The 144,179-nt window shown below is 36.3% G+C and overlaps 2 long non-coding RNA genes and 1 pseudogene across 2 annotated transcripts; all 3 read left to right on the forward strand.

The window, feature by feature from the left end:
* The first annotated feature begins 23,525 nt into the window (after positions 1 to 23,525).
* LOC141554603 (uncharacterized) lies at positions 23,526 to 51,826 on the forward strand. The gene is made up of 3 exons (XR_012485900.1): positions 23,526 to 23,597; positions 29,505 to 29,589; positions 51,074 to 51,826. It is a non-coding gene; the product is annotated as an uncharacterized LOC141554603 (long non-coding RNA).
* Positions 51,827 to 53,814: 1,988 nt separating this feature from the next.
* Positions 53,815 to 56,804, forward strand: LOC141554606 (autophagy-related protein 13 pseudogene; annotated as a pseudogene).
* A 61,448-nt stretch (positions 56,805 to 118,252) lies between these two features.
* Positions 118,253 to 124,645, forward strand: LOC141554609 (uncharacterized). The gene is made up of 3 exons (XR_012485902.1): positions 118,253 to 118,457; positions 121,252 to 121,339; positions 124,447 to 124,645. It is a non-coding gene; the product is annotated as an uncharacterized LOC141554609 (long non-coding RNA).
* Positions 124,646 to 144,179: the final 19,534 nt, after the last annotated feature.

Consider the following 144,179-nt stretch of genomic DNA (forward strand, 5'->3'; position numbering starts at 1 on the left):
TTTCCATTGGTCACTATCTTTCTCTTCTCAGTATGATGACACGGATACACCACAATTTGGTACACTACATAAGAAACTAGAATTCTCTGGACATAGAGTAAGCCAGGACCTGCAATCTCTCCAAAAGAGAATATTTGGAATCAGGAAGATCTATGTTCAAATCCTGACTTATATGCTAACTATCTGTGTAACTCTGGGCAAGTCACTTAACTCTGCCTCAATTTCCTCATCTATAAAATGGGAATGATAACTGCATGTGGCTTCCATGGGGAAAGAAAGATCCAATAAGAAAACATTTGTAAACTGCTCTATAAACCTTAAAATACTATATAAATGCTAGCCAAAGAATATAGGAAACTTTTCATCATAGGGGGCAACCTGTGCTGATTAAAGAGCTGAGGGAGAGACCATTGTCACCTGATTTCTCACAAGTAATGTCATGTCACTATCTAGAACACTGACTTTTAGAGGAGTCATATTTTTTTTTCTTTTCTTTCTCTCTTTTTTTCTTCCTTCCTTCCTTCCTTCCTTCCTTCCTTCCTTCCTTCCTTCCTTCCTTCCTTCCTTCCTTCCTTCCTTCCTTCCTTCCTTCCTTCCTTCCTTCCTTCCTTCCTTCCTTCCTTCCTTCCTTCCTTCCTTCCTTCCTTCCTTCCTTCCTCAATGATGAGCATAGTAGACAGCAGCTATTGTATTGTATCTTCATAGATAAAGGGTGTGGTTGGTCTTAAACACATTGAACTTGGAGTTAGATGGCATAGGCTTTAAGTTCCAGCTCTGACAATGGCTGTGTGGCAGTAGACAATTTACATAAGCTTACTGAGCCTCAGTTTCCTTGATGAAATAGAATATTTATATTATCTCCCTCAGGGGTGTTTGGAGAAAGGTACTTTGTAAACCATAATATGCTAAAGCTGTAGTTATTATTGTACATATTTTCCTGTCCCTGAGATCTCTCCTTTTCTATCAGCAATTTTTTCCCCCTATTAATATTTCTCCAGGATTCTGCAGACTGTTTTCTTGGAGCTTCCCTGACACTATTAGCTAGCATTTATATGCTATTTATAGCATTTATATTTTATATATAGCATTTATGCCATTTTATAGATAAGGGAATTGAGGCAGACAGAGTTAAGTGAGTTACACAGCTAGTTAGCATATAAGTCAGGATTTGAACATAGATCTTCCTGATTCCAAGTCCAGCACTCTGTTCATTGTTCCACTTTCCTGCCTCTACACATTTAGGGTTTCCAGAATTTTCTATCCTGTCATCTGGATTCAAGTTTTATCTTGCTTGAAATAATAGGAATATTCCTAAAAAGTCATTTGCAAATAAAATAAACTTTCAAGTACTTAGACATTTCACTTTTTAAAAAGCTCAAGATTAATTTTTTTTATAAAGTTGATAGTCTTTTTAAAAATTATGCAATTCTTTTAAATATATTTCTATATTTGTCATGTTGGGAAAGAAAAATCAAATCAAAAGGAAAAAAAGTAAGGAAACAACAAAAGGTGAAAATACTATGTTTTGATCCATACTCAGTATCCAAAGTTCTCTCTCTGGATGCAGATTCTTTGTAATTGTCTTGAATCACCACATTGTTAAAAAGAGCCAAGTCAATACTGGTTAAACATCACAAAGTCTTATATATAATGTTCTCTTGGTTCTGCTCACTTCACTCAGCATCACTTCATGTAAGTCTTTCCAGGCTTTTCTGAAGTCAGCCTGATCATTTCTTATAGAACAATAACATTTCATTTCATCCATATACTATAATTTATTCAGCCATTCCCCAACTGAGGGATGTCCACTCAATTTCTATTTCCTTTGCACTATAAAAGGGGCTGCTACAAACATTTTTGTACATGTGGGTCCTTTTCCCTCTTTCATGATCTTTTTGGGATACAGACTCAGTAGAGACAAAAACTACTTGATTAAGGGGTATGTATGACCCTTTGGGTATAGCTCCAAATTGCTCTCCAGCATGTAATCATTTCATAACTCTATAAGCCATGCATTGGTGTCCTAGTTTTTCCACACGCCTTCCAACATTTATCATTATCTGTTCTTGTCATCTTAGCCAATCTAAGAGGTAGGAAGTGGTGCTTCAGAGTTGTTTTAATTTGCATTACTTTAATCAATAGTGATTTAGAGCATTTTTATATGACTAGAAATGGCTTAATTTCTTTCTTTGAAAATTGTCTTTCATGCCTTTTGACCATTTATTAATTGGGGAATGGCTTATATTCTTATAAATTTGAGGCTATTCTCTATATATTCTATAAATGAGGCCTTTATCAGAAACCCTAGCTATAAAAGAATTTCCCCCACCTTCCTGCTTTCCTTCTAATGTTGATTGCATTGGTTTTGTTTGTGCAAAACATTTTTAATTTAATGTAATCAAAATTACCTATTTTGTACTTCATAATGTTCTTTAGTTCTTTTTGGCCATAAATTCCTCCCTTCTCCACAAATCTGAGTAGACTAAGTTGATAGTCTTTAGAGGAGCTATAAAGAAAGGGGCACATTATCTATCTGTCTGTCTATCTGCCTATAGACCTAGCTGGTGCAGTTAGGAATACTCTCTTCCCAATTTTAAATCCAGCTTCAGTCATTTACTAGCTTTGTGACTCTGGGCAATTCCTTTAACTCTGCTCAGTTTCCTCACCTGTAAAATGAGCTGGAGAATGAAATGGCAAACCATTCCAGTATCATTGCCAAGAAAAACCCAAATGGGGTTACAAAGAGTCAGACATAATTAAATGAATGAACAACAACAACAAAAATAGAGAAAGAATCTTGGACTGGAAGGTTTTAGTCTTAGCTCTTACTTTTAGTGGGTGTACAACTGTCATTTCTAACAGGCCAACAAGAAAACCACTTTCCCCAAATTTAATCCCTTGACAATTCAGATGTTCATTCATTTGGTTTATTTATAGCATACTCAAGCATAACACCACATTGACAAGAAGTTCAAGGATCATCTATACAGCTGAAAGGGACCTTGGAGACTGCAGAATTCAACCCTTTCATTTTTCAGGGTTTTTTCAGGTGGTTAAGTGACTTGCTCAAAGTCACAAAGTTAGCTGAAGAGCTTTTCCAGGATGAACATTCCAACACATGACAGATTCCAGATAGAAAATCTGCTAACTTGTTCATGACTTTGAAAGGTAAACAAGGAAGATAATGTAGTACTCCCTGTCTGACTAGCCATTCCCTAAAATACTTGAAAAGAGCTATGATTTCCTTAATCTGAATATTCCCTCTACTGACGCAATTAGAACCCCTCCACATCTTTGTAGATGGTCCTCATGATATGTCTTAGAAGCGTCATTCTCCTGGGACCAGCCTGTGGTGATCAGCCTCTCTCTGTGTGGGTCACTGTCTTTGCATTGTACACAGGTAGTCCATCACTAGGTCCATATTCAAACCATCCCAGCTTTTATAGAGCTTGTGATGTCTTAGAATAGCCCAATAGAACCCCCAGATCACCTCTATACCAAATTGAGTCATCAGTCAGATATGTTCTACTTATGCTTTGATTTCTCAGCTGTTTTATCTGTTATCTCTTCCCACTGTTTTCATCTGTTATCCGCATCCACCCAGTCTGGGGTGAGAAGAGTTACAGAAACCAAATGTTCATTCAAATTTGGCCCCTAGGGACAGCCTTCCAGTGTTCTTATTGTCTTTCTCTCTTTGAAGTTGCTGACATGCCCCAACAGGAGTCATCTCCTTTATCAGTACATGTCAGGGCAGCGAGGACACCTCTGGCTAAAAGTCTGAGTTACCCTGAACCTCAAAAGTGTCACAGCTCCCAAACTGCATCTATGGCACCCCATCAGCTCACAGCTGGCAGTTATTTAAGAATCAAAAAACCGGTATTGGATTGCAGATCCTTAAGAATTCTTTATCATTTATAGTATTTAAACCTTTCCTTTGTGTGGTGAGATGTTCCTTTCAAAATGGTAGCTTTGGGCAGTTTGGGCATAATCTCTAGCCTGATGAGGAAACCTGCTCCTATAGTATCTGGTAGCCATCTCCTTGCTTGCTGGTATTAGGAATTGTCTGTTTGTTTGTATCTGTCTTTCTGTCTGTCTGTTTCAGTCTCTGATTCTGTCTCTCTGTCTCTGTCTCTGTCTTTCTGTCTCCCTCCCCCTCTCCTTCCCCCATTCTGTGTGTGTGTGTGTGTGTGTGTGTGTGTGTGTGTGTGTGTGTGTCCGTGTCCTCTGGCTCTGACTCTGACTTAGTCTCTCTATGTCTCTGTCTCTGTGTCTCTGTCTCTGTCCCTCTCTCTCTGTCTCTCTCTCTGTCTCTCTTCTCTCTCTCTGTCTCTCTGTCTCTCTCTCTCTGCCTCTCTCTCTTCTCTCTCTCTCTCTCTCTCTCTCTCTCTCTCTCTCTCTCTCTCTCTCTCTCTCTCTCTCTCTCTCCTCCCAAAACAATTGGGGTTAAGTGACTTGCCTGGAGGTTATATAGCTAGGAAGTGTTTAGTGTGAGGTCAGATTTTAACTCATGTCCTCCTGACCCCATGTCTGGTGCTTTTTCCAATGTGCCCTCGAGCTGCCCTTATATGTTCTTTTTGGACCATAGTTTCTGACACTAGCCCAGGTACTCAATTCAAATCCTATCTTCAGGAGAATAATCTTTTTCACCTCCATCCCCATCCCCATACTCTTCATCTTCTACTGCTAGTCCCTTCCCTCCAACATTATCTTCCATCTAAACTGTATATGTCTTGTGTGTACAGAGTTGTTTGAATGCTATCACCCCTATTAAAATACAAAACACAAAGAAAGGCAAAATTACAGTGCTTACCTTGAGGACAGCGACTGTAATTTTGCCTTTCTTTGTGTTCCCAGCACTTAGCATCGTCCCTGGAGAAGAGTTAAGAACTTAACAAATGCTTGTTCAATGACTGATATGTCTTGTTCCCCTTATGTGCCTGGGGAAACAAAAGTTCCTTGAGGACTCCCACTGTTCTGTGTGTATACTTTTTTTTTTCTTAATTAAATGTACTTATTTATTTAAAGCTTAAATGCAAAACAGAAAAGGAAGAAAATACCATGTGCAGCACAGAACATAAGCGAGAATTGAAAATATAAAACAGTAAATTTCCATTTCAAGGAAGCCTATATTGTGTCCAGAGTTATCCAGCTTTTCTTTGCTTCCTTGTAGGTTTTTCTTTTGTTCTTTGCCATGTGCTTTTTATTTTATTCTTTTTTCTGTGTCTCTCTGTATTTATGTCTCTGTCTGTCTCTGACTCTGTCTCTCTGTCTGTCTCCTCTCTCTCACACACACACACATACACACACACAAATATGAAGAACGGTTATATCAGAGGTTCTCCAGCATGCCTCTAGAGCTACAGTATCAGGCAATTTTCTTATCAGAAGTTGTGCTAAGATTGCCAAGACTTCACTTGTACTAGAAAATTGACCCCTTGCTCCTGGGGAAGGTACCAAATGTTGCCACCAGACAAGAGAATATGAGATAAAGGAAAACACATACACATACTGCTCTCCTGGCTGCCTCCCTTGAAGTCAAAGATCTGGCAGGGAGAAACGAAGGTTCATTTATGTTTGAGATATTTTCCATAGACCTAGACCATGCAATTCTACCTCTTTCAGGTTCTGATCTTGCTCAATAAAAAACCCTAAATTATTGGCAAGCCTTCCCAAACATGAATACCTATAGAGAGCCACAACAGTTTTATTCCTCCTTAAACATCTCACTGGTACCTCTTTACACCACCAGGATGGTACTGCAATTGCTTGCAATGCCTTTTATTTGGTTCTCATACTGATTTGGAGTTTCTCCAGTACTTCTAATAAGTGAAGCAGACTCCAGGTACTATATATGTGAAGTTTGGGGAATATGGGTTGTTCAAAGAGCATTAGCCCTTCTGGTGTGAGGGCTTGGCAAGCAGCTTCCCAAGGCTGCCCATTCACTTTTGGTGTCTATATGGCACTCAACTCTCACCATGGCTCCAAGAAGCTGTCCCACATACAGAGGTCACACCCCAGTAAACTATACCAGCTTGATGTCCTCCAAGTATTGAGGACACAGTTCCCAGTCCAGGGCTAGAACTTAGCTCTGGAAGAGAACTTCAAAATCCCCTAGCACTTAGTAATATCAAGATACTAGTAGAAAATCCCTTGTTTTCCAGAGATAAAGCTCAGCCTGTAAGCTGCACACTGAGTGTGGTACAGCAACAATTCTTTGTGTTCACCTTCTGGAACTAACGATCTCTTAGGTCAGGCAAGCACCAATAGGCCCAGATGTGGAACCCTGCTATGAATGGATTTTTTGTCTCTGGACAACCTTGTCTCACTGTTTTTCTTATGCCTCACTACTGTAGCTACACTACACTGTCTGACTCTTTGGCTACAAATATAGAAATCAAGGTTCAGCTCCCTTGACTCAAGTTCACTAAGCTCAGGGCCTGGCACATGTTCAATCTGCCTCTTTACTTGCAAACCATTTCCCTCATTTGGACAAAAAAACTTCTGTTTGATTCCTGCCTCTCCTGCTTGATTCTGGCCACCCACAAGGGAGAGGCTAGTTGATAGCACAGTGCCTGGGTACTAACTAACTGACCTAACTAACCCAATTCCCTAATTTTACAGAATAGAAAATGGAACTCAGGCTGAGAGAATTAAATCTGAGGTCACCTAACTAGAAACTGAGGTCATCAGACAAGAATTTTGGTCTCCCAACTTCCAATTCAGCAGTCCTTCTGCCATACCCCCTCACTTCCTCCATTTACCCATCCTATATAGCTTCCTACTTTGTACAAGCGTTCTCTGCAGATTGAAAAGATTGGTTCCTTTTCTGTAAAACATGAGGCTTTACCCAGATGGTTTTTATGTCCCTTATATTACTAATAATTTAGTGTTAACAGAGAGGCTGTGTAGTACTGTGGATAAAGCACAGTATTCAAGGTCAAGAAGACCTACCTTCAGGTTTTCTTTGTGACTTTTGGAAAATCACTTAGCTTTCCAACTCCCCAAGCAACTCTTTAAAAATTTAACTTTTGGATAAAATTTTTGTTATCAGAACAAACTCATACCAGAGCAGAAAGTTTGGGAAGCAAGGAAGGTTTATTAAATGTACCAGCAAGGAGCCCCATCTGTCTGACCAGAGACTCCCCTAAAGAACAAAGGCTTATTTATATAGGTCTTAATTAAGTGGTAGGTAGATTGGAGTTGGGACACCCCTTGATTGGACAGGGCTTATTGCTGGGGATCCAGGAATCATGGCAGGAAAATCTCTCTCTGAGCTAGCTATTTTTCATATCTCTGTCCTAATGGGTGGGATTGCTCCCATTTACTTGCTGTTTCAGCAGAAAGAGAAAAGAATTGTGTATAGGGCAGGAGCTGCAATAAAACAAGGCTGGCAATACACAAAATAGAGTTGCTTTAATCTCCCTACATAGAGAAGATGTGAACCTTCATTAATTGAGGGAATTCACTCATCTGGAAGTTCCCTATATATCACAGGTGAGCCCCTCTATTCCTCTCCATATGTCCCTAAATTCTTTTCAGCTCTGAAATTCTGTGATCCAAGATCCAGTTCTAGCACAAATCTGACCATGCTACTCTTCTGCTTAAGAAATTTCAACGATTCCCTATTGCTGCTGGAATAACATATAAACTACTCTGTATTTAAAGCTTTCTAAAATCTGGTTCCTAACTGCTTTCTGGGTTTCTTGGATATTACTTCCCTTCGTGTGCTTCACATTTCAGCCAAGCTGGCCTGCTTTCCATTCTTAGAACTTGGCATTGCATCTCCTATCTCAGTAATTTTGCACAGACTGTCCTCCATGCCTGGAATGCACTTTCTCTTCATCCCCAGCTTTTAGAATACCTAGCTCCTCTCAAAGTTTAGCTCATGTGCCAACTCCTAAGGGAAGCCTTTCCTACTCCCCAAAGTAGATAGTGCTTCTTTCTTCCTCCAATTGTCAAGTATTTTCTTGTCTTTTTTCTTATTGTATATTCCTCCTTTCCCTAGAGAATATAAACTACTTTCTAGCTGGAATTGTTTTTCATTTTGTCTACATTTCCCCAGGGTATAGCATAGCATCCTTCAAATAGTTGGTTGTTTTGGATTAAAATAGAAGAAGGATTTAGGCTTTGGCAATAATAATAATAATAATAGTCACTAACATTTATGTAATACTTTAAGGTTTACAAAGTATTTTGCAAATATTATCTTACTTTTTCTTGAGAGTTATATTATCCCCATTTCATAGATCAGGGCTTCTTAAAGTTTTTCCACTCAGGACTTCTTTTCACCCAAGAAAATTTTACATTGTATATAGGCATATAGGGGCAGCTAATTGGTGCAGTGGATAGAGCACCAGCCCTGAAGTCAGGGGGACCTGAGTTCAAATCTGGCCTCAGACACTGGGCAAGTCACTTAACCTCAATTAGCTCAGCAAAAAAAAAAAAAAAAAAGAAAAAAGAAAAAAAAGAAAAAGAAAAAGTAATGAGTATATAGGTATATAAAATAGATATGCAAATCAAGCATTTATCAATAACAAATAATAAATTTATTTTGAAATAATTCTTTGGTACACATATACTTTTACTATTAAAGATAAAAGCAAATTTATATACTAGTGAGATGGATATGCGTGTTTATTTTTTTATGTGAAGAATTAAATCTTGGCAAAATAATTGATACTGCAAAAACCTTTTACTGTTGATAAATTTTTGTGACCTTCACATTCAATTATGGCACTCCACGTGAGGTTGTGACCCACAGTTTAAGAACCTTTATCATAGGTGAAGAAATTGAGACATGTAGCAGTTAAGTTATTTGCCTAGCTAGCAAGAATCTGAAGCTGGATTTGAACTCAGGACTTCTTGACTCTTGGAACAACACTCCATCTATTGTCTTGATAGTTGTCCTGATACTACAATCTATAGCTGTCTTGATAATTCAGGAATAGTCAAAAAAAGCCTTTAATTAGGCTTTAGGACAGACTAAACTACTGTGTCACATAGCTGCCTGGAATGTTAAGGAATAGTCAGGGAATAGGAACTTGCATGGACAGGAAAAATAGTATCATGGAAAGTGCACCATATTTGTAAAGATATTTGCTTTCCAGCTCTATCACTTATCACCTATGTGACCTTAGGCAAATGGCTTCTCTTCTCTGGGTCTCCATCCTCCACTTGTAAATGAAGGGATGGAAGGAGATGATGTCTAAAACTTGTTGCCAGGTCTAGATTAGAAGATCACAGATTTAGGATTGGAATAAAACTTGGAGGACATTAAGTTCTGTTCTTTCATTTTACAGGGGAGGAAATTGTCCAGTGATTCTATGGAATTCTTGCATCAAATGTAAAGCCTTTCATATGCACATTTAATATTATTGACTCACCATCAGACCAAAGACAAACTCCTTGAGGATACTATCTTATTTTGGTCTATCTCAGTCTCTAGTAGAGTGCTTGGCACTTAGTAAGCACATAACAAATGGTCTTTGATTGATTGTTCCTTTGGTCACTTCTAGGGGGAGGGATGCCAAGTTGAAAAAGTAGAACCTTGAAGAATGGTAACCAGCACCTTGCAAATGTACCATGTAGGACAGATGTAAAAAAGCATGCAAATGCTTAGGAAATTATGATGATTGGATTCTCTTTGCTCTCTTACCCAGACCTTTTAATCACAGACAATGCATCTGGGAGATAGCAAGGTACTTTTCTTAGGGTACAATTTCTGGGTATGAGACAGAACAAAGCCAATTTAATTAGTTTCCACAGGGATCAGACTGTTAAACTTTGATCTTATTAGGCTATTGCTCAATCCAGTCGAGTTTCTAGCAGTTTAAGTCTAGTGAAATTCTGCCTTAATCAAAAAGTGAAGTTTAAAAGAGACAGTTGATTCCCCTGCAGACAGGGGGCATCCAGGCATCAAGAGAAACAGTGAGAATGGTTTTCCTATTTCTTGCCTTCTTTTTTGGCAGTATCAGAGTCAGCTTGAGATTCTCTGCCTGGCATTGGGAGGCTCACTCTAGGGCCAATGTCATTGGGAAGAACACTTTTTAACTTTTTGGCCCTGGGAAAACTCTGACCTGTGTAGTGTAGTAGAAAGAGCCCCAGCCTAGGAGGCAGGAGCTCTGGGTTTCCATCCAGGATCTGTTCCTACTGCATTACTTTCATTTGGAAAAGTTGCTTCCTCTTTCTATGTCAAACTTCTACAAAATGAGGAACTGCAAAGTATATTCCAGTTGTAATATTCTATGATGCAGGGGTTTGAGAAACTAAGGAAAAAACCTCCTCAGTGTGGTAAGCTACATTTTTGGCTGGCTACCTTTTACCTCTAAGAGGTTCCTCCAGCTACAGGTCAGTTCCCATCCAGGGTATATGAAGAAAGAGAGATAAGGAATACAAACTTCTGGAGGAAAATAACAAAAACAAAAACTTGGGGAGAAGATCTAGATTTAGAGCCAGAAGGGATTTTAGATGTTATCTAGTATAACCCATTTTTTTTTTTAGAAGAAACAAGCCAAAAGAGACTAAGTAACTTGCCTAGAGGCATATAGGTAACAAAGTGGAAGATTTAGGATTTTTATCCAGGTTTCTGACTCCTAAACCTTCCCACTATATAAGAAGACTCTTACAGGTGGCTGTGAGGTCTCCCTGAACTAGAGTGCCATTGACAACTCTGGTTTCATCTAACAGAAGAAAATTTGGAAGTTTTATTTCAATTCCCTCTTCATATTAGATGCTCATCCAACATTTCTGACAGGAGTAACATTTCTAAAGAATGTTATGGCCCAATTGGGTTTGCTGGGGACTCAGATGACCTTCCTGTGATAGCTCCTCCATCCCCAGCTAACTTCCATTCACTGGCCCCCAGTCCCTCAGTGGGGGCCCCTGGAAGGTAAAAAAGCTATTAGGAGCCACACTTAGTTCTTCCCAGAATAGGAGTGATCCTGTCAATCTGCTTAACAACCCAGGCTCATTGGAAATCAGGCAGCAAGCAGGTTCCTTAAAAGGGAAATTGGTCAATTGTAAAAGAGCCTACTTGGCCCAGTACATACATCTTTATTGGCAAGATTTCCTCCCTTGCTTTCAGCTGAGATGGATAATTTTTCTCAGCTCTCATCCAGCTTTTCTTAGAATTCCCACTTGATCTCAATACACTAGACATCAGAACATTATCTCATTCAATCTGGGCTTGCTTGTGGTATCATTGGGCCCACTAGGCCCAAGTTCCTAGTTATATTGGGGCCCTAATCCAGCAAGAAGAACCTGTCTGGAAAGCTCATCCCTCCCTCCTCCTCTCCTTGAAGGGCTGAGCCTCAGAACAAGGGCTGTAATCACAAAACAGAGAAGGGGTTACTAGAGTTCAATAGGCAGAAGCTTGCAGCCACCAAAGCAGATGTCTCTCCATTCCTCTGTCAGCACACAAGTCAGATCAGATTGTTCTTATCTGCATGGGCACAGAGACTTAACTGGGGGAAACACAGATGGGGAGGAGACTAGGCTGAAGTAAAATAATCTAGAAAGCTTCCAGAGAGAGGCTTTTTAACTCCTCTTCTCATTTTCATCCTCTCCTAATAGAGAAGCAAGATGTAGTACTATGCTGCCCAAGCTTTTAAAATAAAAAGACCCCATCAAGATGGGGTCAACCATTACTGTCTATTGATTGAGAAAATGCATGATGATGAAAAGCTTCCATGAATTTGTATCTTATTAATTACAACATCTGCATGGATTTGAAAAATAGAAATATACATATGCAGAGCTGGACAGAGCTGGATCTAACTTGGGGCCCCTTGGGCTTTGTCGAGATAGCCACTTAGAGTTAGTGCTTTCCTCTCAAGCTTCCTACTCCCAACAATCTCACAGCAAAGTTTTAGGCTTTTTTTCCAGACTTTACCTTCCCACTGCAGTGGAATGGCTCCAACAAGCCATCTGGATCTTCAGTATGTAGGACACCTGGGAGCAGCCCAGGATCATTGGTGAAAAAGTTTGTGGTTCTCCCACTAGTACTGCAGTAGAACAGCTTGATGAGTTGGTAGGCAAGTTCTTCCCGCTGGATCAAGGCCCAGGACAAACTAGAATCCTGTGCCCAGTAATCCAGTACTGCCAAAACTATAAGCAGCCCCCAGATTGAATGGAATGGTTAAAGATCCACTTTCTAATGCCTCAAGATCAAGCTGAACTCTAAGGAGAATTAGGTGGAAACTAAAGAAATTCTCCTCATAAGAAATTCTAAAACTTTATCATTCTTTGACTTCCCTCTCTATTATGCCCTCTGTAACTCTTCTCTATTGATATTGATTATTAGCTTTCTTTTTAAAAATTTTTTTCATTATAGCTTTTTATTTACAAGATATATGCATGGGTAATTTTTCAGCATTGACAACTGCAAAACCTTTTGTTCCATTTTTTCCCCTCCTTCCCCCCATCCCCTCCCCCAGATGGCAGGTAGACCAATACAAGTTAAATATATTAAAGTATATGTTAAATATAATATATGTATACATGTCCATACAGTTATTTTGCTGCACAAAAAGAATCAGACTTTGAAATAATGTACAATTAACCTGTGAAGGAAATAAAAAATGCAGGTGGACAAAAATAGAGGGATTGAGAATTCTATGCAATGGTTCACACTCATTTCCCAGAGTTCTTTCATTGGGTGTAGCTGGTTCTATTCATTACTGTATTTTTGGAACTGATTTGGTTCATCTCATTTTGTTGAAGAGAGCCTCGTCCATCAGAATTGATGGCTGTTATCTTAATTTCTTAATGTCAGAGTTGTCTTAATTTGCATTTCTCTGATTAATAATGATTTGGAGCATTTTTTCATATGGCTAGAAAAAGTTTCTTTCTTTTTTTTTTTTTTTTTTTTTTTTCTGAGGCTGGGGTTAAGTGACTTGCCCAGGGTCACACAGCTAGGAAGTGTTAAGTGTCTGAGACCAGATTTGAACTCGGGTCCTCCTGAATTCAGGGCTGGTGCTCTATCCATTGTGCCACCTAGCTGACCCTTAGAAATAGTTTCAATTTCTTTGTCTGAGAATTGTTTATATCCTTTGACAATTTATCAATTGGAGAACGGCTTGATTTCTTATAAATTAGAGTCAATTATATATTTTGGAAATGAGGCCTTTATCAGAACCTTTGACTGTAAAAATGTTTTCCCAGTTTATTGCTTCCCTTCTAATCTTGTCTGCAATTAATTTTGTTTGTATAAAAACTTTTCAATTTGAAAAAATCAAAAATTTCTATTTTGTGATCAATAATGATCTCTAGTTCTTCTTTGGTCACAGATTCCTTCCTCCTCCACGGGTCTGAGAGGTAAACTATCCTATGATCTTCTAATTTATTTATAATCTCATTGTTTATGCCTACATCATGAACCCATTTTGACCTTATCTTGGTGTATGGTGTTAAGTGTGGGTCAATGCCTAGTTTCTGCCATATTAATTTCCAATTTTCCCAGTAGTTTTTGTCAAACAGTGAATTCTTATCCCCAAAGCTGGGGTCCTTGGGTTTGTCAAAGACTATATTTTAAAAGTTATTAACTATTTTGTCTTTTTAACCTAACCTAGTCTACTTATCAACTAGTCTATTTCTTAGCCAATACTAAATACTTTTGGTAACCGCTGCTTTATAATATAATTTTAGATCTGGTACAGCTAGGCCATCTTTATTTGATTTTTTTTTCATTAGTTCCCTTGAAAGTCTTGACCTTTTGTTCTTCCAGATGAATTTTGTTGTTATTTTTTCTAGGTCATTAAAATAGTTTTTTGGGAGTCTGATTGGTACAGCACTAAATAAATAGATTAGTTTAGGTAGTAATGTCATCTTTATTATATTTGCTTGACCTATCCAAGAGCACTTAATATTCTTTCAATTGGTTAGAGCTGACTTTATTTGTGTGGAAAGTGTTTTGTAGTTTTGCTCATATAGTTCCTGACTTTCTCTTGGCAGATAGATTCCCAAATATTTTATACTATCAGCAGTTACTTTAAATGGAATTTCTCTTTGTAATTCTAACTGTTGGATTTTGTTTGTGATATATAAGAATGCTGATGACTTATGTGGGTTTATTTTGTATCCTGCAACTTTGCTAAAGGTATGGATTATTTCTAATAGCTATTTAATAGAACTTCTGTGGTTCTCTAAGTATACCATCATATCATCAGCAAAAAAGCGATAATTTCATTTCCTCATTACCTACTCTAATTCCTTTAATCTCTTTCTCAATTCTTATTGCTGAAGCTAGCATTTCTAATACAATATAGAATAGTAATGGTGATAGTGGGCAATCTTGTTTCACTCCTGATCTTATTGGGAATGGTTCCAGTTTATCCCTATTACATATGATGGCTACTGATGGTTTTAAATAGATACTATTGATTATTTTAAGGAAAAGTCCATTTATTCCTATACTCTCAAGTGTTTTTAATGGATGTTGGATTTTATAAAATGCTTTTTCTGCATCTATTGAGATGATCATATCGTTTTTGTTAATTTGGTTATTGATATAGTCAATTATACTAATAGTTTTCCTAATATTGAACCAGCCCTGCATTCCTGGTATAAACCCTACTTGGTCATGGTCTATTATCCTGGGGACAATTTTCTGTAGTCTTTTTGCTAATATTTTATTTAAGATTTTAGCATCAATATTCATCAGGGAGATGGGTCTATAATTTTGTTTCTCTGTTTTCAACCTACCTGGTTTAAGTATCAGTACCATGTCTGTGTCATAAAAGGAATTTGGTAGGACTCCTTCATTCCCTGTTTTTTCAAAAAGTTTATATAGCATTGGAGTTAATTGTTCTTTAAATGTTTGGTAGAATTCACATGTAAATCCATCTGGTCCTGGGGATTTTTTCTTAGGGAATTGGTTGATTAATAGTTTGTTATATTTCTTTTTCTGAAATGGGACTATTTAAGCAATTTCCTTCCTCCTCTGTTAATCTGGAAAGCCTATATTTTTGAAGGTAGTTATCCATTTCACTTAGGTTATCAAATTTATTGGCATAAAGTTGGGCAAAGTAATTCCTTATTATTGCTCTAATTTCCTCTTCATTGGTGTAAAGTTCTCCCTTTTCTTTTTTAAGATTAACAATTTGATTTTCCTCTTTCCTTTTTCTAATCAGATTTATCAAAGGTTTATCTATTTTATTGGTTTTTTCATAAAACCAATTCCTAGTTTTATTTATTAATTCAATAGTTTGTTTTTTTTTTTACTTTAAATTTTATCAATTTCCCCTTTAATTTTAGAACTTCAAGTTTAGTATTTGATTAAGGGTTTTTAATTTGGTCTTTTTCTACCTTTTTAAGTTGCAAGCCCAATTCATTGATCTTCTCTTTCTCTATTTTATTCAAGTAAGCCTCTAAAGATATAAAATTTCCCTTTATTACTGCTTTGGCTGCATCCCACCAATTTTGGTATAATGTCTCATCGTTGTCATTTTCTTGGGTGAAATTATTAATTGTGTCTATGATTTGCTGTTTCACCCAATCATTCTTTAGAATGAGATTATTTAGTTTCTAATTACTTTTTGGTCTATTTACTCCTAGCTTTTTGTTGAATGTAGTTTTTATTGTATTGTGATCTGAAAAGAATGCATTTACTATTTCTGCCTTTCTGCATTTAATTTTGAGGTCTTTATGTCCTAATATATGGTCAATTTTTGTATAGGTTCCATGAACTGCTGAGAAGAAAGTATACTCCTTTCTGTCTCCATTCAGTTTTCTCCAAAGCTCTATCATACCTAATTTTTCTCTTTACCTCTTTAATTTCTTTTTTACTTGTGGCTTGATTTATCTAATTCTGAGAGTGCAAGGTTGAGACCTCCCACTATTATAGTTTTGCTGTCTATTTCTTCTTGGAACTCTCTTAACTTCTCCTTTAGGAAGTTAGATGCTATACCACTTGGTGAATATATGTTTAGTATTGATATTTCTTCATTGTCTATGCTACCCTTTAGCAAGATATAATTTTTTTCCTTATATCTTTTAATTAGATCAATTTTTGCTTTTCTTGATCTGAGATCAGGATGGCTACCCTTGCTTTTTTTACTTCACCTGAAGCATAATAGATTCTGCTCCAGGCTTTTACCTTTACTCTGTATGTATCTCCCAGGTTTAAATGTATTACCTATAAACAACATATTGTAAGGTTTTGGCTTTTGATCCAGTCTGCTGTCTGCCTCTGTTTTATGGGAGAGTTCATCCCATTCACATTTACGGTTAAAATGACTAATTCTGCATTTTCTGCCATCTTATTATCCCCGGATTATGCTTTTCTTTTTCTTAACCCCCTTTACCCCCTTCCTCAACATTAAATTGATGGGCCCTACTTGCTTCATGCAGCTCTCTCTCTTTAGAATTCCTTCCACCCCCTTTGAATCCCTTCCCCTTTCTTATACCTTTCCCTTATTACTCTTTTCCTTTTCCCTTTTCCTCTCCCACTTTTTAATGAGGTGAGAGAAGTTTTTCTGTAAACCAAATATGTCTAATATTTTCTTGTTGATATAAATCTTATGAGAGTAAGATTCACACAATGTTCCTCCTCCTCTCTAAATTCCCTCAGATATGATAGGTTTCCTTTGCCTCTTTGTGGGATGTAGTTTCCCTCTTTTTATCTCCCCTTTTCCCTTTTTCTGATACTATCCCCTTTATATTTCTACTTCCCTTTTTTATGTTATGTCAGTAAAATCAAATTATACATGTACTCTTTATATATATCCATAACAGAAATACAGTTCTCAAGAGTTCTTTTTACCTTTTTCTGCTTCTCTTGAGTCTTATAGTTGGAGGTCAAATTTTTTGTTTAGTTGTTTTTTTCATTTCAAATGGAAATTCACCTCTTTTATTAAATGTCCATCTTCTTCCCTAGAAGAAATGATCAGCTTAGCTGGGTAGTTTATTCTTGTCTGCATTCCAAGTTCTTTTGCCTTTTGGAATATCAGATTCCAAGCCCTTCGATCTTTTAATGTGGAAACAGCTAGATCTTGAGTGATCCTTATTGTGGCTCCTTGGTATTTGAATTGTTTTTTTCTGGCTGCTTGCAATATATTTTCCTTAGTCTGATAGTTCTGAAATTTAGCCACAATATTTCTTGGAGTTTTTATTTTAGGGTCTTTTTCAGAAGGTGTTCAATGAATTCTTTCAATACCTATTTACCTTCTGATTCTATTACATCTGGGCAGTTCTCATTGATGTTCTGTAAAATAATATGTAGGCTCTTTTTTTCACCATAATTTTAAGGAAGTCCTATAATCCTCAGATTATCTCTCTTAGATCTATTTACCAGGTCTGTTGTTTTTCGAAGTAGATATTTAACATTTTTTTCTATTTTTTTCAATTTTTTTTGGTTTTGCTTGACTGATTCTTGATGTCTCAATGAATCATTCATCTGTATTTGTTCAGTTCTGATTTTTAATGAGTTATTTTCTTCATTAGCTTTTTTACTTCTTTTTGTATATGTCCATTTGAGGTTTTAAATGAGTTGTTTTGCTGTATGGAATTTTTTCCCATTTCATTAATTTTTTTTTAACTGAGTTATTTTCTTTTTCCAATTCACAAATTCTATTTCCCTGCAGTCCCTGAGAGTTCTTTAGCTTTTCCAATTCACATTTCAGGAAGTTGTTTTCTTTTTCCACTTTATCAAATTTTTCTTTAAGTGAGTTATAAGCTTTTTCTGTACTCTTTTGCATAATTTCTCTTTCCTTTCCCCATTTTTCTTCTAGCTCTCTTTTAAGATTTTTTATAATTTCTTCTAGGAGAGCCTTTGTGATGAGGACCAGGTTACATCTTCATTTGGGGTTTTTCTGGAGACTGTCTGCTATTAGTCTCCTTGGGGTTGAAAACCTTCTCTCTGTATAGAAGCTGTTGATGGATTTGCTTGGCTTTCTTATTCATTTTTTTAAGCTCTTAGGGTTTGCCTTCAGGACAAGGGGGTTACCAGCTTCCTCTGCAGATCAGAGGATCCTCTGCAGATAGCCAGATGCTAAGAGCAGTAGAGTTGCGGAAGTGCCCTGGGAAGAGTGTCTCCGCTCTGGGTATCACAGGTCAGCTGCAGAAGTGCCCTGTGAAGAGCCCTGCTGTGCAGATTAGCGACTACCCTGGGACTAAAGGCTTAGCAGTGAAAGTGTCACTGCCCCAGGCAGAACCTCTCCGTGAGGATTAATAGTTGCCCTGGGAAGAGGCCCATACCTGAAGTATCTCTACCCTGGGGAGCATTTACACAGCAGAAGTTCTATTGCCTTGGGCAGAGCCCTCTTGCTATGCAGATTTGTGGCTGCCCTGGGCAGAGCCCCCCACTGTGAAGATTAGAAGCTGCCCCTGGCTGAGCCCCCCTGCCTTGCAGAAGTGTGACTGCCCTAGGCAAAAGCCCCTCACTGCAGGATGCAACTGCAGAGCTGTGCTGTGGTCTGTGGTAAATCATTCCAGTTTTGGGTGAGTGTAGCCAGATCCTGTTAGATTCTGGCGGTTTTTGGAGTATACTCTACTTTTGACTTTAACTTCTCTGCTTATATACTGCTTTGCAACAAAAGCAGAGCAGCCAACCTGTGGTAGAGTCCACCCTGTAAATTTCCCAGCTATGGAGACCACCCTCACCCTGGTCCGCTCAGTATTCTAGCCTCTTGTTCTATCTCCCTTCCTGTGCTGGTCTGCTCCCACCAATCAGGACAAACCTTTTCTGGTGATCTTCCAGATTATCTTCTGCTGTTGTACTTCCAATATTCATGGATTTTACCAGTCAAGCACTATTTTTGAGGCTGAATTTGGTAATTAGTAGCTTAGAATGTCACGTGTGTTTTCTCTGCTATCTCCACCCCCTCTATTAGCTTTCTCCTAGATCTCTTCCTTTCATTTTATTCTTTTCTTCTCATTCTTACAGAAACCTAGTTTCCCACCGAAAACACCAGTCATATCTCTTGGTTCTTTATTCAAAACTGGATACTTCTTCTTTCACACTGCACTGTCAATACAAGCTTAGGACACAGCATTGATACACTCCTTCCTCCTCAGTGCCACTTTTAGACTCTCTCTTTGACATTTTTCTACCTTTAAAATTCAGTATGTCATGATTTCCAAAGATAATTCTCTATCCATTAAACCCTATTGCTTCTCTTTTTCAACTCTTAAGGCCTGTGAAACCTAAGATTATAGATAACCTGTTCTCAAAATTCCTTTTTTCCAATCCTATATTGGGAAAGGAAGATGGATTTTGTAAGGACTAGCTGGGAGATGGGTAAATTGGGGCCAGAGCTGCTTACCAGCACAGTAGATAGAGTCTGGAGTCAGGAACATTCATCTTCCTGAATTTAAATCTGGCCTTAGATACTGTGTGACTCTGGACAAGTCACTTAACCCTGTTTGCCTCAGTTTCCTCATTCCTCATTTTCTTTGGAGAAAGAAATGGTAAACTACCTCAGCATTTTGCCAAGAAAATTCTAAATGGGATCACAAAGAGTCAGATTTGTTTCTGAATAAATTGGACTTACACCTCATAGAGAAGCTGTGGAATGCTGCTGACTGTGATCCCTGGTCTCATTTTCCCCTTTATTGGACAACTAAGTGGTTCAGAGGGTGAAGTGCCAGGTCTGAAGTTAGGAAGACTTATTTTCTTGAGTTCAGATCTGGCCTCAGATACTTATTACTTGTCTGTCCTTGGCAAATTTTTTAATCCTATTTTTCTCAGTTTCTTTATCTGTAAGATGAACTAGAAAAGGAAATGGAGACCCCAAGTGGAATCATGAAAAGTTAATTGGTTTTTGTCCTTCATCCTTGCAAAAGACCAAAATGACAGAGTTGGAGTCAAGGTAGTGACTGATCAAACCATATTAACTTGGAAGACTTTACTACAGGTTGGTCCACATGAACATTTGAGCATAGAAATCTAAATTTGTGCATCTTGAATTTCTTTTGAACTATTGTAATTCTGCTTCATTTGTTCTATATCAGCCTTCTTGGTGCAGGCACACCATTCTGAGTGGTTCTGTACCAGTGTCTCCCACGTCCCACAATCTATTCCAAAATTCTACAGAAAAATCGTAAGAATATTCTTGTGTCACTTCTTCTGATGACTCTGTGACTCCTGCCCTGTATGAGTTCTCCATAAGATAGACTTTTAACCAAACTTGCAATTGATATTTGAACAAAATGACCAGCTCTTGATGTTGCACTGTCTATACTAGAATTTGAATGCTTCTCAGTTAAGATCTAGAAAAGACCTCAGTGCCTAGAACTTTATCTTGCAAGGGGATTTTTCAAAAATTTCTTAGACAATTCAAATGGAACTGATTCAGTCATTACCCTGACTATATAGCAACAGCAAACAAAAATAATCTGGGAGACATCAATTCAAATAGTATTTTATTTTTTCTAACTAAATGCAAAGATAGTTTTCAACATTTACCTTTGCAAAACATTGTGTTCCAATTTTTTCTCCCTCTTCCACCTGCCTCCTCTAAACAGAAAGCAATCCAATATAAGTTAAACATGTGCAATTCTTCAAAACATATTTCCATATTCATCATGTTGCTCAAAAAAAATCAGATCAAAAAGGGAAAAATACATGAGAAAGAAACAAAAACAAGCAAACAAACAACAACCAAAGAAAGGTGAAAATACTGTGCTTTGATCTATATTCAGAAACATCAATTCTCAAGGGAAATACCAATGTTGTTGTTGGCTACAGCCTTCATAAATCCAGTACTTTTGCTTTTGGGAGTCAGCATTCCATATTACAAGAAAATATACAGGAGGAAAGAACCATTCTCATTTTATAGCACTCTGAGACTTATAAAGCATTTTCCTCACAACAATCCTGAATGTGTTATGATTTTTTACAGATGAAAATAATGGAGATTAAATGCCTTATCTAGAATTACTACAGAGTAGTTTGAGAGCTCAGGCCTGAATCCATATCTTTCAATTCAATGTACTCCATTTAGATTCTTGTTTTTTCCTATATTTTCACACATTTTCTACCAGGTCTATCAGTTGATTCTGTAGGTTTTCCAGTTCTCAAGATAATTAAGTGATTTTTCCAAGGCTGTTAATCTGCATGGGTTATTGCCTTTTCTATTACACAAGGCAACCTGGTGAATAACAATGTCTCCAATCTAAACATATGAGATAGTCTTGTGGACTCTCTCAGTAAAACTCAAATTAAGTTTACCGTGTGTGAAAGTGACCCACATTTTAATATGAATGGCTTAATTTTCCTTCCTCCATATGATGCTATGATAGTGGTCCTCAGCAGTGTGTTTTCTGTGAGAGAAATCTGAAAAATACCTATACACTTTTGCTAGAAGAAGAGGTAACTGTATAGGTTGAATCTATCAGCTGGCCCTTAACATTCCCATTAACCACATCCCTCATTGTGGCTCATCTTGGTTCTCTTGCTCCAGTTGAGCCAATTTGGTTGCTGACCCTTCTATTATCTCAAATTCTTTTTTGATACATTGATATCAACTCAGTGCCATTCCCTGGTACACATTCATCTGTGCATTATTGAGTAACAATTTATGACACACAAAGAGAAAGGAATAGTGATTCCATTCATTTCTCTATTAGAATTTTCCAAGATGGCAAAAGGGAAAATAATTGTCTGGACTAGTGAGTTCTTGACACATTTTGACAAAGCTGCAAAATCTTCCTTATAATGGAGCAGTATGGCTTGGCCAAATGAGTACTGGCTGAGGAATCAGAGAACCAGCCTCCAAGCCAAAATCTGCCACTTTCTTAATATAATTCCAGATGGATATCATAATTCTTATTACTTCATGGGGTTATTTTGGAATAAAGTGAAGCAATATGTTGGAGACAACTTTGTAACTGAAAAGCACTATAGAAACGAAAGGGATTGGTATAATTTGACATTACTATTCCTTTTTTATTTTCAAGTTTTTATTAAAAATTGAAAAACCATCAATAAATTTGAGCAACCAAAAAAAAAATAAGGATTAAAATCTTATATAGGACACTTAGTATTTCATAGAATGGAACCAATCTAGTGGGTAGCAAAGTGCCCAATAGATTGTTTCTTTGCGTAGACAGCAAACAAGGTTTGCTTTTGCTTTTGTGTGCCTTTCAAAATCTGCTTGAGATTCTATTACCTTTTGAATTTGTTTTCCATTTATACAAATGTATGTATACACATATGCATACATTTATATCTATATGTATATGTAGATATAAATGTGTATGCAGATAGATAGATAGATAGATAGATAGATAGATAGATAGATAGATAGATAGTTTTGGTCAATGTATACTAAATTTAAATTATTCTGGGGGTTTTCCACTACATTTTTAAGAGATCTCAGCTGTATCTTGACCTATTCTTCAGATTTGTCGGTTCATTCTGTGCTTTCTGATTTTTGAGATAATTAAGTGATTTTCTATGTGTGTATTCCTTTGGTTGATCAACATTGACTATAATTCTTTTTTCTCCATGTCAGTTGCTATTTTAATCAATTGAGTGTTTCAGGTTTTCAATATTCTTTATACTGACCATTTTCTTAATTGCCTGACAGTGAGTTTTAACATCTTCTAATTCTATCTGGAGTGTTTATAATTTTTTTTTAATCTTTACATTATTTTATTTGGTCTTTTCTTTTCTTCTTCTTCTTCTTCTTCTTCTTCTTCTTCTTCTTCTTCTTCTTCTTCTTCTTCTTCTTCTTCTTCTTCTTCTTCTTCTTCTTCTTCTTCTTCTTCTTCTTCTTCTTCTTCTTCTTCTTCTTCCTCTTCTTCTTCCTCTTCTTTCTCCTCCTCCTCCTCTTCCTCCTCTTCCTCCTCCTCCTCCTCTTCTTCCTCCTCCTCCTTCTCCTCCTCCGCCTCCTCCTTCTTTCTTTTCTTCTTCTTCTTCTTTTTGCAAGACAATTGAGTTTAAGCAGCTTGCCCAGGATCAAATAGCTAGTGTTAAGTGTCTGAAGTCTAATTTGAATTCAGGGCCAGTGCTCTACCCACTGAGTCACCTAGCTGTACCCCACTTAATATCTTTAAATGTGACATCCATCTTTTTGAGTTTGTCTCTTGGATGACATACATTGTGCTTTAGTTTTAGTGTGTTAGTTTATTTTTAAAAATCTGTGTAGCATTTTTTAACTGTGTCAGCACTTAACATTATTTGTTTTTTATTTGTGTGTGTGTTCAGCTGTTTTTACTCACTTTGGTCTATCATTGTTTGAAGAGTACATAAAGACCCTGGTGCAGCCACATTGACGTTAAAGTCATAATAAGCCATTGTTTAGTCTGTTTTAAAAACAGCAGGTATTTTCTAAAATACCTACATGATCAGAGCCCTGTGATCATCCTGGGAATACAAAGTCACAAACAAAACGATCCCTACCCATAAAATAATTTATATTCTACTGGGGGGGAAGGGGAGGGAGGAGAGAGCCAGCTTGTACACAATTAAGAACAATGTAAGGGAAGTTAAGAAATGAATGAAAACTAACAACTGTGGGATCAGAGATGGTTTCACCATCTTGGCACCTGAGCTTATTTTTAAAGGAAACAATGATTCTGAGAGATGAGGATAAGAAAGGAACACATTCCAAACATGAGGAGCTGCCTGTCTGAATGTAGAGATAAGAGATGGAATGGTAAGTTCAGAGAACAGCTAAATGGTCCATTTTGACTGGGATATAGATTTTATAGAAAGCAGTAGTGTGAAATCAGATTAGAAATAGTGGTAGGAACCATCTTGTGGAATGTATAAATGCCAGACTGAAGAATTTTATTTTCTCTTTCTGGCAATAAAGATCCACTAGAGATTTTTGAGTCAGGGAGTGACCTAGATAGACCTATGTCTTATTTTGTTTTAGTAGTTATGTGGAGAATGGATCAAAGAGGGAAATGGGGAGTCTGAATTATAATAGTTCAAGGGAGAAGTAAGAAAAGGTTTAAGTTGAATGGTGGATTTGTGATTAAAGATGAGAAAAATGCAAAAAAAATATTGCAAGTGTAGAATTGTCATGATTTGACAACAAATTGGATATGACCAGAAGGAATCTAATGTTATAGACTTCAGAGGTTGATGTCACCTTTCCCAGAAACAGGAAAAGTTTTTGAAAGCTTCCTTTACATAATTCTTTCAATCTGATCCTTATGTAACTCCAATTGATCCTTACTCAGCCTCACTCCTGGTTATTTTTCTTGTAGTACTATAATTCCAATAAGATTATTGATTTTCTTAATTTTTCCTTTGATCCTTGTGACTATAAGTACTGCACATAATGCAATTGAAAGTTTTTAGCCCTTAGATATAAAAAGGTATCCTCTAATTTTCATTCTTCCCAGATTGGACAGTCATGTTCCTTCATCTGCTCTATGTATTCCTGTGGTTTTCTTAGCTCATAGAAAGTCTGACTTGAGAGGGCGTTCCAGAAGGGAATTCATCCCCAGAAATAAAAAAAAAACAATTAATTGATAAAGACTGTATGCTGTACTGAAAAAAGTTGTGGATCAGGAAATAGAAGCCTTTGTTTACCTACCAGTTACTGAACACAATTTTGGATATGGAATCATGTGGTAGAGTGGAAAAAGTGTGGTGAGAACCTGGGCTCAAATCCAAACTTTCCTCCCTTACTATCCATAGAATCTTTTGGACCTCGGTTTCATCAACTATAAAATTATAGGTTTGGTCTAGATGAAATCTAAGGTGCCTTATAACTCTAAGTCTACAATTCCATGATCATCTTTGAGCCTTACCTTTCACATCTGAGAAATAATGGTAATATTATCTGCCCTGTGTTATCTCACAAGGATCATTTTTTAAGGTTCTAAATCTATAATTCTCCTGGGAGGAGATTTTTGTAAAAGCACTTTTAAAATTACATACACTGTCTTAGTGTTATTATAAATAAAAAGAAAAAACTACCTATGTACATACATACACACACATATATATGTATGTGTGTATATATATACACACACACACACACACACACACACACACACACACACACACACACACACATATATATAAAATTCAGTCATTTTCAGGCAATATCCAACTCTTCATGGTTCCACTTGGGTCATGATATTATATTGGTTTAACATTTTCTTTTCCATCCCATTTTACAGATCAGGAAAGTGAGGCAAATAGTGATTTGCCCAGGATCACATAGCTACTAAGTGTCTGAAACCAGATTTGAACTTAACAAGATGAATCTTCCTGATGCCAGCTCTAGCATTCTATCCACTGCACCACTGCATATGCATATACAGATACATATATACATACATTTATTTATAAGTTCCCTTTCAAAGGAGAAAATGTAACAACCATAACCTTTATTCATTTAAGTTTTGGGGAAAGGAGACCTTAGCACCCAGGGAGAATGTAAAGCTAAGGTAAAATTATCAGTTCTATTATTATTGAGTAACATTCTGTTACATGATTTGTCTATCAGAATTTATATTTTATAATTCTTGTTTATTCAACAATATTTATTAGTCAGCTAGGTGACACAGTGGATAGGGTGCTGAATTTATAGTAAAAAAAAAAGACTTGAATTCAAATTTACTTCAGGTACTGTGGGACTCAGAGAAAATCACTCAATAAACTCTTTCAGCATGTTTCCTTATCTACAAAATGGGGATAATAAAGCCACTTATCTCATACATGGTTCATGAGAGGTTAAAATGAGATAACAATCTATAAGGTACTTTGTAAACCTTAAAGAATTATATAAATATTGGTTATCATCATCATGTAGCTCATAATGTTTGTTGTTGATGATGATAGTAATATGCATTCATGAAAAACTGTGACTTACAAATCCCCAACTTGATTTACAATTACCCAACATCTTTTCTTCATAGTCTAGATAACAACCAAGCTATTTAAAGCCAATGATACCCTTAGTGGTTGTCTTTGAGAAATATATAAATGAACATCTCTTTCCTACCACCACCTTTTCCCCTTCTTTATTCAAAACCAAGCTAAATCTACCTTTGGGAAACCTTTTCTTCATAAACATGCAATATATGTTCATTAACTCTCCTTTTTGATTTTCTGTATTATTATCAGGGTTTTTTTTGGGGGGGTAATTACATTTTTTCACAACATGACTTTTATGAAAATTTTTTTGCATGATTGCAATTATGAACTATATCAAATTGCTTGCCTTCCCAAGGGGGTGAGAAAGAGAATTTGGAATTCAAAATGTTAAAAACGGAAAAATTAAGAAAAAAAAAGAACCTGTTGGGGGCCTAACAATATGCTAGACCCTGAGGCACAATAATGAAAAAGTTCCTGTCCATAAAGATCAGAGAATCATAGATCTAGATTTGGAAAAGACTATATAGCCAATATAATCCAACTCTCTCATTTTACAGATGAGGAAATTGAGTGGGAGAAGGAGGAACAGTTAGGAGACTTCCCCAAAGCTATATAGTTAGTAACATGAAAGATGATGAGACTTGAAGTCAGATCCTGTGGTTTCAAAGCCAGCCCTCTTCTAATGTATTATATCTTCAGAAAGAGTCCCTTTATCTCCTTATCCTCCTCTAATTAAATCTGGTTTTTCTTAGCACTTATATTCAACATGAATAAACTATTTCTTAATTGATTTTATTGCCTTGATGTTTTGACTAATGATCAATATTTTACCAATATTATTGCCTATTCTTTTTCACTGTGAATATATGCTATTTTAGCTACATTGGCACTAAAAGGATTTCTGAGGTTTGACCTAGGAACTATTTATGACCACTGTTGATAACTATCATTTTTATGGGTTATATACAAATTTTTGAAAATATAACCAGAGAACACGTTAGGGACAAGTCTGATTCAAGCCAGAGAGTTTCTGGATTAGAATAAAATGAAACTCTTGTGTAGCAGTAAACAAAAAGAGATTTACTTAAATAAAACATAGAAAGGATGTTCAGCAAGGATCCAGTGGTGATTTAGTTGAATCCAATTCCCTTGTCTCTCTGTTGTTATCATATAGCTTAAGCTTGAATGAGGAGCTTCTGATTTCTCCTGGACTGTATGTTGTTCTTAGGCTTCTGGTTAGTTGATCTGTAGTTCAAGCCTAAACCCATTGAATGAAGTTTCTTGGATAGTTTCAAAACTGTTAGTGTAGCCTCTCCAGCCAATCCAACAAGGATTAAAGTAAATTCCCTGGAAGACAATGTATCCTCTATCAGAAAAAGGGATGAGCTCTTGTGGTGGTGCTAAGTTTGAAGCACTGAGAGTCAGGTGGAGCAAAGAGAGGAGAGAATTTTTAAGCAGAACATCTGTGTTGTGTAGGCTGGTAGGGCAAAGTAGAACTCAATGAAGTGAGCAAATTTTCCGTTAGTTGCACATGCATTTTTCTCTCTTATTTTCTTCCCTTCCCTCCTACAGGCAGATTCCTCGCTTCCCCCCTCCCCCCCCCACTACATGGAAACATTTCAGAGAGAGTTTTATATTTCACAGAATATATGTCAGGACCTTATTACTGACTTTTGTGGTCAAAGAGACCCCTGAGGTGGGAAGAACATTTTTTAAGCTATTTTGTCCTCTATGTAGCAAAATCCCAAGGAAAGAATTAGAACAGAACTCGAAGCATTCTTTCTATCTTCTCCTGAATCTTGAAACTTTCTTCCATTTCTTTTGGCTAGTCACCTGATGTGACTCCCTGGCTGTCTGCCTGGCTTCCCCTGAGGCTAAGTGGTTCTCTTTAAAGTTCTCTCTAAAGAGAAGAAAAGAGGGAGAAAAGCAGACTAAAGGAGAAAGTTCTGTTGTAAAAGCACAGTCTGGGAATTTTTTTTAGCCTGTCTTTCTGGTTGGGAGGGGCCAGAGTGAGGAGCACAGTGACAGCCCTCTGAGACAGTGACATATATAGCCTACCTAAGGAAAAACTAGCTTAGCTCTCATGGGGATAGTCATTACTTCTACTGCACCATATATGATTGATTCTCTCTTATATTCCTTAAAGGGTCTAGTTCCTTGAACACAATAAGCATTCATTTGCAGAATGAATTTGTGCTAGCATTGTCAGTGTTTATTGATGGATTAGACTTGAGTTTGCTCAGCTTCTTCTTCTATGCTGTGGTCAATGAGAATTTTAATAAGTCAGATACTTTAATATGCACATGTAGCTAGAAAGGGAAAAAACACCTGGGAGGCATTTCTCGAAATAAACAAACCCTTCTTACATATGGATCAGAAAAAGATGCCTCATTTACCCTAACAGTTTATTCTAAGATGAAATGGGGTACAATGGATAGGACTATTACCTACATGCCCATCTCCTTAATTCATAGAAATTTGTTTCTATACACATAAAGCAAGTCATTAACTATTTACCCAGATTCTGTTACTCATTCTCAGAATATTAAAGGATTTATTAGAATTCTTGTTTTCTAAAAGGGGAATGAATAATTAACACAAAAGTTCTACTTATTGGAGTTAAGTTTTACTATTTGATAAAAACTGTTGGAAAAACTGGAAAGCAGTCTGGTAAAAACTAGGTGTTAATCAACATTTCATATCATATGCCAATATAAACTCCAGTTGGATATATAAATTAGATATAAAGAGTGATATCATAAACAAATAAGAGGAGAAAAGAAAAAAAAATCACCTATTAAATCAATGAATTGGGGAAGAATTCATGAAAAAAATAACAAGAGATGAATATCAAAGAAAATGAAATGTACATTTTAAAATTAAATAATATTTTTTAAGTTTTGGGGCAAACAAAACCAATGCAGCTAAAATTAGAAGAAAATAAATATACAGGAAAACAATCTTTGCAGCAAGTTTCTCTGATAAAGATTTCATTTCTAAAATTTACAGTTATTGAGTCATATTTGACTCTTTTTGATCTCATTTGGGGTTTTCTTGACCAAGATACTAGGAGGGATTGCCATTTCCTTTTTATAGATGAAGAGCTGAGGCAAATAGGGATAAATGACTCACCCAGGATCTTGCATATAATTATGTCTAAGAACAGATTTGAACTAAGGAAGATAAGTCTTCCTGACTTCAAACCTGGCACTCTATTCACTGTGCCCCCTAGCTGATACTAATTTAATTTATAAAATTTTATAAAAATTAGAACCATTAACCCATTAATAAATGATCAAAGGATGCAAACAGGTAGTTTTCAAGCTATATGGGGGGGAGGAGCCCTAAATCACAAATAATTAGAAAAATATACATTAAAACACCTTTGTGCTTTTATCTCTTACTTATGGGACTGGAAAAGTGGATAAAAAAAGAGAAATGACAAATACTGGAAGGGTTATAGAAAAACAGGTACATTAATTCACTGTTGGAAGTGTGAAGTGGCCCAACCTTTCTGGAAAGCAATTTGAAACTATGTTCCAAAAGTTATTAAGGGGTTGCATTCACTTTGACTCAGCGATGTCATTACTAGGTTTATATTCCAAAGAAATCAAATAAATATATATATATGCATATATATATCTATGTATGCAAAAAATATATAGCAATTCTTTTGTGAGTATGCATGTTTATAACAGAAGCCTTGTTTTTCTTTCATCCTCAGATATGGAAGATGGTGGATAAAGATGGTGAGAGAAAGTGGTGACTTTTCATTAATTTAAAAAAGGCAGAGTAATATAAGCACAAAGGTATGTGATAGAGAACAAAGATAAGGTTGTTTAGGTATGAAATAAGAGAAGGAAAGAGAAAGGTTTTGAGCATCCTTCTTTGTTATAGTGAGGGGCATAATGGAAAGGACATTGGATTAGGAGTCAAGAAACTTTGTTTCTGTTCTGCTTCTTACCCTGGGCAAGTGTCCTTACCTTTCAAACCCTCAGCTTTTTCCTCAATATGATGGGGAGACTTGGACTGGAGGTGCTTTTTTTGACCCTTCCAATTCTAACGTACTGTTAATTATTAGAATAACAAAGTCATGTTAGAAATAAAAACAAGTTTTCAAGAGAAGCACAAAATAGATAATTTTTTCTCTTAAGCTTAGCTGCAGACTTCCATAGAAGCGCAGAGTAGGGGACAGAACCAGATATTTTCTTAGAGATTCTTAGGCCATATCTTCTGCCTATCCTTATATAATTGCACATATTTAGCTAGAAATACCTAACTATTATTAACTTTTATGACTTGAAGAAAGAAGACTTAGAGGTGGGGCATCTTAATTATTTTAAGGGTTTGAAGGGTTGCTGGATATGAAAGGGAACAGCTTTATTTTGCTAAACCCCAGCAGGCAAAGGACTAGAAGTAATAAATAGAAGCTGCAAAAAGGAAATTTTAGGCTTGATGTCAGGAAAAACTTTCTAATAATTAGATTATACAAAAGGGGAATGGACTGTTTTGGGATAGTAATGAATCCCTCTTTGCTATTGGCCTTTAACAAAGGCCCAATGATGCTGTAAGAAATCATGAATATGCTGATTTTTAAAAAAACATGGAAAACTTGCATGAAATAATTGAGTGGAATGAGCAAGAGGATGTTGGATATAGTAACAGCAATAGTTTTGAAGAATAACTGTAAATGACTAAGCTATTCTGAGTATTATAAATATTCAAATAAACTACAAAGGACCTATGAAGGAATCTGCTAACCAGTTCCAGAGAAAGAACTGTGCTAAGCAATGAGAAAATCCAAGGGTTCTTCTAATATCTTAGTTTCTGTGATTCTGGCCCTACAGATTTATAGAAACTCAATCTCAAAAGTCAAGAAGGTGCTAGAGCCATATGTAATATTTATTCCAATGATAATAATACTTCCAGAGAGTCCTTCATCCAATGATCTCAAAGCACTTCAGCTAAGTCACATCTCTGAAAATTATAGAGTTTATCAGGTAATCCCATAAAGGATCCATAAATGGCAGTAAGCACTTTAGCTTTCCTTCAGTGGCAAGGATTATAGTTTTTGTGGTTTGTTTGATGTGAAAGAGCTAGTTTAAAAACACAACAGATTTCAGAAGGCTTTAAAACAAATGTTCTTTTCCAACAAAATAAACACCATCAGCAAAGGAACATTGGTTCCAATGAAAGAATGCTTTTAATTGGATTGGTCAGTCAGTCAGGTATATATTAATACATTTAGAAAGAGATTATTTTTTTTAAAAAGTTTCACTGAGTCTCTACTGCTTTATAATGCAGATGCTGGCATGGTAAGACCCAGTCATTGAAGTTTTTTTTTTTTAAAAGGTTATTTATTAAATATATACTTTATTAATAGCTTGGGCTGGGCATTTAGGAAATAAAGAAGGAACATGGGAAGAAGCATAAAGCAGAAGACTGGACCTCTATCATGCAGGAGCATGACAAAAAAATAATTACAAAGTATAACCCTTGTAAGCCAATGGAAAGCAATAAAGTATAGACCATATGGAATTGTCCATAATGGTGCTATAGCATCACAAATAAGATTGAAATCAATCAAGAAAGGTTTTTTTGAAGAAATGAAGTCTTGATCCCAGTCTTAAAGGTAGCAATGAATTGATTGGAGAAGAGGAGGCAGTCAAACCAGTTGTCTCTTTGTATGTTTGTATATATCTCTGTGTGTATCTCTGTATATATGTGTGTGTGCGTTTGCCTGTGTGTGTGTGTGTGTGTGTGTGTGTGTGTGTGTGTGTGTGTGTAGGGTTATAAGATTGAAAATATGGAAAGAAATGGGTAAGGTATAGGGATGATGAGGAGACAATTGTCTGGGGCAAAAGGGATATTAGAGCCATGACCCAAAATCCAGGTGGGTCAGTTTTTTCCTACTTGCTTCTACCGACTGAAGTCCCCAAGTCAAGATTGATGCTTCTTGAATGAGAATCAAGGAGCTGGTAATATCTGATTTTCACTAAGTATCATAAACACATTATCCATTCAAGCCAGAAGTAAGAATGTAGAAATGATCATTTTATAGATGTAGACTAACACAAGACTACATAGAAGATTCTTGTATATTATACTGAGAGAATCACCATTCTTATCATATGAAAGGAAGGAAAAAGCTTGCATTTAATTTCATACTTCCCAGACAACCACCTGAAAGTGGGGGGAGGGGAGAAAATGACTTTAAAATGTGAAGAGAAAGCCCTAGATAATTTAGATTACTTTTCTGAAACGTGTATGTATATAGGTATGTGTGTGTGGTCATCTCCACTTAAGCAAAAACATCTTTTTTTCTTTTGAAATAAGATTATTTTGGAATTTACTATTCTATAATCTCATCAATAGAGGCTACAAGGCATTACTGAATATTATTACTTTTTAAGAGTTTGTTTAGCAAAAGATAATTACTAAGTTATTTCCATTTAACACCTTCTTAACACTTATACCAAGTTCTATTTGTCCTTCCCTTCATAATTGAAATCTTCTTTGTAAATAGCAATCTCAGCTTATTTTCAGAGAAGAAGTGAGGAGAAGATTCTGGGAAAATGGCAGAGTAGCTCAGAAAATTCTAAGCTCTCCAAATTTCTCCCACAAACAAGACAAAATAGTGCAACAGGATAATTGTAGAGCAGTAAAAATAAACAAGACTTAGGGCAGCACAGTGGTCCTCCTGGGACAATTGGAGAAGACCCTTGTATATGCATACATATATATATATATATATATACACACACACACATATTACTTATACGATCATATGTATATATCAATGTATATGCATGTGTATATATGTATGTATGTGTATGTGTGTGTGTGTAAATATATCCGAGCCTAATTGCAGCCCAGAAGAGAGAACAGAAAGGGAAGAAAAGGAAAAATGAATAAAATAAATAAATAGCAGAATATGAAAGAAAAACTTAAAGAAAGCAAAGATGGGCAAATCTGAGCACAATGTATAGTATTTATTAAATAGGCTTTCTTGAAATGGAAATTTATTTCTTTATTCTTTGAATCATCTCTTATATTCTTTTTTCCCCTGAGGCAATTGGGGTTAAGTGACTTGCCCAGGGTCACACAGTAGGAAGTAATAAATGTCTGAGGCCAAATTTGAACTCAGGTTTTCCTGACTTCAAGAATAGTGCTATATTTACTGTGCCATCTAGTTGCCCTGTCTCTCTTATGTTCTGCTGTGTACATGATAATTTTTTTCTTTTTCAATTCTGTGTTTGTATTAAATAAACTATTTTTTTTTAAAGAAAAAAATATCAAAAAAAAAAAAAAAGGTTAGGGTAGCTAGGTAGCTTTAGATAGAGCACTGATCCTGGAGTTAGGAGGATCTGAGTTCAAAAACTGCCTCAGATCCTTGGCATTTATTAGGTATGTGACCCTATACAAATCACTTGACCCCAGTTATCTCACAGAAAGAGAGAGTGACAGAGAGACACAAAGAGAAAGAGGAACTGTATCCAGAACAATATTCTTCCTTGGTCAGACCCATCTAGATTGTTATTGCAGTTCTGAGTGTTATATTGTAAGAAAGATATTAACAAAATGGGACAAGTCCAAAGGACAGACTTGAAGATAATGAAGGTGCCAGAGAGATTGAGCCACAATCGAAGATTAATGGAAGGATGTGAGGATATTTAGACTAGAGCAGAAAAGACCAAGGATGAGGAGGGAGTAAGGAACAATAGCTCTGTTTTCCCCCATATCACCCATTGGAAGCTCTTTAAAACCAAGAGCAATATGCTGTATTTCTTTGCATCTTCTAATATATAATGAGTCTTGTATGTACGTGAATGATTTGATGATTTGAGAATCTCAGATGAGAGTCCTCCCTTCATCAATAGAGATCACAATTCTTCCAATTCTCTGCAACTCCTTTTTTATGTTGCTTAATATATCTCCCATAAGGAATCCATCCAGCATACTGGAAATATTATCCTAAGTCTATTAACATTACTTAAGAATTGCTCAAGGAAGAACTTGGCTTGCCCAGCCTTATATGTAAAAGGTGCTTATTTAATAGTTGTTGAATTTTAGTTCTCCTTAGCAATAAAAGACAATTCCAAAAGACCTATGATGGAAAATACTATTCATATATAGAGAAAGAACTAAGGAATCGGAATACAGATTAAGCATACTATTTTCACTTTTTTTTTGTGTGTGGTTTTTTTTTTCTCAGTTTTTCCCTTTTGTTCTGATTCTTCTTTCACAACATGACAAATGTGGAAATATGTTTATTATGGTGGTACATGTATACTCATATCAGATTGCTTGCCATCTTGGAGAAGGGTGAAGAGAAGGGAGGGGAAAAATATAGAACTCAAAATCTTTTTTGTTTTAATTAAAGCTTTTTATTTTCAAAATATATACATGGATAATTTTCGATATTCTCCCCTACAAAATCCTGTGTTCTATATTTCCCCCCTCTCTTTCCCTCATCTTCTCTCCCAGTCAGCAAGTGATCCAAAATATGTTAAACATGTACAATTCCCCTGGAAACTGTGCTGAATCATTTCATTGTTGATGAGAGCCATCCTTCAGAACTGATCATTGTTGTTGCCAGGTATAATGATCTCCTGGTTCTGCTCATTTCACTCAGCATCAGTTCATGTAAATCTCTCCAGGCCTTTCTGAAATCATCCTGCTGATTGTTTCTTACAGAGCAATGGCATTCCATAATGTTCATATGCCATAATTCATTAAACCATTCCCCAATTGATGGGCATCCACTCAATTTCCAGTTTCTTGCTACTACAAAAAGGGCTGCCACAAACATTTTTGCATATGTGGGTCCCTTTCCTCCTTTATGATCTTTTTAGGATACAAACCCAGTAGAAACATTGTTGGATCAAAGGGTATGCACAATTTGATAGCCCTTTGGGCACAGTTCTTAAATTGCTCTCCAGAATGGTTGAATCAGTTCACAACTCTAACAACAATGTATTAGTGTCCCATTTTTCCCACATCCTCTCCAACATTTGTCATTATCTTTTCCTGTCATTTTAGCCAATCTGAGAGGTGTATAGTGATATCTCAGAGTTGTCTTTATTTGCATTTCAAATTTTCCCCAAAAAATGAAGACAAATTCCTTTACTGTTTTTTTCCAGGTTTTTCTTATATGTTTGTATATATTGACCTTTTATTTTTCCAAATACATGCAAAGATAGTTTTCAACATTCATTTTTCCAAAAAACTTTGTGTTACAAATTTTTCTCCTTCCTCCCTACCACCTTTCCTTAGACAGCAAGCAATCTGATATAGGTTAAATATGTGCAGTTGTTCTAAACATATTTCTTTATTTGTCATGCTATGCAAGAAAAATGAGATCAAAAGAAAAAAAATGAGAAAAATCTAAGCAAACAACAAAAACAAAAGGTGAAAATACTATACTTTGATCCATAGTCAGCATACATAGTTCTTTTTGATGCAGATGGCTCTTTCCATCTATTGGAATTGCCTTGAATCACCTCATTATTGAAAAGAGTCAAGTCCAACACAGTTAATCATATAATCTTGTTGTTGCTGTTACCATGTGGAATTCAAAGTTTTAAAAAACAAATGTTCAAATTTGTTTTATATGTAACGGGGGTCAAATAAAATACTAGATAATGAAAAAAGAGAAAAAAATCATGAATTCTGGGTGAAAAATGAAAATGATATAATTGAAGATCTGTTTTTTCATGGCAAATAAAGATCTATCAGAGAGGCTAAAAAAAAAATCCCCCTCCCCTCCCCCCAAAAAACTAAAAAAAAATAAAGTTTTAAAAAGTATACTTCAATCTGTATTCAGACACAATCAATTCTTTTCCTGATTATGGATAGCAATTTTCATCATAAGTCTTTCAGCATTGTCTTGGATCATTGTATTGCTAAGAATAGCTAAGACATTCACACTTGATCTTCTTGCAATATTGCTGTTACTTTGTATACAGTACATTTTACTTAGCATAAGCTCATGGAAGCCTTTCCAGGTTTTTCTGAGAACATCCTGTTCATCATTTCTTTAGCAAAATAATATTCCATCATAATCATATACCACAATTTATTCAGACATTCCACAACAGAGGGGCATCCCCTCAATTTCCAATTATTTGCCCTGGGAAAAGAGCTGCTATAAATATTTTTGCATATATAGATTCTTTTCCTTTTTTGTAAACCTCTTTTGAGATACATGTCTAGTATTGGTATTGTTAGTCTAAAGGTATGCATGATTTTATAGCCCTTTGGACATAGTTCCAAACTGCTCTACTGAGTTGAATCAGTTCGTAATTCTACCAGCAATGCATTGTCTCATTTTTTCCCCACAAATCTTCCAACATTTATCACTTTTCTTTTCTGGCCTAATGGTCAATCTAACAGGTATGAAATACTACATCAGAATGGTTTTAATTTACAATTTTCTGATCAATAGTGAGTTAGAGTATTAATTTCATATGGATATAAGTAGTTTTGGTTATTTGATGACGTTTGAAAGCTGTTCATATTTTTCGGTTATTTATCAGCTGGGAAATGGCTCATTTTTTATAAAGTTGATCCAGTTCCCTATACATTTGAAAAATGAGGCCTTCATCAGAGAAACTTGTTTCAAAATTCTTTTCACAATTACTAATGCTAAGTGTATTCCTCCCATTTATTCTATTTTCTCTTTTCTTTCACCCTGTCCCTCCTCAAAAGTGTTTTGCTTTTGACTACTCCTTCCCCCAATATGCCTTCCCTTCTATCACTCTCCACCCTTCTCATATCCTCTTCCCCTCCTACTTTCTTATAGGATAAAATAGATTTCTATATCCAATTGAGTGTGTGTTATTCCCTCTTTGATGTTACTCACTCTTCTTTCTTTCCCTTTTTCCCCTATACTGTGAAAACTTTTTCTTGCTTCTTTTATAGCAGATAATTTGTCAATTTACTTCTCCTTTTCTTTTCTCCTAGTACATTCCACTCTCATCCCTTAATTTTTTTTAGATATTATCCCTTTATATTCACTCACATTTGTGCCCTCTGTCTGTATATACTCCTAACTGCCCTAATAATGAGCAAGTTCTTATAAGTCTCATCTTCCCATGTGTAAATGTAAACAGATTAACCTTATTAAGTACCTTATGATTTCCCCTTCCTGATTGTCTTTTTATGTTTCTCTTGAGTCTTGTATTTGAAAGTGAAATTTTTCTATTCACCTCTGGTCTTTCATCATGAATGTTTGAAAATCCTCCATTTCATTGAATTTTCACATTTTTCCCTGAAGGATTGTATTCACTTTTGCCGGGTAGGTGATTCTTAGTTGTAATGCTAGTTCCTTTGTTCTCTGGAATGTATTCCAGTACGTGTGATCCCTTAATGCTGAAATTGCTAAATTTTGTGTTATCCCGACTCTACCATATTTGAATTGTTTCTTTCTGGATGCTTGTAATATTTTCTCCTTGACCTCAGATCTGGAATTTAACTCAATATTCCTGGGAGTTTTCATTTTGAGATCTCTTTCAGGAAATTATCAGCGGATTCTTTCAATTTCTATTTTACTCTCTTGCTCTAGAATACCAAGACAGTTTTCCTTGATAATTTCTTAAAATATGAGGTCTAGCATTTTTTTTTCAAATCATGGTTTTCAGGTAATCCAATAATTTTTAGATGATCTCTTCTGGATTTATTTTTCAGGTCAGTTGTTTTACCAATGCCATATTTCATATTGTTTTCATTCTTTTGTTTTTGTTTTATTGTTTCTTGATTTCTCATAAAGTCATTAGCTTCCATTTGATTTGTTCAGTTCTACATTTTAAGAAATTATCTTGCTCAGTGAGATTTTGTACTTTTTTTTCCATTTGACCAATTTTGCTTTTTAAGGTATTCTTCATTTTTTAAATACTTCCTTTTGCATCACTCTCATTTCTCTTCCCAATTTTTTCTCTCCCTTTCTTAATTTGTTTTTCAAAATCCCTGAGATCATTTTAATTTCTCTTGGAGGCTTTGGATATGGAAACTTTGACCTTGTTATCTCATTCTGAGTGTGTGTTTTGATCTTCCTTGTTACCATAGTAATTTTTATAGTCAAAATCTTTTTCTGTTGTTTGCTTATTTCTCCAGCCTATTACTTACTTTTTATTAAAGTAGGACTGTTTCAGGATAGAGGGTGCAATAATCCAAACTCTCAGATGTTTTGTGCAGCTAATTTCAGAGATAGTTGTAGGGACCTGTAGTTTTCAGTTTTTCTGAGGTGGTATGATCTAAGGAGAGGTGTTTAGTATTCTCCTGGTCTGTGGTCCAGTTTGTGAACAATCACAAGCATTCTTTTTTACCCTGGAAATGTGAGAACCTGGAAATGTGAGAAAGGTCCCTGCTCCACTGTGGTTATAAGTTCTAGTGTACTAATGCTCCTCCTTACCCTGAGACTGTGAGACAGAATTGCGTTCCAGATTTGAGTATGGGCTAAGCAGCCGAGTTCTGCCTCAGTGTTAACAAAGAGATCCCTATAATTTTCTTCTGACCAGCTATTTGACCCCCTTACTGTCTGTGGGCTGAGACCTTCAGAAGCAGCCATTGCTGATTCAGAAACTCCTAAGGCCTGTTTCTGTGCTGCTGACCAGGGCTGTGCCAGCATAACCTATGTAGGACTGTGCTGCCCTCTCACCCTAGTATGACAAAGCTTATGTGCTGACCTTCAAAGTCATCCTTGGCATCTGTAGAAGGAGAGATCTGGGAACTGCCACTGCTGCCCCTGACTCAGAGACCCCAAGGATTTCTGGTTTGCTGGGGGCCAGGGCTATGTTAGCATGCTCTGTGCCAGACTGTATTACACTTTCATCCTGGTGCAACAAATCTCTCCTACTGATCTTCTAAGTTGTATTTGGCTGGAAAATTACTTCACACTGCTTTTTTTGTGGGTTCTGTAAAATTTGTTTAAAGACATTATTTGAAAGTGTATGTGGGGTAAGAGTTCAGGTAAGTCCCTAATTTTACGACTATCTTTGCTACTATCTCTTCTCATATAGCTGCCATCTTAGTTCATACCCTCATCACCTTTTGCCTAGTCTATTGTAATATTCTCCTAATTGATCTCAATGCCTTGAGTCTCCGTCTCCCACACATGCATTCCAATCCATCCTCCACACAGCTGTCAAAGTGATTTTTTTTTTGCTTATCTAATTATGTCACTCCCCTACTCAATAAACCATATGAGTTACCCATTGCCTCTAGAATAAAATGGAAATTCCCCCTTCACAACCTAGCTCCAATCTATCTTTCCAAACTTAGTATAGACTTATTTACTTCTCTGAAATGTCTATTCTCGGAAAAATGACTTTATTATTCCTCATACATGGCTCATTTTCCCATCTCTATGCTTATATATTGGCCATCCTTCAGGCCTAGGAGACACCCACTGTTTACTTCCCGCTTTATAGAATCCCTCATTTCTATCAAGACACAACTCATGCACAAATGAAGCTTTTCATGATTCCTCCCAACTTCCAGTATCCTTTTTCTCTAACTATCTTGTATTAACTAGTACTTATTCTGTATAGATTTCCAAAATATTGTCTTCCTGACAAACTGTAATCTCTTTGAGAGTAGAGATTTTCTTATTTGGAGCTCTGTATTTGTAGTATCTTGAATATCACAGGTGCCTAATAAACATTTGTTGACTGATTGACCTAAATCTTTGTGGCTATAATCTAATAGCCATTCTATTATAATAAAAGCCAGCAGGTCATTGTCTCCCCTTTCTTAAGGACTTCAATGCCTGGATCATAATCTTCCTCTCCACTCAATATCTGCCTTTGTATATAAGTACTCAGTGAACATGATGGTGTACTTTGGAACACTCTGTCCTCCTAGTTTATCAGTCTCCTCAATTTTCATTGCCTACATCTCATTACCTACCTTTTCACTCAGTCATTCACAAGGATTTTACAATGCTTTAGCTCTCCCAATCATCCATAATGTGTCATCTCCATGACTTTGAGTTCTGAAATTCCATTCTATAATCATAGCCTCCTATTCTTCCATCTCTTCCTCTGTCTTATTCTCCCTAAAGGCAGTTTTTATCCTCATCATGACCTCCAGTCCTTCCAGCCCTGTGGTCTATTATTCTTGCTTCAGCTTCATTCTTCTCTTCACCCCATAATTAACCATTTCTGCCTTATATTGTCCCCTACCCTTTATCTCCCTTATCTTCTTATCTTTCTACCACCCACACTCTGCCAATGCCCAGCCCTGAATAACGCCCACCCATCAATCTTTCCCACTGGTACTTCTAAACTGCTAAATGTTGACAAAGAAAAACATATAGTTCTAATGATTAGGTCAACTATAAATTAATATCTAATCTCCATTGATGCATGGTAATTTTTTCATTTTTATTCTCATCAGCAGTTGTTCTAAAACTTACCATTTTACTCACACTTCCAGTGCCATTACTATCCTGACTCTCTTAGCAAATGTTTCTACTTGTTACTTTACTCAAAAAATGGAAAAATATCTTTTGTGAACTCTCATGTCTTTTCTGCTCTATACCTCAAGATAAGTTTGTACCTTGATTTTCCTTGTATTTTCTCCTCTCTAAAGACTAGGTATTTCTTTTCCTTAACAAATATCTCCCTTTCATTTATTTGTATTCTAAATACTCTCACTTTCAGCATGGCACCAGAGACTACATCTAGCTATTGCTACTTTTCTGAATTAATTCCATATTATCTCTTCTCATATATTCTATGTACTATTTAAAGTGCATTGAAAATTATATATCCATTTACCACTTCTATACATTCACACATGCTGTTCTCCACACATGGAATGCACTTCCTTCTCATCTCCATCTTCCAGAATCCTTGTCTTCCTTTGGGGCTCATTTCAGGGGTCTTTTCCTCCAAGAAGTCTTTCCTGATCTACCCCCTAGTAGTTAGTGTTAATATAGAAGGAAGCCACTTCCTTTCCCAATTGCATTGTAATGCATTTATTGTATATATGCTATATCTTGCTTCTTTGCCTTTCCCCAGTAATATGCAACTTTCTTCAGTGCAGGAACTGTTTTTGTCTTTTTCTCTCCAACACTTAGCCCTCACGCACATTAGGAGTTCAATAATTATTTGTTGAGTTGAATTGAATAGGAGGCATCTTAGAGATAGAATAATAGAATCCTTTGAAAAATCTCTAATGATTTAAGAGAATCCAGGGATAGGAAAACTAGGGGGAGCTAGGTGGCATAGCAGATAGAATGATGGATCTGGAGTCAAGAAGACTCAAGTTTATAGTTGGTAGAGCATAAAAAATAGTACTAATAACTTTCATTTAAATAACAATATACAAATGCATTTATGTAGTGATATAAATATAGTATGTTGAACCTGGAGTCAGGAAGAGCTGAATTCTAATTCTTAAATACTTCCTAGCTGAATGACTCTGGGCAAATCATTTAACTTCTGTTTCAGTCCTCATATGTAAGTAGAATGGGGGTAATGAGAGTAACTACATACAAGGGTTGTTGTGAGGCTCAAAGGATATAAAGTTTGCAAGATACTTTGCAAACTTTAAAGTGTTATATAAATGCTAGCTATTATTACTTTCCTTATACAATAAAGCTCTAATTGTTAGGAAGTCTTATATTAAGCAAAAATCTGCTTCCCTGTAACTACTACTTGTTAATCTTATTTTTATCTTCTTGTGCCAATAAAACAAGTATAATTCCTCTTCTATAAGACAAATCCTCCAAACATTTGAAGACAGTGATCATATTGTCTTCTCTCCTCCAGAGTAAATGTTCTCAGTTCTTTAAACTCTTTCTTGTATGGCATAGTTTCAGATTTCTTTTCTTTAAGTTATTTTATCTTAAAAACAGAATAAGAAAAAAAAGAAAAATAGGAAAAGAACACAAAACAAAATAAAGTGAAAGAGAACATTGTTATGTACCTAGAAGAACATCAAGGAGGATTCAAAATATATAACAATAAATTACCCTTTCAAGAAAGTGTATTTATATATTTGTAGAAGAAATTATATCCATGAGTGTTCTTCTTTTCTTTACTTCCTTGTAAATTATTCTATTGTTGTCTGCTATTCATCTTTTTTACTTCATTCTTTTTTTCCTCATTTCATCCCCCCACCACCACTCCCAAGCAGGCTATAGTTAAGAAAGGATATATTTATGACTATATATATTGATATATCCATACACATACAAACCTACACATATACCCCATTCCCATACACACATACATACACTTACACATACACAAATCTTTCCTATGCTTTCTGACTCTTTACTTTAATTCTGCTTCCTAACATGCTTTGGTATTACTTAACCTGCCCCCACCCATGGATATGTTTCTTGTCTTCTTCCCTCACCCTTTGCCTCCCTGCCTGTCCATTCCTTTCCCTTTATTTCTTTATAGATTTTGGAGGGTGCTATACCCTTCATGGTATCTATGTTGTGTTGCCTATTTAATCAACTTCTGTACCTGCTAATCCCTCTGTGTCTATTCTTCCTCTGTACCTTATTTGTATAACATAATGATTGATAATGATAATCTTGTACAATCCTAATTGTAGCTCCAGCATATTTGAATTGTTTTGTTTGTTTGTTTGCTTATTTTTGTTTCTTGCAAAATTTTCTCTTTGATCTGGTGGTTTCAAAATTTGGCAATAATATTCCTATGTGTTTTCCACAAAGGATCTCAATGAAGTAGTGATTAGTGGATTATTTTTATTTCTATTTTTTCTCATATTCTATCACTGCTGGTCAATTTTCTTGGATTATTTCTTGAATTATTGTGTCAAGTTTTTTTTTTTTGGTCATAAATTTCAGGCAGTTCAATTAATCTTATATTTTCTCTTCTTGATCTGTCATTTTTCGTATAAGATGTTTCATATTCTGTACTATTTTTTCTTTCTTTAGAATCTATTTTGTTATTTCTTGGTCTCACATAACTTCACTGACTTCCCCTTATCTAATTCTAATTTTCAAAGAATCGTTTTCATTTTTGAATCTCTGTATCTCCTTTTCTAGTTGCTTAACTCTTTTTTCATAATCTTGTTTTTCTTGGTGTTTTTTTTTTTGTTAGTTGTTCCTCAATGTCTCTCATTTCATTTTAAAATTCTTTTTGAGTTCTTCTATCAATTTTTTTTTCTGGAGTCATTTTACCTTACTCTTTGGGATAGAAGTATTTTTACTTCATTGTCCTCTTCTGAAGATGCTTTTCCTGTTTCCACAGTAAATTTCTATGGTGGGGTTCTTTCTTCTTTGCTGGTTCATTTTTTTTAAATAAGAGGTATTAGTGTAAGCATTTCTAATCCTGGGGAGGGATGGTATCTCTAGCTTCACTGGAACTCTCCCCTCTGACCTGAAACTGCAAACCAAGAGTTCCATCCTCCAACAAATGCTCCCAGCCAGAAGTGTCCTTGCCTCTGCAGTCAGGGATGTTGGTTCCTTCTCCTTCAGGACCATTCTTAGCAGCACAATTGGGCCTAGCAATCCTAATCATCCAAGGTTCCCTCAGTCTTTCCAGACTCAGACCTGGACTCCACATGTGGTCCAAGAGGGAAAGTTTCTGTGATTCCTGCTGAGGCTCCAGTCCAACCAGCTTGCTCCCCCACTTGATGTTTCTAAGGAGCTAGCCCAGAAGTGTTAATACCTGGACTGGGATCTTTCTTCATATCTTCTTGGGTTGTATCTGGAGGATTTCTGTTCTTCCTCAAGTTTTCTTGATCTTTCATCAGTCTATGTTCACTGTGAGGCATAAATTTATTCTATTTGTAGGAAAAATCTGGAGAGTTTGAAACTTATCAATGTACTCCACAGTCTTTCCAGAATCCTCCCATCATAGTGTCAAATCTTCTTGTTACCCTCACTACATTATAAATCCTATGAAGACATGCAGCTTGGGAATAGAGCACCTGCTACCTAGCTTAGAATAGGAGATTATTATCATGGCCTGAATCTCAACTGATTGAATATGAGTATCTCTTTATGGTGTTAAGAGGACCCAGTGCTCTTGAAAATTATGTCAGGATGTATGCATATATTGTATTTAATTTATACTTTAACATATTTAATATGTATTGGTCAACCTGCCATCTGGGGGGGGGAAGGAAAGGGAAAATTGGAACAAAAGATTTGACAATCATCAATGCTGTAAAATTACCTATGCATATATGTGGTAAATAAAAACTATAATTAATAAAAAAAGGAAAAAAAAAGAAAATTATGTCAGGAAAGCATAAGTTCTGGTAAATACTACCCTGGGCTCTGTCCTTCCTTCTGTCTGTATGTCTGTTTGTTTCTCATGTATGTATTTATATACTGACATAAATGTGTATACATACATACTCCTATATATATATATATATGTATATATATATATATATATGTGTGTGTGTGTGTGTGTGTGTGTGTGTGTGTGTATGCTTTAATATTTCAAAGTTCATAATGTTCAGTTCAAAACTAGGGCAGGAAGACCAGGATTTTGCACCAAGTTCAAAAGGCTATATGGGGATGGTATATCCATTTTCCATAGAGTAAGATAGTTAATTTAGAGAAAACCAGCATTAGAATATCAACCACTGGGTAATTTTTTCTACATTAATTCAAGAAAACTTTCTATGAAGATATAAAGGATTTTAGATCTATAGAAGTGATAATATCATCCTCCTCATCATCATGAATAAAATCATTAATCTTGTGGGATTGAATCTACTAGATCCATAAAAGACTAGAGCCATACAGTGATAGGTTTGGTAGACTCCTTAGAGATATAATCTAGACCAGGGTTTCTTAAACTTTTTTCACTCACAACTCCTTTTCATCCAAGAAATTTTTATGCAACTCCCGTGTATATAGGTATATAAAATAGGTACACAAATCAAACATTTACTGATGATAAATAATCATTTTGCAATTCCCACATTTAGTTATGAGACATCATTTGAGATCATAAACCACAATTTAAGTTGGGAACTACTTTATCTCTGTCCCCATGTTTTAGATGAGAAACTGGTGCCCCAGAGTTTGACTGTCTCTGAATTCTATATAAGTTTATTTTCATTACTTTTAAGATAGAAAACTCAGTGAAATTTTATGAAAATAATTTGTTTCCATGAGCATTTATGCCAATATTGACTTGTATAGTTTTTTTTTTCCTTGTGATATTCTCCTGGAGTTTTATCTGTGGGAAATTCCTTCTATGCTAAACCATGTACACTACTCAGATCTAGAAGAAACATTTATTTTCTGTGTCACTAGTCCCTTCCAATGAATTTTTCTGACATTTTCTCTGAAGCACAGAGTAACAGAAAAATCAACTGTCATCAGAAGATTTCAGTCTCAGCTATGTGACCTTGGGCTTTGTTTGTTCACCTGTCTGTATGTCTGCTTGTTTCTTGTGTGTTTATATACAGACACAAATGTATACAGACATGCTTTAAAAATTCATGACTCTGAATTGTTCAGTCTATAACTAGGGCAAGGCAATCAGGGTTTTGTACCAAGGCATCAACAATTAGATGGTAAAAACATTTCATCCCTGCATTTCTTTGATTGGTAGAATTTCAGGACTTGGATGAACTTAGCACTTCAAAATTTGTTTATATAGGAAACTATTAATTTCTTCATAACCCCATGTGTGAGCCACTATAATAACTAATTCTTCCTCCCATTTAAATTTATCATAATCATTTCTTACATTGTGAATTATAACATTGCTTTGAGGGATTCTTTCACCCAAGTCTTGGTGTCTTAGTCCAGAGTAATTTTTAGTTTTTTGCTATTGGGAAGCAGATATTATGCTTCTATGCCATCTTTACATGTCCCCATGTGATTTTTTCCACTTTAATTCTGTGACATCCCCATTCAGTAATCATGATAAAAATGATGATAGCATTTATGTATCATTTTAAGATTAATATATTTGTTATATCATTTGAGCCTCATTATAACTGTGAAAAGTAGATGTTATTATTATCTCCATTTTATAGTTAAGGAAACTAAGGTAAATAGAGGTTAAATTAATTGCCCAGGGTCACAAAACTACTCAGTGTGTGTCTAAAGACAAATTTGCAATCAGGTCTTCCTGATGCCATGTCCATTACATTATCCTTTTGCCACCTATAAATCTATATGTGTATAATATGTAATATAATTACATAATACACATATGTGTGAATATATCATATTATATCTCTATCTGTGTAATGTATAATTTTGGGTAGCTAATGCATAGAGTACCAGCTTGGGGATGAGGAGGATCTACATTCAAATCAAATCTCAGATACTTACTAGTTGGATGATTCTGGGCAAGTCATTTAACCATTTGCCTCAGTTCTTCATCTATAAAATGAGCTAGAGAGGAAAATGGGAGACCACTCCAATATTTTTGTCAAGAAAACCCCAAATGAGATCATGGAGAATTGGATACAACTACTCAACAACAAAAATAATTCATAACATCTATGTATAACAGAATATATAACACATAACAAAATACTATGCATATGAATATATATCATATATTATAATGTCACCTTTATATGTATATCACTATATTATTCATATTTATATTGTTATATTAATGAAAGTTATTATTATTATTTTTGCCCTCTTCCAGCTTCCCTTCTTTCTTTTTCACTCTCCTCTTTGCTTGCCTGGTCAAGTCAAATAACTCTCTAGACTTGGTTGGGATCAGATGACCTTTAACATACTTATCAATTTAGCAGTCAGAAATTCTATCTAAGCAGATATTTTAAAACATTCTAAAACAGCTAATAGAGCAAATACATCAGAAGTCAGGAAAAATACCAATAACCATCACAGACAATAACACTGGCCTTCCTTAGATACACTAGATGCTTTAGAAGCACTTTATAACTAAATACAAATGAAAGCTATGGTTATTGTTTTTAATAGTGCTATGATACCACTATTCTGGCATCTCTTTCCTTTCACAACTCCCTCTTTGCTTCCAGTTTCCATGGTTGCCCTCACGGCACAATAAGCCAATAACAAATTTTATTGACTGATTGATTGAAAGTGAGCAATCCCATCACAATCTCATTTGCCTGGCTCATGCATTATGTTCATGATTAGCTCTTTGCATCTCAATAAGAAAGATAAGTTGTAATAAAGCAAAAAATTGGGACATTGTTCTATTGTCACACTATTGAGTCAAGCTACAAGCCTGGCACAAGAAAAACAATCTCTGTTACTCTGACTTTGAGTATGGAGATAAGATAAGAGGGAAGAGCCAAAAGAAACAAGACAAGGATGGGTTTAATACCTGAGGAAGAGTCCAGTAAGAAAAAAGACTGGATACAGTTAAGATAGAATTAACCATCAAAGGCTTTCCAGGAAAGTCATCAGCAATCAAGGATACAAAGAGAAACTGGTTTAACAACAGCTTATGCAACCAAGAACTAGAAAACAACCTGATTTCAGGGGTCCAGATGGGATGATTAAGGTGAGCTCTACTCTCAAAAAAGATGGTAGGTCAGGAACCAGACAAGCTGAGGTTCTGAGACATCAGCAACAAAGAAATCTTTATATAAAGACAAGTCCTGCCTCAACTAGAAAGAAGCCTCTTATAGGCTCCTTGATGAGTCAATCCTAGTTGTGGCCCAATTTAGGCCTTCAGAGTGATCACATTTGGAAGGTTAATCAAGAAGGGAATCTATTTAAAATGGGGAATCCAGAAGCAGAAATAAAGATAGTACATCACTGCCATAGGAAACATAGTGTGGTAGTCTCTCTATCAACATTGTAACTCTAATAGGAAGCCGTTCTCAGGGCAAGGTTGTTAAAGGAAATAGGAAGTGTTAAAGAATCTCTTTTTTTTTTTTAATCTTTTCATATGTTAAGAGCATTGCAGTGTTTATATAAAAGAAGGAAAACAACAGCCTAGCAAAATTCAAAGCAAATTGCACAATTTATCACCATATCTCACAAGACCTTCAACCAGTCTCAAATAGTTCATGACACACTAATTTTCAGGAAATGACATCCCCTAAGTTTCACAGAAAAACTACCCTAGGATTGCATATTCAAGTCACTAGTCATACATTCATGCAATAAGAATTTTTGAGTTCCTACTGTACGAGCATAGAATTTAAAATTTGAAGGGACATTCTAGATCTACCCATCTACCTATAATAACATGTTTATGTTACACTTTAAAACAGGCTTTCCTCACAAAACCCTAAGAGGTAGATTAAATTAATTTGAGTTGATTTATACAGGAGTACAATATTATCATTACCATTTTATTGGAAAGGGAACTAAAATATCAAGAAGTAAAGAGAGCATCATCATACACCAATCATCACAATATAGGAAGGGTTCAGAATTAAGGCTTGAGTCCACGTTTCCTTCTATTTACAAGAGTTTTCCCACTGTATCACATTGCCTCCCAAGCAAGTCTTATATTGGACACCACCACTGAGGATACAACAATAATAATAATAACAACTAATCAAAATTATGTCATTTTTATAAAGCTCTAAGAGCTTTATAAATATTATTTCATTTGATCTTCACAACAACCTTGAAAGATGGCTACTTTTATTATTCCCTTTTTATAGATGAGAAAACTGATTCTGAGAAAGGTTAAATAACTTTGCCAGGGCCTCATAGTTTATGAGTGACACGACTGAGTAAAACAAAGTCTACTTTTAAATCATTAAAGTGTCTACACAAATTACTGCAATACCTGGTAATATATGATAATAAAGATCTTCTACCACCAATATTCCACTAAACAGAGGTCGCTCTTTAGCCTAATTAACTAAAAAAAATCATAATAGATAATACTTTAAGGTTTTCAAGTCACTTTATATATTTTATACCATTTGATCCTTACCAGGAAGATAGGTGCTAATGTTATTCCCATTTTATAGATCAAAAAACTGAGGCTGAGAGTAAGTGACTTCTCTAGAACCAATTGCTACTAAATATCTGAGGATGAATTTGAACTCAGATCTTCTTGACTCCAGATTCAGTGCTTTAATCTACTATGCCCTAAAGCTTCTCCTGAAAGGAATACTGAAAGGAAGAGAGTATTGGAACCTTATGCCTGTCCATGGCTTTCTTAGTAGCCCCTGACGAAGGGGCTACTATAAGGGAAACATCTGAATAGAAGCAATCCTAAGGTTTGTAAATTCATTTTAAATTAAAGTCAAGGGATTCTTGGGTTGAAGATGAAGAAGCTATCATGTAGGATATCTGGGTGAATGGGATGGACAAGCCACCCCAGTATGAACCTTTCCAGAAATCCTTGAGCTGCTCATTTTTTAAAGTAGAAAGCATTTTGTACATCTGGGAGAGATCCTGGCTGTTGCCTCTCGCCTTGATTCCATGCCCTCTTACTTCCCCCATAGCTTGTCTGGTCCCAGACTGACTTGCTCGCCATAAATGTTTCCATTTGTTCCATCTTTTATTTAGTTTTGGATAGTCCCTAAGGCCCTTTCCCTCACCACTTTTGTCCTAGATTGATTATATATTTTGTACAAGAGTCATGGACTTTTTCCCATCTATGTCCCATTCCATCTTGGTTCCAGACACATGCATCCTTGACTTGGATCTTTGTGTATTTGTCAATGGCTTGCCCAATTGAGCATTTTTTTCTAAGTAACTCATTTCACCTACTGTGTTTGGACATAATCCACCTACTCTGCTACTTGTACACTGATTAATACTTTCTTCCAAGATGATTTCATCTCCTCTATCACAAAAGAGTTCTGAGGAGCTATACAAGTTAATTCTGGGCATTGCCTAAACAAGTAAGTTGCTCTAGGAAATTTATTAAGGAGTCAACAAAAGATTAATAAAAAGCCCAAGCCATGGGATCAATAGCATAAATCTGTAAAGGATCCAAAAAACCTGAGTTCTTGGCATTCTCTATATCGGAGCAGAGAGATTTGGAGGTAGAACAGGTTTGACTTTCTGACTGGGAGAACCAATTAGTTAAAGGACCTACCCTAGGTCTCTTGGTTGGAAAATAAATAAATAAAAATAAATAAATCTAAGACTTTGAGCTGCAAATCCAGCATGATTTCCATTATATCAAAACTCTCTCCAGAGACTGGGGACTCAGGGGACTGAGTTCTTTCCCAATGAATAAAACATAATCCATTAAATTTGGGGGCTAGTAGAAATTCCTATGTTATTATGAGCGTAACATAGAAAGTGCATGAGATTCCTCTACAAAGGAGATGGGAAAAAGAAGCCAGCTGTTGTTGGCTGAGAGACAAGTGCCATACTACTGAACTTTTGGCTCTAATTTTGATAAGTGTTGTATAGGTTTGAATGAGTACTCAGATAAAAGCCCACTTGCTGGTTTGGGTTTTTGCTGCAAACCTGCCAGCCAGCTGAGATTTGCAATTACAGCCTCATGTGGTTCAGCTCCTACATTTCCAACTTCCCAGAGATTTAAAAAAAGAAAAGAAAAGAGTGAGAGTAAGATTCATTTCCTTTTCATTCACCTGCTGTCAAAACTAGTGCTCATAAATATATGGACACACCAACAAAGTCCTTTATCTCATGGTTTCTGTAAAATCAAATTGGAATATCATTATAGAGCCTCCCCTGGGGTCTTTAGTTTGCTGAATTATGAGGGAGCACAGACCAAAGTACAAGATTTCCTGACAGCTACTTCCTATAGTCACCATGAAGTCACATCCAAATAAATGGGAGGAGGAAAAAGGTTCAGTACTACAATCCTCCCTATGGTTTAATGAGGAAGCAATCTGCCTTCATTATAATCATCCAGGAAAACATCAACTACTGTTAAATATAGCCAGATCAGAGAGACAAAAAGAATTATGCTGTATGCTTTTGCTAAAGGGGAGTGCCTAATTATCAAGGGTAGATCAAGGACTTTTAAAGAAAGGTATTCTTCCTAATATAATGAATGTATTAAAAGTCAATTGGATAGCTAAACGAAAATATATGTATGTTTTTCCATTCCAATAACTATGCTTAAAATTCAAAGGCTTAATAGAAAGCAGAGCAATGTTTGTTACAAGCTGCGCTGAGTTGTTGGTCTGGAAATTAAAGCAGAGCATAGAACCATAAGAAGGGCAATAAGAATCCCACAATTCCATGATGATCTTGATTTAGCAAGAAAGAGTGTTCTGATGCTGTAGTGGGAAGGGGCCAAGGCACAATGTATAATGGGTACCATTTTTGTCCTACATCTAGAATTAAAGGCAGGATAGGGGAAATGGCATGAATGTTTGTAATCAAAAGTGTCACCATTAACTTCTTTCTTCTTTTCACCTTCATGATAGATTGGAAGGAGCAACATACTTAATTAAGATCAGAAGGCTTGAGTGTGAATCCTGGCTCATCTGCTTACTATTTGATGTCAAGTGAGTTGTAACTAGTCCTTTCTGAGTCTCAGTTTCTCTATATGTAAAGCTGAGTTAATGATATTTGTACAACTCTGTATCATTTGTACATATCTGTTGTTATGAGATAATGATGATGCATGGGAATAACTTTAGAGCCAGTCTGTGAGCAGGAGGTTTTCAAAAGAAGAAATCTACACTGTTAGCAGTCAAATGGAAATGTGCTCCTACATACAAATAATTAGAGAAATGCAAATTAAAGCAAATCTGAGATTCTACCTCATATCCATCAGAACAACAGAATTGACCCCTCCCCCCAAAAAAGTAAAAGCCCTCTATGATTATCAGCTGCTATTATTTATTTCTCTGGGCAGGTTGGTAACAGAGTAGATAGAACATTGGACCTGGAGTCAAGAAGACTAATTTTCCTGAGTTCAAATCTGGCCTAAGACACGTATTTCCTGTGTGATCCTGTGCAAGTCATTTAACCCTATTTTCCTTAGTTTCCTCATTTGTAAAATGAGCTGGAGAAAGAAATAAAAAACCACTCTACTTTCTTTGCAAAGAAACCCCCAAACCCACAAAGAGTCGGACATGACAAAAATGAGAATGGACAACAATACAACGTTATTTCTCCATTAAAACACTTTCAATGCATCATCATCATCATCATCATCATCATCATCATCATCATCATCAATTACTTGGATTTATATAGCTTTTTAATACATGTTTAGTGTACTTTATTCCACTGCCTCAGGATTCTTTAAGGCTATGCCAGTTGGAAGTCAAGCACTGACAGGACCTACCAAAGCTAGAAAGACTTCTGGTAGGGCTTGAGTGTTGTGATCATTACTTAGCTTAGCTAAGTGCAAAAAACCAAAAACAAAAAACTCATTAAGAGAATTGTGGCCACCCAAATGATAACTTGTTTTCCGACATTTCTGCAAATGGTCTTTTAAAACATTTGGATTTTTTTTCAATTAACAACCAATTTATGTTCTTTCTCTTTCCCCTCCCCATTCCTCTTGGGAAACAAAAACAAAAACAAATGTTCTCATTCATTCCCATAAGTTTATTGCTGCTTTGTCTGGAGATAGGTTATATTGTCTCATCATGAATCCTCTGGAAATACTGGTTGAACATTGAATTCATCAAAGTTAAGTCTTTCAAAGTTGTTTTATCTTTAAAATGCTGTTGTCACTGCATCAATTATTCTCCAAGTTCTGCTAACTTCATTCAGATCTTACATATTTCTCTGAAATTGTCCCTTTCCTTGTTTCTTGACACAATAGTACTCCATTATATCTAAATACTATTTTTATTCAGCCATTCCCCTTAGCTGCTCAGCATCCCTTTAGTTTCCAGTTCTTTGTTATTACAAAAAGAGCTATTATTAATATTTTTGTATATATGAATCTTTTCCCTCTTTCTTTGATCTCTTTGGAATATAAGGCGAGTAGTTCTATCACTAGATCAAAGGGTAAACTCAATCAAGTAACGTTGGTAGATCAGTTTTAAGTTGCTCCCAGAATGTCTGGACCAAAGTAAAGCTCTAGCAACAATACATTCATATGCCTATTTTTTTTCATAATTCCTCCAACATTTGTCAAATTTCCATTTTGGGGGGTCAACTTTGCCAATCTGATGGGTGTAAGTAAAGTAAAATATCGGTGTTGCATTGATTTATGTTTCTCTATAATCATTCTTATTTTGGAGTATTTTTTTTCATGAAACTTAATAGTTGGATTTTTTATTTTGGAAACCATTTATTTATATCTTTTGACCATTTGTCAATTGGGGTTAACATTTGCTTTCTAAAGCATACAGGGCTATGCTCCCTGCTGACAGAGGAGTGTTTTACTCTTCAATTAGGAAATGGACAAAGGGATTTTGTTGATGACAATAGCAAAAATCTGGATTTGGTGGGAAAGAGGAAAATTTGGGAGTAGTAAACTTTGGAGCTACAGAGGTGGGGCTACATTAGCACACAGACTACCATTCTTGGCTCTATAATTAAAGGCTGATTTTAAAAGCTATGAAATTGCATCGGCAGAAGGACAAATGTGGCTACTGCTTACCTTTCACCAACTGTAGTGAGTTCAATCCTTCCACAAATGGGACTATGCTTCTACAGTAGTGAGTTGAGAAAAACACTGAAGTTGGAGTCAGAACTGGGCTTGGGTCCTTGTGACCTTGGAATAGTCACTTCTACCCCTCTGTCCCTTGGTTTTCTCACTTGTAAAAAAGAAGAATTTGGACTTCATGATCTGTGAAATCTCTTCCAGTACAGACCTATGAGCCCATAAAATAGGGGAGAATATTAAACATATTATCTATTGTAGAGGAAATCAACCAATTGTACTTAAAAGTATTTATTAAGTGTTTACTATATACCAGACATGGTGTATCTAGAAGGATGTCTATAGGATATCTAGAAGGATAAAAATAAAAATGGTCTTTCAGAATCTCATAGATTTAAAGCTTGAAGGAGATTCCAATGTTTTCTGGTCCAAACTCCTCATTATAGAGATAATTGAATTGAGGTCAGAGAAACCTCACAGGTAGCAAGTGAGAAAGATGAGATTTGAACCCTCTCTCAAGGAGCTTATGTTCTTCTGAAGAGAATTCATAAACTTTAAAGGTCATAAGCAATTCTTTCTATTTTCAATTATGCTATTTTCCCTAAAAGAAAGTTTAAGAGGAACTAACAAGTTTCTAACAGACTTGCTTCTAGATTTAGTCCTATTCCGATGACAATATCTTAACAGTAACTGATGACAGTATCTTAACAGTAAATATTAAGGATTTTTAAAAAATGAATTTTATTGATGCTCATTCTTTTTATATCACATTCATTTCCAGGAATACCTTCCCCCACTCAATTAACCCTCTCTCCAAACAAAGAAAAAGAAAAGAAAAACAATCAAGTTAATTCAACAAGACTCCATCAGATCTAAAAATATATGAAACTGTGGGTCCCCTGCATTTTACCAAAAGCTGGGAATATCGTTTCTTCTTCAGGGCTGTCTTACCTTTACATTTATTCAATGATTGGGTTTCTTTGAATATTTTTTTCATACATATTTGCCATCATTGTGTATAGGGTCCTTCTTGGTTCTGTTTATTTCACTCTGCATCAGTTCATGCAAACTCTTCTTGGGTTTTCTTGAATTTCTCATATTTATTATTTCCAGCGGTGCTATGACAGATTCAGGGATTGGGAGTGGAAGGGTCCTTGAGGCATGTAGTTCAACCCCCTCCTTTTAAGAAGATGATGAGCTGAGAGGCTAAAATTTGCCTAAGGTTATACATGTTCATTGTGTTCATCTGTCACGGTTTGTTCACCTATTCTCCAATCACTAAATACTAAAAATGATCTATCAGCTATCCTAACAGCCTTTATCGTTCTAAAATCTGTTTCTTAAAAGAACTTTTGACCTTTAAAATTTGGTTCATGTTAAAAACAGAAGATTCCGAGAGGAATAATTCTTAAGTAGAAATGGGGAGATGAAAACAAACAGCAGCAATGGCGGGCCTGCAGCCAGGAGGCCGTGGGGTTGGAGTCAGAACCGGAGCAGAGTGACAAGCTCGGACCCTACCCAGACCAACAAGTGGAGCCTGAGGCAGTGGGAACCACTCTGAGGAGGCAGAGGAGCAAGGCTTGAGGGCCCTAAGCTGAGGCAGGCTCAGAGCCCTATAGCCAGTCATGAGAGAGGCCCTGGGCACCCAGCAGCTGAGCACAACCTGAGGTCGGAGAATGCGAGCCCCAAGCCCCACAGAGTTGTGTAGCAATAGATACTGATCTCAGTTCCCGGAACAGGTAGGAGGACTTGGACAAGTTCATCAAATTCTCTGCCCTGAAGACAGTCCCGGGGTCTAGGTATGTCTGGGCTCGCTCCTCATCTTCCCCAGTGGGAAATGATTGGTTTAACTGGGCCATCAAGGATATCCCAAAAGTCACACATGAAACCAAGAAAGCCCTGGCAAGGCAGCTGCCTGCATGGGGAGGTCCATGGATGTGGAAATCTCACTCAAGACTTCAGAGAGGGATTTCATGGAACTAGAAATGTGGTGTCTTGAAATGAATGAAAAGTGCAACAAAGAAATTAAAGTTTCCTACACTGTGCACAGTAGCTGTCATTACTGCTAAAGTCTCTGCCTGCTATCACTAGAGTGACAGCAGTTTATCGACTCTCCAGGAAACAGGGCTGTGACTAGGTCATACTCCACAGGACATACTTTGGAGAAGTCCAGTTAAACAGCTCAGACTGCCCAAATAGGCCCAGTGAGCACCTCAGTGGGTACCATCTCACTATCTTGTGCCTACAGAATTAACCTGGCCTTCAGGTCTAGCAGGCAGTTTGAGAGAACTCCACCTATCTTGGGGATTGAGACTGGTCATTTTGTGGACCCTCCTTACCCCAGCTCCTGGCCCAGGTACCCCTGTAACTACAGGACGGCTGGTGAGGATGCCGAGCTAGCATGCCAATCTGTGCAGGACTCTCAGGAAGTGTGCACCATCCCTTTCTCCACCTTCCCTCTACCCCAGTTAATGGCTCCAGGAAAGGAAGGTGGGGTGCCTCCTGCTCCCAGCAACCTGCCCACAGCACTCAGGCTGACCAGGACATCTGATAATGTGCACTACTAGCAACGAAGACACTGAAATTGTATCCAATAGAGCAAAGGTGGGGGCACCCCCCATGATGTCTTGGAGGTCATCTTGATTTGCAAAGTGGGAGCGCTTGTCAACAACTCAGTGGATCAGGTATCAGTGACCAATTTAGACATCCCCGTTGCTATATTTGCTTCCAAGAACGATCCCATGGTACATCCTTCTGACTCCTCGGACACTGACTTTCCTCTCCTAGGCAGCTTACACTCTGATGGGTCCAGTGGCCACACACAATGACTGTCATGGTTGACATTAAGCCAGCCTTCTCAAAAGGCAACATTCTGCCCATGGACTTAGGGATCTTCTATGGAGAGTTTCAGAATCCCCCTAAACTGAGCAGCCTTTCCATCAACATCATGGCCGAAGAACTGGGCTCACTCCCAGAAAAACTGATTGTGCATGAGAAGAACGTCAAAGAATTTGATGATTTTGTAGAGAGCCTCCAGTAGAGCTGGCATCCTCCCCACAGCCCAGCAGCATCAGTACTATCTTTCTTGGCCACCCCTGAGGTCAGAGACCATCCCCCCATCCTCTCTTTTCTCTCTCTCTCTTCTATTATTGATTCAGTTTCAATCCAGGCCAGGAGCTGGAAGACAAGAGGGAAGAGGCTCCCTTTCTTAGCTTCTGACTTCTCCCCAATCAAATCCAGGGCAATGAAGAGGGCCCAACCCCTGCTGCATTGGAGTTCTGGGCTGTAACCTGCCTGAAAAATCAGGAATAAGGCCAGCTGGTGAAAGAAAGGGCTTCCCCACCTCCCACAAGTGTCTGTTCTTTTAAGGGTTTTTCCATCCCCACTCTAGAGCAGAGCTGTTGCTCTAAGCCAACTGCTACAACCATTGTCTTCTCTGATACTCAAGAAAATAAATCTCTCTATCACTACTCACCTGTCAGATTGGCTAAGATGACAGGAACAAATAATGATGAATGTTGGAGAGGATGTGAGAAAACTGGGACACTGATGCATTGTTGGTGGAGTTGTGAAAGAATCTAGCCATTCTGGAGAGCAATTTGGAACTATGCCCAAAAAGTTATCAAACTGTGCATACCCTTTGATCCAGCATTGCTGCTACTGGGCTTATATCCCAAGGAAATACTAAAGAGGGGAAAGGGACCCGTATGTGCCAAAATGTTTGTGGAAGCCCTTTTTGTAGTGGCCAGAAACTGGAAGTTGAATGGATGTCCATCAATTGGAGAATGGTTGGGTAAATTGTGGTATATGAAGGTTATGGAATATTATTGCTCTGTAAGAAATGACCAGCAGGAGGAATACAGAGAGGCCTGGAGAGACTTACATCAACTGATGCTGAGTGAAATGAGCAGAACCAGATCATTATACACTTCAACAATGATACTGTATGAGGATGTATTCTGATGGAAGTGGATATCTTCAACATAGAGAAGAGCTAATCCAATTCCAATTGATCAATGATGGACAGAATCAGCTACACCCAGAGAAGAAACACTGGGAAATGAATGTAAACTGTTAGAATTTTTTGTTTTTCTCCCCACGTTATTTTTACCTTCTGAATCCAATTCTTCCTTTGCAACAACAACAACAAAAAATGCGGTTCTGCACATATATATTGTACCTAGGATATACTATAATATATTTAATATGTATGGGAATGCCTGCCATCTAGGGGAGGGGGTGGAGGGAAGGAGGGGAAAATTCGGAACAGAAGGGAGTACAAGGGATAATGTTGTAAAGAATTACCTATGCATATGTACTGTTAAAAAATGTTATAATTGTAAAATTAATTTAAAAAAATAAAAAGAAAAGAAAAGAAATCTCTCTCTCTCTCCAGACCCATTACTCGATTGACTGTACCATTTAGCTGCTCCAGAAGTTAGGAGACCAGGGATCTAGTCCTACTTTTTTTTTTTTAACTAGTGATGCTATCTTGATTAAATCTCAATCTCTGAACTCCAGTTTCTTTATCTCTAAAATGAAGATAATGATAATCACTTTACAGGCTCAAGTAAGAATAATAATGTGAAAGTACTTTGTAAGTGGTGGAAGATTTGGTAAGACTGTAATTATTTCCTCCTTCACATTTTTGTTCATATTCATTCCCCCACCTGGAATATTCTTTCCTTTTCCCTTGCCTATTCAAATCATATGCTCTATGAAGTCTTGGTTGAAAACTCCCATGAACCTAGATCTCCCCCTTTCTTGATTTCCCAGAAAACTTCCTCTATACTGAAAAATGTGGCACATAATTAATGTAATCAGTGTTGCATCTTCTCAAATACTTTTCTGTATCATACTCTAGTTGCTCCTTGTGTTTGCATCTTGTTTCAACAACTAAACTATAAACTCCTTGAGGACAAGATCCTTTATGAAACTTTTGGGATTACTTCTCTCTCCTCCCCACCCCTAGCTTCTAATGTGGGAACACTCAAGAAATACTTCTTGAATTTAAAAAAAATGCTTACTTTCTGAGTTTCTCAACTAAAACATGGAGACCTCTCTACACATAAAATTCCCTTTCCCAACTATTCCAGTTCAATGACCATAGAACTACACGATTCATTTTGAAGTACCAGATTTTTAAGAACTTCAATCATCCCTGTCAATAGAACTGATGAAGAAAACAAGGTCCCTCTCTGAATAGAGTAGATAGATTTAAGATGCTGAATAAGATATAAATCTTTGGATATAATATGGGGATTTACTTAGCTTCGCTTTGCATATTTGTTACAGTTTTTCCAATTTGGGAAGTGGGTGGGAGGGAAATGAGAATAGAAATAGGGTCACACACAAAAGAATAGAATGCCATTAAAGCATACTTTTTAAAAAACATAGAAATGAACAGAAGGCTAGAAAGAATAATAAACAAGCAGGACAGCTTTGAAAGTTACTTTTAAAATTTATTATATATTTTAAAAGAAAAGCTATATAACAGAGATTTGTGGTGTCATATAATCCTTTTTTATTCTGCTCAACTGCTTATTTGGAAATGTACATTTTGTTTATTGTTGTTTAAGTCCAAAACTTAAACAATTAAAATTTTAAAAAAATTCCTGGTCATTACTGCACAGGAATCCTACAATCCTAAGGAAAATGTATTCAGGAAGGATTGGGGAAAGAGGGGATACCCAAGAATTAATTTCTTTTTTTTTTAAATAAGCAACACATTTAATTTCCACATCACCCTCCTTTACAAATATATTTGTTCCCTCACTCTTTTCCCTAAAGAACTTTTTCTTATAATAAAGAATAAAGGAAATATACCCTCTGAAAAAGGAGTTTCAAACATACTCGTTCTGAAAATATGTATAATTGTTATCTTGTATCTCTGTAAAAAAGGTAGATAAAATGTTTTCTCTCTTTTCTGGGACCAATATTCAGTTTCTTCCTTCCTTCTTTCCTTTCTCTCTCTCTCTCTGTCTCTCTCTGTCTCTCTCTGTCTCTCTCTGTCTCTCTCTGTCTCTCTGTCTCTCTGTCTCTCTCTCTGTCTCTCTCTGTCTGTCTCTCTCTCTCTCTGTCTCTCTGTCTCTCTCTCTCTGTCTCTCTCTGTCTCTCTCTCTCTCTCTCTCTTTCTCTCTCTTTCTTCCTTCCTCCCTTCCTTCCTCTCTCCCTCCCTCCCTCCCTCTCTCTCTCTCTCTCTCTCTCTCTCTCTCTCTCTCTCTCTCTCTCTTTCTTTCTTTCTTTCTTTCTTTCTTTCTTTCTTTCTGATAGTATTCTTTCCATTTACATTTTTGTAAGTACTGTGTTTTCCAGGTTCTGCTTACTTCATTTTGCATTGATTCATATAAATCTTCTCATGCTTCTCTGTAGTCTTCATATTCATTTTTTCTTATAGCACAGTAATATTTTATTACATTTACATACCATACTTTGTTTAGCTGTTCCCTAATCATGAGCATCTACTTTGTTTCTAGTTCTTTGCTAACATACACACACAAATTCTGCTATATATTTTTAATGCATTGGGATCTTTCTACTTTTTGTTTTCTTGACATATGTTGTTAGTAGTAGTATCATTGGGCCAAAGAGTATGTACATTTTAGAAAATCAACAATGGATATACACAACATGCATGTGTTCACATGACATAAAGTTGTGGTAAAATGTCTCCTGGCCCTTTCAGGATTTTTCTCTTGGTACTCTTCTCAAAGTGGGCATCCTTGACATATGAACCTAAGCCTTTCTGGTCCTCAGGGAAGAATAACTTTAAATAATAATCCAATAAGGCCTTATTTCTCAAACAAAAAATAATAAGAGGCATGTTCCAATTGATAAATGACCAAAAGATATGAACTATGCCCCTATAGAATCATGCATATTCTTTGACCTAACAATACCACTATTAGGTATAAGAAATTTTTTTAAAAGGAAAAGAACCTATGTGTTCAAAATATTTATAGCAGCTCTCTTCTCAGGGCAAAAAATTAGAAACTGAAGAGATGCCCATCAATTTAAGAATGGCTGAATAAATTATGATACATGATTAAAATGAAATATTATTGTTCAATGGGAAATGATGAACAAGATGCTCTCAGAAAAACCTGGGAAATCCTTCATGAATTCAAGCAAAGTGAAATGTACTGTATACGAAGTAATAACAATGTTCTGGGATGATCATCTGTGAATAATTTTGCTATTTAATTATCCATGACTACTCTGAAAAATTTTTGATGAAAAATCCAGTCCATACCCAGAAAAAGAAGTGATTGTGTCTGAATACAGATTGAAGTATTCTTTCTTTCTCTCTCTTTTTAAAACTTTTTTTCTTGAGAGTTTTTTTTTGGGGGGTGGGAACTATATTTTCTTTTACAATGTGAATTTTAGGGAAATGTTTTTTTTTTATCACTTCACATGTACTTTCTTAATGGGACTGGAAGTAGGGATAAGGTAGAAAATTTGGAACTCAAAGTTCAAAAAATGTAAAAATTGTTTAAAATGTAACTGAGGACTTGTGATGGCAAATGTTATCCACATCTGAGAAAAATGGTGAACTCTGAATATAGATCAAAGCATACTTTTTTCCATTTTTAAAAACAAATTTTGGCATTTTTTCTTTTTGGTCTGTTTTTTCTTTCACAACATGACTAATCTGGAAACATGTTTTACATGAATGCACAAAAATGTCAAATTGCTTACTGTTTTAATGATGAGGGAGGAAGAAAATTTAGATCTCAAAATTGTTTTTAAAATGAAGGTTAAAAATTGTCTTTATGAATTCAAGCCATTCTCCAACTAATAGTCATATGAAAAAATGCTCTAAATCACTATTGATCAGAGAAATGCAAATTAAGACAACTCTGAGGTACTACTACACACCTCTCAGATTGGCTAAAATGATAGGAAAAGATAATGACAAGTATTGGAAAGTATGTGGGAAAACTGGGGCACTAATACATTGTTGGTGGAGTTGTGAACTGATTCAACCATTCTGGAGAGCAGTTTGGAACTATGACCAAAGGACTACAAAACTGTGCTTAACACTTTGATCCAGCAGTGTTACTACTGTGCCTGTATCCCAAAGAGATTATAAAAAGGAAAAAGGACCCCATATGTATAAAAATGTTTGCGGCAGCCCTTTTAGTAGTAGCAAGAAACTGGAAACTAAGTGGATGCCCATCATTTGGAGAATGGCTGAATAAGTTGTGGTATATGAATGTTATGAAATATTATTGTTCTGTAAGAAACAATCAGCAAGATGATTTCAGAGAGGCTTGGAGAGAGTTACATGAAGTGATGCTAAGTAAAATAAGCAGAACCAGAAAAATATTGTACATGGCAACAGCAAGATTATATGATGATCAATTCTGATGGATGTGGCTCTTTTCAACAATGAAATGATGCAACCTAGTTTCAATGGTCTTATGATGGAGAGAGCCATCTGCACCTAGAGGATTGTGGGGACTGAATGTAGATCATAACATAGTATTTTCACTCTTTTTGTTGTGCTTGCATTTTATTTTCTTTCTCATTTTTTCCTTTTTGATCTGATTTTTTTTTGTGCAGCATGATAATTGTGGAAATATGTGTAGAAGAATTGTACATGTTTAACCTTTATTGGATTACTTGCCATCTAGGGGAGGGGGTGAGGGAAGGGAGGGAAAAAATTTGGAGTACAAGATTTTGCAAGGGTGAATGTTGTATATGTTTTGAAAATAAAAGACTTAATAAAGAATAAAAATTTTAAAATATCTTTACATATAATTAGGAAAAAAACATATAATTTTTAAAAAAATGATCATACTTCCAAAACCAGAAATATTCAATTGTATGTTGAACTTTGACTCATGCCAGGATTTCATGACTCAGTCACAGCTAATACAGAAAACCTATGTTACTCTTCTCCCCTCGTCTCCCTCCTCTTCTCCAGCCCCTACCTCATGATATCTTGAATAGAGAGGGAAACCAGATCTGTGACTTCACTGATACAGGCAATTCTCTGAGAACGAAAATACTTCTACTAATGCAGTCAGCATTTTCTCTATAACATATAAACTTAGAAAGTCACCAAGACTGAAAGGTTAAGTGAATTGCCCAAGGCCAACAGCCAGAATGTGTCAGAGGCTGAAGTTGAATCTAGGTAGCCCTGGCTCCAAGAATAGTTCTCTGAGCACTACTTCACACTGCTTCTCAAAATGAGTAGTCTTCCAAATGGAATTCTGGCATGAGAAGGTCCAACACTAGATATAAAGGGCCAACAGTCTGAGGATCCTTCCTAATATAAAGGGTTTGGGTACAATTTGGAAGGATTTTCACAAAATATCTCTAGTGCTTCCATCCCATGGACAGAGAATTTCAGGCTTTGGCTTTCCTCAACTGCTCCATTTGTCCATCCCTAAGGGCACTCAGCTCCCCTGTAAACACAAATGTAAGTGATTTCTACAACAGTGATAGACTCTGACCATGTTCCTATCTGAACCTTCACAAATCAAGAAAACTCTTTCCCCCTTCTTGTTCCCTTTCCTTTCCATCTTAAAGTACAATGCTCAAAGCTCACAGAAATACTCTTGAATGAGGTTCCAGACGTGTGGAGAATCAGGACTGCACTATCATTTTGGTTATCTCCAATTGGTATTCACTCCTTCCCTCCATCATCTTTGTCACTCTCTTACAGGCTGCTTCTTCCCCTGCTGGCTCCCTCTATGTCCATTCACAGCTCAACATCATTTCTGTCTTGTCTGTATGTGGCTCCATAATGGTTTTTCTCATTTCCTGCCATCTCCCTTAAGACCTGTGCACAGATCAATTTTATTTCTCTCCAGTTCAGTTGTTGCTTGTCTTTATTTCCTACTTTTCTGCTTTAGTCTGCCTTAGCTAGTCTGGTCTTCATCTTCCACTTGGTCTACTTTATAGTGAAGCTATTTGAGATGCTTCCCTTTTTCTCTCTCTGACTAGTGTGGACCAGAAGCCAATGGATGAGATCTGGGGGAAGATTCACTGTAGAAGTAATGAGGGTATCTTTGAATCTCACTTTTGCAGACATTATCTTATTTGATCTTTACAACAACCTCAAGAAGTACAGTGCAAGTAATTATCATTCTTATTTCATACATAAGAAGATTGGTTCTTTGAGAAGTGAAGTGACTTACCTACATTTACCCACTTAGTAAATGGCTGGGCTAAGGACTCAAATTCACTTCTTCAGGCTTTCGGTCCAATGACTTTTTTGCTCTTTTTGGAATATCAAGAACTCAGCAAGGGACTTGAAGAAAGACTGGACTGTAATATCATGACAACTCAGAGAAGCCTAGGGACTGAATCTCTTTCTTTCTGAATGTCTTTCTGGGACAACACTAGTGGCACAACTAACTTGTTTATTTGAGAAAGGAAGGGCAAAGGAGAAACATAGTGACATATAGTCAATGTCCTCCCAAATTTAGGATTTGATGGGAAGGACTATGCCTACAATCCCTCAGCAGGTCAATTCCCAGCACAGTTTGTTTTACAACATAAGTGCCTGGCAAATGTCTGCTGAATTAAATTGCCATTCGTTGAATAGATCTTGTCAGCATGGGACTCCTAATGGAATTTGAATTAAAACACCTTCATGGGAACTTTTTCAAATAATATTTCCTAATTTAAGGAAAATATGTTATCTTGTTAGAGTCAAACAAGATGCCAAATACATGGTAATATTTTTCAGTGATATGGAAACTCCCTTCTATTACAGCTAAGTCTTGATAAATGTGAATAATGAATCCCACAAAGTGGCTGCCTGAATTTGAATCCCCACTATGCAAAATTATAATTCAAATATAGTCAGTGGTTCCAGGACAAAAGGAAATAAGAGCCCCTGAGAAGGGTTCATTATAGGTACTAATCAGGATCTATTTGTAATTCCAAAACCATTTATTTATTTCATTCTATCATCCAAGAGAGTACAATCTCTGTTGAAAGTAGGGATAGTGTCCCGGCCCCCAGACTCAGTCATTCGTGGGGAATCGAGGAGGATCCAGCCTGGAAGAGAATGGGCGAGAAAGAAGAGGGAGACCAAGCAGATCTTGTCAAGGTCTCATTTATTGTTGGAAACAGCTCTAGTTATATAGGGTAGAGCTAGGTGCAATATGTGAGGACAAAGTTGGGAGGAGAAAAGGGGGCAGGGGAGAGTAAAGGTATGTGCTACCTGCAAGAAAGGGTATGGGGGGGGGGGACTGCAGGAAGGAGCAGACATTCCAGGAGGAGGAGGGGAAAGAGCATCCTGTGGTTACAATTCTTATCTGAGTCTCTAGGGTCGTTAAGCCCTGAGACATCTCTGTGGTTAATACAATACCATGGCTATGTGTTTACAAGTGTGGGGGTCGTTCCGCTTCTCTAGCCATCCTGGTCGCCATCTATTGCTAACTGCAAAGTTTATGGTCTGGTAATATTTCATGGCTATAGTTCCCGTCACTGACAGGATAGTTTTCTTTTTCTTTGTTATTTCTAGTGCTCAAAACAGTTACTTCCTTATAACTAGTAAGCACTTAATAAAATTTAGGGCTAAACTCTAACAGCCGCATAGATTTAGAATTAAAAAGACCTTAGAGTTGTACCCCTCATTTTACAGATGAAAACACTAAAGCGAAAAAGGTTGTGAATCCACAGAGTCATGGAACTAGTGAGTATCAGAAACAAGATTTGAATCCACTTTTTCCTAATTCCAAATCCAGGGTGTAATCCACTATACTATATTCATGGAGCTTAATATTTAGTAGGGACAAAGGGGTTAAATTGGCCGAAGTCCTGTAGGGAGGGTGTGGGGAGGGAGAAGGTAGATCCAGTCAAAGCTTAGACCCATGGATAGAAACACTGATTACATAGCTAGTAGTTTAAGGAAAGTTCTGAAAATGGTTCTCCCCAACCCCCACTTCTGTTCAACCTTATTTATTAGGGAATATGGAAATTCCACATTTCCCAGAAATTGCCGATTTGACAATGACAAGTTAGCCTAACAAAGGGAGGGTAACCAAGCAACAGGGAAAAAAAAGGGAAACAATAACTAAGAAGACTGAGCTATTGCTCAGAAATAAAGGGAAGTTGGATATTAGAGGGAAGAAGGCTGACCACAGTATGTCCTTGAATAATCTTCAGACTCAGTGCACACATGGAGAGAAGGGAGTTGTCCCTATATTGTGATAGAGGTCTGTGGACAAGGCCTGGGAGTTGAGACAGATATGGTTTTGCCCATGGAAATTACACTAAAAAGCATGTATTATCATCCTGTTTGACACAGAACCCTAAGGACCACAAGGCAATTTCAAGTATCTAAAATATATGTGTTGTCCTTCTTGAAAGCAGAGAGTAGCCTGCTTTTCTATTTCTATCTTTAACACTTTGCACCTAGAAGATAGGAACAACATTAATATTGGATTAGATTATGCTTAATTTTAATATTAATAATGTATGTCAGCATCTTTTCTGAAACAGAGTCTTGGAGAAATGTCTAAAGCTCTGAGAGATTAAATAACTTCCCCACAGCCACAGCAAGTAGGTGTCTTTCTAGCTGGCATTTTATCTCGCAATACCACACTTCTTCTATGTTAGTAAGTGCTACTAGATAGTGCTTAACAAATGCTTTCCCCCTCATTCATTCAGTCCTATTGCTAGCCAGTTGTATTTTATTCCTTTATAATAAGGGAATATGATACATGTTACAATATACATCTGTCAAAAGGGACTGACAGACCATGGGACCAAGGTCACCTTTATTGTTTGGTGACCCTGACAGACAATCAGGCTTGGATGATGTATACAAAGCTTTGTTGGTCAATCAGCTCCACTCCAGACCCAATTAGGCATTGGGCTCTCCTTTTCTGACTAACACAAAATAAAAATAAATCTTTGAAGCAACAATAAAGCTTATTAATTCCTTTCCATCCCTTTCTTTTCACTGAGGGCTCCACTCTGTCCTACCAGGATGCGGAGATACCCCCTCCTCCATTTTATTCTTTACTCCACATGCCTATTAAGCCTGAAGGTTTTCAAGTTTCTTCCTGGCAGTCTCTGTCTTTAGTAGTCAGCTCTGGCTTTATTCCCGGTTACTCATCCATAGTCTGACAAGACCACTAATTAGTGGAAACTTATGGCCTCCCTTAAGCCACCTGTCCTACCATCAGATTTTATGTCCTTGGATTTAAACTGGTCCTCCTTGTCCATAACAATGAAGGCACCCTGGTAGCCTACTGTATTGTTGTTGTTTATAACACATATAGAAATTATTATGATTCAAAATAAAAGATAATAAGTATGTAAAAGAGGGACTTGGAAAGCACCAAGTTAGATTCTAAAAGAGAAAAGCTTATTATCACCTGGGAGCATTAAAAAAAAGCCTCATTTGAGTTGGTCTTTACATATGGATAGGATTTCAGCATGGCAGATGTGTGTATATCTGTGCGAAAAGAAAGAGAGAAAGAGATCGAATGCATGTGTATGTGGAAGAGAGAAAGAACATGTATGTGTGTAGTAGAGAAACAGAGAGACAGAGACAGAGAGAGAAGAGGCAGCTTAGACACAGGGCATGAAATGGGCAAAAATGGAGATGCAAGGTCACTAGACATGGTCAGGGAACATCAAATAGTCCAATTTTGTGCATATATAAGACAGAGGAGAGCAATGAGATGTATGCTTGACAATTTGGAGCTATGCTCAAAAAGTTATCTAACTGCATACTCTGTGACCCAGCAATATTTCTACTGGGCTTGTAGCCCAAAGAGATCTTAAAGGAGAGAAACGAATCCACGTACAAAAATGTTTGTGGCAGCCCTTTTTGCAGTGGCAAGAAACTGGAAACTGAGTGCATGCTCATTAGTTGGGGAATGGCTGAATAAGTTATGGCATATGAATGTTATGGAATATCATTGTTCTGTAAGAAATGATCAGGAGAATTATTTTAGGGAAGCCTAGAGAAACTTGCATGAACTGATGCTGACTGAAATGAGCAGAACCAGGATATCATTATACTCGGCAATAAGAGGATTATATGATAATCAATTCTCATAGATATGGCTCTTTCCAACAATGAGATGATTCAGATCAGTTCCAATAATCTTGTGATAAAGAAAGAGGACTGTGAGAACTGTGTGGTCCACAACATATCATTTTCATTCTTTCTGTTGTTGTTTGCTTGTATTTTGTTTTCTTTCTCAAGTTTGTTTTTTTTTTTCTTCTTGATCCAATTTTTCTTGTTCAGCAAGATAGTTGTGTATATATTGTGTATCATTGGATTTAACATATAATTTAACATTTATTGGATTACCTGCCATCTAGAGGAGAGAGTGGGGGGAAGGAGGGGAAAATTTGGAACAGAAGGTTTTGCAAGGATCAATGTTGAAAAATTACCCATGCATATGTTTTGTAAATTAAAAAGTTTAATAAGAAAAAAGAAAAAGAAAAAAAAAAGGAGAGATGTCTGCTTAAAGAGATAAATTGATCTTGAATTATAGAAGGCTTTGAATGCCTAGATAAGGAGAAATTTCTAATATGAAGAGAAAATAATTGAAAGAGTTTGAACAAAGGAGTAATATGATCATATCTCTTAATCAAGAGGGTTAATCTGACCTTGTGAAGGAGAGAATGGAGGGGAGAGATAGTATTGGATCACAAATCTAGAGCTGAAAAGAATTTCAAATACTATTTAGTCCAACTCCCATTTTTTTTATAGGTAGAAAAACGTAGGTCCTGTTTCTTGCCCAAGGTCACATAGGTTGCTATCTACACAGGTTACTACTATAGATATGTAGAACCCAGGACCTTGGATTTTAGGCAAGTGCCCTTTCCGCTATGACATATTGTTGAGTCAGGAACACCCAAACCCACTGATAATCTACTACAATTTATTAGACAAGAGTTAGTGAAATCCTGAACCATAATGGTATTAATGAGAATATAAGGAAGGAATAGTTATTAAAGACACTATAGAAGCAGAATGACAGGATCTGGTACCTAATTTGACATGGAAGGTAAAGGGAGAAAGAAAATTCAAATATAATTTCAGGGTTACAAGTATGGAAGACTGGATGACAGATTATTCCACTAACAAAAATAGGTATATCAAAAGTAGAAGCAGGTTTTGGGGAACAGATGATGAATGGAGATATTTGGTAGTCAGAAGAAAATATAGTTTAGGCACACAGAGGAGAGAAATTAGTTGAAATCATGGGAAGTCTATGAGATTGCTAAGGAAAATGGTATAGATAGCAAGGGAAAGGCTACGGAAGTCTTAGAAAATACTAATTAATTTTTAGAAAGTTGCAGAAGAGTCAGTGAAATAAAAAATTAAATAACAGCCAAGTAGAAGGAAAACCAAAAAGATATGGTGTATTAGAAGTCAAAAATTAAAAAAAAAATGTTTTTAAGAAGTCAAAGGTTGAGAACATACAGAGGGAAGGATCAGGTAATATATAGCAACATCCTATGCTTTAAAGAACTTAACTCAAATCCTAGCTTTGTGACTATGGACAAATCTTTCAGCCTTAGTTAACTTGTCTATAAAACTGGAATGATGATAGCACTATGTCATAGGATTATTGTGAATATCACAAGAATTAACAACTTTTAAGGTACAATATGTATGCTAATTATCAAAGGAGACCACTGGTGACCTTTGAAAGTATTAGTAGTAGATTAGAAGATAGTAGGGAAGGAAAATTAGAAGAAAAGAGATTAAGGAGATTCAGCAGTAAATAATGAAGAGATAGGGTGTATATTATTTCTTCAAAAAGTTTGTCAGAAAAAAAGAAAGGAGATAAAATGGCAGTAGTTGTTTAGGTTTAGGACTGCTGAAAAATAACTTATTTTTTGTGTTAGGCAATTGGGATTAATTAATTTGCCCAGGGTCACACAGCTAGGAAGAGGCAAATATCTGAGGCTGGATTTGAAGTTAAGTCCTCCTGATTTCAGGGTTAGTGTTCTATGAACTTCACCATCTAGCTGCCCCCAAACAATTCCTTTTACAACTAGGAAGACCCAAATATAATTTAAAAATTGAGTTTGTTTCCCCAACAACCATATAAAGTAGAAAGTAAAGCAATAATTTGGTGAATATGGATGGTATAGGTAAAGGTTCCAGGTAAAGGTTAAATCTTTAACTTTTTTCTCTTGAGTAATAGTTAGCTTGTGCTTAAAATATACAAATAATTCCTTTAGCTTTATTCTCTTTCTTTTCCTAGTCTATTTTCAATAGCCTATAAGCTTTTAAATTTTTTTATCAATAGCTCAAATGTTATCTTTTCATGAAGACCTCCTAGCCAGAAGAGATTTCTGTCGCCCACTCCCAACTTGTAGAGAACTTTGTCCTTTTTCTATTGCACTTTGAAATTCTGCCGTATGTATAAATAAATATTTGTGTATTTGTCTTATCTCCTATAGTGAGCTTTTCAAGGGAGCTCTCAAGGCAAATATTTGTTCAATTTGATTTGAGAAATGTTCTTGGGGCAGATAGATTGTGCAATGGATAGAGCAGCAGCCCTGAAGTCAGGAAAACCTGAGTTCAAATCTCATCTCAGACACTTAATTCTTCCCGGCTGTATGACCCTGGCAAGTCACTTAACTCCAATTGCCTCAGTGGAAAAAGGCAGGCAGGTGGGCAAGAGAAAGAAATGTTCATTAAGTAACTACTAAATGTAACCCATGGTACCTGGGGATAAAAGGAAATGGCATTGGATCTACCTGCCTTCTATGAGCTTTTACTCACTCGACTATCCTAAGAGATCCCTCTCAAGGCCATTAAGGAAAAGTGAGGGCTATTGAAAGAGCACTGAACATAGTAAAGCCGTGTGTAGCAAACAAATAATGAAGGCATTTATCCAGCATTCTTTTGAGGCTATCTAAAAAGAAGAAGAAAATAGGGACACTTTTTTTTTCTCTTTTTCTAGGGAATTGTTGTTTATTTCCATATCCTTCAGAGATTAAGTTGTCTAGCAACATATTCCTTGTGGATAAGTTATTCATATTATTCTGCTCCAAGGCTTCCTTCATCAGCCCTACAGTCAGAGCATCTTAAGAAATCAGTAATTGTTGGCAATTTCTTTATTCTGATGTTCTAAAAGAGGTTGAATTCCTCCTTCCCCCTCTAGCCCCAGGCAATTCAAGAAATAGGCACATAGAAAAAAAAAGATTCTCATAGAAATGTATTTTATGATGTGGAGAAAAAGAAATTATTTCTCCTTTCTGGTCTTTGGTTTTCATATCTATGAAAAGAGGGAGTTGGGCTATGATCTTAAGGTCTCTGCAATTCTAACATTCTACATTTATGTTTATGACAATCCAAAAAATCTCCTTCAAACACAGCTCAATACAAACTAATAAAAAAGCAAGGCTTTAACTTAAAGTCTCATTTTTTATTATGTTATATCTTAAAGTTCTATGATACATTTTGTCATCACTCTGACCACTGTTCTCTTGGTCACCACTGCAGAACAGCTAAAGTACTCAGTAAAGCCCGAGTCATAAGACCAGAGGACTTAGGGCTGTCTCAAAGGTACCATTAATAAACAAAACCAAACATCAAAACCTCCATAATTGGCTAGTTTAGCTGTCATTAGCTTCAGGCCAATCAGTCAGGGAATATCAACCAATTCAAATTGTCACAGGATGACCCAGGATTGGTTGACACTTTAGCCAACTCATATTGGCGGAAAAGGGGTAAATATATTGTTCTGGAAAGCATCTTAACATAGATGCAACATGGTAGACTTGGAGCAAGGGAATATCTGGGATCAAATAACATTCCCAATAATTCCAAGTTGTATAACCATGGGCAAGTCACTTAAAAAATCACTTAGGAGTTTACATTTTTGAATTGAAAGGATTGAAGGAGGTCCTGTTTATGATAGTCATTTGTTACCTTAAATGCCTGTATAGGAACTGAAAGTTCTATTATTCACGTTTGTAAAAAGTTATATACAAACTATATATCTAAGATATATTTGGAGGAAACTCAAGTTGGAGCTCCTAAGACTGGATCTATCTATAGGAACCCAGGATTCTGGGGGCCTAGGCCATGAGTTATAGCAGCAACCCTCTAGAGACAGAAAGAGTATGTTTTTATGTGCTTTAAAATATAAAAATTAATTTAGCACAAAATTCCTGCAAATATCTCCCCTCCTTTAATCCAAATCTTATATTTTTAATAATAATAGCTGAAATTTTTATGGCATTTTAAGATTTGCAAAGTTCATTACATGTATTATCTCATTTTCTCCCTGGAAGGTAGGTGCTGTTATTATTTCCTTTTTTGCAAATAAAGAAACTGAAGCTGGGATATGTTAAATGACTTATACAGGCTTACACACGTAAGTGTCTGAAGAAACCTAAAGAGGAAGATGAACATAGGTAAAGCTATTATTCAGTAGTGCTATTTGAGTTCTAGAGTTATCTCCAGTGAGAATAATCTGAGCAGAGAAAACTGCTACTAAATTAAACCTGGCCCCATTATTTGTATCTAGGAGAAATCAGATTAAAATAAATATGAAAGGAGGCCTTGAGAAGAAAAGAAGTCACAAAAGGGCACTATGAATGAAGTTTGGGGAAAATGTAGAAGATGTTTCCCTGAGTTATTTCTCATTACCAAAATCCCTTTTCTGAAGGTAGAGAAGGTCAACATCATTTATCCCCATTTCTAAGTATAAGAGGAAATGGTTCAGGCTATAGACAGAGTCAGGAGACTAAAGGATGAAAACTTTTTTTCTTCACCCTAAACCTCTTCCCCTTTCTTTATGCCCCTATTTCCTAACTAATATATAAACGTAATTGTACACAATGAAAGCCAAGGATTACAATACAAGTTGTCTAGAGCAACCATAGCACCAATTTTTGGATGGAACACAATAATTATGCATGAAAACTATAACTTTAACAAATTACACAGATAAAAAAATGTCGGTCACAGATTTCTTGAAAACAGTGTTGGTTTGGTTTTGTTTCTCCCATGGGGTTGTATTTATGTTCCACATAGTCAAACAAGAATTTTTGCCTTGAATTAAATCTTGCCATATATGAAGAATAGGAGAAAATCCTTATTTAATCAGAGAAAGTGGTTTGCTGGCACTGTATTCCTATTAAAAGGCTTAGCAACATAATTCAATTAGTTACTATTCAGAGCTAAGAAGGCCATGGACAAGTTAGATCAACCAGGAAAAAAATGCTTCCACAAGTAGTGTACCCCTAGCCTCATTCAGCCAAATCAAAGGGTAGGTCATTGGTGACAAAAGGAAATAAAAGAACAAATGGCTCAGGCCACTTGATTCTGTGTGGCTATCAAACTGTATATCCTTTGAGATGCAGTCTCTCTCTACTGGGTCTGTATCTCAAAGTGATCATAAAAGGGAAAAGGACCCACAGGTGCAAAAATGTTTGCAGATGCCCTTTTTGAGGTGGCAAGGAACTGGAAATTGGCCAGATGCCCCTCTTGGGGAATGCCTGAATAAGTTATGGCATACGAATGTAATGGAATCTTATTGTTCTTTAAGAAATGATGAGCAGGCTGATTTCAGAAAAATTTGGAAAGACTTAGATCAACGTAAGCAGAACCAAAAGAACTTTGTACACACTAACAAGGGAAAAAATTTGGAAAACAAAGGTTTGTGAAGGTGAATGTTGAAAACTATCTTTTCATGTGTTTGGAAAAATAAAATACCATTAATTATTTTTTTTTCAAATGTGAAACAAATAGTAACTCTGAGCTATATACAATGATACACCACAACTCCAAAGGACTTGTGTTGTAAAATAGTATCCCTCTAATGAGAGAATTTGATGGACCCAGAGTGCAGACTGAAACATATTTTCTCCTTTATTATTTTTTTGTTTTTGGAATGTGACTAACAAAGAAATGTTTTGCATGACTTCATATGTATAATGCATTGTATTTCTTTCCTTCTCAGTGACTGGGTGGGGAAAAGATGGAGTGAAGGAAGATCTATACTTGGAAAAATACCTTTGTCAGGTGAATGAAGGATGGATTGAAGTGGGCAAAGATTTCAGACAGGGAGAATAATTGGGAGGCTATTTTGATAGTCCCTGTGAGAAGTGAAAAAGGGTCTGACCTGGGGATTGTGACTATGTGATTGTAGAGAAAATAATTATATGAGAGGTATTGTGAAAGTAAAAAGGACAAGATTTAAGAACAGATTCACTATATGTGCTCACCATATAAGTGCTCATCAAGTTTGAGAGCATGGGACACTAACAGAAGTGTGATATTATTGGTGTTCATAAAGAAGTTTGAAAGATGGAAGGCTTGGAAGGAAAGCTAATGAGTTCTGTTTTAAACATGTTGATCATCCAGTTCAAGATGTCCAAAAGGCAGTTGGTGACTCAGGAGTGGAGCTCAGGAGAAAGATTAGGACCAGATAGGCTAGGGTAGAGCCTTGGGGAACATCCACAGTTAGTGACAAGAACTGGAGGAATATGTTCCATGTAAAGGAGACTGACTGAGAAGAAGTGATAAGTCAAGTAAGAGGAAAACAAGGAGACAGAAGCATCATAGAAACTGAAAGGAGAGGAGGATGGACAATATCAAAGGATGTAGAAAAGTCAAAAAAGATGAGAACTGAGAAAAAGCCATTAAATTTGGCAGCTGATTATCATTAACCTTGGAGAAGTTATCTGCTTTTCAGCTTCCTTTTGTATGATGATTTCCTCAATTAGACTGATACAATCTTGAATCTTATTTCTTCCTGTTTATACCTCCTGTGCTAAGCACCCAGTAGGCATTTAATAAATGTTTATTGAATTGAATCAAGAAAGCAGTTTCTGTTGAACTGTGGGGTTGGAAGTGGGATTGCCTACAAATGCAATGGTGTCTATTTCTAATTATTATTGGTCGTGTGCTAATATTTATTTACATCCCTTGTAGGTATCCCTAGAGAGCTTAGGATTTCTCACAATTTTGATTCTTTAGTGATAATAGTGGTATGGGACTCACAGTCATAAAGCATTGTTTATGTGTATATATATGTGTGTGTGTGTGTGTGTGTGTACTGATACAGTGGCTAGAGTGCTAGACCTGGAGTCACTAAGATTCATCTTCCTGACTGATCTAACCGTTCTGGAGGACAATTTATAACTTTGCTCAAAGGGCTATCAAACTGTGCATACTCTTCAATCCAGCCATGTCTGTACTGGGCCTGTATCCCAAAGAGATCTTAAAGGAGATAAAGGGACCCACATGTGCCAAAATGTTTCTGGCAGCCCTTTTTGTAGTGGCAAGAAACTGGAAACTGAGTGGGATGCCCATCAGTTAGGGAATGCATGAATAAGTTATTGTATGTGAATGTTATGGAATATTATTGTTCTGTAAGAAATGACCAACAAACTGATTTCAGAAAGGTCTGGAGAGAGTTACATGAATTGATGCTGAGTGAAATGAGCAGGACCAGGAGATCATTATACACGGCAACAACAAGACTATACAACGATCAATTCTGATGGTCTTGGCTCTTCTCAACAATGAAGTGATTCAGGCCTGTTCCAGTAGACTTGTGATGGAGAGAGCATTTACATACAAGAGAGAGGACCATGGGAACTGAGTATGGGTCATAACATGGTGTTTTCACTTTTTTATTGTTATTTGCTTAAATTTTATTTCCTTTCCCATTTTTTCTTTTTTGATCTGATTTTTCTCATGTGTGATTTTCCACAATAATTGTAGAAATATGTATAGAAGAATTGACCATGTTTAACATATATTGGATTACTTGCTGGAAGAGGGTGGGAGGAAAGGAGGGAGAAAAAAATTTTGGAGTACAAGGTTTTGCAAGGATGAATGTTGAAAACTATCTATGCATGTCTTTAAAAAAACATGTTTGAAAAAGCTTAATAAAAAATTAATCTTCTCGAGTTCAAATCTGGCCTCATAAAGATGTGACTTTTATTTATTTTGAGTATTCCTAGCTAGGCAGCACAATGGATAGAGGGCAAGGCCTGAGGTTGGAAAACCTCATCTTCCTGAGTTCAAATCTGACCTCAGATCCTTTCTGGCTGTGTGACCCTCAGCAAGTCATTTAACTCTATCTCAAGTTCATTTATAAAATGATCTGGAGAAGGACATGGCAAACCACTCCATTATCTTTGACAAGAAAATCCCAAATGATAAATCAGGGCACACCTGAAACAAATACACACAAAGAAACATGCACACATAAAACATAGTCTTCTCCACATTTTTTCTAATTTGATGTTGATTTTGGCTGTAACTATGTTGAGATGCTCATCTGACAGCACACAGATAATAGGTTTTGGTATGACTCTTACAAAACTAACAATCATTTCCTCTCATATTTGTGTAGAAAGAGTCTTTTAAAAAAAAAATAGGACTTGGTATACATCAGTTCTAGCACTCTCTGATTCTTCTAGAGAAAAGTATTCATGATAAATATATATGACGTTTTTGAATAATTTGCAGAGCTTGGGCCTGTAAAATCAAAAGTACTAACTTTTAACTAGATTTGGAGAATCTCAACATACTCTATTGCTAGATTCTCCACATACATCCCTTTTCTTCTCTCTCCTATTTTTCTTTATTATTGAGGCAAGTAGATTCCTTTCCAAAGACATATCATCCCCAATATGAAACCACTATGAGTCTTCCACCTAATCTCCACCTAATTTTAAAACTTAAAAAGGGGTGAATAATGGAAAGTATTGGCAAATCCTACTTTCTAGAGAGTAACAGCCAAAAGAAATAACTTAAAATTATCCACTTAGCCCTAGAAGGCACTTAAGAGCCTATTTAGAAGAAATCCCTTATTTTATAGATAAAATCACTATGGCTTAGAAAGATTAAACAAATTTTGATCACACATAAGAGATAAGATCTGATCCCAGGTCCTGTGAATACAGAAGCAATGATAATTGCATTGTACTAGGTTGCCTCCAAGGAATAAGATGTATGTGAGCTGGCACAGGCAGGTAAATGGTTCCTCCACTAGTAAGTGTCTTTTCCTCTCTAGGTTTTAGCTTCTTCATCTGTATAAGGAGGTTGAACTAAATAATCTCTAAGGTCAAAAATTTGATGATGCAGAAATAACTTCTATTTTTTCACTGTTCTATCCCAGATTGAACATAGAATTGATTATGGTTTACTTATTAGCCTAAATGTCTATTTTCCTAGGTAGAACTTAACATTCTCAAGAATATGTCTGTTCCCTGATGCTTCTGGGACCTGGAGAATTTATCCACTTGCCACTTATTTTTCCATCCATCTACCTCATTGCTACCTGGCAAACTGGCATTTTTTAGCCTTTTGAAATCTCTGGCTCTTTAAAAATATCTTTTATTTTCTATTAGTGCTTTTGTAATATGTTTTTGTCTCTAACTAAAAATAAGCTGACCTTTATTGAATAATGAGAGTATTCTACAGAGGGTAAGAAGGGAGAATTCTGTGGCTAATGGGGACATTTTCAGGGTATCACAGAACAGAATCTCTGCCCATTTTTGCTCAGTAGCTAGGGGAATGAAAGACTTTTCTCCTAATCTGGGAGTGAGGAGGCAGAGCTCTGAGTTTACTGAATTCTACAAATATTTGGCATAATTAGCTCCCCAAAAGGCAAAGTGGAAAGGACAAAAATGAACCATGATACTAATTATTCTGGACTTTAACAAGAAAAACTATGAGCCTATCCTAATACAACACAAAGGTGTTCACCTCATTCTTAGCAACTGGTCGGGTGCTAAGAGTCAGATGTATTCTTGAGTTTGCCTTTCATTACTCTGTACTTCTCTCTCCCTACGAAATGGAGAATAGTATTTGTTTCATGGGATATACATAAAGACTTTCATGATATCAATGAAGCCTTTCCTGTAAAGTACAAATTCATATAGTACTGTGTGAAAGGGAAAACTAGCAATTACTTGATAAATCCTAACTTTGACAACTCAGAAAAACTGGATTTAGCATCTAGATTATCAGTTACTTGGATTCATTCTATGGAATGGCTGAGTTTAAGCACAAAACTGAATTGGTATTCCAAATAATTATGCTGATATATGGAATCCTCATCTATGACATTTATAGACTATATTCAAATTCCCAAAGTGCAAGAACAGCAGTTATTAATATCTTTATTTATAAAGTGCTTTGTATACCATGATCTTCACATTAGCCACTTAAGGTGGATGATACAAGGATTGTTATCACCCTTTTATACTTGAGGAACTGAGGCTTAAAAAGGGCAACAAAGCCAGAATTAGACCCCAATTATTCTAACAACAGTCCATTTTCTCCTTCCATATACTCTGTTCTCTCTGCATCTGGGATAGGTAGATAAATATCTTGATTTATTCTGGAAGAGGAATTATAATTACTAATTGAGATAAGCAATTGGACCCAAAAAGTAGTCATTGATAGCTTCATGTCATTTTGGAGAGAAGTGCCCAATGAAGTCCCTCCACCACCCCTCCACCCCTTTCCTTTCCATGGCTTGTTCTTAGTTTGGTGCTGACCAACCTTTTTTTAGCAATTACTTTGATGGAAGCATAGATAGCACATGTAGGATTTGTAGATGGCTTGAATCTGAGAGAGATTGCTAACATACTGGTGATAGTGTCTAGATCCAAAAAGAATTTTTAGAAGCTGGCATAATTGATTGACTCTAATAAAATAAAATTTAGCAATGATAACTGTAAAGGTCTACACTTGTATTTTTTTTTTTAAATCAACTTCCCAAATTTAAAATGTTGGAGGAATGGCTAGATATATGTGTTTAAAAAAAAGACCAGGGAATTTTTGATTTCATTAACTTAAAATAAGTCAACTATCATATGGCAGTCAAAAATATCAAATAATCTGAAGCCATATGAATAAAGGTATAATGTCCAGAGTCAGGAAAGTGAGAGCTATGCTATTTCTTGTTCTGATCAGAATCAATCTGGAGGAGAACCATGTTTAGTTCTGGGTGCCACATTTTAGGAAAGATATTAGGAATGGACATTTATGGGGCAGCTGGGTGGTACAATGGATAGATCACCCACTCTGAGTTCAAATGTGCCCTCACATGCTCACAAGGTATGACCATGGGCAAGTCACTTAATACTGATTGCCTCATTTCCCACTCCCCCAAAAGAGTAAAAGACATTTAAGAAAGACATGCTGAGATGTGTCCAGAAAGAGAGTACATAATGGCAAGAGGATTGGAGACCATTCAATGAAATGGAAATGCTCAATTTAGAAAAGTTTGTCTTCAAGTACTTGAAGGGATGTCATATGGAAGAATGATTCAATTTCTTCTACTTAACCCCTAAAGTCAAGAGTGGGAAAAAATGAGTTGAAATTTCAGAGAAGTATATTGAGGCTTAACAGAAGGGGAAAATTCCCAATCATAAAAGCTGGACAAAAATGCAAACACAAGTCTTGGGAAGTAGAATTCTCTCCTGTTGGAGGGATTCAAGTAGAAGCTTAATGGCTACTTGTTGGAGTTGTCAAGTAGGATTAGACTAAATGATATCTCAGATCCCTTCTGTGAATATTGGTAGCCAATGAACTTTAGCTTCATACACGGTCAATCTAGACAAATTAGAATCAAAGTGGATTTTTCTGAAATAATTATCTACCCCCCATTTCACAATAAACTATGGGTATCTTGCCTACAAATGTCATGTAGTTTAAACACATATTTTATAAAATGTTACTAGTTTACACAAATATCATTATTTTCAATTCTCATCTATTTTAAAATTTGTATAAATGTTTATATATTGTGTACCAATCACTAATCACTTTATAAGGTGCTTTTTAATAAAGTGTATAAAGTTTGGGAGGATGACTGTAAGACATCTGCATGACATTTTTGGTTTGCAAGACAGTGATATAACACATATGTTTACATATGTATTATTACATATGCATTACATATGCTATACAAATACTTAGCATTTGTCTTATAAACAACATTGTTTTATAGTCAGTTGCCAATTTACTGTTTTTTAAGTTAAGGGGGAAAAATCCACATTTCTGTACATAGCAAATTACTTTCACTACTAATAGCCTGCAGATAATGACAAGGAGCAAGTTAGAGTACTCATTACTGCATGCAAATCCTTGGGACTTTCTCATTTGCATTTAATGATTTAGAATAGAAACCAATACATAATAATGTTAGGAAGTCTCAGCAAGTAAATTTTTACTTCCTCTGGGTTTTCTTTAGCTCTTATTATCTGTTTCTACTATTTATTCAAAATTGTATTTTGCAAATTAAATGCATTTTGAAGTATAACCAGAATAAAAGAAAGAGGTCTTCCCCTCCCACCCTAACCGATTTCCTCTAAAATCACAGGATGACAATTCAGAAATTGAAAATATGACACCAGTACCCCCATATAAAGTGGCCTCATATTCCACAGAAGCCACAGCTTCCAGTTTCAGAATGAGAAAATCATATTGAAATTTATCTTTTATGGTTGAATTCAGACTATGTCTTCCATACAGACTTCTGCATATTGAATGATTCTTTTTTTTTTTTTTCAAACAGAAAGGAACTATTTCTTTGCCCTCAATCACACAAGAACACATTTATAATGCACTTGTAAACAATTTCTGCATATCTGGACTATGCAAATTGTTTCTTCTTAGAGAAAAATTGCTCACACTGACTATTGGCTTCATACATTTTGCAAATGGTCTGTTCAGTGAATGTGACTTCCCGCTGCTTGGATTTTATAATGCTGCAAGGCTCTGGGGTAGAATTTCTAATAGATGCTTCTGTGATGCAAAACATCCTTTCAGATAATAGTCTACTATTTAATGTCATGAAGGATTTTAGGGGAAAGAAGAAACTAGTCATACTCTAAATATTTTAAGTATTTAGTCAACGGAAAAAAGGGAAAGTTTTCTATAGATTTGCAACAAGTATTTCAGGGATCCCTGTATTAGTGATGATCACTTAGTGCTGCAAAGGTAGAAAAAAGAATCCTGACAACTCTGTGGAAGTTTGTTTTGTGTATCCTAGACCCATACATGTATTATGAGTGTGGCTGTGGCATATCAAGTGACAGCAATGTGCAGATAAGGGGATTCAGTGTGTCTTCTTATAAGAATATTATAGATACTGATTAGGATAAGTCAATCTGCACATTCAAAAAGATCTGGACAAGCTATAAAATCAGGCCAAATTAAATAAAATGAAATTTAATGGAGTTATATGTTACACTTGGGTTCAAAAAAATCAACTTGCCAAGTAGAAGGAATATATATATATATATATATATATATATATATATATATATATATATATATATATATATATATATAGCTACATAGCAATTTCTGTGAAAAAAAAGTGGGGTTTTAGTATATTGCAATCCCAATATGAGTCATCAGTGTGTTATAAGATCTTAGACTATATTAACAGAGATAAAACCTTAAGAATTAAGGAAATAATAGTTCCATTGTTCTTTGACCCTGATCAGACCATGTCTGGAGAATTACTCTCAGGTCTGGATTTTAAGAGAGAGAGAGAGTGCTAAACTGAAGTCTTTCCAGAGAAAGGCAACCAGAATAATGAAGAAGCTCAGGTTTCTGTTTCCTGAGGACCAGTTGGAAGAAGTGGGGAAGAAAAGACATTAATTGGTCATGTTAGCTGTTTTCAAGTATTTGAAGGACTGTTTTAGAAGAGGGATTTGACACATTTTGCTTGGACTCAGAGGACAAATCTAGGAGCAATTGCTGCAAGTTGAAAAGAGAAAAATTCAAATTTGATGTAAGGAAACAATTTGCTAATAATCAATTAGTTACTCCAAAACGGGATTGGTTGCCATGGGAGAAACTGGGCTTTCCTGCCATTAGAGATATTTAAGCAAAGTTTTGATGATCTCTTGCAGGTTTGTTATAGAAGAGATTCTTTTTTTTTTTTTTTTCAGATATGGGTTGGACTAATTGAATACTGAGGTCCTGCTGATAAAGTCTTTGGTCCCAGACAACCAGGTGGATTTTAGGGCTTTAACGGGAGAAGTCCTGAATTACCGCAAATAATCTGGAAGCCAAGCTATTTCCTGAGGCAATCAGGGAGGAATATTGATTAACTTGTCCTTAAGTGGGCCCTTTCTTAGTATCCTTTCTTGCAAGATTTTCTTTGAATTTCTTGTTGAATTCCTTATGTTGACAAAATTATCATGACCCCACAATTACTGTATCCAATCTGAAGACCAAGTTATGAACTCAACTCCTGAGGTTATTTTTCTCCTATAAAAAAAAACCTATTGATACTCCACTTCTTTACTAACTTCTTTAGGAACTTTATGGTATTGTGGGTTTATTAGGAACTGCCCATCTTGTGGCAGCAAGTTCTCTCAGAACTTATGCCATCTTTCTCTGGGTTATAGCTAATTCCTTTTAGGGTTATCACACTTACTAAGCATCACGGCTACTGATTTAGTTTTGGGAACACAGCCTGCCATTCAAAAGCTAATCCAAACTAACTCCTAAATTCTTCACAATGGCTAATTCCTAATGAATTTAGCCTGTCTTAGTAGCATCTTTCCCCTTATTAATGATTGAATTCTGCTAGGAAACTTGAGCCTGAGTCTTTCTCCTTGTTAATCACTAAAACTCCCTTTTGGAAATTAGTCCACTGCCAGGAGCATAATAAAATCTGTTTCTCTTGATTTGGAGATGGTCTAAGTCTACAAATTCTTCTGAGACAACTCAAAACATTGACCCCACATCCAATATATTTTTGGAGTTCAATTCTACATCCCAACATTTGATGACCTGTACAGGGAGAGTCCTAGAATCTCAATACATTTTTAGGCTTCAGCATTTCTGTGCACCTGTACTCCATCACTGCCTCAGAATCTTGGAGAAAATAAGACACCAATAAATAATAGCTAGCATTTGTATAGCACTTTATGATTTACAAAACACTTTACAAATATTATCTCATTTGATCCTTATAACAACCTTTGGAAGTTGTGCTATTACCATCCCCATTTTACAAATAAAAAAATTGAGGCAGACAGGAATTAGGTGAATTGCCCAGGTGATGCGCTTTAAGCGGTCTCAATTCCTGGTGGGCAAGAGCTTAATGGCAATAAGAGAGTTGTTAAGAATCCCCTTTAAATCGGCCGCAGGTTTAGGAGTGAAAGAATTCACTCATTCCTGAATTATTAGTTGTAAAATGAAACTTTATCGTTGGATAGAAATCAGTTTCTAGTGGGAAATGGAGTTTTGGCACTGAGAATGGACTGCATTTTCTGGATACTTTAATTGTGCATAAGAGGATAACATCTGCCATGTTTATTCCCTCTGCTTCCTGGCATACATGGGGTTTCAGAACACATTCTCAGATATTAATCTAAATAAATTAATCTGATATTCACATTTTAGCTGTCATTTATATGTTGATATTCATATTTTTACCTGATTATAAAAGGCATCTTATGCTCATTAGAGAATACGTGACTTCTTGTCCATAAGGAGCCTTGTCATAATGGCCAGAACCAGGTCCTTTGGCTCTAAATGCAACACTCTTTCTATTGTAATTTTTACATTTTTTTAAACTGCTTTTACTAAATTCCCATTTATCAGTCTCACAATATTTCCCAGGCTTGTCTTCCCTGACTAGAATTTCCTTGTACCTTAAATATGTTTTCTCTCTTTTTATATTTGAGGCTCAGGTATGCCCTTCTAAGAGAAGTCTATTCTCATTTCTCTAGCTGTTAGTACCTTCCTTGCCATAAATTACTTTGCATTTCTTTTGCATTTAATTTTCTGTGTGCATTCTATTTCCCCCTTACTGAAGTTACTTCATGGCAGGAACTACTTTGTTTCCTGTCATTATTTCATCAGTGGCACAGCACAGTGCCTGGCCTTTAATAAGCAATTGTCCTTAATTCTCAAGGATAACCATGACATCAGGGAGATGATGCCATAACATTCAAATAAATGGGATTTGAGGGAGGGAGGACTGTGCAAGGTCACCTGCCTCATTTTCTCCTTTGGAGTCATCTGGATCCAATTGAGGGGTGAATAAGACTAGCAGAAAGCCCCCAGGTCCTTGGTAGCTAGGTAGGTCATAGCAGAGAAATTCACAGAAGGCTTTTGTTGAATTTAAGTGCAGTCGGCCTTGGTTGAATTCTCAAGGCTACACCCAGAGACAAACAGAAAAGAGCACTGGCAGGATTATCTTGTCCTTAAGTGGGCCTTTGTTGCAATGGGCCCTCTTTGAATTCCTTGCATTGACAAAATTATCATGACCCCACAATTATTGTAACTAATCAGAAGGCCAAGTTATAAATCTTAAACCACCAACTGATGGAATAATAATAAAATCCTTGTCTCTTGATATGGAGATGGTCTTTGAGACACCTTGCAACACTGGCCTGAAACCCCAATACATTTTGGGGTTCAACCTCTGCACCCTATCATAGTGGCCAGATGTAGATCAGATGTAGGAGATGGCCATGGATGCAACTGGAGACCTTGGACTTTTTAAGCTAAGGTTTTTAACAGACTTCAGTTTGTCTAAGACAATACTCATTCAATAATTAAGGCTAGGTAAGAAATGAGGCAAAGAATAACCTCTTTTATTTTGCAAAAAAAAATCAATCTAGGAAGGGAAAACCCTCAGGGTTTCTTTCCAAAAGAGAAATTGCTATTTACATTTATTCTGAGGCTATTGGGGTCAAAAATAAAGACCAAGTGGCCTAGGACCTTTTGTTGGCCAACAGATTGGCCCTTAGTAGGTGCTTAACAAATTTTTTTTTTGACAAAATGAACAAAGGGATTCTGGGGAAATGAGTCCTTTTTTCATGAGAAAATGGAATCTTTCCAAACGTTTTACCTGTCTGTGGGTTTGGTTTTTTCTGTGTGGGACTGGCCGGCTCCCAGCAGTTTTAAAGATGTTCAATTTATATTGAAGTATTTGTTACTGATGTGAATTGACCTCAGGATCCTAAAATGGCATAAAAAATTTACTGACAACTATGCTGAGATCAGCAAGTACCCTTTCAACACAGGGAAGCAGGAGAGACAAGCTGGGGGTGAACAGGGAAATGTAGATTTTTTTTTGGACTAGATGTATGGGATCCTCAAAGACTAAATCTAAATTCCTATCAATTTGGAAAGTTTTTGAATTTTCTACTAATGAAAAACTGCATGTTCTTCATCTAAGAACTGGCCTAGAAAAATTGACAGACTCATCTTAAGAATGCTAGAAACTGGGAGATGGATTTTTGTTGTTATTATTATTGGCTTCTCCTCCTCCTTCTCCTCTCTTTCCTTCCTTCCTTCCTTCCTTCCTTCCTTCCTTCCTTCCTTCTTTCCTTCCTTCCTTCCTTCCTTCCTTCCTTCCTTCCTTCCTTCCTTCCTTCCTTCCTTCCTTCCTTCCTTCCTTCCTTCCTTCCTTCCTTCCTTCCTTCCTTCCTTCCTTCCTTTCTTCTTTCCTTCCTTCTTTCCTTCCTCCTTTCCTTCTCTCTCCTTTCTTCTCCTCCTCCTCCTCTTCCTCCTCCACCTCCTCTTCCTTCATTTTCCTCCTCTTCCTTAATTTTCCTCCTCTTCCTTCTTCCTCCTCCTCCTTCTTCCTTCTCCTCCTTCTTCCTTCTTTTCCTCCTCTCTTCTTCTCCTTCTCCTCCTCCTCTTGATGCAGTTAGTGGCAGTGCAGAGAGTTGAGGTGTGAGAATCCCCTTCTGGTTGGCACAGGTTCAATGTGAAAGAATCCATAAACCCAAAAAGTTTGATGGGTAAAAGGGAAGTTTTATTGTTGACACTGCACCAGTCAGCTTTGCTAGGAAGACTGACTTCTTCAGTGGCAAGGTCTTGGCAGAGAAATAAAGGTATTAGTAGAGAAATCCTGGCAAAGATATATAAAGAGGTTATCATTGAGAAGAGAAAGTCTTCACAGTGAGCAGGGGTCCTGACAGGCAGCTATGCCAAGGAGAGGTTCCTTAACAGGCATAATCCTGCTTCGGACATTCTGCAAATTATGACTTTAAAATTGCCTTTTTTATAAATGATCAATTGAATGAGTTTCCTTCAATGTTGTCACTACCCCCAGGCCTAGATTTCCAATTGAATGAGACCGCTTAAGTTCCAGCTACTAGGAGTGTTCCTGGACTGATTTTCACTCAATAGAGGGTATAGCTAGTCTCACCACTTATCTTGATGCCCTGAGGCCGGTCTCTCCCTGAGGAGAGTTTCTCCAGAGTTCATCCCATGGTTCCCCCTACAAAGTCAGAGAGGACAGTTTCAGGGTTCCCCCCATCACTTTTCCTCCTCCTCTTCATTCTCTTCCTCCTTCTTCCTTCTCCTTCTCCTCCCTTTCCTTCTCTTTCTTCCCTCTCCTGCTCCTCCTCCTTCCTTCTCCTTCTCCTTTTCCTCTTCTTCCTCTTTCCTTCTTCTCTTCCTTCCTTTTTCTTCTCCTCCTTCTCTTACTCCTTTCTTTTCCTCCTCCTCCTTTTCTTCTTCTTTCTCTTTCTTCTTTTCCTATTTGCCACCATGATTCATAATAATCCCACTACTAAGGAAAGGAAAATTTTTATCTATATTAATTCCTACACTAATAAAATCAAGGAAAATTTGACTATTTTAGTATGTGCTTATTTGCATATATTAGACACTGATCATAATAATAACTAGCATTTATATTATACTTCAGAGTTTCCAGGCAGCTAGGTGACACAGTAAACAGAGCTGTAGGTCTGATGTTGGGAAGATCTGAATTCAAATCTAGATTCAAATATTTACTAGCTGTAAGACCCTAGAAAAGTCATTTAACCTTGTTTGTCTCCATTTCTTCAGCTTCTCCAGTTCATTCCTCGTCCTCCTCCACCTCCTCTTCCTTCTATCTTCTCCTTCCTCTTCTTTCTTCTCCTCCTTCTGCTTCTCCTCTTGATGCAGTTAGTAGCAGTGCAGAGAATTAAGGTGTGAGAAAGAGAAGGAAATAACAAAACCATTCTAGTATCTTTGCCAAGAAAACTCCAAATAGGGTAAAGTAGAGTCAGGTATGACTGAAACCCTAACAATATTAGAGTTTGCAAAGCACTTAATGAATATTAACATATTTGATCTTTACAAGGATTCTGAAAAGCAGATAGATATCTTGACAGATGAGGAAACTGAGAGAGAGATAAAGCCAAGCAATTTGCTTGGGATCATCAGTTGATAAATAAATATCTAAAGGGGGATTTGAACTTGAATCTTCCTGACTTTGTATCTAATTCTGTATCCACTGTACTTCGAGCTGCCTCAATTTTTTCTTTTTTGATTTTCTTAACAACAAATGTATTTGATATTTTTCTGGCATTGAGGGTAAGTTTCAAAGCCTGGAGAACATAGATTATAGTCTTCCCTCTGACACACATTGGCTATGTGGTCCTAGGCAAGTCGCTGAATGTCTCTTTGTTTTAGTCAACTAAGAAAGTAAGTTGTAGAAATTCCAACAGCCATCCACATCAAGAGAGAGAACTATGGAGACTAAATATGGATCAAAGCATAGTATTTTCATCTTTTTGTTATTGTTGTTTGCTTGTTTTTTTTTCCTTTCTCATGTTTTTTCCTTTAAACCTGATTTTTCTTCTGCAGCATGACAAGTATGGAAATATATTTAGAAGAATTGCACATGTTTTACCCATGTCAGATTGTTTGTTATCTAGTGGAAGGGTGAGGGAGGAAGAGAAGGAAAAAAATTTGCAACACAAGGTTTTGCAAAGATGAATGTTGAAAACTATCTTTGCATGTATTTGGAAAAATAAAATACTATTAAAATTGAAAAAAAATTATCTATACCCCCCACAAATGTTGTAGAGTAGATGCCATTCTGCATTGGTTGAGGGAGTTTGCTCATTGGGTATATCCTATATCAACTAACTTATCGGTCATGTTCTATATCTCCCTGCTTCCCCACTCCCACCCCTAGGTACCCTTAGACCCACATTATAGACAGTAATTGGAAGTTGAAGCAAATAGACATATTAATGATATGGGGAGCAGCAGAAAGGAGCTTCCAGCATTAAATTAAGACCCTTGATCAAAAATCCCATGGTTAGAGCCTCAGCAGCACTATTAAGCTGACCTACATTACTTAGGAAACTAGTTGAGCTAGAGGCTTTAATTTGTTGAACTAAAGTCTTTGGGATGAGAAAAGAAGATGGGTTTAGTGGGCACTGAAATATCCTTCTCACAAAAATACATCTCTACCTGGCTTTTCTCCTAAAGTGACACATAGATGTTTTTCATCTTTTTCCTACTTTTTTCCAGCAGAAAATGTTACTTGCACCATGGGAAGGCTAATGATTATGCAAAGTGGTTTAAACTAATTAGGGAGCAAGGCAAAATGAACTACTGTAGTGGTGGTGGGTGTTTTTAGACTATAGCATTATTTTTAAAAATTTTGGTGATAAGGAGAGAGATGAGGGGGAGCTAGTCCAAGCTGACAGATGTCAAGAAGAATGAGTGACTGTGGATTTTTCTCTGCACCTTGGACACTGGTGCTGTGCAGACAGCTCTGATGGGTGTGTGCCTGGTTTATTGGATTCCAGGCCACTCTTGCAGTTCCACAAGACACAGTGCCTTGCCATTCATCTCCAGGCAGCAGATGGGCCCCATTCAGACTAGCTATTGTTTCTGAGCAGCTGTCCTCCTTTTTCACTGAGGTTATCCAGTGTACTGGCATTGAATCTAGACTATTTGCAGTACAATTGATTGACTGGCAAGACTACAGGACTTGAAGAATACTATTCCTTTATCTACCAAAGTGCTGCCCCTTCTTGTTATTTACTTTGAGTTTTGTTTGTGCTATTTAGGATTAGGCACCTTGGTCACTGACTCAGGACAGGGCTATTATGTGACCCATGTCCCTTGGAAGTCCCATTGTGAGAGTCGCTGGTCTGTCTGCAGTCAGGGACTGGTGGTCTTCAGGGGGGACTGGGGAGAGGATCAGGAGCATGAATTTTGCTATCAAGGTCACCAGTTTGGCTGTTTGTTGGCAAGGCTTGGATTATAGGATCTTGTTTAAAGCAGTATAATCTGTGGCTCTTTCTTTACTTGAGAAGAGGAGAGAGTGAGAATGAGGAAACCAGTTGCTTATGACAGTGACTAGCAGAAAATTTAAGAGAAAGAATCTAACTAGCTTGAATCAAATTCATAGAATCACAGACACCTGGATGGTACCTTAGTCTGCTGAGTCCCAACCTTTCATTTTATGCTTAAGAAACTGAGGCTCACGTAAGTGGGGACTTTAAGGTTTCAAAAACAATAAACCCTAGAGGTTTATTGTAAACCCTCTGATTTCAATCAAATAACTATTCAGTTACTATGTGCCAGGAATTGTTTTAGGTGCAGGATATATAAAGAAAAAATCCCTGCCCCCAGGGTTCTTTCTATTGTAATATTTTAGAAATGGAAACTTAACTGATTCTTCTCCTTTTCAAGTCTCTAAAAGAATGTTATGGTTGCTCAAAATGCATACAAAATTAGAAACTCCTGATGTGGCAGCCACTTCCTTGCTTCTACATAAAATGATCATGTCTATTTTAACATTTAAAGTTTCTTTCCCTTTCAGCCCTTAAATCCACACTAATCAGAGCTTTAGTGCTATTGAATTGCTTATTCCATATATGGCACCAACTAACTTTACTTGTCTAATATTACCAATCCAAGGGTATTTGGACAAATCTGCAATCCTGCCCACTTTCTGTCCTGATTTTGTGAGTAACTGAACTTTGCTAAGATTCAGTTCAGACAAACACTGGATAATTTGTTCTCTTTCAACTTAAAAGGCTTTGGGGATTGATCAACTAGGGAGGGATTATGAAATTTTAAGCACATGAGCTGTCTTTTCACCCATTTTTTGGAACTGGCAGATATAGCTCTTTGCTTAGGGAAGTAGAATAAATGAGGAAATGTTCCCAAAGTGGACCCTGGCATGGGATTAATTCTTAACCTTCAAGGAAAGCTGGGGAGTCTGATTGGAAAGAGAAAGGTCATTTGAATGGACTTACTTCTTCTGCCATTAGCCTTGATAACTAGTGCAATAGCTGTGTCAAATAAATTAGCAGCAGATAGCACTGGCAGAGTTTGCAAATGACCACCAGAATGAAAGATAATAGATCCTATATTGGAAATCTCAGCTAACTGAGCCAGAAAAAGAGGTCCAATTGAGACAGAGGCCTAGATAACCACATAATCTGATTGAATGTATAAAAATTAGTTTGAGATGGAAGCATACAGATTATATAGGTCACATGCAGACTATATTGGTAATGTATTAGTAAGATTATAAATTCTTTGAGGATAAGGCTATTTTGGTCTCTTTTTCCTTTTTATTTATTGTTTTCTCTTTTTTTCTGGTTATACATGTACATTAATTTTTAATACACATTTCTTTATGAATCACGTTGGGAGAGAAAAAAAATCAGAAAAAAAGGAAAAACCACAAGAGAAAAAAAAGTAAACACAGCAAGTGTTGCTTTATATTCATTCTCCATAGTTCTCTCTGATGCAGATGGCATTTTCTATCCAAAGTTTATTGAGATTACTTTGGATCACTGACTTGCTGAGAAGAAACAAGTCTTTCATAGTTGATCATCATATAATCTTTGTGTTATTTTGTGTACTGTATTCCTGGTTCTACTTGTTTTACTCAGGATCATTTCATGTAAATCTTTCCAGATCTTTCTGAAATCAGTTTGCTCATCATTTTTTATGGAACAATAATACTTTATTACTTTCATATACCGTAACTTATTCAGCCATTGTCCAACTGATGGATATCTACTCATTTTCCAGTTTCTAGCCACAGATATTTTCTGTTAATCCTTTTCTCTGTGAGCAGGTTTCTTGGGAGGCTTCTGGAGCCTCCAGCCACAGCAAAGGTAGAATCTCCAATCCTCTTCTTCCTGAATTCTGGCTCTGAATCTCCTCCAGCTTCCCTGAAGTTCTCCAGGGAAGTCTTGTTCTTATCCCAATCTAGACTATTGTTCAGACTCAATGTTGCCTTTTTTAACCTCCCAGAGAATGACCTAGTGAGTACTCCCAGGGGCTTGTGGGAATTCCTTCAACCAATGAACTTGCTCCTTTAAAGTATTCCTTCAAAGGTGTAAACTCCTATCAGAAGTTTAAAAGTGTAAAGGTTTGAACTAAAGGTGTGAACTCTGAGCTAGAGAATTGCCAAGTACCTACTTACCACTTAGTAAGAATCTAACAGTCTTCCTTGATTCCCCCCTCCTTCAGATGAAGCATTCTCCAATAGGATTATATATTTAGAGTTAGAATGGACCTTAAAGGTTGGCTAGGCATTTTACAGTCAAGGAAACAAAAAAGGTAAGCATCAATGGTAAGATTTGAACCCATGTACTTTGACTGCACAGTTAATGTTCTTTCCACCACACCACACTTCCTCTCTGCCTCTCATTTTTCCCAGAGCATTTTGTCTAGCTCTTCTCTTGCCTCCCATAATACTCTCTTTTTATTATACTTTTCTTTATCCACATCTTTTCCCTCCATTAGAATGTAAGCTTCTTGTATGCAAGGACTGGGTCCTTTTTTCACCTTTTGTATAAAAAAACACTTAATTGAGTGTCTAATGCAAATATAAGATGATAGCCATAGGTTGAATTGAATGGCTGTCTACACATAATTATAATTGAGATTTATCAAATTTCCTCTAAATGCCCTCTAAAAGGCATAGTTTCCATATATTATATTCAATGTCAATCTTTTAAAAAATTTAATTTATTTTTTATAATATTTTATTTTTCTAAATACATTCAAAAATAATTTTCAACATTCATCTTTGCAAAATCTTGGGTTCCAAGTTTTTCACCTTTTCTTCCCCCTCCCCACAAGGCAGAAATCAATCCAATATAGGTTAACATATGCAATTCTTCTGAGGATATTTCCATATTTGTCATGCTGTACAAGAAAAATCATATCAAAAGGGAAAAATGAGAAAGAAAAAAAAAGCAAATAATAACAACAAAAAAAGGTGAAAATACTATACTTTGATCCACATTCAATCTCCATAATTTCTGGATGCAGATGGCTCTTTCCATCATAAGATTATTGGAATTTCCTTGAATCAACTCATTGTTGAAAAGAACCAAGTCCATCACAGTTGATTATTACATAATCTTGTTATTATTATGTACAATGTTCTTTACTCACTTCACTTAGCATCAGTTCATATAAGTCTTTCCAGGCTTTTCTGAAATCATCCTGCCAGTCGTTTCTTACAGAACTATAATATTCCATAACATTCATATCCCATAACTTGTTCAGTCATTCTCCCACTGATGGGCATCCATTCAATTTCCAGTTCCTTACCACTAAAAAAAAGGGCTGCTACAACATTTTTTGCACATGTGGGTCCTTTTCCCTCTTTTATGACAATATCAGCCTTTTGAGCAAGCATTTTTAAAATAATACATTAGATTCAGGATATGTCTGATTCCTCCCCCATCATTTTCTACTCTCTAAAAGTATCTTACAATGACGTCAGATGTGTACCACAGTAGAAGCTCCAGATATGGTGGCCACTTCTTTCCTTGTCTCACTGAGTCTCTTTCCTCCAACCCACTCTGGTCAAGGCGTTAGTCCTAATATCTTACTTACTCCACAGTTAGTATCAACTAGCATTATTTCTCTGGGACCACCAAGCCAAGAAAAAGATATTATTGAATCCTCCCTTTCCATAAAGAAAGGCAATCAAGTTAAATGACCACACTTGGCCACTCATGCGACATTAAAAGGACAGATGTATGTTCCATCATCAATTCTTCAATTTGAGGGTCTTACACTTGTACCAAAATCATATAAAGTGGTCACATAACCAAAAATTTGGAAGCTAGACATATTCTCTGGTCCTTGTGATATTTTAAAATTCTCTATGTACCAGAGATAAGCCAGTTGAGTTTCAGTTGCCTCAACAGTCTAGAACACAAAGAAACAAATCAAGGTTAAAAAAAAACCAAAACCAAAAACAAAAAACACCTGATGAGCTAAGACAAGGGGAGCTAATTTCTAACTCCTAATAAGAACTTACTCAGCATGGCTTCCTACCACACTCTGGACAGCAAAGGTATACAATGACCCAGCTGACTACAAGAGCATTCATCTCTACCTCCCACTTCCAGTGTAAAGAGATGCAAAAGGCAGGAATCTGTTCAAGCAATGACAGCACCATGGCAGTGAGGAACAATAACAGAGGAACAGAGAGAAAGAAGGCAGTACCCATTTGTAGTTGTATATCGCTCCACTAATCCTGAGGTAAAGAGCTGGAAACAGTTGTGTCACTTGAGGCAGAGAACAAGGCTGGTGCACCATAAACTGACCAGTATCAGAGGAAGTTGAACCCTTTGAAAGCTAGTACCCTGGGGAAACCATCAAGAAGAAGAGCCTCATAAAGTGAGCAATAAGGGAATGTAATAGAAAAAATGTTGAAATTATTCATTATTAAAAATAATGAAGAAACATTGAAAAAATGTCAGAAGGAAGAAAACTCAATGAACTTGAACACAAACAGGAAAAATAAATAGATAAACCAACATAAAGATGCTAATTGCAGAAGTATTCTAGTTCAGGTAAGAGAGTTCAGGTATCTATGAATAAATATTGCAGAATAAAAGAAAACGAATTATCACCTGATAAGGTGAAAGAGCCAGAGGATTCCTAACAGAACACAGAAACACAAGATAATTAAAAAGGAGAAAAAACTATCCCTTTTTGGTAATATGATGGCTTATTTGGAAAACTCTAGAGGATCAAGAAAGATAATAACTAGGACAATAATTTTAGCAAAATTACAGGCTTCAAAAACAACTTTCAAAAATGAACTGTATTGATTAAAGCATAGTGTTTTTTACTTTTTGTATTTTTAAAATTTTTTTCCTGTGGGTTTGCTTTTTTTTTTCACAACATGAGTAATATAGTAATATGTTTTGCCTGATTGAACATGCAAAACTCATATCAAGTTGCTTACTATCTCAGGAAGGAGAGAGATTAGAGAGGAAGAGAAACAATTTGGAGCTCAAAAAATTTTAATGAATGTTAAAATTGTCTTTTCATGTAACTAGGAAAAAATTTAAATTAAATAAAAGGAAAAAATAAACTGCATTTCTACATAATTATAAACTCCGAGGCAATAATTGAGAGGGAAATACCATTCCAAATAACTACAAAGTGCTAATTTTATCTGGGGTTCAATTTAACAAAGTATAGAAAAGTCATATTCAATTACAAAAGGCTTCTTAAAGAAATTGTGAAGTAACTTAAATAACTAGAGGACTTTTTAGTGCTCCTGGCTAGGCCATGTCAATATAATTTTAATAATAATATACAAAGGTAATTTAGTGTCAAATCAATAAAATTATCAAAGGAATATTTTATAGAATTTTAATCCCTTTTAAGAAACAGTAGATCTCTAGAACATCAATGGAACTCAATGATGCAATAAACTGGAAAAATCTGCTAGAAAAACTAGAAATCAATCTGGAAGAAATTAGACTTAGGCCCATGCTTTATGCCACATTTCACAATATATTCTACATGATAGATTACTTTAATATTAAAAATCACATTATAGGAAAATGAGAAATGAAGTAGATGACATACTTTTCATAGCTATGGGTAAAAGATGTATTTCTTTTAGCTTTTTTTCCCCCAAAATACATGCATAGATAGTTTTCAACATTCACCCTTGCAAAATCTTATGTTCCAAACTTTTTTTCTCCCTCTCTTCCTCTCTCTTCCTTCCCTAGACAAACAATTCAATATATGTTAAACACTTGCAATTCTTCTATACATATTTCCATAATTATCATGGTGCACAAGAAAAATCAGATCAAAGAGGGAAAAAATGAGAAAGAAAACAAAAAGCAAGCAAACTACAAAAAACAGATAAAAATACAATATTGTGATCCACACTCAGTCCCCACAGTTCTCTCTCTGAGTGTAGATGGCTCTCTCCATCACAAGATTATTGAAACTAACCTGAATCACCTCACTGCTGAAAAGAACCACATCCATCAGAACTGATCAATGCATAATCTTGTTGTTGCCATATACAATGTTCTCTTGGTTCTCCTCACTTCACTTACCATCAATTCATGTAAGTCTCTCCAGGACTTCCTGAAATCATGCTGCTGATCATTTCTTACATATTTCATAACATTCATATACCACAATTTATTCTCCAATTGATGGACATACACTCAGTTTCCAGTTTCTTGCCACTGAAAAAAGGGCTGCCACAAACATTTTTGCACATGTGGATATTTTTCCCTTCTTTAAGATCTCTTTTGGATGTAAGCCCAGCAAAAACTCTGCAGGATCAAAGGGCATGTTTTTAATTTAATATAATCAAAATTATCTATTTTGCATTTCATAATGTACTCTATTCTTCTTTGGCCACAAATTCTTTCCTTCACAGATCTGAGAGGTAGATTATTCTTTGTTCTTCTAATTTGCTTATAGCATCACTCTTTCTGTCTAAATCATGAACCCATTTTGATCTTATCTTAGAATAAGGTGTGAAGTGTTGGTCAGTGCCTAGTTTCTGCCTTACCTCTTACCTCAGAAGCTGAAGTCTTTGGGTTTATCAAACACTAGGCTACTACAGTCATTGACTATTATGTCTTGTGAACTTAATCTATTCCACTGATCAAGTACTCTATTTCTTAGTCCAAATGTTTTTGATGACGTCTGTTTTATAATATAGTTTTAAGTCTGGTACAGTAGGCTACCTTCATTTGTATTTTTTCATTAATTCCCTTGAAATTTTTGATGTAAAAGATGTATTCCTTTCAACCCATTCTCCAATTGATAAATGGTCAAAAGACATGAACAATTTTCAGATAAAGAAATTGAAACCATTATTGATCAGAGAAATGCAAAATAGAACAACTCTGAGGTATCACCACACACCTCTCAGATTGGCTAAGAAGGCAGGAAAAGATAATGACAAATGTTGGAGGAGATGTGGGAAAACTAGGACACTCATGCATTGTTGGTGGAGTTGTGAACAAATCTAACCATTCTGGAGAGCAATTTTGAACTATGCCTAAAAGTCTATAAAACTGTGCCTGACTTTTGACCCAGCAGTGTTTCTACTGGGCTTATATCCCAAAAAGATGGCAGCTCTCTTTGTAGTGACAAGAAACTGAAAATTTTTCTTATTAAGGTGTTAGCATCCAATATAAATATAATTAATAGATACACATAAAACCAACAGCCATTTTCTAATAGATAAATGAAAAAATAGTTCTCAAAACAAATGCAAACTGCTAATAATCACAAAAGAGAATTTTCCAAATCACAAATAATAAGAGAATATAAATCAAAACAATCCTCATGTTTTATTTCAGAGCCTGCAAATTAGCAAAGATAGCAAAAAGTCATTTTGAAAGATTGGAAGAAGGTAAGTCCACTAAATACATAGTTGGTGGAGCTACGAATCAGTACAAGCAGTTTGGAAAATAATTTGGACTTATTTAAACAAAGCAATTAAATGTCTATATCCTTTGGCTCAGAGATTCTATTACTGGACTCAAGGAAACCACTGATAAAAACAAGTCCCCATATATCTCAAAATATTTATAGCATTACTTTTCATGATTGCCAAAAACTGGAAACAAAGTAGATGCTTTATCAACTGGGGAATGACTAAACAAATTGTGGTACTTGAATGTAATGGAATATTACTGTACTTTAAGAAATGATGAATGTGATAAATATAAAGAAACATAGAAAAATCTATATGCAGTGATGCAAAGTGAGGTAACCAGAGCCAAAAAAAACAATATATAGAATGACAACAACCTTAATTTTTAATAACTTTATATTTTCAAAATACATGCATAGTTTTCAACATTCACCCTTGCAAAATCTTGTGTTCTAAATTTTTTCTCCCTCTTCCAAACCTTTCCTCTAGATAGCAAGTAGTTCAATACACGTTAAACAATGCAATTCTTCTATACATATCTCCATAATTATCATGCTGCACAAGAAAAATCAGATCAAAAAGGAAAAAAATTGATAAAGGAAAAAAAGCACGCAAACAATAACAACAAAGGCGAAAATACCATGTTGTGATCCATTTTCAGTTAATAGCATTAAGAGCATCTGTTCTCTCTATCACAAGTCTATTGGATTAAAAAAAATTCCCAAGTCTATTGGAAGTGGCCTGAATCACCTCATTGTTGAAAACAGCCAAGTCCATCACAGTTGATCATCACATAATCTTCTTGTTGCTGTATACAATGTTCTCTTGGTTCTACTCACTTCACTTAGCTTCAGTTCATGTAAATTTCTCCTGGCCTCTCTAAAATGATCTTCCTGATAGTTTTTTTTTATAAAACAATGATATTCCATAGCATTCCTATACCATAATTTATCCAGCCATTCTCCACTTGATGGGCATCCACTCAGTTTCCAGTTTCTAACCACTACAAAAAAGGCTGCCACAAATATTTTGGCACATGTGGGTCCCTTTCTCTCCTTTAAGATCTCTTTGGGATACAGGCCTAGTACAGACATGGCTGGATCCAAGAGTATGGACAGTTTTATAGCCCTTTGGGCATAGTTGCATATTGCTCTCTAGAATGGTTGGATCAGTTCACAACTCCCCCAACAATGTATTAGTGTCCCAGTTTTCTCACATTCCCTCTAACATTTATTATTATCTTCTCCTGGAATGACAACAATCTTAATGGAAAAAAACATCACCTGCTCACAAAATCAAAAGTGAATTTTGAATTCTGAAAAATTGTAAAGAACAAAGATGTATGTCTCAAAATAAAAGATGTAGAAAAAATTCACACACTATTCCTTTGTAGGGAAGAGAAGTTTACAAATATTGCATATTGCATCTAATTTCAAACTTTGAATTGTTTCTTCCTTTTTTGGTCTTAAAAATACCCTTTATGGGACAGGTAGGTGGCACAGTGGAGAGAGCATAGGCCCTAAAGTCAGGCAGACCTGAGTTCAAATCCAGCCTCAAACACTTACTACTTGTGTGGCCCTGGATAAGTCACTTGATCCCAGTTGCCTTCAAATACACAGACCTCCCCCCCCCCCACACACATACAGACTATTTGTTACATATCCAGTTTTCTGGATGAGGAGGAAGGTTTGTAGTGGATACTATGGTGATATAAAAAGCAAGATATCAACAAAAAAGAAGATAAGATTTAGCAAAGAATGCAAATGAAACAAATATATCTTCCATTTTCTTCCCAAAGTCTTAATTTTAACATATTTGTCAAGTTGTTCAAAAGTTTAAGCTATCTTGGAGAATGACTATATAATAAGCTGTGATCATAGCTTAGTAGTATGGCACTTATTTGCCAAACACTGCACTAAATGCTGGAAATACAAATAAGAACATCTCTGTCCTCAAGAAGCTTACATTTTATAGGAGGAAGACATACCCCCAAAAAGCTGGAAAAAGTGGGATGAAGAGAAGGTACTGGACTAGAGAGGGGGGAAATTAAAAAACTGTCCCAAAGCAGTGCAGCCAGTGCCCTCTTCTTAAATGAAGGTGTTGGAGCTTATTACTCTGCCTTCCAAGTCAAAGGATCCAATCAGAGGAGCAAAGAACACTGTTGCTATAACCAGTATGCTGTAAACTGGAATTTTTTTTATTAATCTCCATTAATCAAGGGGAAATAAAGATCTATTAGGTTCCTTGAAGATAGCTTCTGTGTTTAATAATCAGGTTGGATCACATTTGGAAAATCAGTGCTTTCATCAGGACTAAGCTAATCCCTTACACAAAAGCCCATCCTTTTAATGTTAATATCACCCAGGATGCCATTTGGCTATGAATCAATCAGACACGAATTTTGGATGGGACAGAGAAAAAAAATGTGAGAATTTGATCACTAATTTTGCTCAGGGCCTGTATGATGTATGTTATTCACATGTCAACATCTAGATATGCATTAATTGCATCACTTTCATATATGATTAGATTTGTGTTTTCATTTAGGGTGGGCACTCTAGTCAGCCAGCTGAATTTGTATTCATTGCTATGACTTTAAGAGACTTCAGAAGCTTCTTTGGTCAAAACAAATCATTACCATGGAGTCAGCTCTCTGAGCCCCTCTTCCTGCAACTAAGCTGGTCCTCGGATTGTAGAAAATAGCTGGCCCACATTCATTCCAGAGCTCAGATCACCTTGTAATCATAATGAGATATCAGAAGGAGATTTGGGAAATCCCCTATTTTTAAAAGCTACGAATTATGATTTCTGTTTTCCCTTTAATTTTGTTTAGAAAAACTTGAAGAGAACACCATAAAGGGTGATTGCTATGTGGTTTGAGAGAAACAGGAGTCCTTAACCCAAACCTTCCCAGGCTGGGGAAATCTGAGTAGTCTTGAATAAGAAAATGAAAGACCTTAGCAAGGGAAAAGTAGAAAGCTATTTCAAGAAATGAAATGTGTAAAATTAGAAAGGGTTTAAATGGGAGCCTGTAATTTAATGTATTCCACTCCATAGGAACAAAGAGTCCCTTGAATGACTCATAGACTCACAATTAAATTAATTTTTTTTAAAAAGAGTGTGCCTGTGCATAAAAAAATAAATCTTCTGAATATTCTGACAAAGTTAGAGATAAGTACTATTGCTGGATTGAATGGATAATTGTGCAATCACTCAAGATTTTTTGTTGCATAAATTAAAGCTATCAAAAATATCAATCTACTTATCTACATAAATACCAGTGTGATATTGGGGGACAAGTAATTAAGATATGAGTTTTTTTCATGTTCAGGATGAAAAGATGGCTAGTATATGGAGTTAGAAATAAGCCATTTTGTCTTTCATGGTTAGGCATTGCTTATGTGATTCACAAGTCTAAAGATTTTTTAGGCTTAGGTTTAAAGCATTATGATCACAAAAGGACCAGGGAACCAATAAGACATTTCAAAATTATTTCTCCAGAAAATTGGGACACTAATGAACGTATTGTTGGTGGAGTTGTGAACTGCTCCAGTCATTCTGGAGAACAATTTGGAACTATGTGAAAAGGGTTATCAAACTTTTCAATCCAGGAGTCTCGCTATTGACATTTTATCCCAAACAGGTCATAAAAGAGAGAAAAGGACCCATATGTGCAAAAATGTTTGTAGCAGTTTTGTATCATGGAATTAGAAATTGAGTGGATGACCATAAGTTGGAGAAAGGCTAAATAAATTATAGTATATGAATATAATGGAATATTATTGCTTTATAAGAAATACTGAGCAGGCTGGTTTCAGAAAAGCCTGGAAAGACTTACATGAACTTGAATGAAGTGAGAGAACCAGGAGAACATTGTACACAGTAATAGCAAGATTATGTGATAATCAACTATGATAGACTTAGCTCAACATAATGATCAAAGATAACTCCAGTGGAATTGGGATGAAAAATATCCACCTCCAGGGGAAGAACTATGGAGACTGGGTGTGGATTGAAGCATACTGTTTTCACTTCCTTTTTTGTTTGCTTGCTTTTTTTTTTTTTCATGCTTTTTCCCCTTTTGCTCTGATTTTTCTTTTACAATATGACTAATATGGATATATGTTTAAAATGATTGTACATGTATAAACTATATCAAATTGCTTCCTATCTTGGGGATGAGGGAGATAATAAAAGGAGGGAGAAAAAAATTGGAACTCAAAATCATAGAAAAATGAATATGCAATCGAAAAAACAAAATACTATTGAGGGAAAAAATTGTTCCTCTAGCCCAGCATCTCACCAACAACTTTATCCCAAAATATTCCCTTCAGGAAGAAATCTTCATACACGTTAGGGGCGGCTTGGGTAACTAATAATTATAGTTATTATCATTAATAATATTTATACAGCACTTACTGTGGTCCAGGTATTGTACTAAGCATCTTTCAGTTTTAACAATTATCTTAATACTTACAACAATACTGTGAGGTAGGGGCTATGATTATGCATATATTACAGGTGAGGAAACTAAGACAAACAATTAGTTGCTCAGGACAGCTAATAATTGTCTTCAAGTCTTCTTGATTCCAGACTTACCCTCTATGTATTCTGGAGCCCTTTAGCTGCCTCAATGGGACAGTGACCTGGCTATTTTTTTCCTGGTGCATGTAAAATACCTCAGTGTAGTCAAATTCTCTTCAGTGAGGTCTCATATATGGCAAAAGAAAAACTCACCCCTAAACAAAAATTCTAACAATCTCAGGTATCTTGTAATAGGTGGGGAGGGGAAGCTTTATCCTGGGGCCCCAAATTGCAAATTGATGGAAGAGAGGGAATTTCTCCACAATACATCCAAAAATATCAATCTACTTATCTACATAAATTATATTTGGGGGACAAATAATTAAGATATGAGGTTTTTTTTTTATTGAGCAATAAGGGAAGGATATGAGTCACTGCATTTCTTTTAAAATGAAGTCTTCATGTCATTTGTGTTCACCAGTTCAGCAAACCACTTCCCTCATTGTATTGTGTTTAAACTGGAGAGCTCCCAGAGCTGAAAACCGGGAGGTTACTAGAAGTCATTTGCCTACCTCACGATGATGGTCATTTAGAAACATTAAAGATATGATTTCAACGTTGGACCTGCCAGCACTTCACTGGAAATCATAAAAAATCGGGAATTTGTGGAAGGCTATTATTTACAATGTTCAGCACCATGATTAAAACTTGTTCTGACTGTGATAATAATAAAAGGAAAGACAAAATAACATGTTAATGCAACAATGTGGATAGGATTTCTATCACACTAAAGTAAACCAAATCAAGCCAATAACAAAATAAAACAAAATCCCAGTCATCTGACCCTAATATTAATTAAATTATAACATCTTGAAAATGTTAAATATGCTGATTTTTCTCATGCAGTATGATAAATGTGGAAATATATTTAGAATAATTGCACATGGTCAACCTATATTGAATTACTTTATGTCTAGGGGAAGGGAGGAGAGAGGGAGAAAAATTCGAAACTCAAGGTTTTGCAAGGGTAAATGCTGAAAACTATCTTTGCATATACTTTGAAAAATAAAAAAATAAAAAAACTATTATTAAGAAAAAAAGTTAGCAACATATGTATGTTGCTTTTTCATAGTTACTCTTACATAGCTATAAAACTAGATTCTTGTCTGTGCAGATGGTAAAATTTGGTTCCATGTATCAGGAGGCTAGGAGATTTATAGTTTGGAGTTCTACTAACCCCCGAATCATAACAAAGTTCATTTCCCCCCATCTATCTCAAGAAAATTCAGGAACTCTAAATGCTATAGTTGATAACAGGGTTGAAGAGGGAAGTGTGGTGTTTCACTCTTAGATAAGAGGGGCCTATGTAAGAATCTGGGGGCAATTTCAAGGTCTCCAGGGTAGTCTCAAATGGGGATAGAGTTGCACACAGAAGGGATGAGGAAGATGATTTTACCAGAAGCCAAGATCTGTATCAGATTCAGATGCTTTAAAAAACTTGAGGCAATTTGTTACTGTCACAGACACAGACACTTCCTGCTTTTTCAAGAAGTATTACTCAGGCAACTTTAGGGGTAGGAAGGTAATTTCTGCTTGACAGCCATTTCTGTAAGTTGCCTGTCTCCCTTATTACATCTATAATTCTTTCTCTTTCTTTTTTTTTGTCTCTCTTTTTCTTTCCTTTTCTCCTTTTTTTCATTTCTCCTTTCTTCTCACTCTCTCCCTTGTTATCTGTGCCTATATAATGTAATCAATTTTCATCTAACTGATTTTTGTATTATCTTTATTTTATTTGATCATCCTTTGATATAAATAATTAAAAATTGTTAACAATTAGACTGGACACTTAACTTACAGACGTGCCACGAGGAATAAATATTTGTAATATATTCCAGCTGTAGAAGCATATTGTAATTTTTTTTTACTCAAAATAAGGCTTCTTTGAAGCTGATTTTCAAGCTTCTGTATAGGGGCACCCCACTTGAAGTGGTTAAGTGGAGGTTTGTCTTAGATAATCATTTCATGTTAAGCAAGATTAGTTGCTAGCAACAGTGGCAAAAGGTATGTTAAGGAGAACATCACCATCTTCTCCCTACTTCTTCCTAGTTATGGGCTCATTTCCTTTTTAGCTCTCTCATTCTGGGTTCAGAGCAGCTTAATGGTTATTTGCTCAGAAATTACCAAAAATGCATCTCTAATTTGTTCACTCCTGCTCTGGAATAAGACTGGGGAAATTTCGTCTTCTGGTTTATATGTTTAACAGGCTACTTAGAGTTCAAGTTAGAAATGTCGTGTCATATAGATACACTTTGCTTACTTAAATTTTTCCAATAAATGCAAAGTAATTTTACTTGGAAACTGTTTGGAGAACTGGCAGTATTTTTCAATATAAAGTCTCTTGATTAAAGAAATAAATCACTGTTAATGACCATTTAATTTATTAACAGCATCAAATAGTATGGAAAATGTAAATTGATATCAAGAACAAAGTATAGCAGATTGTAATATGAATTGCAGCCAGGGTTTAATTATTCTCTTTTTTCATCTTCAATTTGTCCTTTCCACTAGTCAGAGGAGAGACTGGGAAGTGAAGTGATCAGAAAAGTAAAAGAAACAGGAACTTTCCCAAGAGGCACATCAGGGAAGTAGAGGCAAAAGGAAATGTGAAAGGGACTCCCAGTTCACCAAGCACTGCAGCTGCTGGTTTGTGTTTGTCTCTCCTTTTCTCATCAGCTCCAGTATGCATGCACCTGCAACCATCCTCAGCTCTTACTCTGGTTTAATCAGCTCTTCCTTCCATTCCTGATCTAATTAACCTCTATTTGTTGCTTGCTTTTAGCCACCAGGTGAACAATACTTATTCATTATAACTGTTCCTACTAGTGTGCCTCAGCAAGCAAAGAATCTGACTTAAAGCAGCATCCTGGAGCTCTAGAACTGTGCTCCTTCCTTCCTCTCCAAACTTCCATGAGGCAAAATTCCCCTTAACCCCACCAACCCTCAGAAACATGTAATTCTGAGTCATCAGTGTGGAGTCAACAGTCTAGTCCCACTTACTCTCCATGACAACTTCTCTGTGGGAGAGGCAATATGAGCCAAAGTTACACATCTTAATAGCTAAATTAATCAAATCCCATTTAAATTGTTTTTAATTAAATTTTCTTGCACTATTTAAGAAAAAAATAACAGTACAAATGAACATAGATCAATCACTGGATTTTTGGAATTTTTTTCCTTTAACGTTCATTTCTTTTATATATCTAACAAATCAACTTGAGTTATAAGTAATAATAGTCACATATATGTACCTTTTCCATGGGACTTAAGTTGCTGGCAATGTATTTAAACTGCAGTGAGATATAGGGGATAGGGGTATATGTATACATGTGTATATGTAAGTATGTGTGTGTTTTCTGTACGTTATGTGTGTCTATAAGAGTCTTTTTCAGGAAGACATCTTTAGAGTCTCCACCCATCATTCTTTAAGGAAAACTTTGATTCCTTCCACAAGGGAAGGCAGAAGATTGTACCACAAGGCTGGTCACTTTGCTCTCCTCAGGAAGAGGATGCCAGGGTAGAATTATATCCATCCATCTCTCTCCCAAATATTGCTATTCTTGATTAAATAATTTTTAGCTTCAAGCTGCACTCCTGATCACTATTCTTAAATGAAGTTATTCTGTAAGCTATATAGGCAAAGGCTTGACTCCCTATATATCAAATACCGGTTACACAAATATCACACATAGCAAAAAGAAAATGAATCCATTTATCCCAAATAATAAACAACAAAAAATCAGAGAAGTTATATACATAAGAATATATCAGACAATGTCCAAAATAAATGAACTTTCTCACTGGAAGTAAGAAATCTCAACTATACCAAAAGACTCAGCTTTCATCCAGAGGGAAATTACCTAAGATCTTTAATATGATAAGATGAGGATAAAGATATGATCAAGTTACCAGTTCTTCTAGACTTCAGCTTCTTTTTTCTGTCTTTCTATTCCCTTGGGATCCTCTCACAGAAGGGAATCTAGAACCATGTGTCTTCTCTTTTTATCAATGCATTCTTTACAACTGTGTCCACAAAAATTGAATTAAGTGGAAGTAATTGCAAACCCTAAAAAAATTCTACAAAGGATAAAAGGAATTCGGTGAGGGAGAAAATATTTCTTTGGTTGGAGTGATGTAACTGCATCTACATTAGTTAGGACAAAATTTCATTTCAGCTCCTTACTTTGATGTGCCTTGTCATCCCCCCCCCTTGAAATAAACTTTCCCTATATGACTCTTGGGGAATTTAAAATTAATGACAACTTCTAATACTGCTTCTTTTTTAGTGTGGTTCACTGTGAAACCATAGGTGCTATTCCCTGAGAACTATGGTAAGCTTGGCTCCTGAGAAAATGAAATTCAAACATACTTATGAAATACAACTAGTGTTTCAAAACAGGCCCTACTAACCTATAATTATTGAACAATCTGTTAACTAAACTAACATATTTCTTGTTTGGTAGATAAACAAAGGCTAATTTATGAATTTAATGATTGTTTTTTCTCTACTGCTAATTTGTGGTAATTGTGCTAATTGTGCTAATATGTCTCCTGAAAAATACTGGCATCAATTCACATATTCCTCCAGATTAATTGAAATTGGAATAATAAACTTTTTGTGAAAAATATTTTCTTTCTTTCCCCCTTAAATCTGACTCACTACTTAATAATCTAATTTCAGCAAATAATAAGTGCCCATTTTGGCCAGGATACTAAACAAAGTTTTCATTGTTGTTAACCACACATTTCCTTCTAATTAGGACATAATTATTAGATTGCATGAAGGAGTTTAGAAAAAAGAAGTAAAAGTTGGCTTTAGGCTACTGTCCTTGAATTTCTATATAATTTAGGACTTTGTCAGTCTTTGCTTCCCTGACCAGGTTATTTGGAATGTAATTTTTCACTTATTGACATAAACTTTCTTTGGAATAGCTAAAAATCCAAGCAACTTTTTGGAAAATTTAAAGTTAAACCAATTCTTTGGATATCACTGGTCTTAATCCTGTATTTTATAGATAAGAATAATCAGGCTCAGAGGGGGTAAGTTACTTGTCTAAAGTCTCATAGTTATTGGCAGAGAAAAGACTGAAATTCAAGTCATTTGACTCCCAGCTTCTGTGCTATATCTGATATTCTATACTCTAAATTATTAAGTTGAAAAAAAAAAGTGAGAAACACAGTATTAATTTTGCTTCCATATAGACCTTCTTGATCCCAGGACAACTTGCTCCATATTAATCAACTCTGGAAAGATAGGATTTCTTTTTTTTTTTTTTTTTTTTTTTTTTGACAAGGCAATTGGGGTTAAGTGACTTCCCTAAAGTCACTTAGCTAATAAGTGCTAAGTACCTGAAGCTGCATTTAAACTCAGGTCCTACTTACTCTAAGTAGGTGCTTTATCTAGTACCATCTAGCTGACCCTAGGATAGGATTCTTATGATCAATAATCTTATCTTTAAAATTTACAATAGGAATGTAGAAATTTATATGAGAGCAGTTAACCTATTAGTGACTCTGAGGGAGGACATTTGACTTCTTAGTACATTTAATACAAAAGTATTCCATTTGTTGTCTTGGCAGTTTTGGAAAGATTACTGAGTATTTTGATTTTGACTCACCAGATCATAGAGTGAGAAGTGGAAGGGGTCTTAGAAGTCAACAAGTCCAATTTAATTTTAGAGAGGAGGGTATTAAGACTCAGAAATTCTGAGTGATTTGTCCAAAATTACACAGTTAGTAAGTGCCAGAATTTTCTGGCACTGGTAACTCAGATCTCCCTAAATCCATCCATATCTGGCATGCTATCCATTCTACCTGCTGTGATGCTTGTGATGAAACTGCACTCTTGATCCCTTCCATATAAGTTTCCTTCTAAGGAAAAGACAAGACTAACTTCAATATCTTTAAAGTGCAATGGAGAAGCACATGATAAGCAAAAATAGGTTACAACAGATCATCAAGGAAGAGATGAGCAGAAGTCATATGTGGAATGATGTGAGAGAGTTATAACCAGGAAGTGAGTTCATTACATAGAGTAAGTGAAGGATTCCTAGGTACATGCTCTAAGAGGTCCTTTGATATATTCTTGAATTCACATCTGACTTTCAAACATTAACTGTGTGACCTTGGGTAAGTCACTTCACTCTGCCTCAATTTCCTCATTTGCAAAATGAATTGGAGAAGAAAATGGCAAACCATTCAAATATCTGCTAAGAAAACTCCAAATTATGACATAAAAAAAACAACACAACTGAAAACAACTGAACAACAACAAATAGATATTATGTTCTTCCCAAATAAGCTATTTAATTGTCCTTTAAGGAGTGAGGATATGGATCCAGAGGTGTTTTCAAGCAAGAAAACCCCAAAAAACATCTAGTACAGGTCAAAAAAAGAAGAGTAGAAGTGATAGTTTCTCCCTGCTGAGTGGATACTAAGGCAGTTGTTTGTTGAGTTGACCTCATCTATAGAGCAGCATGATCTTTTTCAGGGCATTTATCCAGGACATAATGAAGAACATCATAAAACTTGTCAAGCAAGATGACTATTACCCACTTTTGACAATTTGTGTAGATATAAATGATATAACTGGAAAGGATCCAGAAAGCATTTCTAAAGATTATTCAGCCTTAGGAAAATGACTGAAGATTTAAGGAGGGAATATATTTGTCACTGATGCTGATCAGAGATAATGCTTACAGAAAATAAAGTCATGTTTGGAAAGCAAACAGCTAAATGGTTAAGAAGACTATGGATTGGAAGAGGATTTGTATTTTTGGACCACAGTTTATTATAGAGATATACTAGCTTCTGGTCAAGGATGTAAGATTACCTGCAAGGACGGGTAAAAAAAAATTGTTTAAAATACTGAAAAAAATCTAACAAAAAGGTATAAAGTGAAAAGGAAGAAAACTGCCTAAATAGATCACCAAAAGAGATACTATAAAGAGTAGAATAAGTGAAGAAAAACATCAGTAAAAATATAAAAACTCTGAGGAGGCAAAATCCAAGAAAGCAGCCAACAATAAAGAGAATGGCTGCAACTAATTATACAGAAGAGTATCAAATATGGATAAATTAAACTAGACAGTGTAATGTAATTAAACAAATTTGATCTCATAGGTATCATTGAGACCTAGTGGAATGGAGCCCAAGCCCAAGCTTGGGAAAATGAGTCTGGAATCACTTTATTCAAAAAGGAATAAGATAGGTAAAAGGTGACAGAGTAACATTGTATATTAAGAAGATAAATCCATTCTAAAGAAATCAGCAACCAAAAGGGAGAGAAAACATTTATTAAAAAGAAGCAGAAACAAAAGAAATATTCTCCTAAGTGTATGCTATAGACCACCTGGAGAGAACATACAGTATTATGCAAATTAATTAGATAATAAACCTTGCAAGTTTTTGCATCCTTATACAACATTTAATATACAATATGTACTCCTTTCAATCAATCAATCAAAAAGACTGATTGGAAAAATTAACTTTTTCTTATTTTTTTCAATTACATGTAAAAACAATTTTATCTTTGTTTTAGAATTTTAATTTACAAATTTCCTCTCTCCCTCTTTTTTGTTCCCCTTCCTTGAGAAGATGAGCAATTTGATATAGATTCATACATATGTACTGATACAAAACATTTCCATATTAGCCAAGTCGCAAAAGAAAACACCCTCCTCTCCCCCCCAAAAAAAACCCCTAAGAAAAATAAAGTTAAAAAATATACTTCGATCTGCATTCAAACTGCATCAGTTCTTTTTCTGGAAATGGATAGCATTTTTCATTATGAATCCTTCAGAACGGTCTTGGATCACTGTATTGCAGAGAAGAGCTAAGTCATCCATAATTCATCATCACATAATAATTGCTATTACTCTATACGATATTCTTCTACTTCTGCTCACTTCATTTAATCAATAAGTATTTATTAAAGCACCTGTGCCTTCTAGGGATACAAATACAAAGAACAAAGCAATCTCTAATTACGAGAGATAATGGAGGAAACAATTAACACACATATGAATATATTGTTGTTCAGTTATTTCAGTTCACGACTCTAGTTGGGATTTTCTAGGCAAAGATACTGGAATAGTTTGCCATGTTCCTTCTCCAGCTCATTTCACATGTAAGGAACTGAGGCAAACAGGGTTAAGTGACTTGCCTAGGATCACACAGCTAATGAGCATCTGAGGCTGAATTTGAAATGAGGAAGAGTCTTTCTGTTTTCCCCATTAAAGAAATGATGAAGTCTGATAAACAAGAATTCTGGGCCACTGAAAGTAAAAAAAATCCTCAAACTTTTTTGGGATGAATTTGACAGACTGATGAAGATGTTCAGAATTTCCAGGTTCACCTGGACTGCTTTTGACAATGACAGGTGCTATGTCTACTCTGTTTAGAGATGACAAGAAGCTAGAAAAGACAGATAATATTTACTGGATATCAGAATCAGGGTCCCCCAAAATTATGGCAGGCTAGTGTTGGTTTGATTTTTTTTTAAAAATGAAGTTAAACATATATAAATGTAAAGTCTTACAATTCAACTTTTTTTTTTTAATCAACCTTACAAATGCAAAATAGAGGTGGGGCATAGTTATATAGTTTGTCTGAAAAAGATCTGGAGATTTTCATGAACCACACTGATTAGAATAGGTCAACAATGTGGCATAGCAACCAAAAATCTAACAAAGTTATAATGCATTATGAGACATCTTGTCCAAGACTAGGGAAGTAATAGATGATGGTTCTCTGTACTCAGCCCTGGTCAGATTACATTTATAGTAACGTATTCATTATGTTTTAGGAGGGACATTAATAAAAGGATATCCAGAGAAAGGATCTCAGGTTTGTGAGGAGTTTTTAAAAGATGCCATACTTATTAGCTAAACTGAGGGTATTTGATAAAAACAGTGTCTGCCCTCAAGAAAGTTACATTCAACTGGGGGATTCAACACATATATACTTAAGTAAATAAAAACAACCAGAGAAATGATAAAAAGCAAACAAATAAATGGATCAGGAAAAAACTTCTATAGAAAGGGGAACATGAGCTGAGCCTTAAATGAATTTAATGATTTTAAGAAGTAGAGGTGAAAAGAGGGATATATTTCAAGCATGGGTCACAGAGTATATAAAAAGAGTAGATATTCTGTGTTGTGACATTAAAAAATTGGAGAGACGTGGTTTCTGGGTAATTTTAATTTTATTAATAATGCTGGCATTTTGTTTATGAAAGGAATGGTCACTTGGCCATCTCTCTTGGACCAAAGATGAATCATGACAATGAGCTCACAGTTTACATGCCCTTTGAAAAGAATGGTAACCAACTCTGGTTAGTTAACAATTAATAAGAAAGAATGAATGTTACAATGAATATTATGATTATCTCCTCTATGAGGGGCTTGAGAGGAGAAAGAATTCAACTTTGATCATGTCCAAATCACTCACAGACTTGGGAAAATCTAGACAAAGGATCTATATTCCCCATTCATACCTGAGCAGAGCACAATGGTCTGGAATTTTACTTTAGATTAAATTCTTTGATAGGGCTATCTCCAGTCATCATGTGCTATATCTTGCCACTGGATCCAGATGGCATCTGAGGAGAAATTCAGGCTAGTGACTTTGCACAGCCTTTTCCTCACTTAAATCTAATTCACTTGCATGCTATGGTATCACCTCTCTGATGTCGTGGTCCCCTTCTTTTTGGAAGAAGTACAAACAACAACAATCCTATGTATTAACATCAGTCTGGTTCTTCAGAGGTTGAGCCCTAAAATGAGAACTAGAAAAAGAGAGAGAACTCTTTATCTCTCCCAAATTATTAGTTATTAATATTAATTTCTCTCAGTATTCTAGTGGGAAGAATGCCCTGATACATGTGCTTCTTTAGAATATTTATCATGATAGACAGCGTTCTCTTTTTACTCAGCTCCTCTTCATGGTTTCCCACCCTTGTTCTCTCAATAATAATGGCTAATATTTATATAGCACCTACTATTTGTCAAGCACTGAAAAAGAAATGCTGCTTTATGACACCCCCTTGTTGCTTTGCAGATCTCCATAATGAATCATTTGAATTTTCAAATTTCTTTCCTTCAAAAAGAAAACTGAAAACAACCCTCCCACACCTACACAAAACAAAAACCACCCAACACTTCCCCCTTCCCAACCAATACCTCTCTGGGTATTGGTGCCTAAATGAATAAATTTCAAGATCTACATTCATTTCCATTCTCTCTTCTTTATGTTTTGCTGTTATTGTATACTCTTTTGCTATTTCTGCTTTTTTTTTTTTTTGGCTTTGCATTATTTCATAAAGGCCATTCCAGATGTTTTTTGTATTCCTCATACTCATCAGTTTCAATGGCATTATAGAGTTCTCTTTTATTCAATGTATGACAATTTATGCTACCATTACTCTACTGCTGAGCACTTAAGTTGCTTCCATTTTGATTTTTTGCTGCAGTTACAATCAAAAGATATTTAAATAATAGGTCTCTATTTGGTTTTAATGACTCCTTCAGTTTCTCTAAAAAAAGGGTCACTTCTGGCCCAAGAAAAGTTCTGGGCTGAAAACATTTCTAGGCATTAAAGAAAACAGCAAGTCTAATATTTGCAACCTCTCTCATAAGTTTTTCTTTTTAAAAAAGAATTTGTTCTCTTATTTCTTTCTCAATGACATGTAAAACAATTTTTTTTTTTTTTGCTTAGACATTTGGGATTAAGTGACTTGCCTAGAGTCACATAGCTAGAAAGTGTTCAATGTCCTTGAAGTGTTCAGGATTTGAACTCAAAAATCTTCCTGACTTCAGGGCCGTGCACTGTACCATCTAGCTGCCCCAATTTTTGACAAAATTCTCTCTCCCTTTCCTCCCCCTTCTTAAGAAGGCAAGCACTGTGATATAGCGTATATATATATATATATATATATATATATATAAAAAAATAGTCATTCAAATCATATCAACCACATTGCAAAAAGAGAACACAGTCCAAAAGAAAAAAGTAGGAAAAGGAAAAATAAAGAAAGTTTAAAAAATGCTTGTATCGGCATTCAGATTCCATCAATTTTTTTTTTCAGAGATGGATAGCAACATCATTTGGTTAGGGCTCTGCTTTTCCCTTTCACTTCTCTTACCCACTAATTTGAAGAGTTTCTTTTCTTGAATATGGATAACTGCATGGAACTGAAATCCTTTTAGTTGTATTTGGGGAGGTAATGTGGTACTGTGGCTAGAAAGCGCCTGGTTAGGGAGTCAGGAGAAAGAAATGCAGGCATGAAATCTGATTATTGACACCGGCTCTGGGCTATGTTTCCTTTAGCTCTCTAGTTTTCAATTGTCTCTTATGTGAGATGTGCAGATTTAGAGACATTTCTTTAGAGACATTTCCATTCCAAAGATTCATATACACTATTTGTGCCCAATCTGTGATACAGACTTTTGAACTTGCATTGGTTTGATCAACCACAGTTGAACATATTGTAATGTGCTGACCCTACATAGTGATGTCATTTTGGTTCTCTTCCAGAATGAAAAGCAACAGCTAACCAACCAGTCTCATCTGAAAATTGAAAAATGTACTCATACTTTAGCTTCCAGGATTGTTGTGAAGATCAAGCCTGATAGGACATAAAGTGTTTTGTAAACCTTAGAGACCAGTTTAGATAGAGTCTTCAACAAACTGTTTAAAGAGGATTTTTATATTGTAGGTTGCAATGACTTATCTTCTGGCATATCTATCAGAAAACACGATAAAGCACCTACAGTTTGTTCCACAGGCCAAGAAGGTGGCTGAAGCAGGTGCTGTCAAGCACTTAAGGCTTGGTCAGGCAACAAAGATACCAAGATCATCTATTGCATTTCATGCCTTTGCCAGTCATCTTGACTTTTGTATTGCCACTGGAATTCAAGGACTCAGGCAGCTCTGCCTCACTTAATTCCATATATATATATATATATTTTTTCTTTTTTTACAGCTACAAAAATATTTAATAATCTAGGATTTTTTTAAATTAAAGCCTTTTATTTTCAAAAGACATGCATAGTTTTCAAAATTCACCCTTGCAAAACCTTGTGTTCTGAATTTTTTTCTCCCATCCTTCTCCCTACCTCCTCCTCTAGACTCCCTCCCCTAGATGATATGTAATCCAATATATGTTAACTGTGTGCAACTCTTCTCTACATATTTCCACATTTATCATGCTGCACAAGAAAAATCAGATCAAAAAAGAAAAAAATGATTAAGAAACCCCACCAAAATGCAAGCAAACAACAAAAAAAGTGAAAATACTATGTTGTGATTCACACACAGTCCTCTCTCTAGATACAGATGACTCTCTTCATCACAAGATCATTGGAAATGGTCTGAATCACCTTGAGGTTGAAAAGAGCCATGTCCACCAGAATTGAACATTGCTGTGATCTTGTTATTACTGTATACAATATTCTCTTGGTCCCACTAACTTCATTTAGAATCACTTCACAGAAGTCTTTCCAGCCTTTTCAGTTTGCTCGTCGTGTACTATAGAGCAATAATATTCCATAACATTCATAAATCATAACTTTATCCAGCCATTTCCAAACTGACGGGCATCCACTTAGTTTCTAGTTTCTTGCCACTACAAAAAAGGCTGACACAAACACTTTTGCACATGTGGGTCTTCTTCTCTTTTTTATGATCTCTTTGGGATAGATACCAGTAGAGACACTGCTGCATCAAAGGGAATGCACAGTTTGATAGCCCTTGGGCACAGTTCCATCTTGCTCTCCAGAATGGTTGAATCAGTTCATAACTCCACCAACAATGTATCAGTGTCCCAGTTTTCCCACATTCTGAGAGGTATGTAGCATCTCACTTAATTCCAATTCACACACAATCAAGACTGTGATGTCACTTGTCTTCTAAAAAGAAGGACCAGTAACAACAACAATTAAGCATCTAATATGTACCCTACACTATGCTGAGAGCAGGAGACACAAAGAAAAGCAAAAGACAGTTCCTGCCTTCACGGTCTAAAGGGAGAGATAATATGCAAACAAGCTATATGCAGAATAAATAAGGAAACTGAGGAAAGATATTAGAATTAAGAGAAGTTGGTTAACACTTCCTATAGGAAGCAGGAACTTGCAGGAAGCCTAGGAAACTAGAAGGAAATGATGAGAAGGGAAAGCATTTTATGGATGGGGGGGCAGTAAGCAAAATGCTGAACGTTGAAAGATGGAGTGTTTTGTCAAGAAACAACAAGGAATCCAGTGTCACTGGATCTCAGAAGATGTGGTAGGGGTAGAGAAAGAAACATAGGATCTGAACCCAAGACCAGCTTGCAACAGAATGATGCTACAATTCTTACTTTATTATCAAAGGCCTGTTTTTTATTCCCAAAGAAACTGGGAGCACAATTCACTCTGTCCATCATCCAAATCCCTATGATGATTGATACTTTTGTAGCACTTTTCCTATATTAAATATTTCTTTTTAACCATGCACTATTTCCCAACTCTGAAAAGTTTTTGTTATTGTTGTTTATTCATGACTCCATTTGGGGTTTTCCTGACAAATATATATATATATATATATATATATATATATATATATATATATATATATATATATATATATATATATATATAAAAATTTCCTTTTTTCAGCCCATTTTACAGATGAGGAAACTGAGGCACACAGAGTTAAGTATTTCATCCAGAGTCACACAGCTCGTGAGTGACTAATCTGAGGACAGATTAGAACTGAGGTATTCCTGATTCCAGAGCAAATGCTTTATCCATGGCACCACCTAGTTGCAGCGTGGCTCTATTCATTCCCATTTTGCAGATGGGAAAACTGAGGTTCGGAATCTATAAGTGGTTTGCCCAAAGGCAAACTACTAGTAAATGGCAGAACAGGGTTGTGAACCTAAGCTTCTGGCTTCAAATTCATGCTTGTTGTTTACTGTGTCACAGCTGCCTTCTTTGCCATTCTGGTGACAGAGCTCAAAGTAACCAAGCCTCTAATCAACTCAGCCACTATGTCTCTTTTTAAGCCAAGAAAAGTCTTAATAACTATCTTTTCAATTCAAAAATGATCCCTCTTTGCTTCTCTCTTCAGAAAAAATAATGTTCCAAAATTGAAGGCCTCTGCCAAAACTAAAACAAAACCTTCTTCTAAAATAAGAGATGGTTTGAGAAATAACTATTACTAGATGGTTGACCTGATTCCCACTAGGGAGGAGAGATTGTTCCTCATATATCCATGGATATCCAAAAATGAATTATCTATAATCTATTTGGTGATGGAATAATTGAAATTATACAATATAGGATTTTAGAACAAAACCCCTTAGTTCCCCCAGCTGGATGGATAATACCAGAGATAGCAAATGTGAATTTCAAGGCAGCTAAACAACAAAATGGATAGAATATGAAGCCCAGAGTCAGGAATTCAAATCCAGCCTCAGACACTTACTAGCTATCTAACTCTTATTTGCCTCAGTTCCTCAACTGTAAAATGGGAACACACTGGAGAAAAGGATGGCAAACCACTCCAGCATCTTTTACCAAGATATAGAATCAGACACAACTGAACTGAACAATGACAACCCAAAGCTTGGATAACAATACTAGGAACTGACATTATATAGTAATTTAAGACTTGCAAAGCATTTCACATCCATTATCTAATTTGTATTTCACAAAAATCCTTTGAATTAAGTATTATCACCTCCATTTTACATGAGGAAACAAATTGAGAGAGATTCAATAATGGGCAGGAAGAACCAATATCAGGATTTGAATCTAAGCATACTCCTGATGAGAAGGTTAAAGCTTCATGGTTTCCCCCCAAATTAACCACTCCCTACTTCTCAAAATGAAACAAGTCATATTTCCTTAGTACTTTAAAAGTTTATGAAATATTTTTTTCCCAGTCTGTGAGATAGGTAGTACAAATATCCTCCATTTTATGGATGAGGAAAATGTTAGATATCTAAGGCAAGTAACTGGATCAGAATCACACAGCTTACAAATGCTAAAGCTAAAATGAAAACCACAGCATCCTGTCCCCAAGTCCTGCCTTCTTTCTGCTAGATGTGCCCCTTCTCTCCTGGCCTCTGTTTAGACAAGATAATAAACGAGAGAATGTCCTCTTTGGCCCTGACCTTTCTAGCTGATAAAGAGAATTGTATCCTTCAGGTGACAGAGGCACATCAAAAGCCCAGGAGTTAGGGATGAAAAATGGAATAGGGAGGTCTGTTTTGGAATTGCTTGGGCAAGGCTCCCCAAGTCTCTGTAACCCATTACAAGCCATGCTGGAATCCAGTTAAAAGTAAATCTCAGCAATAACAAATTCTAAAATTATCTTTCAGAATCCACTGAGACTGAAACTCTCCTCTGGATTTTTAGTACTGATCTCAAGGCTGGGAGTGAATCGAAACTGCTCTTCTACCTTTGCATCATACATTCACAAACCCCTTCCCCCCCTTTTTTTTTTCCTATAATTTTATTACTTCAACTAGTCTTCAGCATTTTAGGAGAAAAATCAAGGAGAAAAAAATAATTAGGGGGCCTCTTTGAACAAGCCCCAAAAACCAGCTGGCTCCTGGGTGTGTATTCATGCCCACATACATGCTTATCCAAGCAGTGTCATAGCTGGGTAGTCAACTTTTTTAAAAAGGCATTACTGATATCAGAACTGCCTCTGCTCTTTTCCCTCTGGTCACCTCTTTGAGATTATAAACAAAGGTTATGTTAGGGCAAAAGAATCAGCCAATAGCAACTCCTGCTTCTATCAGACTGCCAACTTTGAGCAGCAACAAAGTCTTTTGGGCACCAACCAGTAACATTCCAATTCCTTGGTGGAAGCTATGGTAACTGAAGGACAGGAAGCTTGAGGAGAGGGGTAGAAAGAGGGGAAAGAGGTTCTGTTCAAAGAACCTTCCTGTCCTTCCGCCCTAGCGTCATTTCACATTTGTAATGATATCACCTTTCCCAAGGCCCCTCTTTGGGGCATATTTTTTGGGGGGTGGGGAACTAACAATTCCTAGTGTTTGGGATTTGCAGCACGTCGGTATTTTGGTTACCACAACATCCTCTGGGAAAAGGGTGAGGGCTCAGACATCCAGAAACAAACGTCCTTCATTGTATTCTTTAATGTTTGATTTCTCTGAATCATCAACTTAGAGCCGCAGTAAGAGAATTTAGCAGAGGAAGCCGAGGCCAGAAAGGGTGTGTCTGCTCCACGAATGCCCATTTTACAGAGGAGGAAAATGACTAGCACCCAGCCTTTGTGTTAAAGGTAGAATTGGAATCTAGGTTTTCCTGACTGAACAGTCCGGTTACTTTAAAGTTCAAGTAAATATTTAGTGTTTCCTCTAGAGTAATTTAAGCCCATCTTGGTGGCTCCTCCTTTCCTTAATTCGGTATTTTAGGAATACTTATTGTCCTTCCCTCAAAGGCAGAGTCAGGTTAAAAAACTAATAGATGTGTCAGTTGTAACCAATTCCAAGGTAAAACACGACCGTTTGCCCAGTAGCCTGCAGGAAAACCTGCTCTTTGGGCATTTACGAAAGTGAGAGCGGTGCTTGCCAGTCGGGGTAGAAGGTGGCAGTGGGAGGAGGCGGCAGACCTCGAGACCCCCGGGCTGAATGGGCTTCCTCCGGCTCCTTCCCCCTTGCCTCATCTCTCCCAGACACAGACGCACATCTCTCCGTATCACTAGCCTCCTCGGGGAGCTTGGGGAGTCCCTTCCAGAGGAAGGAAAAGGATTGTTGTGGCTGTTTTTTAATCTCGGCTTTTGCAAAATTCTTCCCTCGCGCTTGAAACTTTTCATTCTCCCCCAGTCCCCGGGAATGAACTGCAAGCTTTATTAAACTGGGGAGCAGGCCGGCGGGGGAGCGGGACAAGTAGCTTTTCACCTCCCGCTAGAGGTAGTCGGAGCCCCGACCAGCCAGCCAACCGAAAGCCATCCTTCCCTGGCGCATGCGCCCAGCGGCCGCCGCTGGGGGCAGCGACACAAGGTTACCTTTCACCTAGTTCCCCGCCGCTCGCAGCCCTGGGGTAACTTGAGTTCAGACGGAGCCAGGGTGCGCCTGCGCAATCACGGCTCTCCGCCTCTTTCCTCCGCCCTTCCTTCTCTCTCTCCTTCTCTCCCCCCTCTCTCCTCCCGAGACGCCTTCTCTCGGTTCCTCTTCGAACTCCGGCTGGTCCCGGTGCTGCCGCGTGACCCTTGGGCCTTACAGCCCTCTGTAAAAGAGTTGATTTTTCTTTGGTTTCCCTCCCCGCCCCCACGCTGTGGGCCTATTTCTGTGGTTCAGTGCCTCCCAGGCCGGGCGGCTGCTGCAGTCGCCCAGCCCGTGTGGGGTTCAGGTCGGGGCCCATTGTTTATTCTTCTGTCCTCTCCGTGGAGGTCGGTGTTTCCACCCACGCTGCCAGTGTTCCCCCTCCGCTGCCCCCCATACAGCAAAAGCTTGTGTTTACAGCCCCTCTGTGGCCTTCCACCTACACCCCCTTTTCATCCCCCTCCCCCCGCGGCAGGCCTGCTTTCCCCCAAAGATCCAAATTCACCCAAAAAGTGGAGTGACAGCTTTACAGCCTCTACAAGCTTCGCTTTTGACCAGGCCCTATAAAAATCCGTGGTACCCATCTTGCAAAACCGTGTCTCCCAAGGGAGAAAAAAGGCGATCCAGGGAGGGAAGCGTTCTGAGAAATGTATTTAAAGCTACAACTCGGCTCCTTTTGGCAGCTGAGGCCGAAGAGGAAAAGCTATTTTGCATGCAAAGTTAGCCATCTCTTTTGCCCTCGTAAACCACCAGGCATAAATCTCATTGTTCTGCAGTAAAAAAACGAGCGCTAATCCTCCCTTGTTTTTCCTCTCTAAAAGGTTACACTGCTCCGTTTGCAGATACCCTTGGTGCTCGTCTTTTAGTACTGGCAAAGAAGGGGAATGCTTGCTTCTCCCTCGCTCTCTCGGGAGACTCGGGGTTACTCTCGGTCAGATCTCCAGGGTGTGCATGAGTGTGCACCGCATTCTTTTAGCCTTCCTCTGTACAAGAAAGGCTGCGTTTCCTTCAGAAACCACATTCCATTTGTATTAAAGAAATGCTTTTAATTGTCTGGTGGAATCCCAATTTCCCGACCACAGAGTAACCTCGAGGATGACTTTTAGGAGACCTTCTGGCATCACTTTTATGACTTTGCTATAGTTAAAGCTGAGGCTGATATTTTACTGATTTCTGGACGTGGAAGGATGACCTTTTCTGTGAGTTACGATCCAGATTTATACAAAATAATAACTGCCGCCTTCTTGGTCTCTGCCCTCATTCCTTTTGCTTGACCACAATATCTTACAGTTAAATAGTGAGATAGCTAAGTCACTTCAGAGGTTGGGTCTCATTAAGCTTATATCGTATATGTGTCCCTGTATTCTAAAGAATAACTGTTGCACACTGTTAAACATTTCATTTTAATGAGTTACTTAATGCATGTGTGCCCCAGTTCCCTTTATTAATTACATGTATTTGTATTCTCTACAGACCTAGCATAGAGCTCTATAATAACATTGTAAATGATTATTTAAAACGTGGGGGAAGAAATGGAGGGCCAGTAATAGGAAGATTTGGGTTCAAGTTTCTGATACTGATTATGTGAACATGAACTATCCACTTAATCCTTCAGTATCCCAAGTAATTTAAAAACTACAATTGGTAGGGCTGCTGTTCTGCATCAGCTGAGGTAATCCCAACAAGGTGGAATTACAAGGTCTTCTTTTTAAAATAATAATTAGTTATTACCATAGTAACAGTGTGTCAGAGTGCAGAGCTTGGAGTCTGGGAGAACTGTGTTCAAATTCCACCCTGCTCACTGAGGTTATAAGGATCAAATGATTATCTTAATTACAAAGAAGAGTTGAGACTAGTCAATTACACTCTTTTCTCAGATTTTTTTTTTTAAGCTGAGAGTGGGCAGTCCTGCAAAATAAGCAACACAATATGAGGTCTGAGCATTCATGAATAGAGTTTAGTGTTCTAAATCAGATAAAACTCTGGGCTAATCAGATCCATTTAATAATATAAATACTGGTTTTGTATGGCATGATGATTAGGTATAAGTGAATTAAAAAAAGAATTTGTTAATCTCTATGAAGCACTGAGAATATTAATAGGAAAGCTAGACAATTTCTGCTTCAAAAAGTTCACATTCTGATAGAGAGGAAGGAAGAAATATAGAAAGATTTAGCTGTACGGCAGTGTGAAAATCTTAAGGATGCATTGTTGGGACAGATAGCAAGGCCCAAGGTGTTTTAGCAGATCAGATGGCAGTGTTCTAAGTATAAAGGGTGGATTGGCTGGGGGCAGATGATAGACTCTGGTGGACCTCAATCTTACTGGAAGGATCGATTTTGGAGATTTCCAAATCAACACATTCAAAAAATTAAAGTATCTAAATTCACTTTGAGGGTGGGAAGGGAAAAAGGCTGATTCTACCACTAATGGGAATGGGGGTGGTTTTGAGGGTCTGACTGGATCAGGGATTCTAGCTTCTGTCCCCTAACAACAGGGGAGGTATTAGTAATCAGCCTGAAGGAGTGAAATAATGAAATGAAAGTTGGGGAATAATTCCCCTCCCTGACCTAATACCCCATGGAGTTTAGGTAGCCTGAGATTGCACAGGCGAAACACACACATACATACATACATCCCTTCCAGTCATTTACTAAAAAGTCATCAAATCATGTAAATGACTGCTGTTTTTAAACTAAACAAACATGTCTGGATTAAAGTCAAGAAACTACAGCAATCAGGAAGCTAATCTGAAGATCCCTAGATCTGTACACTGGTGGGCATAACATCCCGATTTTCTGGAAGGAGGCAAGCCATGATTTAGAGGTTCTGAAAAACTCCAGTGTTATCTCTAGGTGTTGAGAACTAAGTGTGTGTGCCCAAGGTTAGTGGGGACTGAATTAGGAATACTATCTCTCTTAAGCTCCTCATTTCCCCATTTCCTTTATTCACTGAAGATTAGATTGATATTAACCAGACTCTCCAAATAGAAGGCTAATAGTCAAGGAGGAACTTCATGACTCACTTTTCCAAATCATTTTCTACCAAGGGTGGAAGGAAATTAAGATCTTTGCCCATATCCTTCCTAATCACACAAACTGAATCATGTGATTAAAACAGAAGGTTCCTCAGGTATAATCCTGCCTTCAGAAATCCTATTAATTGTATATTCATTTGAAACACAAAACAAAACAAAAAATATACACCTTTAGTATAAGAAGGTTTGGGTTATTAGTCATTCACATAAAACCTAACTTTGATTAATCAAAATCACAGATTTAGAGTTGGGAGAGACCTTTGTTTTAAAGAAAGTAGTTATTTGGAATATTAATTAATTATCCATGAGTAATTACTTCAGTTTTCAGAGATTCTTTAGCTTTAGAGATCTGAGAATTAAGAGAATCCCCACCCCAAATGGGAAAAAAAGTGCCTTTAATAAAGAGAGGAAGAGGAAGAAGAAGAGAGAGATGAAGAGACAGAGACAAAGAAAGACACAGAGACAGAAAGAGAGGGAAAAGGAGAGAGGGAAGGAGGGGGTGAAGAGGAGAAAGGAAGGAAGGGGATGAGGAAGACAGGAAGGAAGGAAAGAGAAGGAAGGAGAAGAAAACAAATAGGACTTTGGAGTAGGAAGAGACTTTAGAAAATCATATAATCTGTCAGGATCATTTCATAGAAAGGAAAATTGAAGCTTATCAAAATGATGTCTTGCCCATGGGTCACTCAAGTCAGAAGCTTATGCTAAGAATTTGAAGCCCAGTCTTCTGACTGAACCAGAATGTCTATGAATTAGCTATTGTTTACCTCAGTGTTTACTACTGTGTATCTCATTTTTGTAACCTTGAATCTTTCCACTCTGCTGCCAAAAAGGGATAAGAAGCTAAGTCCTAATGGGTGTTAGCACTGAGAGTGGAGGAAGGGAGACAAATTTCCCCTATCAAATGATTTAAGCTGATTGGATGCCTTTCTCCACTGTTCTTTTTCTATTTCCAACAGGTCTCTCTATCTTTCAGCAAAATTTCAAATAATTCCTAAAAATCAGATGACCTTTATTTGATCTCTTTATGAGACCACCCACTCTCCTGTAAGTATGAATGTATTTCCCCCCCTTCACTTTCCAGTATTTCCAAGCTCCCAAATAAAGACATTTAATGGCAATTCAAGCCAGTAACAAACAAAATCAATCTTCTAAAGGAAAATATTGATTGGGGGAATGGAACAAACAGGTTCTAGGACTGAGGATCTGTCACTTGCATAAGCTTTGCTGAAGCTTTTCATAAATAGCAACTGCAGCAATATTTATATAGTGCTTATATGTGCCAGACACTGTGCTAAGCACTTCACAAATATATGACTTAATCCTCACAACCTTGAGAAGCAGGTACTCTTATGATTTCCATTTTATACATGAAGAAACTGAGGAATAAAGAAACTCATAATTTTCACACTGCTTTCTTCCATCTCCTAAGGTAAAGTATGTGATCAGTTGTTTTGCCTAAGACAAATACATATTTTGTAAACAAAAATATACAGGAAAGACATTTTAAAAGCCACTTCCTTTAAAGATCAAGCATGATTTCAATATTATGAAACAGTGTGGCAAAGGGAATATACTATTGGGTTTAGAATCACAAAGACTTGTTTTTTGATGTTCACTTAGACTCTTGTTTGCTTTATGATTCTGGGCAAGTCACTTAACATCTCTGAGCCTCGGTTTCCTCATACATAAAATATAGATAATATTTACCTTAAAGAGTCATTGTGAGGATCAAATAAGGGAAGGAATGTAAAGCACTTTACAAAACTGAAAGAGCTATAGAAATAGTTACTTTTATCTTTTGGTACTCTAAAGTGTACAAAATGTTCTTACAAAACCATGTGAAGTAGATGCCTTAAATATTATTTGCACCCATTTTATCAATATGGAGAAGGAGACTCCAAGAGTTTTAAGTCCTTTGCCCATGCTGAATGTTAAAGTCAGATCAGATGCTAGGGCTAAAATTATTTTCATTTGACCATTCTGATCCATATAACAACCATGTGATGCTGGCAATATAACTGTTATAGTTCTAGTTTAGAGATGAAGAAACGAAAACTTGAAAATATAAAATGACTTGGCCAATATTAGCAGAGTTAGGACAAAGTTTCTTCTGACTCTAAAATATGCTTTCCATTAAATCGTGTTTCTTGTTAAACTAGAATATTGTAAGAGCATAACAGAGATTGATATAAAAGTCCATAAAGGAATAAATGAATTAAAAAACATTTATTAAGCAAATATGCTTAGCATTGGTGCTCTCTACTCTGCAGAAACTCACAGTCTATTCAGGGGGTCAACTGTAAATAAGATAGAAAGATCCAGATAGAAAGTGGTTCTGAGGTTACACAGATAAAGTAGATGGGAACTCATCATCTTCAGTGTCATTTCCATGGATAAAACTATATGTTAAACCATTTAATGGTGGGGAGGATTTCATTATCAAGAACCTTCTTAATTATGACTTAATGCAGCACCTGCAGAGATAGTTGCCAAATCTCATCTCCACAAAGATTATCCCCTGGACAATAACTGAAAGAGCCAGGCTGGATGCAGCTTGATGGTGAGAGTTGGGAGAAGGGATCCTGCTACCCTCTGGGTTCTTGAGCACAAGTTCCTGTGTTGCATTCACTGAGATCTGAGGGGAGGTGATGGCAGTGGCTTGGCCTCTTTATCGTATGCTGTTTCCTGTTTCTCAGGGTGCTTTGCTGCTTAAACCAGACTAGATTTTACCCTGCCCTGTTTGTAGCAGCAGATCAGCAGTGGTGGTACAGTTGTTCCACGGAACATCCAAGGAGAGAGAAATCACTTTGGGCTTAAAGAGATCATTTGTGGAGAGGGAGAGGGCATCTAAGCTAGAGCAGATATATATAAAGGATTTTCATAAACAGAGAGATGGGGAGGAGAGTGCATCCAAGACTTTTGGAGACAACATAAGCAAAGAAACAGAGAGGGATTACAATACAATAAGTTCTGGTTTGACTTGCACTAAAAGTACATGAAAGAGAGGAAATAGAGGCAAACCAGAGAAGGGTAGAAGAAAGCTGTCAGTGGTTTAAGTTGTCATTTGTGTCAAAGACTAATTTTTGTTCTAAAAGAAGACCCTGACATTAGGAAGGCAATGCCCTGACATGTTGTATGTAACCAGTATAAAGGGGTAATAACAGGAAATAAAATTATAAGTGGAGAACCTGGAAATCACATACCAACTGTCCCAAAGATCAAAGGAGCATAATTTACAAATGTTATCATATATTAACCAAAATTCAAATCCTGGTAATATTATGCTGAATCAATAGACTCCATCTAGGCACTGCTGTCAAAGTTCTGGTGACATGTAAATTCCAGATGAAATCCAGACTTCCATAGTTCCAGACCAGCTGAACATCAACAAGGTACTGATAACTTTGAGATGAGGATGAACTTTTACTCATAACTTTGAGATTATTTGCATATGCTAAAGAACAAATCCCATTGTAGCACAGATAAGAGTTAGTCTGTTCCCTTCAAGACCCTATAAAATGAAACCTCAGCACTCTTCCATCTCCATTAGGTCCATGCTGCCTAGTGCCCAACTCTAATCCATGGCTATATGAGTAATAATTTCTTCCTTTTCTTCCTCCTCCTCCTCTTCTTCAACCTGCCTACTAAATCATGTTATCCTCTGTTGTTATGCCAGCAAGATCTTGGAGGACAGAGGAGAGTTTGGGATCAGTGGTAAAGGGTTTAGTCTTGATCTAAAGGACAGGAGTCAAGAAGCTCCCTTATGATAGCTTCCGTCTTCTCAGTAAAGTACCTAGTGGACAGACATACATCATTTTATTACTTTTTGCTTTATTGTGCTTCATAGATATTGCAATTTTTTGCAAAATGAAGTTTTGTGACAACCCTGTATCAAATAAGTTTTATCAGTGCCATTTTTCCAATAAGCATGTGCTCCTGTTGTGTTTCTGTGTCACATTTTGGTAATCTCCCAATATTTTAAACTTTTTCATTATTATTATATATGCTATGGTGATCTGTTGATGTTATTGTTGTAAATTTTTTCTGGAGCACTATTAGTTGTGCCCATATAAGACAGTAAACTTAATAAATATTGTATGTCTTTTGACTGCTTCACCTATCTGCCATTCCTATCTCTTTCCCTCTCTTAGGCCTCCCTGTTCCCTGAAATACACGAATGTTGAAATTAAGCTATTTAATAACTATACAATGGACTCTTAAGTGTCCAAGTGAAAGGAAGAGTCAATTGAAGAGGCAAACTTCACTGATGTCTCATTTGAGGAACTTGACCTGGCCGTCCCAGCCTTCAATAATTATCATCTTGATCAGTTAGCAGTCACCAACATTGAAGCAAGACCCTTCACCTGCAAAAAAGGTTATGACTAGCTGGAGATTCAAATGATAATCAGTATTTTTAGCAATAAAATATTTCTTAATTAAAGCATATATATATATTATGTGTGTGTATTTGTGTCTATATCTTTTTCTAAATAATTATGTTGATCCTTAATAGACTACAGCATAATGTAAACATAACTTTTATGTGCTCTAGGAAACAAAAAAATTCCTGTGACTCACTTTATTGTGATATTCATTTTATTGTAATGGTCTGGGACCAAAACCAAAGTATCTCCAAAGTATGCCTGTAATCACCTCCAGAGTGGAGCAAGAATAAGGCTGAGACCTGGAGATTAAAAATGTTTTAGAACAGCCACTCTGGGAAATATGAGAAGGATGTGATCAGAAGTAAATAAAAAGATAGCCAAGCAGCACAGAGGACACAGCTGAGGTTATCTAGCATGAATTTGTAGCTGGGGATTGTGACTTGTCCTAACAGCACTCAACATTCTGAAAGAAGTAGAGAAGGCAAATGCTAGAAGTTATTCACCTAGAGCAGATTGTAAATGAGAGTTGACACATATAGAACAATCTTATTCTTTTGGAATATTCTTATGGAATGTCCAGAGTAAGGTTTGCCCTGCCAGCTTTCTTCTTCTGTGCTAAATCTTTCATTTCTTCAAAACTATATGTATTCAATTAAATTAATTTATTAAGCATCACTGTACAGGCAATGGGAATACAAAGACAAAAAAATAAATAATTCCTGCCTCAGGAGCTCACATTCAACAGTGATATAATATATACATAAATATGTAAGTACAAAGTAATTTTTTCCTCTGAGGCAATTGGGGTTTAGTGGCTTGTCCAGGGTCACATAGCAGTACAAAGTAATTTCAAAAGGAAAAAGACCACTAACAATTTGTAAGGGTAGTGGTATCAAGAAGGGTCTTCTTTAGGAGATAATATCTGAGCTTTGCTTTAAAAGAATCTTAACGAATTAAACTTTCCCACACTAATCCAACTTCCACTGGAGATTCCAGTTATCTCAGAATATTATCTCTTTTTGATATATTTGTCTTTCTTTGATTTATTTTTTAAAATATCTCGATACATCTGAGTGCTTCGATTTTCTGAATCTGGAATATCTTTCCCTCAGATTCAGTAACTCTTCTATTTGGGCAGAAATCCTGTCTTCTCTTTCCTTTTTAATGATCACTCAGCAATTAGTATACAATTTGCACACAGATGGTGTTTAATGAATGTTGCTGACTGATGGGTAAGTAAAATGTGATCTTTGAGATGGCAAATGAGATAGTTCCAAGAAATTTTGATGACATTCCCAATCTAGGTACTCTAATCATTCAGAATGTACTGCTGAAGTAGGTTTAAACTCCTAATTTAGCCAATTTTTGAAAAAGATGGTCCAACTGGGGATATGATCAGAACTACAAATGGTTTTTTATACACACAAGCTAATTTAAACACAGCCAAAACTTCCTTCATTAATTTAAACTGCTGTATATTGCAGCTTCAAAATAGCAATGTAAATTCTTACATTAAAAGTAAAGTCTCTGGAAAAAAAAAACACAATAGAATCAGAAACTCTTAGAACTGAGCCTCCCACCTCTTGTAGGAAACAAGTACGCAGTGGGAAAATCAGCTTGTTCAATTCCACATAGCTAGTCAGTGGCAGCTAATCTGATCCTGTCAGTCAGTAAACACTTATAATCCATTACTGTGGAGCAAGCATTCTACTAAGACTGAGGACTCTAGAAAGACATTTTTTGCCCTCAAGGAGCTCAAAATTTAATGAACAAGAAAACATGAAAATAATAATATGTAAACAAGCTATAAACAGTCTTCTGACTCCTCAGCTATTATTCTTTTTCTGAACATATTTTGTATTTCCTTCATTTGCCTATTTGTTCCTATAGTTTTCTTCTGAAATTCCTACTTCTATCACTACTTGTTGAAGCCCTGTTTTCAAAGTGGTCTGGCTCAAATTATATCTTCTCTATGAAGTCCTTCCAGTTTTCCTTCAGCTGGAAATAGTCTTTCTCATATCTAAGACCTTTTCTTTTTTTTTTTTTTTTTCTTTCTTTCCTCTTTTTTTTGGGAGGGGGTGAGGGAGGCAATTGGGTGAAGTGACTTGCCCAGGATCACACAGCATTTGAACTCAGATCCTTCTGACTTCAGGGCTGGTGCTATGTTCACTGTGCCATCTAGCTGCCCCAGAAGACCTTTTCTAAAGTACTTCCAGGAACTCTATTTTGTATCCTATTTCCATTGTAATCCCACTATCAAAAGCTACTATGGTAGGGTATCCTCTCCTTATTGGTGAAGATCAATGCCCCAAGACTGCATCAGGGACTGAGGGCAGTTGATCAGTGCACCCACAGACATGTCTCCCCCAATAAGAAGAAAGTTCCCTGGTACCAACATATATCTGCTCTGAATTAATTGTTAAATTTTCAGTGAGAACATCTACATTTCATGATACTGCAGATGCAATAAATCAGAGTTTGATTTATTGTTTTGAAGATTATCTAGATTTAAGACAGTGATGAAGTGTTAGTAATACAGAATAAATTTAAAAGTGCATTGTATATACATTTTTCCAGAAATCTCAGTCTTAAGCAAAGAACAAATAACACCTCCACTATGTAATGCTATTGCCAAATAAATGTTCACTGAGATATATTGACTTGATTGTCATTGATTTCTTGAGTTCATTATTTGTTCAAGTTGTTTCCATTATGATAACTATAAGATTTTCTTTTTCTTTCAAGTTCTAGATTGTTTTTAAACTAGTTATATAAATTATGATTGTAGTTTCTTTGAAAAGAATTTGCAAATGCCATGTAGAAGAAATATTGATTTTAAAGTGTTGATATTTTGAGTGTTGTGCATTATTCTCCATCGAATTTTCATTTAGATTCTACCAGCATTTTTATGATGAGTACAGCACCTATAGCCATGAGTTTTGGTCTTGGCCTCAGTAGTGCTGATCTATTTCTTAAGAGCATCATGAAGAAATACTAATAAAAATGTTTGTCGTGCAATTTTATGGAGATTAAGTGCTACGAAATGCATACCCGGACAATAATAGAGAAATAATTAACCTGAAATACAATGTCTAATGTAAGTAAAAGAGATAAACTGAGGCAAAGTAAAAGAGATATCTTGTTTTTAACAAAGCAAAAGCCAAGTAATATTGAAAATTACTCACATTTCCATAGCACTTTAAGGTGAATAGTGTGCTTTCCCAACAATAACCAAATAAGACACAGGTAATACAAATATCACTATCCCCATTTTTCTCTTAAAAATTTAGTTTGAGAAGGTTAGTTACTTGTCCTATATCACACAGCACTCTGTCTTACTCAAATCAGTTCATCTAAGAACTAACACATAGGTCATATTTATATTATGCTATATTATATATTGCTATATTATAATATATTATATTATGCTTTATGGTTTACAAAGCATTTTTCCCACAACCTAATGATTCAGGGAATGCATATATTATTATTATTGCATATAATATAATATATTATTGCATATAATATTATTATTCCCACTTTACAAACATGGAAGCTGCAATTAGTGTTATATCTAAGATCTAAATTCAGTGTCCTTTTTACAATACTATAATTCTATAGGCTTTTTAATGAACAAATCGACAATTAAGTATTTATTTTGCACAGATGAATATTAAGGAAACCCAAAATGTGAAAATTCAAATTTATAAACATACCAATGTTTAACCAATAAGTTAAGAAAGGGGTGATTGATTATTCACATTATATAAAAAAATCAAGTCAAGAAGCTTGTATTAAACAGGTACTTTGTGTCAAATTCTGTGCTGTTAGGGGGAAGATACAAAGAAAAGCAAAAATAATCTCTGCTCTCAAGATACTTACAAACTAACTGTGAAAGAGATGAGAGTTATAGCCCTTTCATTACTGGATGGATGGTAACTAGTAAAGTGATTACTTAATTCTCATTCTGGAATAGCTTGGGTATGAACAGGACCTCAGGAGCTGCTCTTCTTTTGGGACACTTTACTTTTCAGATCCTCCTTTCTGACCAGTACTTCTTTGAATCCTTTGCTGGCTTTTCTTACTAGTTCCAAGATTCATTGCTCAATGAATGTTGGAATTTACTCATTCCCTCAGAAAGCTGACCTATTCTCACTCACAGCTTCAAATTCTCACCTCTGTGATGATGAGTCCTTTGCTGATAACTAGCTTTATGACCTTGGACAAATAATAGCTGCTCTCTGGCCCTCAATTCATTTATCCATAAAAGGAGAGAATTGAACTAGATGATTTTTATGGTACTATAAATCTTTATCTCTGAGCTCCTATCCTATCTTTCCAACTGCTTACCAGATAATTTTACTTAGATGTGCAATTGTAACTTCAAGCTCAAAATACTTCAAACCAAATTCTTCAGTCATCTCTGTCTCCTCATCCAAACCAGCTCTGACAATCAACTTTCCCAGTTTCTATGGTACAAGTCATCTATTCTTAAAAACAGAGTTACTTTGATTCATCCCTTTCTTTTATTTTCTATGTCTGGTTACTTCACTAATGTCTATTAATCCTGATAAATGTTTCATGTATCTAACTGATCCTACCAATGACTCTATTCTTAATATTTATCATCTAATCAATACATTACTATATAATAGCATCTTACCTGGCCTCCTTGCCTATAAACTCCTTATATTCTTTTTTAAAAAAATATTTATCCTGAACTTAAGAAATAAAATAAGCATTTCATAATAGAAAAAATGACTGTACATGAAACTGTAAATTTATTATATTCAACTTGCTATTCCTTTTAAACATACAATAAAGTTATCAAGTAGCTTTCTTTGCTCCCTCTTTTTGCTCCTTTTTTCATACCCCAGAGATGGCTGTTATTAGACACGATATGTATATAAACACTACAGTATTCTCCTTAAATTGCTATTTTACCTAATACATTTAAAATAGGTTTAATTTGTGAAAAAGTGACTTATGTTTAGTTTTTTGGCAAGCACATAAAGTAAGGCATAACTGTATTCATGACAAAATTAAAGTGCATTGATTATGTTTATGATGAAAGTCAAATCAAGTCAAGAAGCTTATATTAAACAGGTACTTTGTGCCAAATTCTGTGCTAAGTTAGGGGGAAGATACAAAGAAAAGCAAAAATAGTCTCTGCTCTCAAGATACTTACAAACTAACGGTGAAAGAAATGAGAGTTATAGCCCTTTCATTACTGGATGGATGGAAACCAGCATATATACTATTATATACTTCTATTTATCAGTTCTTTCTCTGAATGTAGTTATTGTCTGCCTTCATAGATCTCTTGTAGTTAATTTAGGTATTTATAATAGTAAAAATGACTTAGTCACTGAAGATTATACTTAAAACAATATTGTTATTATTGTTTTCAGTGTTCCCTTGGTTCAAAAGCTATGAATAGTTAAATTTTCTGATGAAGAAGTTAAACTTCTATTCTAAATCATCTTGAACACTACTATTATGTGAATTTAACTTCATCATTTTTTATTCCACCATATAATTCCTTTGCTTAAAACCTTTTAATCCTTCTCATCTATTGCATCATTGCATTAAGCCTAAATTCCTAGCCTAAAATTTAAGATTCTCTGTAATCTAGTACTAGCACATCTAAAAAACTGCTTCCCACCACACATCCATGATCAGGCTAGTTATTTTGCTGGAGTGATCATTCTCTGAACATATCAGACTCAAGTTAGGGATTCCAGTTAGTCCCTGATATCTCAGGCTCCCTGCAGATGATCTCTGCGTATTAAGTGCTCACACCAGATCAGAGAAAAATATTTTTGTTTGTTTGTTTTTGTTTTCCTTTCTACTTTTTCTAGCTTTTATTCTGATTCCCCCTTACTTACTTACCTCAGACAATGGTTTGCTGGAATCAGCACAAACTGATTTGTTAAATTTTCAGTGTGAGCATTGATAATTCAAAAATTGACAAATAGGGGGCAGCTAGGTGGCGCAGTGGATAGAGCACCAGCCTTGAATTCGGGAGGACCGGAGTTCAGGTCTAGTCTCAGACACTTAACACTTCCTAGCTGTGTGACCCTGGGCAAGTCACTTAACCCCAGCCTGGGGGGGGAATTGACAAATAATACAAATTGGGACTTGATTTATTGTTTTGCTGATTATCTAGACTTGAGAGTAATGGAAATAATGTTAAGATATTTTAAATTAAATTTTAAAATATATCAATGTTGTTGTTTTCCTGAATAGCTGGTGATGAAACATTTACCAGCATATTCTTAATCCTCATCCTATAAGAGGCCAAGAGTTTTTTTTTTTGTTGTTGTTGTTGTTGTTGTTGTTGTTGTTTACATTTCAATTTTTCGTAGTTTGTCACCCCTCTTTGGGGTTTTCTTGGCAAAGAAACTGGAGTGATTTTCCATTCCTTATTTAGCTCATTTTACAGATGAGCAAACTGAGGCAACAAACAGGGTTAAGTGGCTTGCCCATGGTCACACAGCTAGGAAGAGTCTGAGTTTGGATTTGAACTCAGGTCTTCCTCATTCCAAGCTTAGTTTTCTGAACTTTACTTCCAACCTGCCCTAAGAGGTTAGCTGCACCTATATTAAAGCTAAAAATTTATACTTTGGTGATTCATTTTCTGAACAAAAATTATTAGTAATTTTCCACTCTCTTCTCTTCTTAATATACAGAAAAGGAACATCTCCCAGTAGGTCTCTTTCCAACTTCTAGTTGTCTAAAATTTGTACAATAAGCTCTTAAATTGATATTGACCTTTATGATTTCAGTATCTTGAGGAGGTTGAGGTACATGATTTCTCAATATTGTTCTAGTTCTGACGTTCTGCAGTCTAAGTTCTAAGGTCTCTTCCAGACCTAAATGTGGTGATCCCAAGGTTTTTGCACTCATATGGTTTTCTTTTCCCTCCCCCACCCAACTACCCATCCTTCCAAGCCAATTCTTTTGTATATCCTTCAGGAAATGAAGGACTTTGGACATGGCCACAGGTACAGTCGGAAAGAGCGCTTTTATTAACAGAATTTTACCATATTAGTCTCTAAACTGTGAATAACAGGAGCCGCACAAAGCAGGTCTAGAAACAAGTTTTTAGGGATCAAAGAAGCTGTTTAATCACTTTCAGCGTGAGGAATACAGTTTGAAAACCCGAAGATCTCCTAGTAAGGACTTTAACCTGTTTCGGTAAACGTAGAGATTTTATACACAAATTATTAGGGAAAAGGGAGGGGAAAGGTTGATTACAATGCAATCATTTTCCATCTGAGTGCTTTTCCCATGACTAGCCCCAAAATGCAGGGAAATAAAGGTGTCTTGGAGTCCTGGGGGAACAGTTCTTAACTGATTGTTTCAAATCTCAGGGCCAATACTTGGTGGAAGGCAGGAACAAAGTTCTGTGACAGGGAACTAGTCCTGCAATTTTTGATTCACTTCACTTAATACACAAAGGAGACTGTTGCCAAGAATTCATTGATCATTTCAAGTTGCATTGTGAGACTGACTTCCAAATCAGAATCTGATAGGAAAATGGTAGCTCTGAAAAATTTTAATTTTTAGTATATTCATTATACATACCATATCGATTAACATGAAAATCATTATTTTCTTCACACTCTGAAATAAAAAGGATCTCAACTCAAATTCCACCCCTGATATTTATTACTTTGTGAATTCAGCAAATCAGTCAATTTTCTTGAGCCTCCATTTCTTCAGTAGATAGTAAGATAGTACCCAGAGTTAATGATTTGCCTAGGGTCACACAACTGATATGTGCAGTTCCTCTGAGTTGATCCTAGGATTTCTTGGCTTTGAGACCTGCTCTTTATCCACTATGTCAAGTTATCATTTATAGTCAAGGGGAGAGGCTCTTCCCAGAAAAGGGGTCCAGATTCCAATTTCACTTAAAGACAAGGATACTGTTTTCTCAAATGGATTATTTATAAAGTTTCTTCTCCAAAAATGTACTCAATGCACAAAGTAGACTTAAGGATGATTCAGCTGATTGCCCTCATTACATATGCAAAAGCTTTTTGCAAATCTTTAAATACTATATAAATGTCAGTTATTATTGTAATCATCACAAGGATAAATATTATTTCTATTGAGGAGATATTGCCAGGCTTCTGTCTCTTCAACTTATAGCAAGGCTAGGGACATTTGGAGAATGCTAAAGTGTGGATACCAATAGAGTCTATGTTTATTGTAGCAAACCAATTAGTCCTGTTAAGGATTTGTGACTACAGGAATTCCAAGAGACCAATGCAGAAATCACCTTAAAGTATTTCTAAAATCATACTTCCTCCATAAAATCTAACCTAAGACAATGTACATTGCTGCCTCCCTTCTCTGAACTCATCTGGCAATTATATCATACATCACTAAAAGTACACATACTCACACAAGTATATTTAAATTTCATGTTTCCCACTAATTTTAGGTTAATTTAGATTAATCTAATTAATGTAGGCTCTTTAAGGTCAAGTGACATGTCTTATACTTTTATAAGTACAGTGCTTATATCCAGCACATTACTAAACAGCGTGGTACAACGTGAGGTATTATTCCAAGTTTAAGCTAATTCCTTCCATGTTTTAATGTTGGACTGAATAAATGAGGAATATTTACATAGCTTTAATAAAGACTTCTAAGATTCTAAAATACAGAATTTCCAAAACATTCACTTTAGCTAGACTCTAGAATTGCACAAGGCTCCTACTTGCTTCCTCATTTTTTAAAGATGATGCTGATCTGAACAACTACCCACAAAAGTTAATGGTAAATTCCTAGTTCTGTAGGAAAAGTAAAATATTGGAGATTGCCCTGTTTTGCAAGCAAAAGGGAATGAGTTTCTACCCAAAAAAAATGTTATTTGGAGGTCTGTGATTTGTAGTAACCGCTTCCTAAGACAGAAGTGATTTAGAAAAAAATTGTGTGTGTGTGTGTGTGTGTGTGTGTGTGTGTGTGTGTGTGTGTGTTTTCACACATTTTAAATCAGGCTGGAAGGGATTGCAAATTAATCTAATCTAGAAGCCATTGATTCACAGTTTGGTATTTGAGACTAAACCGAGATCATTTGGTTACATCCCTCCCCACTCTGGCTGAATGAATTGTGACCTAATTCATTCACATGCAGGTACTAACAACCTTGACCTCAGTTTTTTGTATTTGGTGAGCTCAATACCTAGTTAAAACAAAGAAGAAATGAATCTTGGCATCCATGTGTCAGCCTTACTTCTCCATGACTTTTGACACATCAGTACAGGCTGATTTTTGGCAGGAGCTGGGGGCAGGTCATGTGTATTCCCTGGAAGATTGTGTAGATGTCACAACACAGTGGGAAATTGCTTTTCCCAGGATCCAAACAGGCGGAGTGATATTCCGAGAGGAAAAATATATTCTGATCACCAAAAAATTGCTCCCTTTCCCCCAAAGTGGAAGAATATTGAGAAATGGAGAGAGTTTATTTTGTAAAATGGTAATTTAGTAAACCGTTGGTCTTTTTATGCAAAGAATACTGCAAGCAATATGTCTTGCTTTTTGCTCGGAGGCTTTCGAAATTGGTAGCACTAATTTCTCACATTTCATAGTCCAAACGTCTTCTAAGAGCCTCTGCACTGTGCCCTTTGCTAGGACTTGCAAGTTCTCGAGCCCCAAAGGGCGCAGCCGGCCCCTTTCGCAGCTCACTTTTGGGCTAAGTCCGCTTAAATCCTTTTTGCTGGCGCTTCTATCTCAGCAATATGCTCGTCACCACTTGGAAATGAAAAGAGAAGGCTAAGAAGGGAAGAATGGAAATGAGAGAGAAAGGATAACTCTTGAAGGTATCCAGGCACTTGGGCACGAGAAAATGAGAAAGTGTAGCCCTAGCAAGGGAGTGCGGGTCCAGGACTACAATCCCCAGAGGACACTGCTCCAGCCACTCCTCGGCCTGCTGGACTTATGTCCCTCCCAGCAGCTTAAAGGGGCGAGATCCCAGCTAGGGTAGATGCTAGGAGAGGTGGTTGGATTAGCTGAGGTAGTGGTCTAGAAGCAGATTTTGTCTGGGGCGGGGCTTAGTTGGAAGCTGTCTGCGTTGGACATTTCTGCATGTGGGTGATCCGTGTCTTTTCTGGTTGTGCAAGAGCCACGGCAGCCCTTAGGACCTGGCGTGGGTAACCAGACAATCTTCAGCGCCTGAGGTCGGGTCCGCTGGCTGCGCCGAGGTTCTCGGAGCGCACTTTGTGCACCGCCGTCAGGGAAATTCCTTTCTTACGCAAGGCTGAGCTTTGTAAAGGAAACTTGGGCTCAGGGTAGGGGAATAGGAAAAACTCAGGAAGAGGGAGAAAGCCTCTCATTTTTGTAAGGATTTTGTTCCATTAGACATTTGAGCAATTTTTGATTGTTACATTTTTAGACGTTTGGGTGCAAAGTTTTCCCTCCCTCCCGGTTTCCTCCCCTTACAAACTAAGCATAAACAATAGAGGTTTAAGTTTTTTAAAAATTTAAACTTCTTGTATTTAATATTTGTATTTTCCCAGTTATATGTAAAACAATTTTTTACATTTGTTTTTTAAACTTCGAGTTTCAGGTTCTCTCCTTTTCTCCCCATCTCTTTCTTCATTGAAAAAGACAGATGTGAAATTATGCAAAACATTTCCACAAATGTCAAGAAAAACATATATTCCCCCTTCCCCCCAAAGTCCTCAAGAACAATAAATTTTTTTTTAAAAGTATGCTTCAATTAGTATTCAGACACAATGGGTTCTTTCTTTGGGTATGGATAGCATTTTTCATCCTAAATCCTTCGGAGTAGTCGTGGATCACTATATTGCTGAGAAAAACAAAGTAATTCACAAGCTAATCATTCCACAATATTGTTATTACTTTGTACATAGTACGTTTCATTTTGCTTGGACTTCCCAGATTTTTCTGAGAGCATTCTGCTCATCATTTCCCATAGAACAATAATATTCCATCATAATCACATACCACATTCCCCAATTGATGGGCATTTCCTCAGTTTTCAATTCTTTGCCCTGAGAAGAGAGAGCTGCTATAAATATTTTTGTACATATAGGTCCTTTTCCTTTTTTTAAATTTTTATCTCTTTTTTTTTTAATCTTTTTTATGTCTTAGTAGCGTTATGTTAGGTCAAAGAATATATATATATATATATATATTTATATAGGGAATGGCTCTTATAATAAGAGGTTTTAATGCAAATGTGTATATTTATATATTGCCTCTGCACTTACAATTTCAGCAAACTTACATCAGGAGCACCTTATCTGGTGACCCACATTAAATCACTGGCATGCTTGCATTTACTTTCCCCAACTATTGACTAACATTATGGAAATTGCCTGGTATAGAACTCTGGACATGATAAAGACAAACAGAAAAAAAAAAGTTCTAGGTAGCTGGACTCTCCAAATGAGAGTCTGTGGAAATGTCATTGTGTGTTACACATAGAAGTTTCTTTGGCAAAATCCACAGGAACTTTTATGTGTACAATACAACGTCATCAAAAGATATTGATCTCAGCAACCAACCAAACAAAAAAAAAAGTGGATGAATGCCTGTTGTCCAAATTAGTTGGATAGATGCAATTAGATGGGCAGCCCTCCGTTGGAGTTATTACATTAATGTGCTGCAACAAGTATTTTCAAGTGTAATGTAATAGATAGCCATGGTCTCAGAGGAGGTTAAGTCTAGCCTCTGTTGCCTACTAGCTGTTCCTTATTAGGCTATTTTTCTATGCCTGACGCCATGCTGTGAGCAGATAAATTATAGACAAGTTGCATTTCTGCATCTAGGAGCTCTCCATACCTATGAAATCATAAGTCCAGCTAAAAGCAATTTAAGTCTGCTTTTGTGATTTCATTAGAGGAGGGCTCCTGATCTCACAGTGAGCATGTATGTATATGTGTATGTGTTGCACTTTAAAATTATTAAAGCTTATCTCTACATATATACACACATATAATGCATATACATATGTATATGCTAACTGTGCACAGAGGCAGATCTGTGGTTTGTTGTGTTTTTTTTTTAACTGGACCTGGAATTTGTGTGTATATAAGCGTGTATTATGTATGTATTTATGTTTCATACATATCCCACCCTCACAACTGAAGGCTTGGTTTTATATTTTACTGGAAAAGAAAAAAGAGAGAAAGACACACACACACACACACATACACACACACACACAGAAAGAGAGAGAGAGACCTTGCCGGCAAGCTCCTTCTCCTCCTCTCTGCATCATATAACATTTTGACATCATTCCTTATTCTCTCTTTCATATTACTCCAATAACTGATGAAGAAAATGACCCTTCTCATCAAGACCTCATCTGCCCGTGATTCTATCCCTTCTGGTTTTCTCCAGCACAATATTTTCACAACCCCCTAACTCCCAATCTTAAATCTCTCTCCTTTTCTTCACTGCTGCCTACAAACATGTCCAAATAGCCTCCAATCTTTAAAAGCCTCCATTATCTCTACTATCCTCTTGATTTTTCATGAGATATTTTTCCTCCCTTTTTTAGTCAGACTTCTAGAAAAAGCTATGTTTTTTTTTTTTACCCATTTCCTTTCCTCTCATTTCTCAACTCTACAATCTGACTACTAACATCTGCCTTCATTACTCAATACTAACTCTTTCTTCAAACTAACAGAAATTTCTTAATTGCCAAATCCCATGTCCTTTTCTCATTCTTCTTGATTTCTCTTCAGCATTTGCTGCTGTGGGTTCTATGCTGTGGGTTAAACTGGTACTATTCCCTCATGGCTATCCTCCTGCCTAATTGTTGTTCAGTCATTTCAAATGGTCTAACTCTACGTGGCAGTAATTGGGTTTTTTTGGCAATATCAAGGAGACTTGTCAGTTCCTTCTCCCACTAATTTTATGGGTGAGGAAACTGAGAACTAGATGATTAGATGATTTGCCACAAGCTCTCTAGTATAGGTCTGAGGTCAGATTTGAACTCAGGAAGATGAGTTCCTGAATCCAGGCCCAGAACTCTTTCTACTATACCACCTAGCTGCCCAAATGTTTGATGAATAAATGATGTTTAGTCATATGCAGATCTTTGTGAACCTCATGGGGTTTTCTTGACATATACTGGAGTGGTTTGCCATTTCCTTCTCTGGTGGATTAAGACAAATAGAGGTTAAGTGACTTGCCCAGCATCTCACACCTACATCTTCCTGACTCGATGGCCTTACTCCATAGTCTATCCCCTGAGCCACCTAGCTGTTTCCTAATCCTACCTGTTTTACCTTCTCCTCAATCTGGATCATCATCTATAAAATAATCCCTAACTATTGGTTAGACTGTCTTTCTGGGCTGTATCTTCTCTTTCCACCCTTTTTTAGTGACCTGATTAGCCCATATGAATTTAATTAGCATCTCTATCCTAATGACTCATATATCCATTTGTACAATCCTAGTTTCCCTCCTTAGTTTGGACTGTAACTGGATGTCCTGTTAACTTTTCAACAACCACATGTCCAAAATAGAGCTCAATAATATATCTTTTGTCACAAATTCATCTTCTTTTGAAGATAAACAGAAAGAATTTCCAATCACCTTATACTTGAAACTTCTTTGTCTAATTTCTCCTTCCTCTTACCCTCCACATGTATAATCATTTGGCAAATATTGTTTCTGTTGCCACAGAATCTCTCAAAGACAACTGATCCAGATCCAGACCTTATCACCTGTCATCTGGAGTATTACAATAACCTCCTAAATGGCTTTCTACCTCAAGTCTCCAAACTATTTTCCATATAGCTGATAAAATGATTTTCCAAAAGCATAGTTTCAATGCTTCCCTATTATTTCTATGATCAGCTATAAACTCCTCTCTCTTCCAAGATCTTCATGTCTTCTCCTTCCAGTCTTATTGCATGCTACTTCCTTTCATGAACACTATGATCTGGCACTTATACTATTCTGTAAATGATCCATGGCAGTCCATTTCCCATCTCCTTCCCTTTGCATGAAACTCATTCTCCCCTATGCATAGAATGTACTGTCTCCTTATCTTCAAATTTTAGAATTCCTGGTTTCTCTGCTCTATTTGAAGCCCTTCCTTCTTGCTTCCAGCCTCCCCATCAAAATCATCTTGAATGTCCTTTGCATCCCTTGTGCTTTGTGTTGTGTTTGGAACATTGTAGATGTATAAACATGCTTGTTGATTAACACATATATATCTAGAGTTAGAAGGAATCCAGTATAGTACCTTCATTTTGCTGTTGAGGAGCATGAGACATGGGGACTAAATAAGTAACATGAAATGGACAGCCCATGTGCTAATTCTGAAATTTTAAAAGAATGCAAAATGGGCCTCAAGTTCATTAGGTAGATTTTCTGGAGGATTTATGGAAAGACATGGGTAAAATCCAGGATAGATTATGGAGGGCATGCAATTTTACATTTGCAGATTGGATATCTGCATCAATGAAATCAGAGATCCATTTTACATTTGTCCTTATAAATATAGGAAAAACAAAAACAATGGAAAAAGGACTCAGGATAAAAAAAAATCTGGATTTTAATTTGTTCCCTGATGCTTACTTATTATGTGACTTTGCATAAGTTACTTCAGTTTCCTTTTCCATTTGTGGACAAAGGAGATAATAATGCTTGTATTACCAATATCATGGGATATTATGAAGAAAGTTATTTGTAAAATATGAAACATTAATAAATGTAAGTTCCTGTTAAGTGGAAAATCTATTAAAATACAGGAGGAATTTTGTTGTCAGATAATTCATGCTACTATGAAACTCTTGTATCCAAGATTCAAAGGTAAAAATGTTAATGAGAACAGCCATGTTAATATTTGAATGGATTACAAAACAAGTTTCATATTTAAGCCTTGTTGGAAAAATACTTTCATGTTATAAATATATAAATGATAAAAAGTCTTTTTGTGTATATTCTGGGGATGAATTTTGGCATTCCAAATAGAGAATTTTGGCATTCTAAATAGAGAAACACAGAGAACAGGCATGATAAGGAATAGATCTTAGTCATCCATGAAACAGGCACTTAATTAAAAAAGGAATTACAGTTATCCCTTCCACATCAAGGCTTTCCCCATAAAGATTTTGATTTATCTTGGGTCATGAGAAATTAAATGGGAATTTGGGGGGAATTTTGAAGAAGCTGCAGAAGAAGAGTCAAAAATCTTTTTTTTTTCTTGTGGGGAGACATACTGTATCTTAACCCTCCTCAGTGTAGAAGGGATAATTGCACAAATCATAACATTTAGTAATATCCACATTCTCCAAAAAATTCTTGGATTTGTTGAGCTCTCTTCACACAGCACCAAGGATTTAACAGTGCCTCTACAATGAATATGGTTAATAATTGCCTTGGAAATCTTTTTCCTTGGACCCACAGGGCAGAACTAAATCCATGAGGAACAATGGGCAGAACATACTGAGAAAAACATTTAGGTTAAATGAAAAGGAAAACTTGTAACAATTAAGTTCTCCCAAAGTGAAACTCCCAATAGACCTTGGGAATTAGTATCTCCTCAAAAGACATCACCAAGCCAAGATTGAATATTTATGGGTATATTGTCAATAGAATTTTTATTCAGGTAAGAGTTAATAAGCCTTAATAGTTCCTGAGGTCTTGTTCACTTCTAAAATTCTATAATTTTGCAATTAATGCAAATAATCCCAGCCCAAGTCTGAGTGACAAAGGAAGCTAGAGATGGGAGAATGTAGAAATAGGTCATACTATTATGATAAATTAAGCTCCCTACCCTCTTTTAAGTTAGTTAAATAGGCAGTATAGACTTACTTAGCATTGAAGAGGAGAGATGTAGGAGTTTTCAATGACAAACATTTGTCTTGTTTTCAATCCTTTTAACTTGGTTTTATGGTTAAATTAGTGAGTAGCAAAACAATTAGCTGGCTCCCCCAGCTTGGAGTCTTAGTGGAATTCCAGTGGAATAAGTGGAATAAAGGAAAATGTGAAGTACCTTATAGTTTTGTCTACCTGTTCCCATCTTCTTATGATATGAATCTACATCTAATATATAGAACTAATGTGGTAAAAAGTGAGAAATAGCACCAATCAGAAAGCCCAGGTTTGAATCTTGACCCTTAGACCTGTGAGACACTAGACAATTCACTTCACTTGCCCAAGTCTCAGTTTCCTCATCCACGTTAACCAAGAGATGAAGTTAACTGCTAACCTTATCTCATTCACTGAACAAGCATTTGACCCTGGGAAGTCCAATGCTAATCCTGAGGACTTTACCTTGAAATGCCGGGGAAGTGACATACTCTAGAGCTCTTAGACTTGACTTGTTTCTCACTATGGCCAGCTCACCATTGATAGGAATAAGAGGACTGGACCCAAAGGCAGATCTCCTCCACCAGAGCCTGTCAACTCCATTCCACCTTCTCTTGTCTAATCTTAATTTTTTTTTGAAGCATTTGTCACATCATATATCCTTTTCTCATCACCATCATTCCTCAATATCTCCTTGGATTTTTAGCTATAGATGTCAGATGGGGAATATATATCTAACCCTTATTTTATGTGATTTTATATATATATATATATATATATATGCATATATATATGATAATTATATTACCTACTTTAAAAGGATGTTTTAAGAAAAGTGCTTTATAAATTTTAAAGAAAGCTCATAGTAAAGTAGCATTTACAAATGCTACTTATTACAATTATTATATAGGCATATCTTGTTTTATTATACTTCACTTTATTGAAATTCATACATATTGAATTTTTTATTTGTTTTTACAAATTGAAGTCTTGTGGTAACCTTATCCAGCAAGTCCATTGGTGCTTCCCCCTCCCCCCTCCACCCCCATGTTCTAACATGTCTCTGTTACATTTTGGTAATTCTCACAATATTTCAAGCTCATTCATTATTATTATGTCTGTTATGGTGATCTATGATGAATAATCTTTGATGTTATTATTACAATTTTTTCAAGGTACCATGAACTACACCAATATAAAACAGCAAATATGTGTAATATATTAATAAATATGTGTGAATCCTGAAATCAGCTTATTCTTTCCTTTTTTCAGGAAGTACTAAAATGCTCATCCCCAAGAACTTAGTTTTCCAGACTGTTTCATTACCATAGCTAAGGCAACCTGGTGTGCTCATACTGACTTGATTAGCATTTTTTAAATACCTGTGATGGGAAGCCAGATTCCCAGACTGCAGTTTCAACATCTCAATATACATCCTTGTTTTGGTCTTTATTTCCTCTCCTCCTCTGAGAAATATATTTCCCCTACCAAACATGTGCTTATGATCAAGATTTCTTTTTTTTATTTTAATAGTATCTTATTTTTCCAAATACATTTAAAGATAGTTTTCAGCACACATTTTTGTAAAACTTTGTGTTCTAAATTTTTGTCCTCTTATTTACCCCCATCCCAAGATAGCAAGCAATCTGACAGGTTAAATATATGCATTCCTTTTAAACATATTTCTGTATTTGTCATATTGTATAAGAAAAATCAGACCAAAAGGGAAAAAAATGAGAAAGAAAACAAACAAAAAGGTGAAAATACTATACTTAAATCCATATTTGATCTTTATAGCTCTCCCTCTGGATGTAATTGGCATTTTTCAATCCAAGTCTATTAGAATTGCTTTGAATTACCACATTGTTGAGAAGAACTAAGTCTATCACAGTTGATCATGATATAATCTAAGATTATAAACAATGTACAATGTTCTCCTGGTTCTGTTCACTTCACTCAGCATCAGTTCATGTAGGTTTTTCCAAGCTTTTCTGAAATGAGCCTGCTCATCCTTTCTTAAAGAACAATAATATTCTTTTTATTATTTTCATATACCATAACTTATTCAGCCACTCTCCAATTAAGGAGACTCCATTCAATTTTCAGTTCCTTGCCACTACAAAAATACTGCTACAAACATTTTTTCATATATGGGTCTTTCCCCCTTTTTTATTGTCTCTTTGGGATAAATATTCAGTAACAAGACTGAGACTGCTGCATCAAAGGGTATACACAGTTTTATAGCCTTTGGGCATAGTTCCAAATTGCTCTCAAGAACAGTTGGATCATTTCACAATTCCACCAACTATTAGCGGTCCAATTTTTCCACATCCCCTCCAACATTTATCATTATTTTTTCCTGTCATGTTAGCCAATCTGAGAAGTGTAAGGTGGGACTTCAGAGTTGTCTTAATTTGCATTTCTCTAATCAATACTCATTTAGAGCATTTTTTTATATGACTAGAATCGACTTTAATTTCTTCATCTGAAAATTACTCATATTCTGTGACCATATATCTATTGAGAAATGACTTGTATTCTTACAAATTTGAGTCAATTCTCCATATATTTTAGAAATGAGGCCTTTATCAGAAACATTGGCTATAAATTTTTTTCCCCACTTTTCTACTTCTCTCTTAATCTTGGCTACACTGGTTTTGTTTGTTTTAAAATGAAATCTTTTAAGTTTAATGTGATAAAAATTAATCCATTTGCATTTCATAACATCCTGTAGTTCTTTTTTGGTCATAAATTCCTCCCTTCTCCACAGATCTAAGAACTAGGCTAAATGTTGAAGATCTTTGCTAAGTCCTTCTTAGGATTAAGCCTACTATGAGGTACTGTCTCCCTCCTCACAGTGTCTTGTCTTCCATTCATTGGCCTCTTTCTCCTTACTATAACTAATTCTGCTAAATTCATCTATGGATTTAGCCTGCTAATCAATGGCATACTCACACTTCATGGCATATTCCTTTTGTGACTTTTTTTCCAAACCTCTTTCCTTATTGATTCTTTTACTCTCCAGAATCTATTTCTACTTGCCTCTCCTAGCACCTGTTTTACCTCCTCTCTTAAACAAAGATACTTTTTGGAAAAGAAGAATGCTCTTGTGAATTTGTCACATGTGCCTTGTGCCTTATATTTCAAACAAGGAATTGTTGTACCTCTCCCCATCATCATTGTGACTGCTCCAATGACCTGCTTTCCTTGTCTCTCTCTCTCTCCTAGAACCTCTCTGTCTCCTGAGACACAGTCATATTGAAATGATGAAGCCATTTTAATAACTCTACAATGGCCTCTAAGCATTCAAGTGAAAGGAAGTTGCTCTACGCTGCAAACTTCATTGTTGTCTTATTTTAAGAAATTGCCTCAGCCACCCCAACCTTCAGCAACCACCAACCGGATCACTCAGCAGCCATGAACACTGAGGTAGAACCATCAAAAGATTAATAAAAAGATTGTAACTTTCTGAAGGCATATGTGTTAGTCAGCATTTTTAGCAATAAAGTATCTTTAAATTAAGATATATGCATTGGTTTGGTTTTATTTTGGGCATTTGGGGGGCATGCTATTGCACACTTAATAGATTACAACATAATGTAAACATAACTTTTATATACATTAGGAAACAAAAAAAATTAATGTGATTAGCTTTATTGCAATATTCACTCTATTGCAAACCCACAATA

This window comes from Sminthopsis crassicaudata, chromosome 1, assembly GCF_048593235.1.
Source record: "Sminthopsis crassicaudata isolate SCR6 chromosome 1, ASM4859323v1, whole genome shotgun sequence".
Lineage (NCBI taxonomy): Eukaryota > Metazoa > Chordata > Mammalia > Dasyuromorphia > Dasyuridae > Sminthopsis > Sminthopsis crassicaudata.